This window comes from Acomys russatus, chromosome 23 (genome assembly GCF_903995435.1).
Source record: "Acomys russatus chromosome 23, mAcoRus1.1, whole genome shotgun sequence".
Taxonomy (NCBI): Eukaryota; Metazoa; Chordata; class Mammalia; order Rodentia; family Muridae; genus Acomys; species Acomys russatus.
The window spans coordinates 7,812,648-7,948,733 of record NC_067159.1 but is presented as its reverse complement, the minus strand read 5'-3'; the positions used below and the strand labels follow the sequence as shown (position 1 = coordinate 7,948,733).

Below are 136,086 nucleotides of genomic sequence, written 5' to 3'. Positions count from 1 at the left end.
AGCTAGGCCTGTCGCTTACTTACCTTTTAATAATCAGAATGAGAGCTAGCAGAATGGGTCAGCAGATAGACAAAGCGTGTGTTCTCAAGTCTGATGGCCTGAATTTAATACCCATTTCCCACAGGATGCAAAGGAGACCCAGCCCCTGCAAGTTGTCCTTTTCCCCCACACACGAACACATACACACTCAATAAATGATTTAATTTTGTTTAAAATAAAAGGTCATATATGTTGAATAATTATTGAGATAATTACCCTTTATATTTTCCATTGACAAATTTGCTATAGTATAGGTGAAAGGGTAATTCTGAGAAGTAACAATTTCTGAAGACTTAAATTAAAGCAGACACGTTGAAATTTGTAATAGTCAACAGGACGTTGCTGTGTTTTAGTTTTGTCTCATTAGTACCTGGATCCTGGAGATGGTTCTGCTTTAGAGTTCTGCAAGTAGAGTTTAAGTTGAATTTCTAAAACTGCATCATTGATATACAAGCTCATAAAAGTGATGTTTTCAGATTTTCGTTTGAGTTTGTTAACAGTGCCGCTCACTGCCCCACCTTACATTCTTTTCTGTACTGTGGAGTCCGTGTTGGCAGCGCCCCCTTCCTTCTGCTTCCTGCACCTCACTACCACACCTGCCTTCTCTACTTGGCCGTGCATCGTAGGTCAGTGGCGAGTGTTTGCTTAATCTGTGTGAAGCCTGGTGTTTGATCCCCAGGACTAGACAAGAAAAACTTCGTTGTTGATCTTCAGCTGCCAACGGACTACGGGAGGCAGAGGAACAATGGTGGGCTTGAAAAGAAAGAAGTGGTCTTGTGTCTTCTTACTCAACTGTGTGCCAGTAGTAAAGACTCTGTAGACAGCTATAACAAACACCTCTGATAGTCAGCAGCAGGCTTATGGTTCCCGCTTGCATTAGTTGCTCTTCTGTTGACACAACACCATGACCATAGGCAGTTTACAGAAGAAAGTTTATTTCGGCCGTGATTCCATTGGAGTAAGAGTCAATCATGGCAGAGAGGCAGAGGAGCAAGTGGCATGGCAGCTGGAGCAGGAAGCTTAGAAATCACATTCTCAGTGTCAGGCAAAAAGCAGAAGGAACAAACTGGAAGTAGGATGAGGCTGTGACCTCTCAGAGCCCACCCCACCCCACCCCGACCCAGTGATGTGCTTTCTACCTCTTGATTCTGTTGCTGTGTTTTGGAGGGACACCAACATTCAGTCCACAGCACTAGGTGAAGGAAATGCCGTTATCTAGACCACCTTCCCTGTCGCCTCGAGTAGGGTAAAGTCTGAATTCTTAGTGTGGCTCATAAGGTCTTTGCTCTCCTCACTGTCTGACTTCAGCTTGATAGCGGGATTGTCTGACACACTCACTTCACTTCTGCTCACATCGTGAGGTCTTTTTCTTCCCCCAGCTACACCAATTTTGTTCCATTCTGATGCTTAGTGCATTGCTGGGTAACCTCCATCTTTTCTTTTTTAATAAGTTTTTTAATTAATTTTTTATTTTTATTTTATGTGCATTTGTGTTTTGCGTGCATCTGTGTCTGTGTGAGGGTGTCATATCCCTTGGAATTGGAGTTGCAGATAGTTGTGAACTGCCATGTGGGTGCCAAGAATTGAACGTGAGTCCTGGAAGGACAGCCAGTGCTCTTAACCGATGAGCCATCTCTCTAGCTCACCTTCTCCATCTTATGCCAAGGTGACAACTCTGTGTTCAAAACCCTGTTTGAGTTTAGGGTTTTGTGGTTGTTGTTTGTCTTTCATTTTACAAATGGCTTCCCTCATCCTGTTCCTGTACTTAGAATTTACCAAAATCCCTAAACCTTACATGTCTTAGACCTACTGGTATGACTTGTACTCTCCCTCTTGAAAATTGTTTTTGATGGTAGCTCACCACTGTACCGTACATATCCACAGCTGTGCTGTTTTGTGGTGCTAGGGATTGAATCCGAGGTCTCACGTAGAATAGGCTCTACCACCTAACTACATCTGTAGCTCCAAAACTGCCTCCGCTATACAACTTTTAACATGTGTCACAGTACATCCAAGGAGGCCAGAGTACAACATAAAGGACTGGTTTTCTCTTTCCACCATGTGGTCCCAAGGATTGAACTCAAATCAGCAGACTTATTTATAGTCAAAAGTCTGCCACTGAACCACCTCAGTAACCCAACACTTACTTTTGTAATTTGTGTTTGCTTGATTTTGGGTTTCTCTGTGTACCCCTGGCTGTCTTGGAGCTCAATCTGTAGACCAGGCTAGCCTCAAATTCACAGAGATGATCCACCTGCCTCTGCCTCCTGGGTGCTGGGATTAAAGGTATATGCCGCCACTACCTGGCTTATTTTTGTAATTTTTAAAAATTATTTTTATTTTATGTGGGTGTTTTGCCTGTGTACATTGTTTTATGAGCCTGGTGTCTAAGGAGGTCTGAAGAGGACGTTAGATCCCCTGTAAATTGGATCCATGGATGGTTCTGACCCACAGCATTGGTGCTAGTAACAGAACCCAGGCCCTCTGCAAGAGCAGCAAGTGTTCTTAGCCACCGAGTTCCGTCTAGCTCCTTATCTTTATAATTTATTAATAAAAGTTTTGGTTCAGAGCCAGGCATGGTGTTGCACGCCTATACTCCGAGCTCGAGGGAGGCAGAGGGAGGCAGGTCTCTATGAGTTTGAAGCCAACTTGGTTTACAGAGTGAGTCCAGGACAGGCAATGCTACACCGAGAAATTCTGTCTCAAAAAAAAAAATTTTTTTTTGTTTGTTTGTTTGTTTGGTCCTCGGTCCTCTTTTTAACCTTCAAGCTTTTCCTGAATCCAGTGAGATTTACTTGCCAATATTAATAATCATGGAGCTAGAGAAATATCTCAAATGTTAGGTACTAGGGTCTATTTTTTAAGAACTATTGCTCGGTGACTTTTACATTATTTTGATGCTCTTAGAGTAGGGTCTTGTCATAGAGGATTGCCTCAAGTTCCAGGCCGGTCAGGGCTGTTTATCAAGTCTGTGTAAAAAAGAAGTGGAATGTTAGCCGTGTTTGTATGCATAATGTGTAGCCCAGAGTCTATAGAGGAATAAGCATACATTTTTTAAAACTTAGTAATCCATTTTTCTCTGCTAAAGAAAGATTTCTTGTTCGGGTGGTAGTGGCACACGCCTTTAATCCCAGCAACCGGGAGGCAGAGGCAGGCGGATCTTTGTGAGTTCAAGGCCAGCCTGGTCTACAAAGTAAGTCCAGGACAGCCAGGGCTGTTACACAGAGAAACTCTGTCTCAAAAAAAAGAAAGAAAGAAAGATTTCTTAAATTTATTATGTGAATTTTCATACCATAGTGATTGATCATGTTGTTTGTTCAGATTGGTAAAAATGGCCTCAAACATGGAGTATGCCCTCAGCACTATGTTTCTGTATGAATTATGGATAACTCTTCTCATATTATTTCTCACAGGTTCATTATTATGAAGATGGCAATGTTCAGTTGGTTAGTCATAAAGATGTGCAGGACGCAATAACTGTTTCTGTGAGTATGCAGTGTGGGATGTCGGCCTTACTTGTCTTTTTCTAAAAAAATAACTTTGCACCTGACAGACAAATGCAGGTTTTAAGTTTCTTTTCGTGTTTTTATTACCAAGGGTCTTCACTGGTTTGAAGTCTTTGGCTAACAGTGGTTGTCATATCTTAAAAGAACCTTCTTTTCTTTGTTGTTGTTGGGTTTTTTTTTAGGGGGGGGCATTGTTTGAGATAAGGTCTTATATATCCCAGATTGTCTCTGCACTTGTTTTGTAGCATTGACGACCTTAACTCCTGTTCTTCCTGCCTCTACCTCTTTGCTGCTGGGATTACAGGTGTACACTGCTGTGCCCAGACTGTGCAGTCCTGCCAATGGAACCGAGGCTTTACATGTACTAGGCCAGCACTCTGCCAACTCAACTACATCCCCCACACTGTTTGTTTGTTTGTTTGTTTGTTTGTTTTGGCGTCAAGGATGACCTTGGATTTCTAGTCTTCCTGCCTCTGCCTCCTTAGTTCTGGGATTCCGGGTATATGCCATATGCCACCATGCCCAGCTCTGAGAAATGTATACTCTTTGTTTTCCTTGCTCTTTCTCTTCTTAATTGTAAGATTTGCTCAAGGATAGAATGCTTCAATCAGTAAATTCAAGATAAATGAACAGTTTGTCAAATGAATTCTGTAAGACTATATTTATATAATTAGGAAACGTGTTTAGTATTCAGGCAGGAAGTGAGTTCTACACCCTGACAAGAAAGATAGATGGCGTCTTTAATTCTTCCCTTCATGGTGTCATTACTTTCTTTTATTCTTAAAAGCAGTCACCCAGGGCTAGAAACATGGCTCATCAGTTAAGAGCACTGAATGTTCTTCCAGAGGTCCTGAGTTCAATTCCCAGCAACCGCATGGTGGCTCACAACCCTCTATACCCTCTAATGCCCACTTCTGGTCTGCAAGTGTACGTGCAGATAGAGCACTCATATACATAAAATAAATAAAATCTTTAAAAAAAAAAAAAGTAATCACCCAAAGAGCATTTATGTGTTATTGTTTATCAGTATTTACATTATTAAAAAATAAAGCTGTTGGTCATGGAAGGACATCCTCACACTCAAAAGACTGAGCCAGAAAGACTGTTGCAAGTTCAAGGCTAGTGTAGACTACAGGGTGAGTTACTGTCTCTGATAAAATAATTTTTAAAATGAAAACGAGCAATGTTCAAATATTTAATTAAAAATAATGAAACTAGGTGTGGTAGCCTGTAATCCCAGCATTTGGGAAGTGGAGACCTTGTCTCAAAACATTAAACAGGCCAGCCTGAACTACAGAAGAACTTTAAGGTCAGCCTCAGTAACTTAGTGAGAATCTCCCAAAATAAAGTTTGAGTTTGAGGACAGCCCAGGATATGCTAGACTCTCTCAAACACAAGAGAAAGGTTTCAAGACATAAGGCAGGTGTGTTAGCCATACCTGAATGTGTAAGCCCTACTACTGAAAAAGCTGAAGCAGGAAGATTAAAAAGTATCTCTACAGGACCAGAGAGATCACTTAATAGCGAAGGTCTCTGAAACTCCAGCACCCTATTCAGGATCCTTCACTCAAACATGCACATAATGAAAACTCAAACAGTAGCTGGGCATGGTGACACATGTCTTTAATCCCAGCACTCAGAAGGCAGGGGCAGGTGGATCTCTTGAGTTCAGAGCCAGCCAGGTCTACAGCGTGAGTATGGGACAGCCAGGGCTACACACAGAGAATTCCTGTCTTTAAAAACCTTAAAAATTAAATAAAAAGGAAAGAAAAAAAATTATAACAACTCTGTTTTTGTTGTTATTTTGTTTTGTTTTTCGAGACAGCAGTTTCTCTGTGTAACCTTGGCTGTCCTAGACTGGCATTGTAGACCAGGCTGGCCTTGAACTCGCAATGATCCATCCACCTGCCTCTGCCTCCTAACTAAAACAACTCTTTTAAGAAGGAATTTCAAGGCCTACCTCAGCTGCATAGCAGATATCATAACTTTATAGATCCTGTCTTAAACAGTAACATTTTTAAAGGACCTGTGAGGGAAAGTGGGGTCAAGAGAGATGGTTCTCACAGAAGATCAAAGGTCAGTTCCCAGCACCCATATTTGGTGGCTTACAACCTCCTGTAATTCCAGCTCCAGAGGTCTTGACCCTTCATTTAGCCTCTAAGGAAGAGGGAGAGGGGGAGAGAGAGAGAGAGAGAGAGAGAGAGAGAGAGAGAGAGAGAGAGAGAGAGAGAGAGAGAGAGAGAACACTCACACGCGCGTGCGTACGCGCACGCGCGCACACACACAAAAACCTAAAAGGGGAGCTGAGAGACAAGGGCAGAAGGATCAGGAGTTAATGTCATCTTTGGCTACACAGCAAGTTCAGGTCCAGGCTGCACTACATGAAACTGTGTCAAAAAAAAAAAAAAGCAGCACTTGAGAACAGGCAGATCTCTCTGAGTTCAAGGCCAGCCTGGTCTACTAGGTAAGTCCAAGATGACAGCCAAGGCTACACAGGAAACCCTGTCTCAAAAAACAACAACAAAAAATAAGGCAAAACAGAGCAGGGGGTGGGGGGAGGCTGAGGATATAGCTCAGTAGAAGAGCTTTGTTCAATATGCATAAGCTCCCAGGTTCAGTCCCCAGTACTACACGTGCACACACACGCACACACACACATACGCGCGCACACACACACACACTTTCCAGACAGGATGCTATGTTTGGAGAATATATAATGGTAAAGTGGAGAAAACAGTGATTCTTCTAGCAAAGTCCTAGATTTAGGTCTCATCTCTCTTTTTTTTTCATTGTTGATACATTTATTTAATTTATTTGAGGGTGGTGCACACATGTTATGTGTGTAGAGGTCAATGATCAGTCCATGGGAGTCAGCTTTCTTCTGCCACTCTGTAGGTTCCAGTTGTTAAACTCAGGCTATCGGGCTGAAGAGCAAGCATCTCTGCCTGCTAAGCCATCCCACCAGTCCCTAAGGCCTTTCTTATTGTTTATAAGCTATATAATTTTGGTCAGGTCACTTCAGAAAGTTCTGTTTTCTCATCTGCCAAATGAATGTGCTCATCACACGCACTTCACAGTGTTGTTGAAGGAATAAGAAGAGAGAAGGTGTGTCTGAACACCAGAGAAACTAGGGTCATTAGACAAGTGTTAGTTCATGGAATGGGCTGCTCAGGGTCTCTTCATTGCTTACATGTTTTTAAAAATATTATTTCCCTCTTGTCTTTCATTAGAATGAGGTCCAAACTGCAAAGGAGTTCATTAAAATCATAGAGAGTGCAGAAAATGAGTATCAGGTAAGAAGATTTGGAAGTTCTTTCTCTGTAAACATATTTTGTTCAGTCCTTTGTGGCTTTAACATAAAGCATACACTGTGGGTGTCCCTAAGCCTGAGACTTCACAGACCCTGCAGTCTGGCTCCTGTTTACAATTATGAGACTGCAGCCATGTCTCGGGCATGCAGAGGAATTTGATTTGCTTTCAAGATTGGAGAGGAGCTCAGCATACATGTTGTTGTCCTGTGTCCTTTAACTGTCTGATTACCTTCCTGTCACAGACAGCTCTATTCCTATTCAAGCAACTCACCATCAGTTTTCTATTGCAGACAGCAATTAGTGAAAACTATCAAACAATGTCAGATACCACGTTCAAGGCTTTGCGCCGGCAGCTTCCAGTTACCCGCACCAAAATCGACTGGAACAAGATACTCAGTTACAAGATTGGCAAAGAAATGCAAAATGCTTAAAGGCCAACTGTAGGAGTCTCCAGTACATGGGAAGAAAAGGATTCAACACGGTGTGGTCATGATAAATACGTGATTTATAAACAAACAAGAGTGATATTTTGCTAGTTAACAAAGTTAACAGATCTTCTAGCCCCCTGGAATACTGTTGAACCTACAACACTGTCTTGATTCTTTTGTGTGTGTGTTCTCTGCCTTGTAATTTTCTGTTATCACTATATCTACTTGTAAATCTTTTTTTTTTTTAACTCTGCTACATTTAATGTTGAAGAGATCTATCCTGAAGTCATTTTACTGTTTAGAAAATTTCCTAGCCATGAAGTCCTGTTACTGGTTTTTACAGAATGTCTGTTCAGTACTTCAGTGGCTTTTACTGATCCACCAATTGCTAAAGAGGCTACGCTACAAACTGCAGCTAAGTGGACAACACACTCCTCCGCTGTCTGACTGCTTTGCTCATTTATAGCATCTCATAGCGTACTTACTAGACATTTGGATTGGGGCTTTTAGGGTCCATGTTGGGAGGCAAAGGAAGTTTCCTGGAAATTCCATAGCACCATCTTCTCTGGGGACTTGTTTTTAAATCCAAAGACTTGAACCACATTTCATTCTCTCGCTGTCTCCTCCCATCTACTTGTGTTGTGGCCATGGATGTGTGTAGGAAGCGCAGCTTAGAGAAAGCACTGGGGGAAACCAGGACTGTCAGCCAGTCACCTGGGTCTGTTCTCTGCAATGGAAGGGCAAATGAATGATGCCTGATCACTGGAATGCTGGCGTGGCGTGATCAAACGCCTGGTGATCCTTTGCTCTTGTATTAGGAGCCAGCCTCACCTGAATCCCCGGCCCCTCCATTCTGAGCACCCTAAGATTGGGCTTTGTCTCTCAGAAGAGAATTTATGCCTATTACATATCCTTCCTCTCTAGGCCCAAGCCCTAAGTTCTGTTTATCAGTCAGTAGAATTAACTCCTATTGTAAAGGTCACAGGTGCTTTACTACTTTGCAAGGGAATTTAGATGTAGCCAGCCCTGAAGCTTTGTTACCAGATTTGTCACTCGGAGACCTTCTCTGCAAAATTCTACTATGTTTAGATAGATGGAGAAATTAAACACAGAGTCAGATTCTAGAAGTTGGTTTTTTGTTTTGTTTTGTTTTTTCTGAGACAGGGTTTCGGGGTTTCTCTGTGTAGCCTTTACTGTCTTAGACTCAGTTTGTAGACCAGGCTGGCCTTGAACTCACAGAGATCCGCTTGTCTCTGCCTCCCAAGTGCTGGGATTAAAGGCGTGCACCACCACCGCCTGGCTAGAAGTCTTGATTCAGTCTGACCAAGTCATTCTTATCTCTCCTTGGTTCACTTTCCTGCCAGTGGCAATACCTGCAGAAATGCCTCATTAGATTTCAGCATTTTTAGAAGAGTTTTGCCCGCTTGTATTTCTGTTTAATATTCAAGAACCTGTGACATACTGTGGATGTAGTGGACTTTAAAACTTGAAAAAACGCAGACAGTGAAGGAATAATAGATATCTGTGCTTTACTGCTCTCTGGCAGGACTGTTCTAAGCAGACGAATAAACAGCTATGTTGCTCACAAAGCTGGAATGAACCAAAGTAAAAGGAAGACTCCCGGGCAGTGTCTTTCTGTCATATCCTGGGATTTTCAGCGAATGCTAGCTAGTGCTTTCTTCTAAACAGGATGTAGAACTCATTCCAAATGACTCTTTCTCCATCATCCTGCCTGCCTAGAACTCATATGTTACTGTGATACAGCTACCTTCCCAGGTATATTGGCAGGTATGTGATCTCAGAATACACAAGTAATGTGACATGGCCTACGACAACTGGTAATGGTGGATTCATTTACATTGTTTACACTTCTATGACCAGGCCTTAGGGGAAGGTCAGTTTTTTAAAAAAACCAAGTAGTGTCTTCCTACCTGTCCCCAAATACAAGTTAAAACAGAAGGGTGTTTTGCTTCAGCTTTGTTTTTTCGCTCAATAATACAGTCAAGCAAGAGTTTGTTTGCAAATGAAAGCTATGTAAGCATTTTTGTTTATTTCAAATAAAATATATTTGTATTATTTGTCATTCATACTATCCATCCATGCCACACTATCTTCTGTATCAGGTAGTCCAGTAGAAATATACATGTTTGTTCTAAAATCGTGTCTGTCCTTTCTGTCCTTCTGTCAGCCTTTGTTCTCAAGGTAAGAGCATTAACTATAATCAGTCTATTTGTTGAGAATCTTCAGAGCTTCTGAAATTGTATCCTACTTTGACTTACTATGAACTCTGTAATGCAAAGACTTGTAAAGAACAACTCCTTTTTAAGTGTGAATAAAGTCTCTGAGGCTGAGGCAGGAGGGTTGCTGTGAGTATGAAGCCATACAGGGCTATATAGTGAGTTTCAGGTCAATCTAAGCTGCAATGTGAGGCCCCATTCCCAAGGGAAAAAAAGGTACGGGTGGGGAATGGAGGGGAGCTAGAGAATTTACACAGCTGGGCTGTGGTGCTATGGTGGCGCATGCCTTTAATCCCAGAACTCTGGAAGCAGAGGCAGGTGGATCACTGAGTCCAGGACAGCCAAGGCTACATAGAGCAACCCTGCCTCAAAAACAAACAAGCAAACAAGCAAAAATAGATGAATGACTACTGCTCTTACGGAGGTGTTCCTAACACCCATGTCAGGTGGCACACAACCACCTGGAACTCCAGCTCTAGGGGCAACCTCTGAGCAGTCTGCCATGTGCATGCACACAAACATTTTTAAAAATAAATACTAAAAAGACTGGGCATAGTGGCATGCACCTTAAATCCCAGCACTCAGGAAGCAGAAACAGGCTGATTTCTGAGTTCAAAGCCAGCCTGGTCTAAAATTGAGTTCAGGACAGCCAGGGCTACACAAAGAAACCTTGAGTCAAAAAAACAAAAATAAAGGGGCTGGAGAGATGGCTCAGAGGTTAAGAGCACTGACTGCCCTTCCAAGAGTACTGAGTTCAATTCCCAGCAACCACATGGTGGGTCACAGCCATCTATAATGAGATCTGATGCCCTCTTCTGGCCTGCAGGTGTACATGCAGGCAGAGCACTGTATACATAATAAATAAGTCACTTTAAAAAAAAACAAAACAAAATAAAAATAAACACTCGAGGTTTTATTAAAAAATAATGTTCTAAATTTTACCACTCTCTACACAAAAGCTGCCAGTGACTCAAGAGATTTTGTTAGGATTTCCACCAATGTGAAAAGGCATCTGATTATGAAAGAGCAGGGTCTAAATATGAATGTAGTCTCTAGGCTGGAGGTAAAACTGGGAGAATTCCTGCTGATTAGGCCTGAGTGCTGGTTCACAATGGCTTACCTTAAATGTTTCTGTCTTCAAGTCTGCTTTAGCTACTGATAACCTAAGGAAACGATTTTTATCTTAATATACAACAGGGAAATAAAGAATTTCTATGCTTTACCATCCAGCATCAACTGAGGTTCCCTCCTTTTAGGGGACCATTTAACTGTTTCATTCTTTTTAATTTTTTGTTTGTCGAGACAGGGTTTCCCCATGTAGCCTTGGCTGTCCTGGACTGGCTTTGTAGACCAGGCTGGCCTCAAATTCAGAGCAATCTGCCTCCCAAGCGCTGGGATTATAGGCGTGCGACACCCCGCCCGGCTCTATGTTCCATTCTTGTAAAAATTAAATTATTCTTGCCTTTGTTACCTCTATTAGCCTTTTCCAAATTTTATCCATTGATTTCCTTATTCCAGGAAGACTAAAAATGTTGGCCAGGTAGTGAGATAGTTTGGCAGGTCAAGGTGCCTGCTCTGACCTCTATTCTGTACAGTGGTGGATTACTTGCATAAACAAGAGGAAGTCAACACCTTGCCAGGTCCTCAGAAAATCTGACTTCCCAACAGAAAAGTCGCTTCATTTTATCCATCAGCCTGTGGTGTCCTAGAGAGAGGACAGAAGTTTTCTGTGAAGCCTCTTATACTTGGGGCCATAGGGACACTGTTGAACATTATTTCTTGGTCATCTGAACTGGCAGTTGCCTCATTCTGGTGCCTCCTCTGTTTTATACTCTGCAATTTTGATGCTTCACTCATTGAAGTTCATAGCATGTTCAAGACAAATTCATACATCTGAATGCCAGTGTATAGTTTACAAATGGGGCTCTTTTTGTGTTTGAGAGAGGGTCTTGCTATGTAGCCCACGCTGGCCTCCTACGTGTTTCTACCACCATGACCAGACCTAGTTTAGAGTTCTGTATTGAACTACCTAGTAAACCAGGCGTCCATAAACAACCCACCTATAAAGAAAAGAAAAGGTTAATATAGAATAAAATTGGATGGTCCTATAGCAGTTGAAATGAATTTTCCTTTTAAACATATGGTGTCTGTAGAATTATATCCGTTCTGAGGATAGAAATGCATACCTCTTCAAACCCAAGGTATCAAAAAGCATTCTGAGGCTGGGGTAACAGTGCATGCCTGCAGTCCTGGGGCTGGATCATCACTGCAGCTCCCATTCCTGGGAGTTGGGAGGAAGAACTAAGCAGAAGATAGACAGCTCTTGCTGTTGAGGGTAATTCTACTGCATATAAAGTCACTGTGAACATTGAATTAGTGAATGAAACTGTCTTGAGACAGTCCTGACAATCCTCCTGCCATTAGCTGGGATGAGTCAAGCTATATGACAAGAGCTTTCTCCATGGAGCTTTCTGTACCTAGTTAGACAACATTTCAACACTACCCATGGGAGCCGTTTTTAAGTAGTAAAATTACCACCAAAAAGCACAAATGGGCAAAAGCCATGGCATTAAACAGATCATGAGGACACTTTGCTTATGAAGACTGAAGCAAGGAGACAAGGCATCACAGTGCTCTGCCTCAGCTGGGGACATGGACACAGAAACCACTTGGCTGCTGCTCTGTGGATTTCCTTAAAAACTGAAAGTGCCATGATTGTGGACTCAGGTTGCAAATAAATGTCCGTGAGTAGGTAAATTTGCAAACACAGGCTCTTTAAACAATGAAGGCCAGCTGTACCTGGTATGACCTTTCCCCTGGTATCCGATAGACTAACCAATTTCAGTAGTTTAGTTTCAGAGCTGGCTTTAGGTGCCCTGGGGGAGTAGATTCTAATTTGAATACAAAGGTTAGAGACTACTCAAATTTATAGGACGTCCCCTCCCCCCAGTATTAAGAATATAGCTGGGTGCAGTGGCACACACCTGTAATCCCCGCAGAAGGCAGAGGCAGGCAGATCTCTGTGCGTTTCAGGACATCCAAGGCTATTACACAAAAACACCCTGTCTCTCTCAGAAACAAAACAAAAAACAGTTAAGAAAATAGAAAGCTGCCTTGAGAAGCTGTGTATTTATTCCACTTAAGGTTGGCTAACATTAATTCTGAGGTGGTGGCAGCGGCTGCTCAGTGCAACCAACCTTACTACTTGGAAGTGCAATTTTTTTTTTTTTCCTTTTCTTTCTTTTTAAGATTTACTATTTATACAATGCTCTGCCTGCATGTGTACTTGTATGCCAGAAGAGGGCATCAGATCACATTATAGATGGCTGTGAGCCACCTTGTGGTTCTGGGAATTGAACTCAGGACCTTGGGAAGAACAACCAGTGTCCTTATCCTCTGAGCCATCTCTCCAACCCTGGAAGTACAATTCTTTTTGTTTGTTTTTTGTTTTTGTTTTTGGTTTTTTTTTTTTTGTTTTTTGTTTTTTGTTTTTTGTTTTTTTGAGACAAGGTTTCTCTGTGTAGCCTTGACTGTCCAGGACTCACTTTGTAGACCAGGCTGGCCTCGAACTCACAGCAATCCGCCTGCCTCTGCCTCCCGAGTGCTGGGATTAAAGGCGTGCGCCACCACCACCCGGCAGTTCTCATGTGGAAGATATGTAATGAGGACATTGCTGGGCTGGTTTTGAGTCATTCTGTATGCATAAAAACAGTTAACTTTCAAAGTAGAGCCTTCTAGAAGCATTTAGAGAGGTCCCATTTTAACCAGAGCCACTCACCATCAAATGCTTACCCAAGGCTTTACATGGACAACCATCTGTGATTTGAGAATGTTCAGGAGATGGGCCTGGCCAGGAGGGGCCGAGGTCATCACATGGCCAGTTTTGCTGGTCAGAATTGTCAGCGTGTGGAAGTGTGATGAGCACCATTAAAAAAAAATGCTTCTTCAGACATAGAAATAGCTCAGTTAGGAACCATGGAGTTCTCCAATTACTCAGTCATGTGTCTGGTTATCTTCAGTAAATGATGTCACTGGATTCTGGTTATCAGGTGTAGCCTTGAGTGTATTGGGATTTCTCACTAAACTGTTTCTGTATGTCTAAAGGGCATCTTTATTTGTGCTCCTCACAGGTAGATTGTGGGGTTTGAAATGGTAAGCAACAGCAAGCTTCTGAAAGCATCCTACTATGTAACCCAAAGTGGCTCAAATTCATAGCAGTCCAGCCTCAGCCTCCCAGGAAGTGGGGTTACATCCCTGGGCCACCAGGCCCCACTAGCAACAGCAATTTTTAGGAGTCTGGGGCTTCATCAAGTAAAAGGGATGGGGGAGGTGGGGCAGTGGTAACATCTGGCTACTCCTAGTTGTTTCCTCTGGTTCACATAATCAATCTCTAGGACGTTAAGTTTTTTCCCTTGCCCGTTTCCCCATCCCTGTGGCTTGATTCTTGATCACATGGCATCCCCTGTTGCTAAGGCCTGTTATTCCTGGCCTTCTTGGTGGTTGGCTAGGAGAAAGTAGAGCTAACCCAGCTCGCCCCTGTAACAGCATTTCTTACACTAGATTAACAGTGTGTGGTCTCCTGTAAGAAACCACTTTGGAGAACAGCAAATGTGGAACTCTGGTACATTTGGTATCTTGCTTTCTCGTGTGTGTGTGTGTGTGTGTGTGTGTGTGTGTGTGTGTGTGTGTGTGTGTGTGTGTGTGTGTGTTTTATTTCATCCTGGAGATAAATAGGTGCGGGAAGGCTTGTTTTACATTTGTTGTTATGGTAGCCCCACCCCCTTCGGTTTGTCTAAGCACATTGGTCTTATTTCTTCTTTTCCTGGTACTGATGTTGTCTCTGTTAATCATTTATTGCCTAACATGCCTTGCTAATTTATCTATTTATTTTTTGGACGGCTGGCAATCATGACTTACCGCTAAAAAGTAGTAAAGAGTAACACAAATCGGAGTGCGATTACGTGCCCAAATACGTGGCTCAAGGGCAAGAATTTCCAACCTTGAAACATAATGAAGCCAGTGTGGCCCAGAAAAGTAAGCTTGGGAGAAGCTCTTGTCCCGCTCTCCCACACACCTTCATCCCGATAGACACTTGCCGCCGCCCCCTCCCAACTTTGACTCCTGCCTTCCTCTCTGAGTCGGAAAGCTAGAGCAAGGAAATGGGGGAGGGGGCGTGCCGTTCGCTTCCGTACTGGTTTATGTCCCTGGCAGTCTGGGGGAGGTGCTGGACGAGCGGCCCCAGTTCAGCTGCAGCCGACCCATGTCCAGGGCCCTGCCCTTTGCTCTGCAGCTTTTCTAAGTCCCTGAGGCTCTGGAGAGTGGGCGTGGGAGTAGCCCTAGCTGAAGCTCCAAGGTCCTCCCGGCTGTTTAGGGGGCCCCAGGCGATAGCCACGTTCGGATCCTGGCTAGCTGCCAGGGGAGGGAGCTTGGGGTAAGGGGAGGGCCCTGAGGGAGGGGTCAGACTCCTTAGGAAAGAGTTAATGCGAAGAGGGGGAGGGGATAGGACGAAGAGACCGAAAGGAAGGCTCAGGTAGGAGAAGAACGAACAGAGAAGGGGAGGCTGGCGGGGAGAAGGTGGCTGGCTGGAGCCGACATCAGAGGTAGGAGGCTTTTTCCCCTTTTGCACCCTCACCCCAGAGCAGCCAACTCTAAACCGCGGCGGCGACTTTCAGTTTCATTTCCTCGGACCCTCCTGCCTGGGCCGCAGCGGCCGCCGCGATGCCCAGCAAGTTCAGCTGCCGAAAGCTCCGGGAGGCTGGCCAGAGGTTCGAGAGTTTCCTGGCCGAACGGGGACTGGACCTGGAGACAGATCGCGAGCGGCTGCGGATGATTTACAACCGCGACTTCAAGCCCAGGTATGGGCCGGCCCACCACGGGCCCCAAGGCACGGGGGCCAGCACCCGGGCGGTGGGGCCACCTTCCCGCCGAGCGTGCAAAAGGGATGCTGCCCCGGGCCGATGGGTCCAGTCCGGTACTAGCAGACTAAATCCTGCGCCTGCCCACGCCCAGCCAGCGCCACCCGGAGCCCGCCCGCTCTGCACAGCCCGGCCCGCCGGGGAGGGGTCGGTGCCCACGCGCGGCTCGCAGGGGCCAGGGCTCGGCAGTGGGGGAGGGGAGCCCCACAGGCAAGGCGATGCGGGCGCAGACCGAGCGGGGATCCCCGCCCCCTTGTTAAGGGGCGGCCGCCTCCAGGGTCCGCGCTGCGGGAGAGCTGAAGAGGCCCAGGGTAGGCGGGAGAACCTCAGGGAGCTTCAGGGAGAAAAGAGCACAAACTGCGTAGGCAGGCAAACCTCCATTAGCACCTGTGGCTTCTCCATGGAGACCCAGGGCAGGGACAGCCTCCTGGAGGCCCCTTTTCCCCATGGCTGAAGATATTTGGTTTCCTTTTCCTGTTACCACCCAAGTGAAAAAATCAAAGAGACTTCTGTCAAACCATAGACGTGTGCTTCAGAAACACCTCTATCAACAGGCTGCTGCTTTGGAGAGAAGACGAAGAAGAAACAATTTAGCTGGGATGAGTGTAGAGAGTTGCACTAATAAATAGGGCAACGGGGTTGGGATTTTACCAATTTTGAGGGATATGTGTTGCAACTGACCAAAATGCCGGTATGGGTGACATACGGCTGTTGTGATTTGGGGCAAGTCTTAGATGGAATTAATTATGGCAGTGTGGCTTGAGGTTACAGGAGAAGGTGGGGATTGTCCATGTTGACTCGAATATTGTTACTCATGAACATGTCTTGAACATTAAGACGGTTGAGCAGCTTCTGAGAAGGAGGCAAAAGCGGTGCCCACCTGTTTACCGCTCCGCGTTGTACTGGGAACACACAGATGAAAACTATGCAGTAACCAACAAAGGCTATGGTGTGCGGACAGCATTTGGTCTATAGTGTGCCATAGGGCGTGGGGAAATGATGCTGGGTTAGTAAGGACGATGTTATAGTCAGCACTTCCCCGCCCACGTGTTCACCTATGTCCACAAAGTGCAGTGTGGCTCTGAACACCACAGGTCCAGTACTTTGGCAGTCAGGGAAAGAGAGCTTAACTTCAAATAGTACCGGATTGCTAGGGCTCCCTAGCAGAGGTCTGTGCATTGTTTACTGCCAAGAGCCATTCTTGCGATAAGCAGACCAGAGGGTTGCGAGTCAAAGGTGGAGGAGGAGAAAGTTGATCAGATCCATCAGAGCAGGACAGCTTCTCACTGAGCGTTCTAGTAAAACTGAGGTGGGCAGGACTAAGGCTAATGGTGTAGGGAGCCAAGCTCAAGGCCTAGTCAAGAAGAGGGCTCCGAGGACTCTGACTCCAGTGTGACCCGGGAGTCTGTCAGCTCAAAATGCTGGTAAATTGTTTCAGTACCTGGCAGAGAGCAGCTATGTTGGATTGCATGTGTGTATGTATGTATGTATGCATGTATGTGTGTGTATAGAGAGATATATAGAGAGAGATATATGGTAGATAAAGGGGTTTATTTATTTTAGTTGAATTTATTCCCACCCAGGCTGGCCTCAAACTTTCAAACTTAAGTAACTTTCCAGCCTCAGGCACCCAAGTGCCAGAATAGCAGGTTTGACTTAAACTACCATTTTTGGCTGCTATACTGCTAGATTTTTCATCTTTGTTGTTGTTAGGGTCTGATATTTTAAGTTTTTGTTTATTTGTTTGTTTTTGGCAGTTGGTTGGTTGGTTTGTCTATGTGCATGTGCACACTATGTTTGCAAGTGCCCACAGAGGCCAAACGTGGGCATCAGATACCCCCAGGGCTGGAGTTACAGGCAGTTTTGAGCTATTCGACATGAGTGCTTGAGAATCTTAACTCCATCACTGAACCATCTATCCAATCCTGTTTGACTTTTGAGACAGGCTAGGCTTGAAATTACTCTGTAGCCAAGGCTGACCTTGAACTTGATTCCTCCTTCCTCCACCTCTTGGGTGCTAGCATTATAGGCACACCCCACCACAGCTGGCTTTGCTCCTATTTCCCCCCCCCAATTTATTTTGCAGTGCTGGAGCTTGAACCCAGGGCCTTGCGTTTGCTGGGCAAGCAAACATACTGAGCAGCATCTGCAGCCCTAAGGTAACGTTTACTGTATGCACTTGTATTTTACCCAAATAAACCTGGGAGGCTGGCCTTGGCCTTGAAGGACAGATAGTTTGAGTGCACGGAGGAGGAAGAAAGCCTTGTATCCTGTCATGAGACCTACTCAACAGAACTGAGGAAGACTTGGCTTGGGTAGTCATGCTGAATAGAATGTTCCCAAGTCACTCCAGAAAGCAGAAGTATGAGGCTTTAGCTAATGCCCCTCTCGCCCAGCTGCCCAGAGATGTCTGCTTGGATGAAGGGTTAGTTTTCTATGCATCCCCCCCCCCCACCCCCACCCCCGTCCTACTTTAATCAGGTCTTTGGTATCTCCCAACTGACCTTGAACTTCTGCTCAGTACTGGGACTCTCCAACTATGAGGGTTTTGAGTGTGCAAGGTGGAATACTCGACTACCAACTGGATTACATCCCCACTCCCTCCCCTGGAGAGAGAGAGAGAGAGAGAGAGAGAGAGAGAGAGAGAGAGAGAGAGAGAGAGAGAGAGAAAACACTGAACTTGGGTCATCAGGTTTGATAAACAAAGCATCATGTCCCCTGCAGCCATCTCATCCCCCCTACTCCGAGTAATCGTGTGCTCGTCTGGATTCTCCTAGCTTACTCTTTCTACGTTGGCTAGAGCCTGTTTACAGCTAGACTGCACCGCGCTTCTGTGCTTCTCATTAGAACCCCCCTGCTGCCTTCCCCACCACACTCTGTCAACTTCAGTGCCGTGAGTCCCGTGTCTCAGCTCTCAGTCCTCAGCATAGAGTGTGTGTGGAGTAGATGCTTGCCGAATCTACTTGCAGTAAGCGTTTGCAGAATCCAGTTGGATTCCAGTTGACCAGGAGAATGGGCTAGAGCGAGCACAGCAAGTTACCCTCCCTGGGTACTTGGGACAGAACCCAGGACCTCGCATAGGACAGGCAAGTGCTCTCCAGTTGAGCTACACCAGCTGTTTCGTGGTCACTTTTTTTTTTTTTTTTTGGTTGGTGAGGACGGTGAAACAGGTTCCTGCTAGGCCAGCCTGAAACTCATTGGGGATCCCAGATTGGCCTCAAGTTTGAGACAAGTCTTTTGCCTCCGCCTTCGGACAATTCCCCTGCCTCAACATCCTGAGTACTACAGGGATTATAGAAGATAGAAATAGAAAATAGAAGGCTAGTGGCACATCCCTGTAATACCAGCATTTGAGAGGTAGGGGGCAGGATGATCAGGAATTTACGATTGCCTTTGGCACATAGCACGTTTGAAGCCTGCCTGGATAATTCAAGACCACATCTCAAAAAATCAAAAGCACCTCTCCAAAGCTCAGGGAACATCTTAGAAGAGGGTGACAAAAGTGTGAAAGCAGGAAGATAGGAGGAGGGCTGTGAAATGCTGTTTTCTGGACATGACAAGACCATGAACTCACAGTGGCTGTGTTACCGCCACAGAATTTCAGCATCGGTGGGGACAGAGTTAAGACCCCACTCCTAGCTGAGGATTTATTGAAAGTTGGTGGCTGCTGGACAAAAGAGGGTCATTTTTAAATCGGGGGGGGGCAGTGGTAACTGATAGGTTGCCAATGCTCCAGGGGGTGGCACCACGTTCATGGCCATATGGGACTCAGTGTGGGGAGCCCTCTGAGGAGATGGCTCCGCTGGTGAAGGCACTGCCAAGCCTGACAACTTAAGTTCAGTCCCCAGGACCTATTTGGTGTAAAGAAAGAACCAACCCCTACAAGTTGTCCTCTCACCCTTCCCCAACACACACACACACACACACACACACACGGAGTGTTTAAACTTTTTTAAATGAAGAAGACATGAAGTTAAGAGGAAACTATGTTGGTAGAAAATTCAGGGAGGTGGAGTGGGGACGTAGATATGATCAAAATACATTGTATACCTGTGTGAAAATCTCAACGAATAAATGCAAATATTAATCAAAAGCAGGGGCTAGAGAGATGTCTCAGGGATGAAGAGCACTTGATACTCTTGAAGAAGGCCAGGGTTCAATTCCCAGAACCCACATGGCAGCTCTCAGCTGTCTGTAACGCCAGTTCCAGGACATGTTGACACCCTCTTCTGGTCTCTGCAGGCACCAGGCACACCACAAGTGGTGCACAGACAGCTGTGCAGCAAAACACCTGCTCACATAAGACAAAAACAAAACCTTTTTTAAAAATGTGAAAAGCAAAAACAACAAAATAAAATAGACTGACATAATCAGCGTTTTAGAACTAAAATGGTCTTGGCTTCTTGCACGGAGGGTGGTTTGGTGACTTTTCCCTCTTTCCCCAGTGAAAACAGCACTGTAGTCGGTGGCCTGCTTGTATACACGGCTTTCATAAAACTGTATGGTCCCATTAAAAAAACAAATAAACAAACAAAACAGCTCACCAGGGGGTAGTGGCACACACCTTTGATCCCAGCACTGAGGAGGCAGAGGCGGGTGGATCTCTGTTCGAGGCCAGCCTGGTCTATAGAGTGAGACCTATTGGTCAGCCAAGGCTATACAGAGAAACCCTATCTCAAAAAAAAAAAAACAAAAAAATATGTCTGTCTGAAACAACAGTAGCTATATACGCTTCTATTTTTTTACTCTTGATTTTATGTGTGTGTATGAGAGAAAGAGACAGACAGATAGACACTAGATCTATGTAATGTAAGTTGGGCTCTAACTGGCAGCAATTCTCCTGCCTCAACTGCCTCAAGTCCTGGGATGCCATAGATGAAAGCTCGCCTCTCTAATTCCAGTGGTTGGGAGGCAGAAGCAGAAAGAGCATATAGGTTTAAGGCTACCTTAGGCTACAGAGCTAGGCTTTGCCTCAGAAACCCTAAACAATCAGTTCAAGCCTGGTTTTGATCCACAAATGAGAACTGAAACCTGAGTTTGTATAACTAGATGTCCCTGTAGGATCACTTCCAAATCTGATACTAGGTTGGGCTGCCTTTGGGTGTGTGTGTGTGTGTGTGTGTGTGTGTGTGTGTGTGTGTGTGTGTGTGTGTGTGTGTTTTTAAGGCTTTATGGGATTAGCTGCCATGCCATTCGAGCAACAATAAAGGCCAAGGGCAGGGCAGTGGGGACTAAGTGTCATCGTTATGTGTGCTGATAATGGCTGCTTTCCCGACAGTTGTGAGAAATAGATAAGTCATGCACTTGGTCACTTAGCACCGCAGCTAGTAAGTAACCAAACGTGTTCTGCTGGTAGAGATGACGTTGCTGCACCTGGCATTGTCCTTGTACCATACCTAAGGTTTGGCTGCGTTTGTGCGCTGTGGAGTTGTTGGTGGTTGGGTCTGTCTTTGGTGACCCGGCCTGTGTAGAGGGTTGACAAGGCATGGGAGGAAAGAGGCAAAGCCAGAGATAGAGTCAACAGCTAATAGCCTAGAAAAAAAGATAGGACCAGGCATCTGTCAGAGGCAATACCAAAGATAAGCTGGGCAAAGTTCATGTATGATGTAATCTCATCACTTGAGAGGTAGCTGTTGGAGAATCTGTGCAAATTCAAGACAACCAGAGCTACAAAATGAGCCCCAGTCAGCTGTGTGACTGACCAAGGAAATAAGAATTGAAATAAGACACATTAAAAAAAATTATAATAGCGGATGGCAAAAACTAGTGAGGCATGTCCTCAGCTTGGTGGCAGGCAGGCGGATCAGGAGTTTGAGGCCAGCCTGAACTACAAGAAACTTTGCCTTGAAACAATTTTCTTTAAATTAAAAAAAAACAAAAACAAAAAAAAACATAAATGGTTGAAATTTTCTAATGTTAGGGGCTGGGGAAAAGGCATTCGGAAGTTCTTACTAAAGACAACTTAAATTTGTACCACTGGTTTAGGAGGCAGTTTTGCAGCAGTTCCCTTCTGTTGTGTGTGTGTGTTGTGTTGTATGTGTGGCAATGTGCCCGTAAATCCAGCATCTAAAGGGGTAAGACAGCAGTAGGATCATGAGATTGAGGCCAGTTTCTATCTCCAAAAGAAAATGCGCTTTTCACCTAAGTTGTAAAAGTTCATTCATTCCCTTTGACGCACCCAGAAAGTCCACTTCCAAGAGTGTGTCTCACTGGACTTGTTTACAGGTGCAAGGTGGGTTTTGTTTTCTTTCTTTGGTTGGTCGGGGTTTGTGTGTGTGTGTGTGTGTGTGTGTGTGTGTGTGTGTGTGTGTGTTTGTGATTATTTTAACATTAAAAACTGTGGGCAGCCTGCTTCTGTCATTGGAGAACTGGCTACACTGGTTTAAATTAAAGCTATCGTGCTTTCTGGAGCTATTTGGGAGGAAGATGGAACCACAAAGCATTGTCACAGAATGATGCCTGTCTGTATATGTGTATAGTTGGGAGAAGTGCTTGCTCATCATTAAGAACTGGGTGTGCATTCCACCTTAGCAAGAGTCTAGAGTGAAGGCCTTTCATGCTGCGCATGTCCAGTGCTGTCCTGCTTAAATGTCTTAACACTTCCGATGAATACCTTTTCACTTCTCCTTTAGCATGCATACTTAATACCTAAGTTAAATTTATAAAGAACCATTATCTTCGGCTGGAGAGATGGCTCAGTAGTTAAGAGTACTCTTCCAGAGGTCGTGAGTTCAATTCCCAGCAGCCACATGGTGGCTCATAACCATCTATAATGAGATCTGGTGTCCATTTCTGGTATGGAGGTGTATATGCAGGCAGAACACAGTATATGTAGTAAATAAAAATATTAAATAACCATTATCTTCTGTCCTTTTTTAATCTTTCTTTTTTGTTTGTTTCGGGGTTTTGTTTTTGTTTTTCGAGACAGGGTTTCTCTGTGTAACCTTGGCAGTCCTGGACTCTCTTTGTAGACCAGGCTGGCCTCAAACTCACAGAGATCCCCCTGCCTCTGCCTCCCAAGTGCTGGGATTAAAGGTGTGCGCCACCACACCTATCTCAGAGGACATCTTAAGGGAATCAGTTCTCTGTTTCCTCCCACCATCTATATGTAGCTTTCAAGAATAACTCAGGTGGTCAGGATAGACAGCAAGCACCTTTACTTTAAGCCATTTCACCAGCATTCTGTTTATTTGGGTTTTGTTCTTTGTTTTTGAGACCAAGTCCTTTTTTTTTTTTTTTAACCCTCCTGGTTTTTTGAGACAGGGTCTCTGTGTGTTAGCTTTGGCTGTCCTGGACTCACTTTGTAGACCAGGCTGGCCTCGAATTCACAGCGATCCACCTGCCTTTGCCTCCCGAGTGTTGGGATTAAAGGCGTGCGCCACCATACCCAGTGAGACCAAGTCTTGATGTGTAGCTTTAGTGGGCATGGAACTTACTGCTGGCCTCATACTCACATAAATCCACCTGCCTCTGCCTCACAAATGCTGAGATTAAAGGTGTGCACCACTACACTCAGCCTAGTTTGGTTTTGACACGGTGTCTTACTGTGTATCCCTGGATAGCCTGGAACCTATTATGTAGACAAGGCGAACCTCAGATCTGAGGTGGTCTTCAGCCTCCGCCTCCCAAGTGCTGGGGTTCTGGGTGTGAGCTACCATGCCTGGTTCCACCAGGTTCTCTTCCAATTCTCCTTTTTCTCGAGGCTTCTTCTCTGGTTTCCCTTCCTCCCTGGCCTGTGTTGGCCTTAGCGGTTCACAAACTGCTAGAGGTCCCAGGGAAGGTCCCAAGCGTGGGTCCTTGGTTGTAACTACTACCAAGGGACTCCCTAATATTCGTAGGCCTTGACTTTGCTGTGAGCTCTAAGCTGGTGCCTCACATAACCAAAGCTGCCTTTGGACGACAGGCATCTATACCCAGCGTGTCCACTGCAAATGCGATGGTCCATCTGGCTACCTATCTTCTTCCTCGGGGACAGTTCCAGAACCAAAGTCCTTGATTTGGGTATTCTAGGTGCCCCTCTCTTTCCACTCCAGTCTCCCTCCTGTCACCAAATTCTGCTAACTAGCATTCTGAATAGGATCCAATCTGACCCCCTCCTCTGTTTCTATACCACTCCCTCATTTGGGCCTTTGATATCTTTTAACCAGACAGCTGCAGTGGCCTTCTTCTAACTGGTCTCCCTGCCTACAGTCTTGCCTCCAGCATGTCCATCCTCCAGTCCTGATGCCAGAGTGATCTGAAATGCATATATGATCTTGCCACTCCCCTGCTTAAAACCCACCAACTGCAGTGGTTCTGTAACCACAGGGTAGACTCTGACAAGGGCTGAAAGTAAGTTGTCACTGCCCCTCCCCCTGCTGTGATTAGACCTCTTCCCACTAACACAGATACTAACGATAGCAACCAACACTAACCCAAGCATTTCTCACCATGCTTTCAAATGACTCACCATCCTTTTAAAAGAAACCATAGCCTCCTCAGTGTTGTCTGAATCGTACTGCTCCCCTTCCTAGGGATGAAGGAGAGGCAGAGTTATAGGTGTGGGACCTGGAAAGCTGTTCTGAGCCACAAGGACCTTACTGTATGCTCTTATAAGCAACTGTGCTGATTTGGCCCCAATGATGGATTACTAAAGATCACCGCGCAGTTGCTAGGATACGCTGTACAGTCCCAACAAGCATTGGAGGGAGGTTATCACTCCTCCACATCTTGACTGTGTTCATCAAATATGTCATGTGTTTGGCAGCATCTTCAGGCTCCTTATGGGTACCAGAAAAGGGAAGGGAAGGGCTAACTGAAAGTCATGGTCAAGTCCAGGCTCCTTAACCTGCCGTGTAAAACTGTCTGGCTCTGCCCATCTCTGCCAGCTCCTGTCATCCCTTTCTTTGAACCTTTCACTGTAGTACAAGCCACACTGTACATGACACTAACCATCACTCTCCCTTACTGAGGTCTGCTTCGTGCCAAGCACTGGGCTAAATGGTTCCCTGCAATGTCAGTGTCTCAAGTGAGCCTCATAGGAGCCCTTTAAGACAGATTTTCAAGCTCTATCTTGTTTATTTGGTTTTTGTTGGGGGTGGTATTTTGGCAAGAGAGGGATTTTGGGGGGGAGGGGAGTTGGGAGGTTTGGTTTTTTTGTTTTTTTTTTCTTTTGGTTTGTTTGTTTATTTGTTTGGTGGTGCTAGGGGTTGAACCTCAGGCCTCACAAATGCTAGGTAGCAAGCACTCTTACCTCTGAGCTCCATAGCCCTCAGTAGTTCAAAAGAGACAAAAAGCAAGATGCTGGCAGGAGAGCCCAGCTGAGGCAGCTGGGATGACAGCCCCGTGCCATGCCGTGATGCCCATCAGTTCACTCACTTGATGCTTCCTCTTGCCCAAGTAATGCACATTCATTGCTGAGAGGCCTGCTCCTGCCCCCCCCCCCCCCACCCCAGGTGCCGTGGCTTGGCCCAGTGAGCTGCTCTGGGCAGTCTCGGCAACCCTGCTTCATCCCCATGCCGCAATGGATGTGTTCACTCTGAGTGTTGCTAAAGGCTGCATCCAGGGCTGGCAGCTTTGCAACCATCCCAGCCTCAAGTGCAGTGTCTGGCACCTACCATGCCTCCGTTAGTGTGTGTGGAGCAGATTACGCTGAACCCCAGGTTGTTCTGCTGACCCCTTTTCCTGTCTTCACCTCTCTAGGCACAAAGCCAGGCTATTTGATCTCGGGAGAAGGATCCTTTCCCTTCCTGCTTGGGGTTCCACCTGCACCCTTTGACTTCCGGTGGAAACTGCTGTCCGATCTGCCACCTTGCCCACACTCTGGACATCTCTGCTCTCTCTCTGACCCCCTTTCTCAGCCCTCCCCCACAGCCCTGTCCAGTCCTATGAGCCATCTTTTTCAACTTCCCTTAGCCTTAGCTCTTTCCACTGCACCTTTTTTTAAATGTCCCCCCAAAAGAGTCCCCCTTAAAAAAAAGAAAGAAAGAAAATCTGTTTTTTTCTTTGCCTTCCCAGCCAACAACAGCCCAATATTGGACTTTTCATCACAGTGCTGTTTAAGCAGATTATTTTGTGTTGGAAAGTCCCAGTGCCTTGCTTTAAGTTGTTCAAAATTCCTACCATCCCTAGCTGGAGTCTCTGCCTCTTGAGTCCCATGCTGCCTCCTCCTCGCAGGGCTGGTGTGACCCTGCACAGAGCAGCCCTTGGGCCTTCCCCAGCACCCTCTGCACAGCCACCCTGCCTTCCCTCACTTCCCAGTATCCTCTGCTTCTGGCAGCTATGGGACCCCTGCCCCTGGCTTCTCCTCCATGCTGTATGGAATGAAGATTGCAAATCTGGCCTTCGTCACCAAGACTCGGGTCAGGTTCTTCAAACTAGACCGCTGGGCTGATGTGCAGTTGCCAGAAAAGAGGCGAATAAAGCCAGGGTCGAATATCAGCAAACAACACAGGTCACTGCTGGCCAGGATCTTCCATGACAGGTGTGTTGAGTGTGTGCCCTGTGAGTGGGCAGAGAGAGGTGAGGGGAACGGGATATCTGGCATTAAAAGCAGTGGATTTCCTTGGGCTGCTCAAGGATGGGAAGCTGGGAATCAATCCAGGGTGGCATTGGGGGGTGGGTTCCCATCACACCTGACATTACCACGTTCCTAACCCTCCCCAAGGTAATTCCAAGCCCAAGGTCCTCCCTCCCCATCCCCCCTTGACTCCCACTCTCCCCAGGAATGAGTATCTTCATGGGAAACATGGGGTGGACGTGGAGGTCCAGGGGCCCCATGAAGCCCGAGATGGGCAGCTCCTTATCCGCCTGGATTTGAACCGCAAGGAGGTACTGACCCTACGGCTTCGGAATGGAGGGACCAAGCCTGTCACCCTCACTCATCTCTTTCCACTCTGCTGGACACCCCAGTTTGCCTTCTACCACGGTGAACAGGACCTGCCCTGCCCATTGGGCCCAGGTGAGTCGTCTTCTGAGGTGAAGGAGGACCACCAGAGGGGTGGTCTGAGCTTCAGGGGAAAAAAAAATACTATCTCTGTCCAATGGGCTCCTGCCATGGGCTGGGGATGCTGGGGTAGGGCCGCTGCCTCACTCGGCTACCTTCTTCCAGGTGAAAGCTATGAGCTCCATGTCTACTGTAAGACCGGCATTGTGGGATACTTCCCAGCCACTGTCCTCTGGGAGCTGCTGGGGCCTGGGGAGCCGGGAACCGAGGGAGCCGAAACGTTCTACGTCGCCCGTTTCTTGGCTGCCGTCGCACACAGCACCCTGGCTGCACAGTTGAAACCCACAACTCCCTACAAACGCACCCCTCGGCTCAGTAGAAACCCTGTACTGACCAACCGGATAGAGGAAGGAGAGAGGCCTGACCGGTGACTAGATAATGACACCATGGGCACTTGGGAAGACTCCCGAGCTAGGGGACAGAGGCCCTTTCTGAACAGCAGGTTACTCCTCCCGCCCCCTTTTGGGTCTCAGATCCCTTTCCTATCTGAGAAGCAAGCTGCTGCAGGAGAGAGGCAGTAACTGTTGGGGGACACTGTGAAAACTCTTAAGTGTTTACACTGTATAGAGAGATGGCCAAGTAAGGTTTTACCCCTGCACTACACCTAATCCCTCCCCCCGCCCTCGTTTGTTTTTAAAGACTATGGTTTGTGTATGTGGGGGGGAGGGGGCAGGCCAGCACAGGGATTCCCCTGGAGCTGGAGTTACAGGCTGCTATGAGCCACCCCCAAAACCTGTGCAACACTAACAGATGCTCGTAACTGATGAGCTATCTTCTCACTATTTTATTTTTTAACACAAGATCTCACTGTACAACTCTGGAGGACCTGGAGCTCAGTGTGCAGATCAAAATGGCCTGGAATTCATAGAGCTCCACCTGCCTGTGCCTTCCAAGTGCTGGAATTAAAGGGGTGTGCCACCCCTTGTACCACCATGCCTGGCACTCACCATTAGATATATACACTTAATGAGGGAGGCCGCAGAATAGAAGAGTGCGAGCTAAAGGGCTTGTTGAAAGTGTTCTAAAACTGAAAATGATGGTGGCCGCACATACACGTGAATGCATTAAACAAATCACAGAAACTGTGTGTTTTTCCGGCAAAACTGTTAACAAGAGAACCAGGTGTGGTGGCCTGTGCCTTTAATCCCAGCACTCAGGAGGCAGAGACAGGCAGGTCTCTAAGTTCAAGACCAGCCAGGGCTACAGAGGGTTTAAAGCTCTGTCTAGTAAACAAACAAACAATCTGAGACCAAGGTATGGGAGCTCAAAATGCTGTAATCCCAACACTTGGGAGACAGAAGCAGGGCCAGTATTACAGGCCAGCCTGTGCTATAAGAGAGTTCTAGGCTAGCCTGGATTTCAGAGAAGTACTCTGTCCAATGCACAGTGAAGGGGCTGGGGAGATGACTCTGGTTGACAGCATCTGCTGCTCTTGCAGCAGGCCTGGGTTACTATGTGTAACTCTAGCTCCAGGGGATCTGGCACCCTCTTCACACACACAAATTCATAGAAGGATATGCATTTAAAAGTAATGAGTAATAAATGCAAACCATGTAATAAGATCTTTGTAGTTACAACATGCCCCTTTTGTTAACATATGTATACATGTATGAGACAAATTTACAGCACGTGTGAGACCTTGGACGGCATCCCCAGCGCCGCAATCAATCAAACGCTATGGATGCAGGCCTTTAATTCCAGCACTCAGAAAAAAAAGAAACAAATTATATACCAAAAAGTTAAAGTTGACTGTTTTTGAATAAGAATGTTACTTAGTTATTTAAAATATATTGCTTTGCTGTTATTTCTTCAAAAGAGCATATATTGCTTATATTTGTTTATTTTTGAGAGTCAGGCTGTGTAGCCCAGGCTGGCCTACAACTCATAAACCTTTTGTAGTCTTTTCCATTACTGAGCGTTGGGATTATAGGCCTGTGCCATCACACCCAGCTCACAGAGTATTTCTTTCAAATATTCCAAATTCTAGGCTTTACAAAGCTGAGAGTGGTCCAACCCTGGACCAAGCAGCTGCATGAGCTAGGGAGCACTGCATCCCTAGATGGCTGATGACCACACCAGAGAAGCCACTGTAGAAATATTTTGCGTAGGCTCCATGAAGACCTCTCCAGAGTCTTTGGAGATGAGTGGTTTCTGTTTTCAGGACATGTTTTCTTCCCTCCCACAGGGCCAAGGGCTATGAGCTAGAACTAAGTTTGGCCCTGGGGACCTACTACCCACCCATCCGCCTCCGGCAACTGCTCCCTACCCTTCTTCAAGGACCAAGCATTTTCACCTCCCCAAAGGATGTTGCTGAGATCAAGTAAGTTCCAGCCCCTTGTGCCACCCGCCTGCTCCCTTGTCGTCTCTCTCTGCTGGCTTCTCCCTGTCTGTCTCACTTCCCTGGCTCGCCATGATCAGTGCTTGGCACCCACAGCATGCTCAGTGTGGGGGTGAATGACTGGAGAGGGCAGAGCCCCAGAGTTGGGAGGGCGGAGGGGAGGGCATTGTCGGATCCATCCTGAGCCTGCTGCAGCTCAAACCATCCCTACCAGGGCCCAGCTGGAGACAACCCTGAAGTCCAGGAACTATGAGGTGAAGCTCCGGCTGCTGCTGCACCTGGAGGAGCTGCAGATGGAACATGACATCCGGCACTATGACCTGGAGTCCGTGCCCATGACCTGGGACCCCGCGGACCAGAATCCGAGGCTGCTTACACTGGAGGTTAGGGCTCAGATCTCTTGTGGGGACGGTGGGCCCATGCCAGTCTACTTTAAGGAGGTTAACAGGCCGTGACCCCTGTCGGCAGAGTAAACATGAAAAAAGGATGAAATGGTTCCTGTGTCAGAGGGTGTGGGCAAAGAGCAGGGGGAGCTGCTTGTCCCAACCCCACCCCACCCCCAAAAAACATGCCAGAACAGGGCAGTGGCTTTTCTTTCTACTTTATTTTGGGCAGGGTCCCACGTAGCTCAGGCTAGCTTTGTACTTATTGTATAGCCAAAGAGGATGTTGAACTTGTGCTCCTCCTGTGTCAATCACCCCCAAACTGGCATCGTAGGCACAGCCCACCACACTCAGTTCATGCGGGTGGTGGGATTTTATCATTTAGATTTTGCCACCAGCTATGTAACATTGACGAGACCCTTGTTTTCCCAGCTTCGTGGATAACTCTGAGACCCTTTTCAAATCCTCACATCCTCTTTATTACTTAGTGTGTGCGCAGCATGCATAGCACATAACGTGGAGGTCAGAGAACAATTTGTGGGAGTCCCGTTTTTCTTCCCACCATGTCGGCGGCCCCAGGGATCGGATGCAGGTTGTCAGGCTTAGCAACAGGCACCTTTACCCACCGAGCCATCTCCCCATTTAGAGTACTCAGACTTCCTCCTGACAATGGATTAATGCACAGCAGTGCAGGTGGGAAGGGAGAGAGTCAGGATGACCAGGGAAAGGTTTTATTAAAAGAAGTGAGTTTGCACCAAGGTGCTCAAGACAAAACTGGAGCTGAACTGGCCAAGCAGCAGCTAGCTGGACTGGGGGCCGCTGGCCACCACATGTTAAAATCCTTCCATGGAAGCTGGGCGTGGAGGCGCACACCTTTAATCCCAGCACTTGGGAGGCAGAGGCCGGCAGATCGCTGTGAGTTCGAGGCCAGCCTGGTCTACAAAGTGACTCTAGGACAGCCAAGGCTAACACAGAGAGACCTTGTCTCAAAAAACAAAAAACAAAACAAAACAAAACAAAACAAAAACAAAATCCCTCCATGGAGGCCTTGGGCTCCCAGTATAGGCACCTCTAGCAGCCTGTGGCCCCTTCCCCTGATGCTTGCTTTGCCTTGTAGGAGAAAAAAGCTGGGATGAGCTGGGGCTAAGCACCCCCAGCCCCACTGGGTAGGAAATCTCACTTATGTTCACACTCTGCAGGTTCCTGGTGTGGCCGAGAGCCGTCCCTCAGTGCTACGGGGTGACCACCTTTTTGCCCTTTTGTCCTCTGAAACCCACCACGAGAACCCTATCACCTACAAGGGTTTTGTGCACAAGGTGGAACTGGACCGTGTAAAGCTGAGCTTTTCCACAAGGTGAGTGTTGGGAGAACAAAATCACCAAGGTGGCTTTTACGCTTCTAAAGCGTGGGGCTAGGAGGTCTCGCTTTCAGAGATGACTAGGACTCCCTGGACACAGAGCCGGGGGACCCCAAGCTGTGTGAACTACTCTATCTCCCAGAGAACTTTGTAAGGACCTCTTGGGAAGAGGAAGGGAGGTAGAGAGGGTCCTAGCTGTCTATTGGTTGTTCTACCCAATCTGGACTCTGCTATGACTCAATTCTTTGCCCAAAGCCTCCTGAGCCGATTTGTGGACGGGCTGACCTTCAAGGTGAACTTTACCTTCAACCGACAGCCCCTTCGGGTCCAGCACCGGGCCCTGGAGTTGACGGGCCGCTGGCCGCTGTGGCCCATGCTTTTCCCTGTGGCCTCCCGTGACATCTCGCTGCTGCCCTCAGATGTGAAATTCAAGTGAGACTCTGGGCAGGGACCCTGGGGCTACTTGGGGGTGTGGATACTGGGAATGGAATCCCAGAAGCCTCTGGGATACTGGCTGACTTCAAGTTCGTGTTCCTGGGTCCTTGGCCAGGTTGTATGATCGCAGTCTGGAGTCGAACCCTGAGCAGCTGCAAGCCATGAAGCACATTGTGAGGGGTACCACCCGGCCTGCCCCCTACATCATCTTTGGGCCTCCAGGTACTGGCAAGACTGTCACATTAGTGGAGGCCATCAAGCAGGTGAGGCTGAAATATAACCCCAGGGCCTATACTGACTCCAGCAGCCACACACCCCCACACCCCCCCCCCCCCCCCCCCCACCAGCATTTGCCTGCAATTCTGAATCCCTCCAGTCCCCTGAATGTGCCTACAGCAGAACAGTCACCCAAAAAGGAGGCAGAGGGTTTAGGGTCATTATCGTATATAAACATGTAGACATGAATTTGCCAATATCTCAACACCAACGTGTCATTGGGACTAGCAGGTGTCTGGGAAGCAAGTGCAGCCAGAGTCCCCTGTCATAGGAAGTGTCTGCCCATACTGTCATTTTCTTTGTCTTAGGTAGTGAAGCTCTTGCCCAAAGCCCACATCCTGGCCTGTACTCCATCTAACTCTGGGGCTGACCTCCTCTGTCAGCGGCTCCGGGTCCACCTGCCCAGCTCCATCTACCGTCTCCTGGCCCCGAGCAGGGACTTCCGGATGGTACCTGAGGACATTAAGGTTTGTAGGAAGTGCAGAGGGTGGGCCAAGGGATGATGGATGCCTGGAAGATTTCTCAGAGCACCTGAAGACTTGTGGTGTGACATTGGGTGGGTGGGTCAGGACCTCTCTGGGGACTTCGGTTTCCTGGTCTGCAAAGGGAGGGGAGACAGGTAAATAAGAGTTAGTGGGTCTGGAGCCAGGGCAAGAGAGGGAAGAGCCAGGCTGATGTCTTCTCCTCCTTTCGTGACCCACAGACCTGCTGTAACTGGGATTCTAAGAAAGGAGAATATGCATATCCCGCCAAAAAGCATCTGCAGCAATACCGGGTCTTAATTACCACCCTCATCACTGCCAGCAGGTAAGGAAATGTATAGGATGAGTTTCTTGATTGCTAGGGGAAGTCACGGGGTGTAGGGCTAGGGAAAGGAAGGGCTCCTGAGGGCAGGGTGAAATGAAGGGCCAGAGGTCAGGCCTGGGAATGACCCCTGATTGGCCTGACACTCCCAGGTTGGTGTCAGCCCAGTTTCCCATCGATCACTTCACACACGTCTTCATCGATGAGGCTGGCCACTGCATGGAGCCTGAGAGTCTGGTGGCCATAGCAGGTGAGGGGGCTCAGGATGGGCTATAGGTACAGCACCCCACATGGACTGGGTAATCCCACCATTTAACCTTTCCCCCCATGGCTCTCAGGACTGATGGATGTCAAGGAAACGGGCAATCCGGGAGGGCAGCTGGTTCTGGCTGGGGACCCTCGGCAGCTGGGGCCTGTGCTACGGTCACCTCTAGCCCAGAAGCATGGACTCGGCTACTCTCTGCTGGAGCGCCTGCTCACCTACAACTCCTTGTACAAGAAGGGCCCCAATGGCTACGACCCCCGCTTCATCACCAAACTGCTCCGCAACTACAGGTATCACCGACCTCCTCTTTGCTCAGCTCACAGCCTCACAATGGCCATAGGCTGAAGGGGGGTCTCCCCCTTACAGCTGCTTGTCTTGTGACCTGTCAGGCAGCTTCTTTTCTTTTCTTTTTGGTTTTTCAAGACAGGGTTTCTCTGTGTAGCCTTGGCCATCCTGGACTCACTTTGTAGACCAGGCTGGCCTCAAACTTACAGCGATCCGCCTGTCTCTGCCTCCCGAGTGCTGGGATTAAAGGCGTGCGCCCCACCACACCCGGCTCCAGCTTCTTTTTCAGACCAGTGGTTTATGCATATTGGAGGCAGTCAGACCAGGATATGTGTGAATGGATCTGAGTTTATAGGCAATCTAACAAGAAATAAGAAAGGCAGGGAGCACGCTGTTTTACCTTAAAGCCATTGTTAGTTGACTTATATTATATACAACTGAGGTCTGTGCACTTGTGTTTTGGGGGGGGGTTGTTTGTTTTTGTTTTTTAAAGATTTATTTATTTTATGTATTATATATGAGAGCCCTATCTGCATGTACACCTACACACCAGAAGAGGGCATCAGGTCACATTAAAAATGGCAGTGAGCCACCATGTGGTTGCTGGGAATTGAACTCAGGACCTCTGGAAGAGCAGAGAGTGCTCTTAACCTCTGACCCATCTCTCCAGCCCTTGTTTTGCTTTGTTGAGACAGGATTTCTCTGTGTAGCCTCATTTGTCCTGGACTCACTTTATAGACCAGGCTGGCATCGAACTCACAGAGATCCACCTGCTTTTGCCTCCCTAAGTACTGGGGTTACAGGCCTGTACCACTATGCCCACATTTGTGACTTTTATTTCTTGTGTAGTGCTAGAACTTGAGCCTAGGACCTTGCACACTGCTGCCAAGTGTCCAAGCTCTCCCCTTTGAGACAGGCTTTGTTTGTGTTGCCTAGGCTCATTGTAACTCTTGGCTCAGGCAATCCTGCCTTACCCCTCTGAGTAGCTAGGATTGTAGGCCATCTCATGTACCTCTGGTGGGTTTAAACATTAGTGCATAGATGAGTCCTAGACTGTCAGTGAGAGTTTGGTAAATGTGACAGATGCTTCAGCAGTTAAGTGTGCTATGGAAGACCTGTGTTCAGCACCCATGTCAGGTGGCTTATAGATCCTGGGGGATCTGACACCTTCGGCCTCCATCCATGATCACTTGTACTCACATGCACACCTCCACACACACATATACAGAATTAAAAATAATTTTAGGCTGGGCATGGTAGCACACACCTTTAATCCCAGCACTCAGGAGGCAGAAGCAGGAGGATCTCTGTGCGTTCGAGGCCAGCCTGGTCTACAAAGTGAATCTAGGACAGCCAAGGCTACACAGAGAAACCCTGTCTCAAAAAACCAAAATAATAATATTATAATAATAATAATTCTTAAACCATCTAAGAGTTTGATAAATGGAAGCTGGACAGTGGTTTCACATGCCTTTAATCCCAGCATTTGGAGGCTGAAACAGGAGGATTGAGAGTTTGAGGCTAGACCAGGCTACACAGTAAGACACCATCTCAAAAAGGCAGGGTTGAGATGGTTCCAAGGGTAAAAGAGTTTGCTATGCATACCTGGCAACCTAAGTTGGTGCCCCAAAACCCGTGAACCCACTTACAGGTGAGAGAACTGATTCCACAAGGCTGTCCTCTGACCTCCACTTCATACAATTGTTGTGAAAGTTCTGTAAATGCTCCTGAGTCCACACTTAAGACTTTTGGAGTTTAGCCTAAATAGTGGTAATAATAGATGATAATTTGGATTTGGACCATCCTCGCTTGGCAAATCAAAACCTGAGAATGGGTCCTAATTTCTTGGTTTGGTTTGGCTTGGTTTTGTTAAAGGAAGTTAGCTGGTAAGTGAGAACCCTAGGCTGACAGCTTATTAGAACCACACTTGGCTCGGCTTTCTGTGGTTTGCAGCACCTGGCAAGAGACATTGATGAATGTGTACTGGGAATGTCTGGAGGGCCAAAGGCTGGGGGTGGGGAGCACGTGGAGCAGGGCTCCCCAAGAGGCCTTTGGTCTTGTTCTTGTTCCTCCTGCCTCCTAGGTCTCACCCCACCATCCTGGACATCCCTAACCAACTGTACTATGACGGAGAGTTGCAGGCCTGCGCAGACGTGGTGGATCGAGAACGGTTCTGCCGCTGGGAGGGGCTGCCTCAACAGGTAAGGCCTAGCAGGACAGGGCTCCAAGCCTGGGCCCTGACTCCCTCCTCTTTTTGTCCCAGTGGTTTAGAACCCCTGATTTCCCTTGCAGGGGTGGAGGGCAGGGAGATGAGCCTGAAAGCTTCCTCTCGCTTCATCCAATCCAGGGCTTTCCCATCATCTTCCACGGTGTAATGGGCAAGGACGAGCGAGAGGGCAACAGCCCATCCTTCTTCAACCCTGAAGAGGCTGCCACAGTGACGTCATACCTGAAACAGCTCCTGGCCCCTTCCTCCAAGAAGGGTAAAGCTCGCCTGAGCCCCCGAAGTGTGGGCGTCATCTCCCCGTACCGGAAGCAGGTCAGGCCCCCAGTCCAAGGCTAGGACTTCCCTCTTTGTCCGCCATTACCCCAGCCAGCTGCCTGCTTCTGCCTCCCTCTTGTGTGAAGGCGACAGCATGAGAGAAAGGCATCTATATATCCTTCTTCCAGGTAGAAAAAATCCGTTACTGCATCACAAAACTTGACAGGGAGCTTCGAGGACTGGATGATATCAAGGACTTGAAGGTAACCCCCCCCCCACATACACACACACACACACACACACACACACACGCTCACATTCTCTCTCCGAGTTCCATAGGCCTCTTATCTCAGCCTGTTTGTGCCCTGGCCCCACCCCGTTTCTTCAAAATGAAACTGGGGTTTTCCCCCAGGTGGGTCTGAGATGGAACATGGCGACCTGCCTGCTTAACAAGCACCCGCGCCTTATCATCAGGTAGCGTGTGTTGGCTTCTGCCTTAAGGATGAGGTCCAAACTCCCTAGACCAACCCTGCCTATCATGTGACATGGTCTCCTGGCTGCCTCCCGCTGATTCAGGGTTAAATCACGTGGAGAAGTTTCATAATGCCATAATGACTTGGGTCCCACCGTCAGCATCGCTGTCTGGAGGCAGAGCCAGGGCAGTAGTGGGTTTTTGCTGTTTTTACTGGTTTTTGTTTTTGTTTTGTTTTGTTAAAGCTCCACAGGTGACTCTGATGTTTGAGCCAGGATTGAAACCCACCACTTTACAATTTGCAGGCCTCTCCCTTGGAAATTCTGACCAAATCGGTGGCTGTCTCCAGGGAAGAGAGGTTCACTCTTGCAGGGCCACTCGCTTTACTCTGAATGGTTTCCAAGCCCCACCCTATCTAGAACTGGCTCTGCCCCTCAGGCCTGCACAGTAGGCCTCCTGTCTTTGCAGGGTCCTGCACTCACCCACAAGTACCCAGTGACTCATCCATACCTCCCTGGCAGGGGCAGCTTTGTCCCTGCGGTTCCTCTTAGGGCCTACCTGGTCTTAAGACTTGCCTCTGCACTCTAGGTGGGCTCCGTGGAAGAGTTCCAAGGGCAAGAACGGAGTGTCATCCTCATCTCTACCGTCCGAAGCAGCCAGAGCTTTGTGCAACTGGACCTGGACTTTAACCTCGGTTTCCTTAAGAACCCCAAGGTTTGCAGGCTTGTGGGTGGCAAGAATTCTTCCTCAGGGCCTGTCCCTTCCATGACATCACCACTTCTCCCTTCCAGAGATTCAACGTGGCTGTGACCCGGGCCAAGGCTTTGCTCATTGTAGTGGGCAACCCACTCCTCCTAGGCCATGACCCGGACTGGAAAACGTAAGCACTCCCTTCCCCGCCCCCACAATTGCTCTTGGGTGACTACTTGGGAGGACTACTCCGTTAGTCCTCATACCTGTGGGTGTCCACAGAGGCTGCCTTGTACAGCTTCCCATGCTATGTCCTGTATCCCCACAGATTCCTGGAGTTCTGTAAGGAAAACGGGGGGTACACTGGATGCCCCTTTCCTGCTAAACTGGACCTGCAGCAGGGTCAGGACTTACTCCAAGGCTTGAGTAAACTCAGCCCCTCTACCTCAGGTACGGATGGGCCATGGTGGGCCAGGCAGGCCAACTGTGGGAAGAAGAGGTCAGGAAAACCAAGTATGGCTCCTTTCTCCCCAGGGCCCCGCCATCACCAGCATCTCCCCCAAGATGGTGAAGGGGGCCTGCCTTTACAAGTGGAGCCAGAGTGGAGGAATGAGCTCTGAAGACACAGCCGCCCTGCCTTCTCACACCAGCCACGCCTTACTCCTGCCTGACCCTGACCCCAGCTTACCTCAGAGATGGGAAGGCTGGGGAGTTTACAGCCCAAAACATTCCACCTCTTCCTCTGCTAGGGAAAACAACCCAAGCTGCTAAAACTTGGAGGAAGGGGAAGGAAGAAAGTTTTTTCCCCCTCTCTCCTTTGCAGTTCTGGGGATTGAACCCAGAGCCTCAAATACGCTAGGCAAGCACTCTACCGCCGAGCTGCTTTAAAAAACAAAAACAAAAACAAAAACGCTGTTCTATGCAAAAGCCTCTTCTTGCCTATGTCTCACCAGCCTGGTCCTGCTTCCTGTGGCCCCAAAGTGACCCTTCAGGAGTGTCTGCCCAGAGCCACACCCCTTCATCGCTAGGAGGAGGGGAGGAAACCCAGCGGACGGGGAAGCCACCCACAGGCTTCTATGTTTAGCCAATGGTACAGACCACTCCCCTCACCCACCCCGGCAGTCAGCCAAACATGACCTCATCCTTTACTCTAGACTCCACCCCGTCCCCTGCTGCCTCCGCCCCCAGCCCTGCCTCTGCAGACAGGGCCGCCCCTCCCGCGCCCCACCCCGCCCCTTTACCCCCCTTAGCAACTTGGAAGTGAAGAGAAAAAGATGGGCCTCCAGGCTCACAGCCAAGGTAGGCCAGGAAAGACAGGAAGCTGCCGCACATGGTGCAACCTTTGACCTTTATTCATGTCCTGCCCTCCCACCAAATTAAGTCAAAGACAAAGCAGAAACCCCAGTCCTTAACTTAGACTCCTGTGAGCCAGAAATATATAAAGTGCTGGTGTGTGACGAGGGGAAGGCCAGCGGGACTAAGAGCCCCACCCCCTAGACCAACGCAGCAGGAGGCGGGACCCTGCTCAGGAAGGGCAGGGCACCAGCTTGGTTCCCAGAGGCAGGGAAGGGCCTACCAGCCCCCACTCGGGGCTGGGAAAACTCATGCAGTCCTGGGCAGGAAGGAACCAAAAAAGAAACTGGCAGCATAGAGTCCTACAAGGGTGGAATGGGGGCGGGGGGGAGGGAGGTGGAGGGGCGGGTAATTTGTACCCCTATGAAAGGAAGGGTGGAAAATTGGGGAGGGTTTGGGGAAATTTAAAGAATGGGACAGCCCCTCCGGCGCTTATTCTTGCGGACCTGTAGGCCTGCCCGGGTGGCCATCTCAAATACCTCCCGCACCCCTTCCTTTGTCTTGGCTGAGCACTCAAGGTAGCCGAAGGCACTGATCCTGTTGGCCATGTCCCGGCCTTCCTCAGATCGAACAGGCTCCTGATAAGACAAGATAACGGGCCAAATGAGCACCCTCCCGACTGGCCCTGCAGAACACCGAGGTTCAGCTACCACAGGCAGTTTCCAAGCTGGGGCCATTACACCCAAGTTGCCATTTCAGAGTTCTGTCTGTTCCCTCCTCCCACCCCGCCATATTCCGCCGCCGCCCATTCTTCCTCCTCACTTTCCTCGGTCCAGTGGTTCTCAACCTTCCTGACGCCGCGACCCTTTAATACAGTTACTCATGTTGTGGTGACCCTCCGCCCCTCCCCCCATTATAGAATTATTTTCGTTGCTACTCCATAACATTTTGTTACTGTTATGAACTGTGACGTGAATACCTGATATGCACAGATCCCTGCTTTGGTCCATCCCACAGAGCTGCCAGAATACTTTTTTTCTCACTAACATACAAACTGGACATCTGTCCCCAATAAAAACCATAATCAGCCTCCCAAGATAGAGCCCTCCTACCTCCCTCTAAATAAAATAGTCCTCTGGTTAGCATCACTGAAGTACACATCCCTCTGGGCCTTTTTTCCAGTCATTTATAACGCCCTCCCTCCCCAGAGGGCACTATAATACCACAGCTTCCACACCCTCATCCTATACAGCTGCATCCTGGGGGATAAACTGGAATAAGTTTAAAAGAGATAGTGTCAGATGGCCTTGGGCACGTTGCTTCTCTGACGCGTCTCTGACACTTGAGGACCCTTCTAGTTCCTCCCAACATTGGGACACGGGACAGCAGGAGGGGGACTATCACAGTCCCATCTCACGCTGTCTATTAGCTGTTTATAGCCCAGCTGGAAAGTTCCTGGAAGTTTCCTCACCGCCAGAACGGCCCCACCCACCTGCTTCATCTTGGCCAGCTCTCTCCTGGTGTGCTCATCCTGCCTCAGGTCCTTTTTATTCCCCACGAGGATGATGGGCACATTGGGACAAAAGTGCTTCACCTCGGGGGTCCACTTTTCTGGAATGTTTTCTGCAGAGAGATCCAAAACGGTGTCCATGTGCCCATTTAGCCACAGAAGCCCAGTCTTTCAGAGAGCAACCCAGGGGACTACTGAACCGTCAGTACCTTGCACAGCCCAGAGGCCCCCTGCAGTGGATACCCGTGACCCCAAGGGCCACTGTCTCCATAGCAAAGAGCCTACATGCTCCCAACACTCCCCCAGAACCCTTCAAGATGGCGGGTACCAAATGCCCTCCAAAGCCTTACCCAGGCTGTCAGGACTGTCAATGGAGAAACACATAAGAATGACGTCAGTGTCCGGGTAGGAGAGAGGCCTCAGGCGATCATAGTCTTCCTGCCCCGCTGTGTCCCACAGGGCCAGCTCCACCTGACACACAGGGACAACTAAGTAGCCAGCCCAAGGGCCCCCAACCCTACCACGAGGCCCTCTGAAATCACTGGTCTTAAAAACTAACTGAACATCTTGTTAGCACTTGCTGTGTACCGGGTTTGCATATTGACCAGTGGCCAAACCAATGATACACTTTTTTAAAAAAAAAAATCTAAGATGGGTCTGTGTAGTAGGAGCTGCCATTGTAAGCAGCGTTTAATTCTTACAGCAACGCTTTTGGGGAGGTCTCGCCCTCCTTCGCATTGTTGCAGTGGGGAGAGGTTAAGCCCAGAGGCAAAGGACTTGGCTCAGATTCCACAGCTAGTATGTGGTGGAACCAGATAGCACATCCAGGTTTCCTAGGGCTACAGTTTCACTTCCTACAGGGATATGAAGCCAAGACGTATGTGTGTGGTAAGAAAGGACGTTAGGGCCCCGCCTGACTTGGGGACGGGGTTCCCAGACAGGAAAGGAAAAAAAATTCTTGGCCTTCACCTGCTTGCCATCCACCTCGATGTCTGCGATGTAGTTCTCAAAGACGGTAGGGACGTAGACCTCTGGGAACTGATCCTTGCTGAAGACGATGAGGAGGCAGGTCTTTCCACAGGCACCATCACCCACGATCACCAGCTTCTTGCGGATGGCGGCCATGGCTGAGGAGACTGGCAGGCAAGAGGCAGTGGGGATTTGAGGGGGGAATACAGTAAGTCCAAACCCACTTATCTAGAACCCCCCCCATACAGACACACACACACACACACACACACACACACACACACACACACACACAAGCAACTAGCAAAGGAAGGGAAAGCGGCTTGCCATGACACGTTCTTGCCAAGAACCAATCCCGCAGGCAAAAAGAATTTGAAATGCTGCTCAGGACAGGTCTTCCTGGATGGGTGCTCGGGAGGAGCAGATGACACTTGGGAGCCAGGACTAGTGGCTTAAATCTTGCCCATTCAAGTGCAGGACCCAGAACATCTGAGAAATACTCAGGCGTGCTCCCAAAAGACCTAGCTTTATTTGCCTTGCTTATTATCAGTTTCATTTGTTACCCAGAATTTTGACAGTATTATTTATCACATCAATGCAAACTACAATAGACTCTCCCTCAATCCGGGATCCTGCCTGCCTGGTCATAAAGAAGCCAGCTACAGGGGTTAGGAACACTTGTAGAGGCCCCCCCCCATCCCCCCAGATGTCTGTCTCTCCCTGGACACACATACTTTGCTAGGCATTTTGAGAAAAATCTTCAGCTCTCCAGCTGCCTGTTAGGTGGATGGTGGCCTTCCCATTTGAAAACAAAGTAACAAAACCCTCTTTACTGGGGTGGGAGGGGAGGAGATGCAAGTGGAGGGTCAAAGGACACCTTTGTAGTCTGTCTACCTTTGCATGGGTTACTGGGACTGAACTCGGGTTCTGGGATGGCTCTCAAAGCAGGGCTGTGTGATCCACTCTGTCTTTGCCTACATGGCACCCCAGCCACAGGTGAGAATGGAGGCAGAGAGACTAAGCCAGAGAGGACAGTGGAAGCAGCCGGCTGGCCTCCCTGGCTCACCCCATCCCTTCCCCAAAGTCTCAAGTCACACAAAGGAGGCTCAGTCCTGGCAGCTCACGGGCAGCCTGTGCAGCCGCGCCCCCCCCCCGACTCCTGGCAGCAACATTGGGTCACTCAGCCCCTGACAGGAGACAATGACCACACTGTGGGGAGCTACACATCTATCACAGCCCTGCTGGGATGGATGGAGCAAATCCACTTGGGAATCACCTCCACCCACTCTCTGGAACAGCCCCTTCTTCCTTGTGACCAGCTGACCCTTAGGCCCAGGAGACACCTCCCGGTGACTCAAGGCAAGTAGCCAGCCAGCCTCTCAGGGCTTGCTTGTGTCCCACACCCCGGCACACATGAACAATCAGTTCACGGCTCCTCTTCCTAGCACAAGGGAAAGCTGACCAGGCTACTGAGGTTCCCCAGGCCTACACAGCCTGGGTGGGAGAGGAGCCAGCCACCTTTGGAGTAGGGATACAGTTGCAGAGGGGGAGGGGGCTAGAGCCTGGGCTGGGAGGAGCCCCAAAAGAAAGGACTAAGGAAGATCAGTGTAAGCTTTGACTAGGCAGGGAGCAGTTAAGAAGGGGACAGTAACCTGATCTCACTCACACTTGGCTTTTCCTTCCAGTCCCGTATCCTGTCTGGCTCCGCTGAACTGCTTTACTCCCAACAGACCACCACCTCAAACCTCATCCTGTGCCTGCCTTTTAGAAAGTGGAATACTCCAGCCCGGGATGATTCTTTTCAGCATCATGCTCCTGGGTGGTTACACACACACACACACACACACACACACACACACACACACACAAAACTGGGACGTGAGGGAAGAGGACATGAGTCACAGAGAATTTATAGGAGTTGGGTATGCACAACCACACTTGACCACCCCCAACCATAAGGGGTCCTCCCTGGTAACCCCCAAAAGACAAGAAAGAAGGCGTTCATCCTGTGGCCTATCTCCTTCAAAAGTGCAACCTGAGAGGTAAACTCAGATAGCTCACAGGATTTCTCCTATTAATTCAACTAGTCCAGTTGTATAGGAGGTGAGACAGCCCAGCCCAGGGTGGGCAGTGTTGCTGGAGGGTGATGACTCCAACCTACGCCTGTCACTTCCGCATGCATATGCCACTGCTGTCCCCACACAGCAAAGTGGTTGGCACCAGTGACCGGAACTTCGGGGCAGGGTTAGAGACGCCCCAGCTCTGAAGACTTCGCATTTAGGTGCTGCTTAAGCCAGAAGAATTGGGGACTCGGGGCCAAGCCAGGACATTAAGCCCAAGGCCAAAAAGGCATAGCTAACACTCCCTGTGAAAGGCGCCCCCAGAGAACTGCCCCACTGACCCTGAGTGAGACAACGAAACCTCTCGCAGGGCCTGGAGACGGGGTCTGGGACCTTCCCTCGGGCCAGACACTAGCCCTGCTTATCCTCTCGGTTTCTCAGGTGACCCAACAGGCCTTTGTACTCTGCTCCCCTGAAATCTATGCAAGGAATCACTCTTCGGGCAACACCTTCCTTAGCTTTAAAGACAGAAGTGAAGGAAGAACTGGGCCCCAGCTTTCCGGCACAACCCCCTAACACTCCCAAACCTACCTCCCAAAAGGAAAGGAGGCAGAGTTGGAGATTTTGCTGTCCGGTTCTTTTTTTTTTTTTTTTCCCCCTCACGCTCAGACTTACATACACAACACTGGAGCTCCGGGATCTTTCCTAGTAGTCTGAACCTCTTAGCTCAGATCAGCTCCAAAACTCGTCTAGGGCGGCGTCCAGACCCGCCAGGCAGCGTCAGCCCCCCAGTGGTCACATCCCGCCCCTATTCCCGCCATTCCCCATCCCAGGCCAGAACTCCCACCCCTAGCCGGCCTGAGGCCCTGTTCCTTACGCCCGGCCCGGAAATGGAGCGTATGGATAGGGTCGCTCCGGGAGATCCAAGTGAGTCCCTGACCCCAAGCTAGGGAGGGAGGTTTGGAAAGGCAAGACTCAGAAAGAGAAGAGGCTCTGGTTCGAGAGCCCAGGAGGCGAGAGCGCGTTTAGGCTCTCTCCCATGCCCAGCCCGGAGCCCCCTCCCGAGCCGCTCCCCAAGCGATCGGAGAACCAGGAAAGTGCTCTCCTCCGAAGCCAGTTCCCACGATGCCTGGCCACCCCCCAGCTCCGGCCCGGGTACCTTCCGCTCCGCCGCCTCCAGCTGCGCGGCCCGTGCTGGAGGCTGAGAATGACCCGGGCCCCGCCCCACTCTCCAGCACCGCTCCGGGGCGGGCCCGTCAAGGGGGGTGGGGAGGGTCGACGGGGGCGGCCCTTGCCTCGGCCCGCCTCCGCTCCGGCCCCCGGCGACCGCAGGTCACCCCCCTTGCGGACTGGACCTGGAGGGACCGTGCCGGGACGATGTCTGGATTGCTAGGTGATGAGTGGGAGTGTGGGACCCCCGAAGGACTCAGCCTCTGCCCCACTTCCAACCCGTGGTGGGTAGAACCGCGTTGGGAAAGTTGAGCGGTTCCCAGGGTGGGGTCAGCGAGGACCGCTGCTGCCCTCGCGTGGCCAAGTAGCCCTCGGGGCTCCGGTCCCTCCTACGCCCTAGCCGTGACCGAGGGGACGGGTTATGCAGAAGCTGCCCACTCTCGGCCTCCGGAATCACTGCGGTGAGCGCAACCGGACGTTATACCATGCCTTGGAGGCCTTTTGTGAGCTGCAGTCCCCAGCCACCGTCGCCTTACAAGTCCTTTCCTTCCTTCGCCGGGAATTTCCCTATGTCCTGTTAAGAACACACTCGTGGAAGTGCTTCCGCGCCCTCAACTGGGAACTGAGCTCAAACTCGCATTATATTGTTGTGCTGTTAATCCCAGTCTGACGTGTTACTTACCTGACTGTGTCTCCTTCCTTATAAAGGGCCAAAGAAGTGGGTGTATGAGGAAGTCTACCGAATTTTATTTGCTAGTACTGGATACTTTAAACACGCAGGTCTCTGGAAAAAGTTTCCTTTGGCTCGTAAAGAAAGTGAGGCCCAGAGAAGTGGTTTCCGAAAAACGATTTGTGACAGCGCGAATTTACTGTGAGGCGAGGCGGGCCATGATGACACACAGGAAGCAGTGACAGGTGGATCTCTACGAGTTAGTTCCGGGCCAACCTGGGCTACAGCAGACCCTGTCTCAAAAGCCAATCAATCAAGCAGTCAGTCAAATGTACAGTGATGCCCACGGGGCACCCAGGCAGGTGATGGCTCCCTACTCCCTCCCATGCCCACCTGCCCTCTGCACCATCCAACCAACCTCTTCTCATTACAGGGTTCAACAAAGATTTGTTGAATAAGTGCTTGTTACAAGTCATATGGAATGGTGGCACACAGCACAACTTTAACCCCAGCACTCGGGAGAAAGAGGCAGTCGAATCTCTGTGAGTTCGAGGCCAGCATGGTCTACAGAGCGGTTCCAGGACAACCAGGACGACACACAGAGAAACTCTGTCTCAAAAAACTAAAAGAGTCATGGGCCGGGCAGTGGTGGCGTACGCCTTTAAGCCCAGCAACTCGGGAGGCAGAGGCAGGCAGATCGCTGTGAGTTCGAGGCCAGCCTGGTCTACAAAGTGAGTCCAGGACAGCCAAGGCTACACAAAGAAACCCTGTCTCGAAAAACCAAAAAGAAAAAAAGAAAAAGAAAAAACTAAAAGAGTCATACGGAGTCTACCACAGGAGCAACTGGACTAGGCTGGTGGCTCATGCCTATAATCCCAGCACACTAGAGGGAGCAGCGCTGCCACAAATCCCAGGCCAGCTGTGGCATGAAACTCTCTCAAACGCAGGCAGACACATACACAGACTCAAGTTCAGAAACACAAACCACATACATTTGTAAATCAGGTAACCGAAGTGGTAAAGGGCAATTTGGCCCCCAGGCCGCTTAATTCACTCAGTAAGCATTGGTTTAGTGTGAACTCAAAGCTGTATACTAACCATGAATTTCTGCCTGCAAGTAATTTACAGTCTAGCTGCGTGGTGGTACACACCTTTAATCCCAACACTCAGAAGGAGCTCTGAGAGTCTGAGGCCAGCCTGGTCTACAGAGCTAGTTCTAGGACAGCCGAGGCTACACAAAGAAACCTGTCTTGAAAAAAAAAAAAAAAAAAGAGGGGCTGGAGAGATGGCTCAGAGGTTTAAAAAAAAAAAAAAACCAAAAAACAAACACCATCTGCTCTTCCAAAGGTCCTGAGTTCAATTCCCAGCAACCATATGGTGGCTCACAACCATCTATAATGAGATCTGGTGCCTTCTTCTGGCATGCAGGTATATACATAATAAATCATTTTTTAAAAAATGATAGAAGCCAGGCGTGATGGCACACGCCTTTAATCCCAACACCCAGGAGGCAAAGGCAGGCGGATCACTGAATTCAAGGCCAGCCTGATCTATAAAGTGAGTCCGGGATAGTCAAGGCTACACAGAGAAACCCTGTCTCAAAAAAACAAAACAAACAACAACAACAAAGGTAGACAGACATATAGATGATATAGATAGAATAACTTATAGTCTAAATGAAGAACACAGACGATCAGATATAGCTAACAGTTGTTGACACTTTATTACACGACCCTTGCCCTCCCCACCCACACTATATTTAGTATTTATGTTTAGCTCTTATGAGGCAGCACTGTTGTCCTCATTTTACTGAGACATGGAGGCTCAGAGAAGTTACAGTGTAGTAGGGTCAAAACAGTCCGACGGGAGTCCCTGCTCCTGAGGCTGGAGAGATGGCTCAGCGGTTAAGAACGCTGACTGCTCTTAGCACCCACATGGTGGTTCACAAATGTCTGTTAACTCCAGGTCCGAGGAGTTCCAGTTTTCCAACACCCTCCTACAGCTGTACACGCAGGCAAAATGCCAATGCACATGAAATTAAAAATAAATGTTTTCACTCTCCGTTGGGTCCTCCTATAGACAGTTATAATCGTGGAGGTGATTGCCTAGGCAGCATACCCGGGCCTGGAGGACAAGTGAAATAGTCAAGAAAAGGTAATGTGAGATTTAAGATAAGGTGGAGCTATGACAAGCCACAGAGTTTGGAGGAGGGCAGTCAAGCTGGACAAAGAAACAGTAGCCGGATCCTATTAGGAAGACGATGCCATGCTCAGGACTTTAACCGCAGTCTGTTCTGGGCATAACAATGAGTCACTGATGTTAGGAAGCTGCTATAATAAAGAAGTAATGTGGCCGCGAGGAAGGCAGGAATAAAGGCAAGTATGAAGGACCTTTTAAATAGTCACCAGTAGCCGGGGCGTGGTGGCCCACGCCTTTAATCCCAGCACTCGGGAGGCAGAGGCAGGCGGATCACTGTGAGTTCGAGGCCAGCCTGGTCTACAAAGTGAGTCCAGGATGGCCAAGGCTACACAGAGAAACCCTGTCTCGAAAAACCAAAAAAAAAAAAAAAAAAAAAAAAAAAAAGGTCAACAGTGTAGTCGTACATCCCTTAATAATAGAGATGGTGTGACAGTGTGTTGCTAGGAAATTTCATCCCTGTGTGAGTAGCAGTACGTGTACTTACACAAACTGAGATGGTACAGCTCAGGACCCAGCTCAGTTACCTACCATGTACCTTCACATGGACAGACAACTTCCTAAAACATTGCATGGCCTGCATGACTGAAGTAGTTGAGAATTGTAACGAAAATCCATTGTAACGAAGGCACATAAGCCAAGCGTGACCAGCTTCCTAGATGGTGCCCGCTGAAAGGATGAAACTGGAGAAGAACCACTTATAGGGGAAGATGGTCAATTCGGTGCAAGGTGTGTCGATCAGGAGCACCGGAGTTCTGTGGAGGCGATGTCTGGGGTGTGTGAGGCTCAAAGCTCAGCAAAGGTTTGGACTAAGACACAGAGAACTTGGCAGACGGAAGAAGCCACTCATGGCAAGTATGTGGTGTGGGAAAAGGGGGCCGCAGAGGAACCTTGGGGAAGCCACATCTTTAGGAATGTTCTGGGGCTCTTTCCATTGCCCGCTTCTCAGGTTCCCACCAAAGCAAATAATGACACACACCTTTATCCATCTGGTTTATTTGCCAGTTGCTGTAATTTTGGAGCTAGAGGGCGTCCCATCCCTTTGTCAACTAAATGGCCATTCAAGAGTCAGGGGCACAACTTCGGTATTTGGGCTGGGAGAAGGGTTATAATGGAGAGGCTGGGATGGCAGTGAGAGGACTGGGGCTCAGCCCATCAGGAGTAACTGCTGCCTGGCCCTCCCAAGGGGATGACGAAGACCGAGATGTCATCCCCGGAACCCAGCTTGTTGTTTGGGAGACGCCAGCCACGGTCCCGGGGGATGCCCCGGGCCCCTAGGACCAGAGCTTGGGCCAGAGCTGTATACCTGCCAGGAGCACATGTGCATATTCATGTACCAACATGTCTATGAAAAGATGGGTATACAGGCCCACACGTGGGTCTCCAGGCTTTGTCCCCCTTTGCCCCTTCCTTCACCAGCACTACCCCTCCCAACACCTTGCCAGGTGCCCCCCTACCTGCTGGGATCATTGGGCTCATAGGCCGACAGCACCCTGTCCACAGTGGCAGCTACCTCACAGTCATTGGTCACATCCCACAAGCCATCTGTTCCCAAGACGAGCACGTCATCTGGGCAGTGCTCGTACTGAGTCAGGTCGTACACTCGTACCTGGTAGGGAAGGAAAGAGAGGACCCAGGACCCGTGGGTGTGAGGGCTGCTAGAGGCTGGAGATAAAGGGACCCTGGGCAAAAGCCAGCCAGAGCCTCCTGAAGGAAGGAAGGTGAGCTCACCTCAGGGAAGCAGGAGAGGAAAGGCTTGATGGGCAGTGTAGAACTGCAGACCCTTAGGTTGTGGTCTCCCAAGCCTCGGGTCACCCCAATGGTGGCCATTACCCGGGCCTGAGGGAAATGAGAAAGAATGCTGGCATTTAGTTCCTCTCTCTGGGACTCACTGAAACCACAGAACCCACCCACACCTATTATCCCATTAAACCTTCTGCTCCCGGTGGCGTCTTCCTGCCCTCTCCCACCTCTACTGCAGGGCTTTACCTTTTTGCCCTCCCCACAGACCAGAGGGAACCTGAGATCCTCCAGTTCAATCTTTTTGTAGGCCCTGGGGAGGGAGGAGGAGAGGAGGTATCACCCAGGCGACAAAGGCCCCATCCCCAGTGAACAGCACATCCCCACACAAACCCTTCCGAGGAAGGGCCATATTCTCCAACTCCCAGCCTGACCCAGCTTCCACCTTGCTTGCTGGTTGCCATGGGAACCGGCGCCCCAGCTCTGAGGGAAGTGTTACCAGCCAGTCATGTTCTGGTCCCTGTACAGCATCCTCTGCCCCAGCTCCTTGGGCTGAACTCTTCGGGGGAACTCAAGGTGGGTGAATTCACTCCCTAGCAGTTCTGGTTTCAGAAAGCCCTGAAGTTGGAAGGGGCCAGAGGGAAGAGAGTCCGCATTACACCACAGCACACGCTGATACAACACGCCACAGTTATTTTATAGCAGACCCTTAAAGTTTACCGCAGGCCACACTCTTCTCATCCCTCACAATGGCCTGTGAGGCTGGAACCGGTGAGTAAAGGACTTGTCAGAGGCCACACAATTAGCAATGTACACAAAGCAGGATTCAGCCCCCAGGCAGTCCGGATAGAGAGCCCGCAAAAGGGTGCGCTAAGATAACACCCTTGCCCGGGCCTTTGTTGTTTTCACCCCCCTACCTCTGACTCTACTTCCTTCCTCAACTGGGGCTACAACGGCAGCCCTGGCCTCCTTCAGGCTGCATTATCTCTCCCGGTCACCCAGCACTCCAGAGTCCACACACCACACAGCACCCTTCCAGGAAGTTCCCAGTGGGAAGCTTTGAGCGTAAAGACTGGGGTGGGGAATTGGGTCCCTACTTACAAGCAGCTGAAGACGCTGGCGCTCTGTCTCTGGTGTGAACTCCCGGGACATAGGAATGATCTCACCATTCCGGACAATGATAGCCCTGCCCAGAGACAGAAAAGATTTAGACCTCGTTATGGGTCCAGGAGGACCAGGATCTTCCCATAATGCACCTGATGGTTCCTTACTGGGTCCTCATGCTTCCTTCTCTTGTGGATATTCCCAACACTAATCACTTTAACAGTTTCCCCACCCCACCCCACCCCCCCACCTCACTCTCTGCATTCCTCTCGTCCTGGAGAGTGTGGCCCCTCATGCGGCCACTTTCAGAGCCCTCTTCCCACTCACCTGCTGTCACCCGCATTGGCCACATACATCTTGCCTAGCAGGTATACCACAACCAGTGCACAGCAGCCCCCTTCCACTTGGTGGCCACGCCGTTCACGGGCCATCTGCTCGTCCTGCCAGGTGAGGAAGGGTCAAAGGGAACAGAAAAACTTTCTGCACCTCTGCAGGCCAGAGTGGAAGAGAAGAGGACCACACAGGGCAAACGGACCAAGTTCTGCCCAGGCTCTCAAAGCTAGTGTGGATTCTGGGAGTTAACCCACCCACTCCCACTGCCACACAGTGTTGTTGACTAGAGCACCTACCTAGCACATTATTGGCATTGGCCGCCCACTCACCATGATCTGGAAGGCATTCTCAATCGCTCCTATTACCAGGCTCTCATGGGTCACTTCCTTCTGTGGAGACCAGCAAGACTGAGGGCTAACCAAGTGTGAGGGATCAGAGAGACCTGGGGTTCCCGGAGTGGCTGGGAGACAGAGGGGAGGTGGCAAGGGATCCTGAAGTATTTCCACTAGGTCCTTTAGCTGCTCTCGGATATGGCGATGCAGGAGCCGGGAGGCCACTTCGGCTGCTCCACCGCCAGCGTGCCCATCAAACAGGCCCCAGTAGTAGAAGCAGAGTCCCTGGTGAAGGAAAAGATGGAAGTCAGTGGGGAAGGAGGGTGACAGGGCAGAACAAGTCTGTAAGCATCCATATAGAGCATCGCACGGGAGAGTGAGTGTGATATTAAGTCAAATTAGATTTATCCACTTGTTCACGCACAGCCTGCTGTGTCAAGAGAAAGAAGAGCCAAATATGAGAGATGCAAAGATCAGCACTGATGATTAATTAATCTATAAATACATGAGCATCTTTAGTTTAAATGGAATAGTAAACATTAATAGTGGGACTAATCTAATTGAAGCCACTTAGGGTTCTTGAGGCAGAGGTAAAAATCTCCACACTTCTCAGATTTAGAACCAATTCCTGAAATCCCCAGGGGGGAAATGACACCATACATCTGGAGGTTAGGAAAGGGAAGAAGTATTACCTGATTACAGCTGGGCTCCCTGGAGGCCCCTGTAACACTCCTGCGGCTTTCCACGCACACGACCTCGCAGCAAGCCTGGTCCTCGTTGTGCCTGCTCTTGCCAGCATTGATGACCCTGCCAGGCCAGAGTGTCCCACATCAGGTTAGACACTAGACTAGATCCTGGAATAACCCCTATTTTAGGCATGCACACACACACACACACACACACACACACACACACACACACACACACACACACACAAAACGCGTGCGCGCGCTCGCGCTCATGCTCTCCTGCCTGCTGTCCAAGCTGAAAAAGGTCACAGCTGCCTGGGCTCCAAGCCAGAGGGAAGAGGAGAAGGCAAGGCCAGCAAGAAGTACTGTCTGGGTGTCAGAAGGTACAGTCTCATAGAAAGGCCCGAAACAGTAACTGCCTGCCTCAGTTCCTCCATCCTTGGCAAAGGAGGCTTGCTGGCGGTTGTGGGTGTGGGGCGGGGTCGAGGGCAGACGAAAGCAGTAAACTTTACTTCCCGACCAGTCGAAATTCTACATCCCAACTCCAATCTCCACCAGCTCTGCCAGCGATTCATGGGCTCCTTCACCCTCACCCTAAACGCAATCAGGGAAAGTACTGGTCCCTCTTGCAGTGGGGAAGTGCTCCAGACCAAACGGAGTAAGAGGAAATGTAGGCCTAACCTGGACGAGGCAAGAGTCTCTTAGCTACAAACTTCTCCCACGTGGAAAGCTAAAAGAGGTGAGGGGCCACCCACCTCTCTCCACAGCCTACCTATCTCCCTAGTGCCCCTATCTCGCTAGTGGCTTGGCTTCCCCAGAAGATACATTTAAAAATAATAATAATAATGCATCTGGGAGTACACTTCCACTGGGGCCATGAGAACCAAGGGGTCTATTTCTTTGCTCTACCAGCACCTGTCTTTCTGCAGACCCACATCCCAAGGGAACCGGCGCGTGCAGCGGGCGGACCCCTCCCCCGTCCCGGGAAGCGGCGGCCTTCTGGTGTCGCGGGCTATTTCTGGGTGTGGAGGGGGAGGGGACCGGTAAGAAGGACAGGGAACTGGGGCGCTGGGGCCAGGAAGCGGATGAGTGAGTCTTTCCACCCGCGATCTCCCGAGCAAAGGGAACTGCTTCTCTTCCCGAAGCTCCCCTCCCTTAGCCGGTGAATCGCGGGCCGCGACTGGGAACCCGCTAACTCATCCTCGGCTGTGCGCCCCGCGCCCTCCCAGGGAAGGGACTGTCCTGAGCCTGCGAAGGGGAGGGTGGGCAAAGTCCTGAAGAAAGCGATCGAGGCCGCATCCCGTCCGAGAGAGGACTGGGAAGGGGGTGGTCCTGGGATGGTCCCCGGAGCGTCGTGCGGGGGACGCATCCCAGCAGCCGGGAAGCGTCTCCTACAAGGGTAGGAGTCCCATCTTCCGCTGAGAGCCCCCGGGCGCTCACTCGGCATAGCCTGTACTCCAGGGCAAGCGGCGACCGGTGTCTGGGGGGCTCTGCACAGCTCGGCCTGCGTGGTCGTCGGCGCGTCGCAGACCCCCGGGGCTCAGCTGCAGAAAGGTGGGTCGGGAGAAGCTCGCCCGGGTCTCCGCGGTCTTCGGAGGCGCGCAGACCTCGCTCCCAGACCTAGCCGGAGGGCTCTTAGGTGTCTCTGGGGCAGCAGGCAGCAGTGTGGTCGCGTTGGGCAGATCTGGGGACTTGGGGCGCTGGGACGAAGTGCCACTCGAGCTCACCAGGTGCGCCACAGCCGAGCGCACCCGGTTTAGCATGCTGCCTCCGTGCCCCGCCCTCGGCCGTGGCCCCGCCCCCACAGAGGCCCCGCCCTAGGGCTCTAGGTGGGCGGTGCCCGCTCTTGGTCCTTGAGAAACTTCTCCAAGCTCAAAGCAACACTGGAACCGCCCCACCGGCTCTCCGCCTCTTCTCATCCCTGCTCTGTCCGGCCAGAGAGTCTCAGGTCTGTTGTAGGAAGGAAGCGGAGCGAAGGAATCATTTCAGTCGCGCTGTAAATTATGCATCCGTTAGATTTAATACACTAGAATTTTCCCATTATGACGGGGTAAATTCTCGCGCTCGGTTCGGGGTGGCCTGCCGGCATGGAGAGTTATGGAGCTGATGATTTCAGAGCGAAACATCCACTTGGGTGTGAAGTACTTGGTGTGACGACACCTCGGGCTGGGGCTGCTGAGAGAGAGCTGGTGCGGGCTGCGGTGCAAACCAAGCCTGGCAGCCGACCTCCAGGCTCCTGAAGGCACAGTTCTCTCTAGAGGTCACCTCCACATTTGAGAGAACGATTGTCACTTCCATCCCACTATCTCAAAACCGTTCCCCCATATTTAGACTTCTGCTTGGCAGTTAATAAGGCTAGCGACACAATAAATAACTACGATTATTGAGGACTTGCTGCACGCTAGGCTTTCTACAAAGCACGTTCTGGTCATTAGGTCACTACACCAACACCGCAAGGCGGCGTTCAACCATTTTACACATGAGGCAGGAGTGGACAGTCTCTTGCTACCTTACTAGACTTTCCCAAGAGTGACGCAGCCGCTTAGAGAGCCATACCTGTGTCAGAAGCTGCTAATGACCCTGACTTCTCTGGTTTAGGAAGAAAGACGCAGGGGGGAGCGGAACTCTTCAATTCCCACCCTCAAGGCTCCAAGCGGACCGGAGATGCTGAGCAAGTTCTATGGAGACCGCCAGGGGGAGGCAAAGGCCTGGCTTAAACGTTGGGCCGCCGGAAAGCCCACAATTTGGATACAGCACAAGCAGGCTGTTTTTCTGCCTCTAGCCTCTGACTCGACTGGCAAAGAGTTCAGTCCTTATACTTGGGATTAGAGAGTTGAAACACTACCCAGTCCTTCATCTATCCCTAACGTATTTTTTTTTCCAAGACAGGGTCTCTCTGTGTTAGCCTTGGCTGTCCTGGACTCACTTCATAACCAGGCTGCCCTGGATCTCACAGCGATCCTTCTGCCTCTGTCCCCGAGTGCTGGGATTAAAGGCGTACGCCACCACTCTAGGTCATCATCTTTTTTTCTTTAATTTTTTATGTATATGAATGCTCTGTTTTTCATGCACACGCTGGGCTAACTTGTGCCTCCTTGAAGGGGTGGCTTTCTTGACTGATTCTAAATAAAAATTCCAGAGTGGTCACTCAGAGTACAGACTTGCTGTACTCTGAGCTTTTGCAGGGAAGGTGAGAGCAGAGGAAAATCAGGGTGGAGGTGAGATAAACTGATAAAAATCAGACTCAAAGACTGCAGCCAAGGCAGCCAGAGACAAAGAGCATATTGCCGCTATGGGTGTTTTCTTCCTGTTTGAGAAAAACTGAAGCCAACTGTCTGATAAATGGCATAGCGTCAGTGAGCCAAAGACTAGAGGGGAAAAAATAACTTTGGTTTTATTATTCAGCGTTTCTGGGACAGTTACCTATCACTTCTCAGTGTCACCCACCTTCTGGGCTCTTCACAGCATCCATGGCGTGGCTGCAAAAGTGAGCCACAAAACCAGGGCTTATAGACCCCTAGATTCCAGTTCCAGTAATGCACAGAGGTGCCAGCTGCTCCTCTGGATTCTGGAACCACTCTGGCTCCCACTCATAACCAAATTCTAGGGCTCTCATACCACGGAACCCTCACCTATTCCTGGACCATCACACCTCTTCTATTCTGACTTTCCCATACCTGGTAAAAGGAAAGTGGGGGGGGGGGGGACAGAGCAGGAAAAGCACACTTATGAGATATGTCGTCCCCTGGGAGGTGAGTGACATTCCTCTGTGACAGGAGAAACAGGCAGGAGCCAGGGAGGGAACAGGGCATTCTCAGCACAAGCCCACTTAGTCAAGCACGGTGGCACACATCTGTAATCTTAGGAGGCAGAGGCAGAGACAGGAAGATCACAAGTTAGTGGCTAGCCTGGGCTACAAAGTAAATGCCAGGCCAGCAGACGGCTACATAATGAGACTTTGCCTTAAAGAGGTGGCGGAAATGGCTTAGCAGGTAAAGGTGCTTACTACCAAGCCCGATGACCCGAGTTCAATCCCCAGCACCTACACAATGGAAACAGAGATTCAGAGCGAGGGAGAGAGAAAAGGCCCCACACCTTGTCCCATATTGTATGCTCAGGGCCCAGAACCAGGCTCCTTCTTCGCTTCTCCCTCATACTCAAAGCTTCCTTACTGTCACAGCTACGTCGTGCACCCCTCCTGTAAAGAGACAGATTTACAAGACACCTCTCCCCTCCGAGTGTTTAATGCATCTAAAATATGAACCTGTCAAAAATTGTGCAAGTGGGGTGGGTTATTTACCACCTTTCCGATGAAGAGACTAGGACCTTTAGATCTGGCTCTCGAGACGACTTATACCCACTACCCACAGGGCCGTTCACCGTCCTCCTGAAGTTCTCCAGCCTGGTGCTGTCCCTAGTCCTCCCATGTAGGAGGGCAGCGCTTCTGTGCTGGAAGTATTTACTATTCCCTCCAGGGCGTCAGCCAGGAACCCCTGGGGTAGTGGGGGGAAAGGAGAGGACCATGACCATGACAGACACCTTTGTGCAGTATGGGAGTCTTCTAATACAGTAGCCCTAGCTTCCAGTGCATGGAAAGCACCTTAAATAACACTGGAGTGCAGTGACAAAGAACTGGATATCTCCCACCTGCCCCCGCCCCCTTTTCCTTTTGGGATATGGTCTGGCTGAGGCAGCCCTGGCTGATTTGGAACCCTGTGTAAACCATATAGACCAAGCTGTTCTCAAACTTTCAGTCAGCTTCCTGCCTCCCTGTCCCCAACCCCTGCTGTGTTTTTTGTTTGTGTGGTTGTTTGTTTGTTACGTTTTTTTAAACATTTATTTTTATTTTTTATGTATGAGTGCTCTATCTGCATGTATACCTTAATACCAGAAGAGGGCATCAGATCATTTTATAGATGGTTGTGAGCCACCCACCATGTGGTTTCTGGGAATTGAACTCACGACCTCTGAAAGAGCAGACAGTGCTCTTAACCACTGAGCCATCTCTCCAGCCCCTGGCTTGGGGTTTTTTGTTTGCTTGTTTGTTTTGTTTTGTTTTGTTTTAGATAGGGTCTCACACTATAGTCCAGACTGCAGCAGAATTCGTGACAATTCTGCTTCAGTCTCATCTCCCAAGTTAATAACGGTATGAGCTATTAAATAAGTCTGAAGGACTGACTTTTAAGATTTTTTTTTCCAGAGCTGAGGACCGAACCCAGGGCCCTGTGCTTGCTAGGCAAGCAAGCACTCTACCACTGAGCTAAATCTCCAACTCCTGACTTTTAAGATTTAATGAGCTCGGATTTAAGTAACGGTTTACTGCTGGTCTAGGTGAATACTTTCCCAACGCCCACCCCAGCCCAGAATGCCACCTACCTCCCTTGAACCACAGTACTAGAGGCCGCATTCCTGGCGGTTTTAGCTTCTAATTATGTTCTGCCCAGAGAACTGTACAAGAAAACAGAGCCCGTGAGCTTCTGTCCCTGGTCTCGCCCTGCGCCACAAGAGGCCGCTGTGTGCCAGCTGCGCCCATCCTCCCGGCAGAGCGCCCCACGCTGTGTCAAAGGAGGCGGCGGTGCCCGCAAAGTCCGAAGCAGCGGGAAGGTCTCCTAGCTGCGCGCTCCCTAGCCTGCCGGGCGGCAAGCTCGCAAGGCCCTGACTGAGCCGGGCAGAGCTGGTGGGTCCTAGTCCAGGTACTCAGAGCCGAGCTCACTTGGGCCCCGGGACTTCAGCTGAGCCATAGACCCGGCGCAGCAACTCAGTGACAATCGATTGCGGACAGAGCTCAGGACCAGACAACACCCAAGCTGGCCACTCCCGCGGAGAGCCCACCTTTGGAAGTCTAGATGCCAAGTTCAGAGGCAGCGAGGACCTCAGGCCAGAAGGTTGAACCAAAACCACTGCTGTGGGGCAGGTGGGTACCAGGAGTAAGAATGGGTGCTGAAGAGGGACAGGAGCAAGCAAAACAAAGTCGAGGATTCTTGCTTGACTCCTTGTTGGTATGCAGGCTACTCTCTCCCAGCGTCACCTTAGTTTGAACTGGCGATTGGGGAAACAGCCCAAGGAAACTGAGGCACACTATGGACGCTGAAGCTTCCTTTTCCAGCACCCTTTGGGGGAGGGAATTGAATGCTAGAGATCCGGCGTCTGCATCTTTCCCAGGCTCTCTGAGCATTGGAGAACCTAGGAGAGATGTGCAAGTTGGATGGGACATTGGGAGAGCTCAGCCAGAAATAGGATGTCCCCAAGAGAAGAACATGTGGGGTTTGCAATAGTCAAGGCCTTCTGACACACCTTGGAAGAAGACACCCACTGAGAAAAGAGGCTGGACTAGAAGGGTGGGAACACACCCATGCCCAGGGGGTGGGCACTCCCCCTTCACCCCCATGCTCACTCCTCACTCCAGGCCTTTCCGGAGATCACCAGCCTGTGTGTTTGCTTTACTTCTCTTTGGAGACTGGGTGAGGAGAGGACCTTGCGGGGGCGGGGGAGGGGGGGCGGGAGAGAACAGAGAAGCGCTTGTGGGCTGTGCACTGATGCAGAGACCTGTTGCACTGCCAGGCTAGCTAGCCCTCTGTAGTGGGGCTGAGGGACGGCAGCAGAATTGAGCCAGTTCCAGGAGAGTCCAGGAAGGAAGGATCTGTGGAAGGAAAGAGAATTTGGAGACCCAGGGATTCTCCCCTAGGGCTCTCTCCCAGGACAAAGCTGGCAGATCCATACCTTCTCTGACCCTAGCTCTGTCCCAAGGCCAGAGCACTGATTCTTAGACCCTCCTACCCCTGCATCGCGCCTAGGAAAAAGAAAGCTCAGCTGCCCTTCTCAGGGTCACTGCCCCCACAGGTTTCCATGGTCTGGGGGAAGAGAACAGGGGAGCAGGGATGGACTCCCAGAGCAGAAATATTGCCCTTGCCACAGGAACAGCCTAAGTTGGACTTCTTTAGTATTCAGCTCATCCCCTTACTACTGTCCAAGCTTTTTCTTAGCCCCCTTTGCCCTCCCCCCCAGTCTAGCCTCTCCCCAGCCTGAACAACCTCCATATTGCTCCCTACTTGCCCAGATGGAATGAGTCCGAGACCAGCAGATGAACAGACAGAAGCTTAAAGACCCAGGAACGGTGAGACAGCTGGAGACCCAAATCAAGGAGCCGGCATTCCCTCCAAGGGAGCAGCTGTGCCCTTTGGTTTGGCCTCCAGTATTCCTACAACTGTGCTGCACTCACTGGGGCCACGGATCCAGGCCCACGCTTGGCCTCCAGGGGCCTGTGGCCTCCTGGGATCTTCCTGTCCCCTTCTGTGGCTAGTTTCTTTCAGTGTGTGTGTGTGTGTGTGTGTGTGTGTGTGTGTGTGTGTGTGTGTGTTTCTGTTTTTCTGGTTTCTCTCTGGTTCTTATTCACCCTCTAGTATAGATGTTGGAGGCCCTGTTTGGTTCACAGAAGAAAGGAGGAAGGGAACAGTAGCCATAGGGCAGGCTGTCCCTGTCCCATGCCAGCCAGCCTTGGACAAGACATTCAACTTCTATCTATCATCTATCTATCTATCTTGCTATCTATCTATCTATGTATCTTCATGTGTGTGCATGGTATCTGCATGTGTGCATCTGTGTGAAAGCCAGAGGAGCCTAATCTGATGGAGACAGCCTGCCCCATCAGTCTCCACCTTACTCCCTTCAGGCAGGTCTTTCACTGGATCTAGCATCAGGCAGTCCATCAATCCAGCACCCTGATCTTTTTACATCTGTGTTGGTATTCTCAGGCTTGCTCAGGAGGTGTTCTTACTCACTGAGCCCTCAGGCCTGTGTTCTGTGTGTGTTTGTTTGTTTGTGAAAGGGTCCTCCCATGGAGCCGTGGCTAGTCTTAAAACTCACTGTGTAGACCAGGCTAGCCTCAAACTTCCAAAGATCCTCCTGCAGCTGCCTCTGAAGTGCTGAGATTACAAGCATCTGCCACCACGACAAGCCTTCGTCTCTTTCTTCTAAGAATTTAAATCATGTTCAGACTGAATTGCACTGCTACTACAGTTCCATGATTCAAAACTCAAACATGAAAAAGAAAGATTAGGGGGAAAATTAATTCTTTTGCCTGTTTCCATCTTCCAGCCAAGCAAAGCATTTCCCTTCTTAATGGCAAACAGGGCTGGTGTGTATGTATTAAGCAACAATGCACCTCCTCCCTCATACATACTTGTGTATACAGTGTGTTCGCACCTCCTACTTGTTGCTTTTTTTTTTCCCCCTCCTGGAAGACTGGCCTCTCACTAGAGTCTACTGCACACGCCACTACAAAGCTCCCCAATGATTTCGGTTTTCATTGTGCTGTGTTGTGTTCTGTGTTCCCAGCGATCTGGGAGAAACTGCATTTTCATATTCTCCACAGTGTACACAGCTCCTCTACTGATGGCTATTTGGGTCGTGTCCAGACTTTTTTTTTTAAGATTTATTTATTTATTATTATGTATACAGTGGTGAAGAGGGCATCAGGTCACATTATAGATGGTTGTGAGCTACCATGTGGTTGCTGGGAATTGAACTCATGACCTCTGGAAGAGCAGTCAGTACTCTTAACTGCTGAGCCATCTCTCCAGCCTCACGTATCCAGACTTTTTGAGCTTTATTTTATTTGTAAATGGATAATAGCAATCTCTTGTGCAGTGGGATTTAATCAAGAGCACACAAGTGAAGTGTCTGGGTCAAGAGATCAAAAAGTAGGAGTCCGCATCATCGTCCAATCCACGGCACAGCCCTTTAATTCACTCTGCAGAATGTCTCCGATGCCTTCTCCACAGGCTCTGCCTTCCTGTTCCTTGGTCCTTCTGTGTCACTCATCACTTTCCACAGTGACATCGTGCCTGGCTACAAGCTGCCTGGAGACAAGGTATGCAGCCAGCTTACCCTTGGGCCTCTAGACCATGGCACAGAGAAGGGGTGGAGTCTGAGGGCAAAGGGGGGAACATCTGCCCTGAGCTAAGCAGTGTGTGCACTTCTCTCCACAGAATGAGTGACAGGGCCTCAAGCAACTGGAGCCCAGGCAGCTGGGTGCTAGCACTGTACCTGGCCTGGCTGTGGATACGTCTGGCCTCTGCCTCCTTGCAGCCACCAACAGCCACAGGTTTGGGGGCAGCGGTGCTGAGACTAGAGAGCCAGAGGGTCCTCAATCCATCCCACAAAGCAGGCAGATCTCGGAGGGTGGAGTACATTTAGCAGAGGTGACTCCTCCGGTCATTACCGAGGAATCTCTGTCCTCCTCTGCTGCCCAGCCAGTCCGGAGAAGGCCTGAGTGGCCCCCACTGGTATCATCTCTTCCAGGGGGAAGGTGTTCTGCAGTGAGGGGCCCTCGGGTGGAGGCTTAAGTCTAGTCTCCTGGCCTAATTCTGAGGTTTTCCTTCTGGGATGGCTAAAGCCTCTGTAAGCGGATGATCCTCCCCCCACGCATTGTAAGCTCTAGGCCCTTGCCCTCACCCTGAGAAAGCAGAAGGTGGGGGCTGGTGTGGAACCCCAGCTTTCAAAGAGTCCTGAACATAGCCTCAGGGGGGTAGGTAATACACACTCTCTCTTTCTTCCTCTCTCCTCCCCCAACCCCCCCCCCCCCCCGTGTGTGTGTGTGTGTGTGTGTGTGTGTGTGTGTGTGTGTGTGTGTGTTGAGGGTATGTATGATCCCTCCCCTTGCCTCTATGCTAGGAAACACTACCACTGAGTTGCAGGCCCACCACTGGATAGCGCTTAAATGGCCTTTCCCTGAGCAAGGAGGGGGGGCCTTGAGGACTTGCAGCCCGGTGGGAGGGAGGAGCGTGGGGTTGCAGGCTTGGGTCTCCCGATCATAATTATACTGCTGGCCCCAACAGCCCTTGTGAAGCAGGGCACCTGTGAGGTGATCGCTGCTCATCGCTGCTGCAACCGGAACCGCATTGAGGAGCGCTCCCTGACAGTCAAATGCTCCTGCCTTTCCGGCCAGGTGGCTGGCACCACGAGGGCAAAGCCCTCCTGTGTGGACGGTGAGTGGTGAGAGGCCAGGCCCTGGGCAGCCTGGGCAGAGCAGAGATAAGGAAGTCCATTGAGGCCTCGCCATCTGCTGAGGATCTAGTTTCAGAGCATCTCAAGGCTTACCTTATCAGTCTTACGTGATGGAGAATCTCCTTGGAGGAGAGGGCAGACATGGCCCGCCCTGTGACATAGAGGAAGAAAGCTCTTGTTACAGGCCATACATACACCTACCACCTGGCCCACCCCTCACACCAGCTCCTCTGGTCGCACACTCTTCCAGTGACATCCTCTTCCACACATCTCTTATTCTCAGCCTCCTTCTTGAGGAGACACATGATCCCTCACAGCACACAGCCACTTTACCTCCTTTCTGTCCTCACTTGTGTTCTCACGCTCCAGTGGCATCCACTAGCTCACATGGCAGCTCGTGCACTCCTGGATATGGCTTGCACACTAGCTCACTAAGGAGGGCACCGAAGGTGATACCTCTGTGCTAATGACTGCTACCCCAGCGTCAACTTCACCTGCCTCCTAGCCTCACTAGCCTCCCCTTTTGCTGTGGCGCAGTGATGAAGTTTGTGGTGATAGTGCCACTCCTCAGACTGAGTACAGTGTTGCCTCCTTGGACAGCCCAGAGTTGGGGGAAGAGAAGGGGGTGGTTACAACCAAAGCCTGCGGCACGTGGGAAGGTGTGCCTCATTCACAGGCCAGCAGTGCCCGGTGCTCCCAGAGCTTAGAGTCACACCTGCCTCCTGCCCCACAGCTTCCATTGTCCTGCAAAAGTGGTGGTGTCAGATGGAGCCCTGTCTGCTGGGGGAGGAGTGTAAGGTGCTCCCGGACCTGTCGGGGTGGAGCTGCAGCAGTGGACACAAGGTCAAAACCACCAAGGTATTGAGATGGATGCATCATCCTCCCAACCTGTTCCCCCATCCACCCCGGGTAGCACAGAGGGCCAGGATGGCAGTGCCATTAGGTGTGCGTGTCAACCATGGGAACACATCCCAAACAGTCCTCAGGCACTGCTGCTGAGGGAATGGTTCGCCCTTGTAGGCAAAACTGATGTTCTGCCTACCTTGGTTTTCTCCTCTCTGCTTAGAATGGTTTTACCACTAGAAAATACCAGGCCTTTTAAGACAATGCTGGAGCAGGGCACAGAGGCACACATCTGTAATCCTAGCACTCAGCAGCAAGGTCAGGAGTTCAAAGCTAGCCTAGGCTACATGATACCTGTCTCAAAACAAAGTAGAGAACTGAGAGAATTACATAGCTCATCCAGGGAGGGATTTCTCCTTCTATCTGGGTTTCAGAAACTGTAACCACTCTTCCTACCACCTCACCACAGACTGTCCCCAGCTCCTCCCCCCCCCCCCCCCCCAACTCCCACCCTCACCCACCCCCCCCACCCCCTGTCACCTACACCACTCCTTCAGTCTTTAATTTCCTGCGGTTCCTACCTGGCCTCCTGTAGTCAGATTTCTCTTTCTTCAGTGACAGCACTAAAGGAGATTATTATCATCATGGCTTGCAGCCTGCCCCACAAAACAAGGGGTAATTAAAATTGTATCAAAGTCTTTAGCAATCCCATGGGTGCTGTGGCTAATTAGTTGCGTGCTATGGCTAATTGGTTGCCTGTCATTGTCATCATCGTCTGTGCAAACGAGTGACACTTCCGGCAAAGCCAAGGCAGTGTCTCTGGCCCTGTCCTCTCCATGCACAGCTAGCAGACTACCAAACAGAAGCAAAAACAGCTTTTAGGGTTCTGAGGAACACACAACACCAGGAGCTACAGAGGGAAAGGGTTTGGCAGCTGGAGAGACAGCTCAGTGGTTAAGAGTACTTCCTGCTTTTGCAGAGGACCCAGGTTCAGTTTCCAGCATCCATATGGCAGGTCAGTACTGTCTATAACACAGTCCTAAAGGATCCAATGCCCTCTTATGGCCTTCATGGTCACCAGGCATACATGTGGAGATGTTCATGTAGACACAACACTTAGACACACAAGCAAACAAACAAACAACAACAATAACAACAACAAAAAACAAAAAGAGGTGGGGGTCTGGCTGACTAAAAGACAGAGCAGCCTGTCTCTAGGCAGCCATTCTGAGAATGTTTATTAGGGCTTACAAGGGGAGACCTATCACAGAGGTTGGGACATTTGCCATACTTGGGTTTGTGGCCTGAAAGACAGATCACTGCTTTTGTAATTTGTGTAGTGGCTCAGAAGCAAACGGTGGTGAGGCTTGTCCGATTGGTGTCAGCATGGAGCGCCAGGCCACACGTGTTCAGCTTGGATGGCTTTAGGAGACAGGCAGCAGTGAGCTTGGAGCGACTTGCCTATGCTGGGGCTCTCTGGCATGCTTCAATGGCTGTCTCTCTGATGCTTTTTCTAACTTTCTTCTACTTGATCATTTGCTTTCTAGGTCACACGGTAACTCTTGGAGGTCACGGCTTAGGCAGGTCAGCCTTGACCAAGCTTTGGACTGAAGAAGGGCTTCTGGACACTAGATAGTAGACATGAGGGCTCACTTACCTGGACATGTGTCCATGACATATGTCCCATGTCACATGTAACAGCAAACCTGCCAGGGCCCTGTTAGTCACGCTGCTCAGCAGAAATGCTTGGATCTTTGGCCACAGACTTGAGACCAATGCTCTTCTATGAACAAAGATCAACACACACAATTCTGTCCTTAAGGAATAGCTTGTCAAGTTAGAGAGGAGATGACAGACTATTTAAACAGTCTAAAGTGTTTGGTACCCATGGCCTCAGAGCTACCTGCAGTGGGTGTGGCGGTGGTGGGGTGGGTGAAATTCTTATAGACCTTCGGCTATCCCCTGATCACAGGGCACAAAGTCCTGGTGTTGCATCAGTACTCTCCCATCAGTCCTGTATCCCCAGCAAGATGCTAAGATGTTAGAGGAAACACTGTCCCCTAAGGCCAAGCCAGAGGGGTCTCTTTTGGACAGGACTAGAAGGTAGAGATGAAGAGCTCTGCCACACAGCTCTGCAGAGGCAGGGCGGGCCTCACATCCCTTTGCTGGCTATGGGATCCAGGTCCTCAGAATCAGGTGTCTCGTGTGTTTGTTTTGATGGACAAGGAGCCCGAGTCACAGAGGGATGAGATAGATGATTTGCCCAAGATCTCACAGCTTGGGTTTCTGAAACACGGATGCCAAGAGTCCGGCCTAATCCTTACAAACACTGTCTGGCCAGCACAGCGTGTTTCCTGGGAGATGGGACTTAGACCACTGGGATTTTGAATGAAGCTACTGACCCCCCATCCAGAGTCATCCAGAATACATACATGCTGCAGAGTGGAGCCACTTCGCCGTTTCCCCAAATCCAAAGAGGCCCCATGACAGGCCAGAGGTCACTCGGCCCAGTTACAACTGGAACACTGTGAACTGACATCCCATTGCCCTTCCGGGAGCTTCAACCATCTCCCTATGTAGGTACCTGCCAGGCCAGAGCTGCAGCCCAAAGTTGAAGGTCTTCACAGCCAGGCTGGCCTCCTGGGTGACTTGGGAGTAGCATGCTGGCTTACTCTTATCACCAAGACCTTAAGGAGTGGGGTGTGTGAGAGACCAGCCTGGAGGATGCCTGGTCCCTGAGAAGGCAAACCAGTGATGGTTCAGGGTGGAGTCTCGGCTTCCCTCTCTGCCAATCTCCGTGCGCATTTGACTAAGACCCTGATATCGCCCCACCTCAGGGCATGCTTTTGTTTTTGCTGAGAGGAACAGTAAAGTTAACCTCAGAAGGGAAAACTCTAACAGTCTCTGCGTATAGCAGGGCCACAAGCCAGGGTGGCCATGGAGAGGACAAAGGCTGTCATGGCCTCCATCAACACTGAAGAGCGGAGGCCAGGGGCCAGGGGATGGCAGATACTTTCTGGAAAGAGCAGAAAACAAATATCCTATACTCTGCAGAGCACGCTAAGTTTCTGTGACATAGTCTTTGTTTTGTTGTTTTGTTTTTTAAAAAATTTCAGAACTGTCATTGCTGTCTTTAGCTCAAGGGATGAGAGGAACACATTGTGGCCCATTTCAGGTGTTTGTCACCCTTCCCAGGGGATGGTTAAAGGGCTAGGAAGGCCTTCCCAGCCTCCTGGCTCACCCTCTAGGCCATGGAAACCTGAGCGCAGGGCTGGGGCTGGTTTTGTTTTTTTCCTAATGCTCAGGAGAGAGATGGGTGAGGAAATTACTTAGGTTACAGCTGCAGCAGAGCCAACAATAAAAGCCCTCTTTCCTGGGGGCCAGCATGTAGGTTCTGTAGGCTGGTGTAGAGTCCACTAGCAGGACACTGGAAGGAAACCTGGGGTCCCTGTTCCCTCCTTCCTGGACACTGTCATGACAGTGTCAGCACCCCCTGCCCCACCCCGGCTGTGTCATCCACATGAGCTGAGGTTGGAACAGGAGAGTAGGGAACCGATAGTACTAGTGGCCTCGACCAGCCGCAGCCCGCTGCAGCATCCTGTTTCTGTACTTTCCCTTACCGCCCCCCCCACCACTGTCACTAACTCAGTGTGTTAAGTCCTCCAAGCCTCCCTCCCTCCTGACCTAGCCAGGCATTTATTAAGTGAACTCTGAGGGGATGTCTGCTTATGGCCAGGAGAGAACCACATAAGAAGCTCTGGCAAAGAACATAAAAGATTCAGCTGCCACCCACCCCACACACACACAACTTGAGATTCCCAAAATAAACAGATTTCCTTGGGGTGCAGGGGTTCCTGGAGTCATTTGTCATCCCCCTTCCTCCTTGGTGAGAACAGCTCAGGGTCCCTAAAGTTCTCTGGGACCCCATCCCCTCAGCTCCGTAGGCCTTAGGAAAGTTGACAACGCTAAACCATGTGACTGATTTCTGCTGGCCTCCTGGCAATTTCATTAAGGTCTGCAAGGGGTCTCCTGGTTAATGACCCAGACAGCTCCACAGCATTGAGGCTGGCTGAAGCTCCCTAAATCCACAAAATTATAGTTGCCATGGACTATAGAAGCCAGTTAGCCAACTCTTTCACTTGCCAGTCAAGGAGAGGGTATCTCAGAAAGGTCAGGTAATTTGCTCAAAGGTCACACAGCAAGCTGGTGGTATGTCCTGCCCAGTGATGCAGCACAGGGTTCTTTCCACTGTTACACATCCCATGGTACCCAGAAGAGACGAGAACTTGGGAGGAGGACAGGGTTTTTAGCCATCATGACTGTGAGAGTCTTATTCTAAAATCGGCCAGCACTGAGAGTGCAAGGAACAGAGGGAAGAAGGAAGGAGGCGAGGGCAGCATCACTACATCACAACTTCGAACCACAGAACAAAACTGAGCAGGACTGATACCACATGCGGGAGAACTGATCTTTGTCCTCTCTGGAGGAGGCAGCACAGAGCCCTGTCAGCCCTTGGCAAACTGGGCGTGGTGAGGCTTACCCATAGCCCAGGCACTCAGGAAGCAAGCAGGAGGAAGGCAAGACGGAGGCCAGTCTGGATCTAACAGAGACCCTGTCAGAAGAAAAACAAAAGAAAAAGAATGGAAAGACCTTGCCGATCTGTGAAACCATCTTGACAACCACGGGGTCTTTATGTCTTGTACAGGGGATTGCAAACTAAAGCACATCGGCTACATTTTTTTTTTTTTTTTTTTTTTTTTTGCAAATAAAGTTTTATTGAAACGTGTGCCATGCTTACTATTGCCTATGACTATTTTTGTGCAATGACAGCATAGTCGAGTCATTGCAAAGAGACCACATGACTCTACAAAACCTAAATAACACCGTGGAAACTTTTTGCCAGTCTTTGCAATAGTGTTTTATGGAAATTAATGGCTGCCTTGGATGTTTGTGTTTGGGGAGTTGGTTTTGTTTTGTTTTGTTTTCCTCCAACTCTGTGCCTGTGTCCCTTAAATCCTTTCCAGTGCCTCTCATGATGTCTAGCAACAGCAACAAAAAAAGCACAGAAGGAGTCTGGGAGGAAGAGTCAGAGCTGCTGGACACTGCTCAAATACATCACAGCCCACATCTGTTCAGTTGCTCTTTTCCAAGTCCATGCAACTACTATTTTTGAACTTCAGGAAGATAATTGCACATGCATCCCCATGTAAATATGGGACTGTGCATGCACGTGTGTGCCTAGCATTGGTATGTCTGTGAGTTTTAGCATCTCTGTGACCTCAAGCAAGGATGATATTCAGAGGGCATAGAAACCATCTCAGGGTTGACACTGAGCCCAGTACACAGTGTACGTTTCCCCTCCACCTGGGTGGCTGAGATGGGGCAGGTTCCTCTCTGTCTCTTGCCAGTGTGAGTAGTTAAGCTGGGTCTTGATGTCCTTGGGCTGTGATCTGTCACCAAGTGTGTGTGGGGTGGGCACGGCCTCAGCAGCTGCTGGACTCAGGTGGCTATAAATGTATTTGGAGTAGAAGTGTGGGCTGAGCATGCAGAGGACCAAAAACTACTTTTCAAACTGCTCTTGGGAGTATAAATTCCCTTTATCCTCTTCTACATCATCAATGCCAGGACCATCAAAATTGTTCTTGCTGAGCTGGGTGTGGTGGTGCATGCCTGTAACCCCAACACTCCAGGAGGCAGAGGCAGGTGGATTGGGTTGCTGTGAGTCCAAGGCTAGCCTGATCTACAAAGTAAGTCCAGGACAACCAAAGTTACACAGAGAAACCCTGTCTTGAAAAACAACAACAACAAAAATTGCTCAATTGCTCTCATCTTGTGACGCCTGCCACAGTGCCCCCAAATGTGTATCCAGACCTTAAGCACAGATTGGAAGATAGTACAGCTCTGATTTGTCCATTTGTTATTGTTATTGATTCTATTTATTTTTTAAAAGACAGGGTCTTATACTATGTAGCCTGGGCTAACCTTAAACTGGTATCAATCCTCCTGCCTCAGAAACTCCAGGTGGATCTTCAGAATTGGAGGGGACATAGACTTTCATCGGTTTCCTTTTTTTTTTTTTTTTTTTTTTTTAAATTTTATTTATTATGTATACAGTATGCATCTGATCACATTATAGATGGTTGTGAGCCACCATGTGGTGCTGGGAATCGAACTCAGGACCTCTGCAAGAGCAGTCAGTGCTCTTAACCACTGAGCCATCTCTCCAGCCCTCCTTTGATAACTCTCACATGCCTGAGTCCTGAAGTTTGGGATGCAGCATTTTCTGATCCTCTGCCTTCATGAAGTCAGAACTTTATCCTCCCAGTTTCTTCAAAAATGGCTGCTTTGGGGGCCAGAGAGATGCTTGGTGGTTAAGAGCATTGGCTGTGCTTCCAGGGGACCCTGGCTTGACTCCCAACACACACAAGGTGGCTTCTAATCATCTGTAACTCCAGTTCCAAGAGATGGACTCCAGCGCCCTCTACTGCCCCCTGCAAGCACTGCATGCATGCGTATGATGCACAGCTGTACATTTAGGCAAGACACCCATACACACACACACACACACAATTACTACTGCTGCTGCTGCCACTACTACTACTACTACTACTGATAATAATAATAATAATAATAATAATAATAATAATAATAATAATAATAATAATAATAATAATAATAATAATAATAAATGTGTTGCTGTGATTTGTTCCCTTCAAGACTCATGTTGAAAATTGAGTGCTTTTTATGTGGTATTGGGAGGTAGGCCTCTGAAAGGTGATAGGTTGTTGAGAGGAGTTACCTCCTTTCTCCTGGGGGTGGCTTTAAGGTGGCCATCTTATACATGCCCACTTGTCCTTCCCCGCATGAGGCTCTCACCAGATGTTGGGAAGATGCAGGCTCTGTGCTGTTGGACTTTCCAGCCTCCAGAGCAAGGACATCTTGTGGCATCTAAGCCGGTAGCTAGTGACCTAGCAAACGTTTGTTGTGTTGATTTGCTGTTTGAGGTAGGGTCTCTGGTTGGTCTGGAACTCACTGTGCAGCCAAGGCTGGCTTTGAACTTTTAGCAATTCTCCCGCCTCTGTTCTCAATGGGGCTGGAATTACAGCACACATCACATCTGCCTTCGAATGTTAATTCTTGATTCTTGTTAAGGAAGATCACCAGAAACAGCCTGCTTGCTGGTAAGCCCAGCTGTGCACCTTCACACACACACACACACACACACACACACACACACACACACACCCCACCCCCCAAAGGCTTTAATGCAAATCAGGTCATTTTTCTAAATGGACCAGGCAAATAGGATGTAGCAATTATCCTACACACCTGGGCAGGACACAGGCCTGCAGACAGCAGTAAATCCTGTAGAAATTTAGGAGCTCCCCATCCTGAAAGGCCTGGCGGTGTCAGTGGAATGCCCAGATGTCCAGAGTACATTAAAATATCACCTAAGGTAGAAAACAAGTTGCTGCCTCTGACCTCTTCTATAAATAAGAAACGAAATGTTGCTCTTTGGAATTTTGTGCAAGGGAAAAGGGTTTGAGACAGGGTCTTGTATATAACACACACACTCACACACTGGCCTTGGATTTGGGAAATCCTCTTGCCTCTCCTCAAAGTGCTGGGATTGTGGGTGTGTGTAAGCGATGGACCAGTGAAACCACCAAAGCAGACCACTCTGTGGGTGGAAAGAAAGGTTTATTCAAACTGCCAAGGCCATCTCTTGCGGGGGGAGTGGGGGGAAGAGGGGGGCTGGTGGAAAAGCTGGAGAGCCTTGACGGCTTTAAAGAGATGGGTGCTGAGGCAGGAGGGAGCCTGTAAGCTAGAACAGCCTGGAAGTTAGAGAAGCTGAGAGGGGCCGGAAGAGCCTGGGGGTTATCGTGGGACTTCAGTATGTCGTACAGGTGTGTGTTAATAGGGAATTCAATGCTCCATTGCTAGAGGTGGTCTGCTGGAGGGGCAGATAAGGAAAATAATGGCTCTTTCTGACAAATAGAAACCTGCGCACTTCATAGGTTTCTGAGGAATGCTGATTTTGGGTCTCTGTTTTATCTGCTAGCAATCCTTCTGTGTACCCTGTCAGAGTTTAGCCTGAGCTGAGCCCGTTCTTTAATTTACATCATTATCAGTGGCACTGCGTTGGGGAGGCAGGGTGGGGCGCGGGGCTCATTTTGGACCTAACAGTGTGCACCACCATGCCTGGTGGGACACCTTGGATTTTGAAAGTAATATAGATTTTTTTTTTCAAGACAGAGTCTGTGTATAGCCTTGGTTGTCCTGGAACTCTGTAGACCAGGCTAGCCTCCAACTGACAGAGATCCACCAGCCTCTGCCTCCCAATTGCTGGGATTAAAGTAAAAAGAAGAAGAAGAAGAAGAAGAAGAAGAAGAAGAAGAAGAAGAAGAAGAAGAAGAAGAAGAAGAAGAATCCTGATCTAGCTTCTGGGTGGTTCTGCATAGTTTGATATGTGAGGTATCAGTGCAGGTTAATAGCTGCATTGTTGCTGCCTCATCAGGAGAAGCCCTAAAGAGCAATGCCAAAGGAAACCTCCAGGGTTCAAAGTTTGCCTGGGAGAGGCCAGAGGGACCGACATGCGCTTCATTTGCTTGTGCTTATTAGTTCACTGGTTTGTGCGTGGCATGTGGGCCTATGCGGGCCACAAGTCGGCTGCATGACCTCCACTTTGTCTGAGGCAGGGTCTCTCGCTGGACCCAGGCCTTCCTGTCCTCATCTCCCAGTGGAGGATTAGAAGGGTGCCACCATTCCTGTTTTTTTTTTTTTTTTTAAGTTTATTTGTTTATTTATGTGTATGAGTGCTCTATTTGCATCTACACCTACAGGCCAGAAGAAAACATCAGATCCGGTATAGATGGTTATGAGCCACCATGTGGTCGCTGGGAATTGAACTCAGGACCTCTGGAAGAGCAGCTGGTGCTCTTAATTGCTGATCCATCTTTCCAGCCCATTTTCTTTTTTAACCTATAGCAGAGGTGCTGGAATATGAACTCAGGCCTTTCTGTTTGCACAGCAAGCGTTTTACAACTGAGTCATCTCCTCAGACTCTTTAAGTATCTTTATGTGTGTTTAAAAAATATTTTTATTATTTCTTTTATTGTATGTGTGTGTGTGCGTGCGTGCGTGCGTGCGTGCGTGCGTGCGTGCGTGTGTGTGTGTGTGTGTGTATGCATGCATGTGTGTGTATGTGTGGGTGCCTGTGGGTGCGCGCATGCGTGTGCGCGTGCATGGAAGGAGGCCAGGAGCATCAGATCTTCCAGGAGCTTGAGTAACAGGCAGTTGTGAGTCACCCAGTGTGGGCACTGGGAACCAAGCTCCAGTTCTTTGGAAGTGCAGCACCTGTACAAACTCTACTGCTGAGCCATCTCTCAGACCTCCTATATATACACTTTTAAAAGCACACACACACACACACACACACACACACACACACACACGAAAGCAACCAGGGCATTTTCCTACCTGACAACAACCAAAACCCAAAAAAACTATACAGAAGCAGCGTGAAGTTTCATCCAGAACCACAAAAATGAGCTACAGGGGCAGGCGCGGGGCCACGCAGGGTCCTAAAGATGAGGTCCTCAATGCATTCTGAGGAGGATGATTGTGTTCCAGAGCTACACAGAAATGTTCACACCCCCCCCCACCCTCCCCCCCTGCCCAGAGCGGCCTGATTGGGAGGACACAAACACTTAGCGCAATATATTAGAAATGCCCAAATTGAGATCATCTAAGATGGCGTCGATTGCACACTGTCTGATCCATGGAACAGCAGTGACTGCACAGCCACCAAAGGACCATACTGAGAGCTCCAAAACACAGTGCTGGTGTTTCCCAGAAAGAAGGAAATCCTGTCGTGTCCATCATCCATGCCCTCCTGCCGCAGGACTCTGGGCCACCGCTACTGCCAGCTCCTCTGCTTTTCAGGTTGTGTTCGAGGAGGGAGTGCTGTTTGAGTATAGCCTGAGCGAGGACTGCACCGCCCACACCACAGGCCTCATGGACCTCCTCTCACAGGCCAGGGCCCTGCTCAGTGCTGAGAGCTGGATTGTGCAGAGGTGGATACTAGGGGCAGCACCAAGGTGGGGGCCCATGGCAGATGGAGCACTCAATGGAACCAGAGGCTCAGGAGGCACAAATCAACAGAGCCACAAGGTCCCCTGGAGCTGGGCCAACGTCAATGGTTCCTGTGAGCAACTCAATGAAGACTTGGAGGGGCCTCCACTTGCCACCTGCTTGATGGCCCACAAGATCCAGTACCCACAGGAGTAGGAGGCCATCCGGGCCTTGATGGCCAGCAACAGTCTGGTGAATTGAACAGGAGCAGGAAAGCTGGTCCTGAGGACGGGGGAGCAGGTGAGTCAGCCCTGGGGACATGGGAACCTGAGAGCCGGCCCTAACCTGAGGACACAGGAGCGGGTGAGCCAGCCCTGCCCTGATAACATGGGAGTGGGTAAACCGGCTCTGCCATGATAACAGCTGGTCCTGCCATGATGACACAGGAGCAAGAGAGTGGGCCCTGCCACAATGACATGGAAGTGGGAAAACGGGCACTGCCCTGAGGTGACAGGAGCTGAAGAGCTGGCCCTGCCCTGAGGAGATGAGAGCTGGATAGCCGGTCCTGCCCTGAGGACAAGGGAGCAGGCCCTGATACAGGGCTCTGAGTCGACCTTACCCCAACATCTACCCTGTATGTATGACCTGCTGGAACACATGAAGGGGCCAGACCTGCAGACTCAAAAATGAAGAATCTCCTTGACACTCAATGGGCTATCGGACAGCAGTCCCAGTTAGGATCCAGTAACGATAGTGCAGGCCTCAAACCAGACCCATGACTCATAGCAATGAACATTTGAAAGTAAACATATGTGGACAAAAGGCTAGACTGCGTGATACACTACAGCTTCTGTGACAAGATTTTTTTGTTTGTCTGTTTGTTTTATTTTACTGGGGGGAGGAGAGGGATTTTGTTGCCTAACGTGTAACTCATAGACATTCAATAAAAGTAAAAAAAAAAAAAAAAAAAAGAGCAACAGTCAGGCTTAAAGGCACAGGTGTGTTGAGAACAGCAGCACCTCCTCCTTGAGCCCTGTAGAGTCATAGTAATTCTGTGAGCTGGTCACACATACCTTTCATTTGCCTTCAAGGGAACCTGTGAAACAATCGTTACCAACATACGTTTACAGGTGCTCTGTGGCTGCTTCAAGGAAAAGACAGCCATGGGTCTTCATTGGCTGTCACCCTGCCTGGGTGTCTAGGACACAGAAAGTGCTTGTAGAAATCAGACAAAGGGGATGGGCAGTTTTCCCTGTGAGAGTTCAGCCACAGTTTGGACATGAGCTACAAGTGATGTTCAGGCCTCTGACGTAGAACTTGGGAGGTTGCTGTGTTGGGGCCCTTGTCACAAAGGAGGAGGAGGAGGAGGAGGAGGAGGAAAAGGGAGAGAAGGAGGAAAAACTGACAAATAATCCAGGCAAGATATAAGTCCCCCAACCTAAAGGGATACTTGGCTCCCTGGGGAGTGCAGAGGTAGGAAGCAGGAAAATGACAGTACTGTCCACTTTCAGGCTTTCTTTTTATATTCCTAGTCAAAGCAGCCTCTGTTCTCTTCCACAGTCACAGAGGGACCTTGGCCCCATGCACTAGGTCTGTGCACTGTTTGGGGGACACTGGAGGCCCAGCGTTCCAACAGCCTCCCCCAGATCCCATAGCCTTTCCACTGAAGCTCCTTGTAGAGCTGTATTCACTCAAAAGGGAACACTGAGTAGGCAGACGCCTTGGTTAGTGGCGTTTGCAGAAGCCATGATTCAAATCATAGGCCAGAAGTGAAGTTTATTGATAGACCCATCAGTTCTAGATAGAGGCTTAGATGACCTGGGCTTTCTGAGGCATGACGGAAGACATGTTGCAAGGGACACTGGGCTGCTCTAAGTGGATAGAGGGCCCTTGGCAATAGGTCTGCCCTTTGGTTTACAGGAATTGGAGGGTCACGTCCCCTCCAGTGCAGTGTCTCTTTAATGTCTGTTATGCACACGGATTTCTAAGCCAAAGCCAGCCCAGTTGGAGACTGACCTTCATGGGACATCTCTTTTGGGATTCCCCACTTGAACTGAGAGACAGATGTTCAGAAGGTGGCCCACTCAGACTTGCGGGACCTATCCCAGTCTCTCAGAGACACTGCAGCTCCTAAGTCCCGCCACACAGAGCTCCAGAGGGCTCACCAAGGACAGGCGTCGGTTGTCAAAAGGATGCATATATTGAGGGGTTTTGTTGTTTTGAGGTGAGGAGTCTGGGCTGTGTTTGGTTTATGCTTTTGTACTTGGTCCCATGTGCACATATATGTGGAAGCCAGAAGTCAGTATCAGGAGTCTTCTTTTGACTATCTGCCTTATTTTTTAGTGGCAGGGGTCTCTCACTGAACCCAGACATGGACACCTCAAGATTACATGGCCTGTGAGCTCCAGGGAGCCTCCTCTTTCTGCCTCTCCATCCATAGGGTTACAGAGCAGTCTGGTTTGTTTTTGTTTTTGTTTTGTTTGTTTGCTTGCTTGCTTGCCTGTTTTTTTTTTGTTTTTGTTTTTGTTTTTGCTTTTTGAGACAGGGTTTCTCTGTGTAGCCTTGGCTGTCCTGGACTCACTTTGTAGACCAGTCTGACCTCAAACTTACAGCGATCTACCTGCCTCTGCCTCCTGAGTGCTGGGATTAAAGGCATGCACCGCCACCACCACCACCACCACCACCGGCTGTTTGTCTGTTTTTTAATGTGAGTGCTGGAGATTCAAATTTTGGTCCTCAGCCGGGCGGTGATGGCACATGCCTTTAATCCCAGCACTCCAGCACTCGGGAGGCAGAGGCAGGTGGATTGATGTGAGTTCGAGGCCAGCCTGGTTGACAAAGTGAGCCCAGGACAGCCAAGGCTACACAGAGAAACCCTGTCTCAAAAAACAAAACAAAACAAACAAAATTCTTTTGGTCCTCATGCCTGCGTTAGCAACTGAATCATCTCCCCGGGCTGTTGACTGAGTTTTAATAGCTGACCTGGGACAGTTGAGGTTTTACTCTGTTGATCCTAGGAGGAAGGGGGAGGGTTTCCTTGCCTCCTCCCCTAAGAAACTAAGGCTCGTTAGCCCGACGACTTGCCAGTGGGATCTGCTTTAGTTGCTGATTGTTAAAGAATAAGCCGCTGGTAAGCTGATTGCCCATCGATAATCTTTTCAGAAAGAGAGAGGGAGGGCGAATCTTTTAATTAAGTTTATGTTAGAAACAATTGGCTGCAAAGCAAAAGCATCTGAAACAGCGCCCCCTTCCGTCTGTTAGTAGTTCCACCAAAAAAAAAACAAAAACAAAAAACAAAAAAGCCCACGCCAAGCTACACGCTCCGTGATCGTTGGTTTAGTCTCAGAGTTATTTATTCATTTATTCGTTCATTTATTTAGTGGTGTCCTTTTAACTCTTCTGGCTCCTACAATCCTTCCTCTCCTTCTTCCTCAGGATTCACGGAGCTCTGCCTAGTGTTTGGCTGTGGGTTTCCGCATCTGTTTCCATCAGTTGCTGCATGGAGCCTCTCTGATGGTGATAACGCCAGGCTCCTGTCTACCAGTTTAGCTGAATATCATTAGGAATAATTTCTCTACTTTGTCCCCCCTGGGGCATGTTTGGTCTCCAGGCTACCTGGCCCCTAGTTTCTGGTCAGTGTCAGGGTTGGGTTCCCTCGCGTGTGGCATGGGTCTCAAGCTGGACCCCGTCATCGGCTAGCCATTCCCACAATGTCTGTGCCACCTAGCCCATGCTGGCAGGAAAAATCGTAGGTCGAAGGCTTTGTGGCTGGGTTGGTGTTCCGATCCCTCCACTGGATGTCTTTCTTGGATTGCCTCGTCCCGCCTTCATATGAGGGGAGGTGTCTCGTTTTATTGCAACTCAACTTGATATACCGTGTTTTGTTGATATTCCTTGGAGGCCTGTTCTCTTCTGAAGGGAGCCGATGGAGGCGTGGACGGGGAAGGGAGAAGTAGGGAGGAGGAGGGACTGGCAGAAGAGGAGGGAGGAGAAACTTTGCTGGGGGGTGTAATATATGAGAGAATAAGTTAATATATAAAAAGAAACAATTGGTTGCAACTGTAGACTTTAGCCAATTATCAAGACATTAGAGTAGTAAGGCCTAAGATGGGACGAATACAGAAACAGGACCCGGGGAGGTTGAGCAAGATTTGGGGAGGGTAATTAGTCTCTGGTTAAGAGAGAAGCCAGTGGGGTTAAATTTTCACTCCCAAGGATTCCTCCAGCTTTGCTTTCGCCGAGACGAGACGGGAGGGGCGGAGAAACCTCTGACGGATGGAGGGTCCCCGCCCAGCTCACACTCTAGCTGGCCTTAGCAAAGGGCGCTGCTTTCGCTCTCCCTCGCGGCCGAGACCAACCCGGTGCTACAATTGTAAAACACAGCTGGTGGCCAATAGCTCCGCATCCAGGACCGCTCCCTGGTTAACCTGAGACTCCTCTCAGGCGGCTCCTGGGGAAGAGTCTTCAGGCAGCAAGGTCCAGGCCCTTGTGGATAAAATGAAGAGATACAGGGGAGTGGATAATGTCTGTTGACGCACAAAGATTTACCTTCTTGGTTTTGTTTTTTGTTCTAACCAATGTTGAAGTCATCTTACCTGCGATAAAATACCCTTCTTTGAAGTGGATATTTAGGTGAGTTTTCACTTGCCTGCACAGTATGTCCATGATCTGGAGTTGATGTTAGTACCTGCGAGTTTATGGCCACAGCAGAAGCCTAGCGGGTATGGTATATGTTTGCAGTCTCAGCACTTAGGAGGCAGAGAACACCGAAGATCAGAGGTTCAGGGTCATCTTCTGCTACGTTTGAATTCAATGCCAACCTGGGCTACTTGAGACCCTCTCTCAAAAAAAGAAAAATACAACAACAAAAGAAAAGTTTCCTATCTCCTCAAGAGTTACCAGCCTTGCTCACCTGGTTACCAGGCAACCGTTAGAATGCCTTGAAGGAAGGCAACCAAGGCAACGCCCCACAGGCAAGCCCAGAGGTCATCACACAAATGATTCTAGGTTGTGTAGACAATTAACACTACCACAGATATCTCTGTTTTGGAACTAGGACAATGTTGGACTCAGAAAAGAAAAATAGAAAAATCTTCACTTGGTTTCTATACTCTGGAAGGGAGATGGAAAGTTTGTGCTATTTCTTTTTTTCAGTTGTCGGTAGAGTTCACTTTTGAAGCCATCTGGCTTTTGTCTTTAAATTTTTAGAAAATATTTATTTATTTATTTATTTATTTATTCATTTGTGTGTGTTTGTGTGTGTGTGTTAAAGCGTTGTATGTATGTACATTTACCACATGTAGAGCTGGTACCCTAATAGGGCAAAAGAGCGTGTAGAAACCCTTGGAATCAGACAAATGTGAGGCTTCCTGTGGGTGCTGTGAATCAAACTAGGGTCCTCTAGGAAATCAGTAAACACCAGCCCGCCTTCCTTCTTTTTAAGTTTTTGTTTCTTTTGTGTGTATGGGCTTAGTTTGTTTGTTGTTTGTTTGTTTTGCCTGCACGTGTATCTGTGTGCCACATGCATGCCTGGTGCCTTCAGAACCCAGGAGAAAGTATCCAATTATCTTAGAACTGGTGTGACAGGCATTGTGGGGCACCCCTGTGAGTACTGAGAATCTAACTGGGTCCCCCAGAAGAGCAGCCAGAGCTCTTAACCACTGAGCCATCTCTTCAGCCCTCAGATTAATTTTTAATCATTATAAGGTTGAGCTGCTCCAACTTGTTCACTGAAGCATTTGGCTTGTACTAAAGCTTTACATCCCACATTTATATTTAAAATTCAAAGACACATGAAGAGGGGAAAACAGCACTACCCGATTTCTACCACTAATTTCCCATTGTGATTGTACACTCACTTGGAGGCAGAAAGATGCCTTAGCAGGTAAGGGTGCTCGCTGCCAGGCCTGACAACCTGAATTGGGTTCCCAGAATCCACATGGTGGAAGGACAGAACTGATTCCTGAGGAGTTGTCTTCTGACCTCCACATGCTGCTGCGTTACAGGAGTGCCCCACCCTCAAAACACAACACACACATATATGTATGTGAATATGTATGTATTTATGTATATGTATGTGTGTATGTATATATGTGTGTGTACATGTTTGTATGTATGCATGTATGTATATGGGCTGGGGAGATGGCTCAGTGGATAAGAGCACTGCCTGCTCTTCCAGAGGTCCTGAGTTCAATTCCCAGCTGGTGGTTCACAACCATCTATGCTGGAATCTGATGCCCTCTTCTGGCAGGCAGATGCACATGCAGACAGAGCACTCATACATAAAAAATAAATAAAAAGGAAGGGCATGACTGCTCCTGGGTGTGGTGGGGGAGAAGGTTTATTGTAGACACAAGGGAGAGCACAGGCAGAGGCAGGGACATCTGGGAGAGTCCAGAGTGGACGTGACCCCGAGCCTGGCCATGGGAGGAGAGAGGGGGACCAAGAGGCTAGGAAGCCCAAAGAAGGAGAGGTAACCAAAATGGCTGAATTATACAGGGAAGGGCACCTGTGGGATGGCCCTGGCTAGAGAAGTTTAGGGTGAGGCACCTCAGCCGTTTGTCCCGGTTTGAGATCTCACAAATATCACTAATTATATTATATACTTAAGCCCCTTTTAACCCACTGGGGGGTCAATGTCTAACATTTAGAACTACTGATAACTTCACAAAGAAGGGAACATTTTGTTTTGAGGAAAAAAAAATGTTTCTATCATAGCAGATTTTCAAGCATGTTCTCCATGTGTGCTACATGGTAGGAGCATGTGCATGGTGTGACTGACACATGCTTAGTCTCAATAGGACACAGGTTGGTATCTTCAGTATCAACCAGATTGTTCTCGCTATGCACACACACACACACACACACACACACACAAACGGAAAGAGAATTATTTGGGGAGGAGGAAGTGAACTGAAAGGAGAGAGAGCAGTGGGGGCAAGGATAGTGGAGGGCGGAGGCAAATATCGTTTTTTTCTCATATGCAAATCCTAAATTAAATCTATATACTTCTATGTTGTGAAATATGTATGATATATTTGTATATGTGACACACAACAGCAGAAGAAAGACTGTTTGGGGGGATCCAAGAGGTAGTGGGATAAGTATGAATAAAGCACAGTGATATTCATGTGTGAAAGTATCCCAGTGAAACCCATCATTTTGTTCGTTAACTGTAGCAATAATAGACAGGGAAGGACGGAGCTTGAAGTAGTCGGCAGTCAAACGCCAGAAGATGCAGCCAAGCTCGCTGCTGTTGTCCTGTACTGGCTATTGCCCAGGGTCTGGAAATAGTTCTTTTATTTATTATGCCTGTTTTTCTGGTTATTTTTAGCATGGGGGTAATGGCCGTAATAGTTAAGCCTTCATGGAGGAGGCAGGAGCCCGTGTGTTCCATTACAAACTGGGTCTGAGGTGAGAACTCATCCAGGCTGGGAGGCTAGGGGGTTCTTTATTCTGATGGGTTGACAGGTAGAACCTGGAGCAAATGGCACACCAAACAGCCTGGGTCAGGTAGAGTCTCTCTGTGGAAATCTCTGTCTGCCTGTCCTGTCTGCCTGTCCTGTCTGCCTCTCCTGTCTGCCTCTCCTGTCTGTCTGTCTCTCCTGTCTGCCTGCCCTGTCTGTCTGTCTCTCCTGTCTGCTTGTCCCTGTCTGCCTGTCCTGTCTGCCTGTCCTGTCTGCCTCTCCTGTCTGCCTGTCCTGTCTGCCTCTCCTGTCTGCCTGTCCTGTCTGCCTCTCCTGTCTGCCTCTGGTACGGAAGACAAAGGCTTGGAGAACTCTTTGGTCTCCTGGCATCACCTGTAGAAAAGGTTTTGCACAGGAAGTCTCTGGTGTGTGTTTAACGCTTGTAAAACACTTGGCCACTGAGGGAGTGAGCATTTTTGTATATTTTGGCTCCTTCAGTTTCTACAGTAAGTAGGAGGGAGGATGGGCAGAGATCTGGGCTTTGTACTATTATAACAAAGAAGGACGAGCTAGAAGCATCTGATGCTCACACACTGAGCCCCTGAAGAGCCGCATGCTAAAACCCATCCATGAGAACCACAGATCTGGATGTGAAATCTCCACAGAGCAGGAATTTCAGATAGTCCCGTGTGACTTTCTCCATTTCTAGGGCCTCCTGGGCTGAGCTCCTCCTGCAGCAGGTCACTCTGGGAGCCAGCTCGAGTGCCCTCAACACTCTGTCTGCCTGGTGTCTCAGACTCCAGCTGAGTTTGGACCTCCTCCCGCTGCGGATCTTTTTGAGATTGCCTTGGCTGGACTGACATTTTGTGCCGTGTTGCCCTGAAGTAGGTAGTATAGTTACTCTGGTTTGTGGAATGAACTTGTCTGAGTGTGAGGAACAGAATTACACGTGCGTGTGCGCAAAGGAGAGATGCCTGGTGTGGGAGGGCAAACGCGTGGAGTGGCTGTGTGTAAAGGGGGCTCGGAGGGTCTATGAAGCCACAGTCTCTCTGGATTCTCAGCTAAGCGTGGCGGTGCACACCTCGAGTCCCAGAACTCAGGGATCACAAATAAATACCACTCAAGCCTGGCTTTGCCACTCATATTTTGTTTTTGTCATTTCAATACACGGTTTTTCTGCACGTGGCCCTGGCTATCCTGGATCTGACTTTGTAGACCAGGCTGGCCTCAAACTCACAGAGTTCCACCTGTCTCTGCTTCCCAGGTGCTTGGACTAAAGGTGTGTGCCACCAGGTCCTGCTGCCACTTAAGTTTTTAACACGTGTTTTTAAAAAATTATATTTTATTAATTTATTCATATTACACCTAAATTGTTATCCCATCCCTTGTATCCTCCCATTTGTCCCTCCCTCCTATTTTCCCCTTACTCCTCTCCCCTATGACTGTGACTGAGGAGGACCTCCTCCCCCTGTATATGCTCATAGGGTATCAAGTCTCTTCTTGGTAGCCTGCTATCCTTTCTCTGAGTGCCACCAGGCCGCTCCTGGATAAAGAAACTGTGGTACATTTACACTATGGAATACTACTCAGCTGTTAAAAACAAGGATTTCCTGAAATTTGTGGACCAATGGATTGAACTAGAAATGATCATAATGAGTGAGTTAACCCAGAAGCAGAAAGAGTCAAATGGTATATACTCACTTATATCTGGACACTAGCCCAAGGGGCATGTCCCATGAAAGTCTTCACTCACCAGGAAAGTGGGACAGAGGGGAGGACATCCTATTGGGACTTTAGGTGAGAGAAGCATGGGAGAATGGGGAAATAGAAGGATCCAGAGGGTCCTAGAAACCTACAAGATTAACACATGTTTGTTTCTGAATGCTGATTAGTCTGAAGAGAGAAAGCGCGGGAGAGGCACAGCATCCTGAGGCTGTGAAGCCTGGAGGCCAGAGAAGCCCCAGGGCAGCAGAGAGAAGAACATTACTCCCTGAACTCTAAAACGACAAGGACATACATTCATCATGAACCTAAGGCTTGGCAACAAAAACACCGATGCCGGAAGAGAGTGGGAGAAGGGGAGGTGATGTGGGAGGTGTCCTCAGCTGGGAAGGATAGAGACCACAGGAGGGATGGAGGGGGGGTCAAGTTGGCTGTCCAGGCCCCACCCCAATCTTTCCTTTCTGTCTGCACCCACTATCTGCTCACATCTAAACTCCTATTTTACTGGGAAGACAGAGCAGCTGCACAGATGGCCCACCAGAAGCCATACACATCCATAGACAAACTTGTTTCTCCAAGAACGCAGCAAATCCAACAGGCTCGCAGGTGACGGGTGCCCAGACAGTAGCCCCCAGAGAATCAGCCACACCCAGGAACTCCCTGACTAAAAGACCTCGCAGTTTCCCCACGGTTTACTAAATTCAGAAACTTAAGACAAAACAAAGTGGCCTTTCATTGTCTCAGACCCCCCTATTTAAAACTAGAAGATGCTCAAACCCCAAACTTTGTTTCTAAGGGTCCTAGCTGTGTGTCACTGAGGAGGTCTCTGTGGAGAAGACAAAAACATTATGGTGTGGTTCTTAACAGTGGTGCTCACTTCCTGCCCCAGGATACCCTGGACTGCCCCTGGTTCATAGCTGCGAATCCCTGATTTTCTGAAAAGGCAAAAGGCTCCTTTAGCCAAATGTAGAACTTTCTAGAGTGCTACTCAGGGAGGGTACTCCTGGCTGTCCCGAAGGCCTGAGGTGTCTCCAGTTTCACGTCACGGTGGCTCTGTGAGCAATATGCATACCACCAGCATTTCTGGGACTACTCACAGGCCTGTGCCATGTCACTAAAGGACGGGTGGGCTCCTCAAATTATGAGCAATTTGGTGTTCCAGCAGTGGGCTTAACAGGGAGCAGGACATAAACCTCGAGACCCCATGTTGTCAGTCTCTTCCCTCGTAGTTACTGACATGGTGTGAACCAAGGATCGCTTTGGAGACCCAGGCTTGGCTGCAGCACTGTCATGGAACCCACAGCCTTGCTCTGTCATATAGAGCCAAATGTGGGGAGGGGCCTTAGAGCTAGCAGTCCCAGGCCTCCCTGTGCAGACTTTCTCACACGTCTTGAAGTATCCACAGCCCTTTTTAGTTTAGCATCCGGAGAGACCGCCCTGTGCTCTGTGTGCTCAGAGCTAGCTCTGCTGTGCGTCTGTGGACTCTCGGTCACCGAATACAACATGTTGTCCCAAACGGTTTTCTTCATCTTCGATGTTGAGACTATATTGACTATCATAAAGCTAAGGAACAAAGAAAGTAAATGCCAAATCATTCGATTGTACCAAGGAAGAGAGGCAGAGGAAGCACCCAGCTCACCTTCCGGAAGAAAAAGGCCAAAAGCTAAAAGCCAAAAGCCCAAGGCCAAAAGCTTGCTGGCTCAGCCGACAGCCTAGGAGGAGAAAAAGCCCCAGAGACAAAAAGCTAAAGAGCTAAAGAGCTCCTTCTTCATTCTGCAGCCTTTAATGCAGTTCCTCACGGCAGGGGGACCCCTAACCATAAATTGCTTTATTGCTACCTCATAACTGTAATTCTGCTATTGTTATGAATCACATTGTAAATATCTTTTCTTTTTCTTTCTTCCTTCTTTCCTTCCTTCCTTCCTTCCTTTTTTCGTTATAGGTGTCACGGTTTCCTCTGTGTAGCCTTGGCTGTCCTGGACTCACTTTGTAGACCAGGCTGGCCTCGAACTCACAGCGATCCACCTGCCTCTGCCTCCCGAGTGCTGGGATTAAAGATGTGCACCACCACGCCTGGCTATATCTGTGTTTTCTAATGGTCTTAGGTAACCGCTATGTAAAGGTTGTTAGACACCCCCCAAAAGGGTCATGATGCTGTTGGAAAGTGTTCTCCCAACACAACTATACCCCCTCCCTCACCTCCAGTGAGGCTCAGTCCTGACAGCACAGTTATGCCTGCATTATTGAGCTCAGAGAACAATTTAATGGAATTAGCTGTCTTCTTCCTCGGTGAGATCCTAGGTTTGAACTAAGGTTGCCAGGCTTGGCCGCAAGCACCTTTGTCCACTGAGCCATCTCATCAGCTCTAGGCAGGTCTTTGAAGGTTAAAGCATGGCCTCTAGTTCTGGAACTCTCTGCTTCCGGGCCAGCTGTGATATGAGGTGCCTCAAGTCACATGTTCCCGAAGTGTCATTCCACCATGACCTCTCCAGCCACAGACTGAGACCCTCTGAAACTGACCCAAAACAAACCATTCCTCCATTGTTTGCCAGCTGTTTTAGTCACAGTGACGGACCTTGTAGTTAAGTAAAGAATTTGAGCTATTGTTGGATTTTTTTTTTCAGATTGATTTTTATTTTATGTGAACAAGTGCTTTGCCTGAATATAGGTCTGTGTACCATGTGTGCACAGTACTCCCAGAGGCCAGAAAAGGACGCTGGAACTGGAGTTAAGAAATGGTTGTGAGCCACCATGTCGATGCTGGGAACTGAATCTTGGTCATTTGGTAGAGCAGTCGGTGCTTTTAACTGCTGAGCCATCTCCACAGCACACACCCCCATCCTTAAAGAGTTTTCTTCTGTTTTTATGTATGAATGTTTTGTTTATATGCTTGTAAGTTTACCACATGCATGTAGTTCCCACAGAGGTCAGAAAGGAAAGGGTATTAGATCCCCTAGAAATGGACTTAAAGATGGTTTGACCCCTCCTCATGCCAAACCTCTGCAGGAGCAAGTGCTGCTTAATTAACCTCGGCGCCATCTCTCCAGCCAGGAACTCCTGATATCATCACCATCATCATCATGATGTGTAGGAGTGTTTTGTCTGCATGCATACATGCGCATCACATGCCTGACTGGTACCCAAAGGGGTCAGAGAAGGTGTTGAATGCCCTGAAACTGAGATTGCAGACAGCTGTGAGCTGCCACGTGGATGCTGGGAATTGAACCTGGGTCCTGTGGAAGAGCAGCCCGTGTTCTTAATCGCTGAGCTGTCTCTCCAGACCCAACTCTACTCGTTTGTCTCCACCTCCGAAGTATGTGGACTTCAGGTGTGCATCACCACACCCAGCTCCACGAAAACCACTTCTTTAAATTAATTACAGCTACTGACTTTAGGATGTTAATATTAGAAACCTTAGCTTACAAAATGTGTGTGCTCATACAAAATGCCGTCTTCATTAATTTTTTAAGTAGTTTTTTTGGCCAGGCATGGTAGAGCACGCCTTTAATCCCAGCACTTTGGAGGCAGAGGCAGGCAGATCTCTGTGAGACCGAGGCCAGCCTGGTCTACAAAGAGAGTTCCAGAGCAACCAAAACAAAAAAACAAAAAACAACAACAACAACAAAAAACCCAAACAAAAAAGGGTTTTTCTGTTTGTTTTTTGCTTTGTGTGTGTGTGTGTGTGTGTGTGTCTGTGTGTGTGTGTGTGTTGTTGCTATTGCTTTTTGTTGTTGTTATTGTTGGTTTGGTTTGGTTGAGAGAGAAGTCTTACTATGTAGCCCTGGCTATATAGTTGGCTGGGATCTTACTAGTAGAACAAAAGGCTGGCCTAAAACTTGTGGAAATTCTCCTGTGTCTGCCTCCTAAAATGTTGAGATTACACTCACACTTAGGACAGGCACCACGATGTCACCCTAAACATGGCATTTTGTTCTGTTTTCAGTAGTGGGGTTCTGCATGAAGGTAGATTTGAGAAGTCCCACTGTTTGTCCGAGTCCCATATGGTCTCTCAACATCCCTATGCAGCTGAGATACTGCTTTTATTTTCCATTTTACAAACATGGAAACAGAGATTCCCAGAAACTGACTAAGAGAAAATAAGTAGATTGCATAGGTAGGACTCAAAGCAACTTCCCCAACTGCAAATTCAGACTTTTTTTTAATGGTGCTGAACCTTTATTTTCTCCATTATATGTGCCTCATCTCTAGTATATTAATCAATCACTTACCATACAAGAAGTTGCAACACACACACACGTGTATACATGGACACACACTCGCACATGCACACACCATGTCTCACAAGAAGGAAGCATGAATTTGTAGCTCAGTGACAACAAAAGTCCAGTGAGTGATAGGGGTTCCAGTCCTGCCTCTGCTGTAACCAGAGGGATGGCTGCAGAAGAGACTCAAGTCCTTGTAGGGAGAGAGCTTGGTGTTCCCGCTGAGCTTCTCACTTCCTGACACAGATGCTGATAATGGCCAGACATGAAGTCACAGTCAGGTGACCGACATGGAGAGAGAGAATCCAACAGATACTGAAATCACAGCAGGAGGAGCAGACACAGGACCAAACATGTATGGCTCTGTGTCACAGGAGGCAGCTGCCTCATTCGTTAGTCCTCTTCCACATCAGAAAAGTCACCAGCGCTCCCCTACACAGAGCTCCAAGAGCCAGATCGGTAACAAGACCCTTGAGGGGGATGGTGGGCTGAGGAGGCTCTGAGCTCAGGCACCATGCATGTGTCCATCTTCCTCACATTCTGCCAGCTGAATCCAAAATTCAGACTTGTTGGCTGCCATGATCCCATCCTTGAGTTCATGGGTGTGTATACACCAGTACTGATTCCCAATCAAAGAACAGACCAGCCAGGGGCAAGGATGGTCCTTTCAAGTGAAGGGTAAGAGCAGCTTTGCAAGCCTGGAGGATTCTGCCTCATCCCCCCTCCCCCTCCCTCCAGGACCAAAGACGTCTGGGAAGTGTAAACTGATGATTTATACCCAACCCAGGAGAGGTAGACCCTTGGGGAGTTCCACCCCACCAGGACCAGGGAGGAAAAGCAGTCTGAAGTACTCCTAAAGAGATCCTGTGAGCATGGCACAGCCTGGCTAAGTGTCTGCAGGCTACTGGAGAGGAACAGGAAAGCATCTGTTCCAGGGTGGGGCATTAATGCGTCCCTTACTTTAGGAGGTTGAGGCAGGAAGTTCTAATATTGGTCCTCTGGGCTCTTTCAAGAGAGAGCCATTAGATGCCAGACTGACCCCATTTGTGGATATTTGCTTCATCTAGTCATGGGCAGTGGCCATTAGAGAGTTATCAATAGGTGTGTATGCACTACCCATGATGCTTCCTGGCACAAAGCTTTAGACATATCAACTGTCACACACCCATTCTGTCCCTGATAACCTCTTAGGTTCACTCTTAGTCACCCTCTCATTCTGTCCCACCTGTTTCCATCTTTCATGGGATGTTCAAATTACTTTGAAGTTATTTATTTTATTTTATTACCCTTTTTTGTTTTGCTTTGTTTTGATTTGTTTTTTGAGACAGGGTTTCTCTGTGTAACCCTGGCAGTCCTGAAACTCCCTCTGTAGACCAAGCTGGCCTCAAACTCACAGAAATCCTCCTGCCTCTGCCTCCTGAGTACTGGGACTAAAGGCATGTGCCACCACACCCAACTTATTTATATTTTATGTGTATGGATATTTTGCCTGCACGTATGTTTGTTCATCACTTTTGGGCCATGTGCTCCCAGATGTCAGAAGAAGCCATTCGATCCTGTGGAACTGGAGCTACAGATGATCAGTGAGCCACCATGTGGATGCTGGGAACTGAACTGGGGTCCTTTGGAAGAGCAGCAAGTGTTCTTAACCACTTAACCATCTCTCTAGCCCCTGGGTTTTATGTGTTTGTAGGTGTGTCTATGTGGTGTCATGTGTATGCAGGCTTGGAGATGAAGAAGATCCCTTGAAACTGGACCTACAGGCAACAGTAAGCAACAGGGCCTGGGGACCAGAGGTGTGGACCTTAATGTCCCAGGATTGCAGAAGAAGGTTTGAGGAGAGCTTCGACCCCCATACCTCAGGTGAAGACAGTAGAAGTTGGCTCCCTCTCCCCTCCCAAGCCGGTGCCATAAAGTTGACTGCCCCACATCAACCCTAGTAAGACCTTGAAGTCATCAGACGTCAATCCTTGTTTGACCTTACAAGATTACACACACACACATACACACAGACACACACAGACACACAGACACACAGACACACACACACACACACACACACACAGGCCCTACAGCAGCTGAGTATACAGATGAAATATCTTCTAATACCCTCTCCTTGGCAATTGTACATGGCCACATAAACCTTGCCCCAGAGACCCTGCCACTCCCCGAGGGGCATACATACTGCCTTCTCCCCCCAATTAAATGAGCTGTCTCACTGAAGCTGTCTCTGGAGACAGCTGTTTCTCATTACCAACTGAGTTCTGCATTGCACCCACCTGCCAGGCCTGGGTACCCTGAGGGGAAAAGAGGAAACGGGATGTTGAACTGGGTCCTCTGGAAGAAGCAGCAGGCACTCCTAGCTGTTGAGACACCTGTCCAGCCCCGGGTTTACATTTTCATACCCTGAAATCTCTGATGGGTGTAGTGTTATCCTGGGGGCAGCTTTCCCTACAGCAAGGCAGGAAACAGCTCCCTGAAGCTGTTAATCTCCTTAACCATACTCGCCACTTTGTGAGTTAGTTTGAGGACAGCCTGGTCTACAGAGACAGCCAGGACTATGCAGAGAAACCCTGTCTCAAACAGCAAACACGCAAACAAACAAAAATACAGTTCTTATATTTAAGTCAAAACTGAAAAGCTTACATATTGCCTGTGGTTGGGAAATCTCTTTAGTCTCATCCTTTCCCCACCTTTTGGTCTCAGCTATTAGTGTGTGTAGGTAACACGGTCATTTGTCTTGTGGTATATCTCAGTTCTGACCTTGCCTGGTGTTAGTCCCATAGTGTAGTTCAAAATTTACTCTACTACATCCGGCTGGTTAGATCTGCTGATGCAAGTTGTCCTCTGACCTCCACATATGCTATGGCATGTATGGGTCTACATACACACAAAATAAATAAATACAATAACAGTAATTTTATTTTTTTTTCATTTGGGTTTTTTTCTTTTCCTTTTTCTTTTTTCTTTCTTTTTTCATTTGCTTTTTCTTTTTTTCTTTCTTTCTTTTTTTTTTTTTTTTTTTTTTTTTCTTTTGGTTTTTCAAGACAGGGCTTCTCTGTGTAGCCTTGGCTGTCCTGGACTCGCTTTGTAGACCAGGCTGGCCCTGAACTCATAGTGATCCACCGGCCTCTGCCTCCTGAGTGCTGGGATTAAAGGCATGCGCCACCACGCCTGGCCAATAATAGTATATTTTAAAAGCTGGAAACAGCAGCAAAAGTGTCTATAATCCCAGTACATTCCTAAGGGTATGTCAGAGGGAAAGGTGGAGCATCACTGGAGACTCACACACTTGCTGGCCTGGCTATGCAGAAGAGACACAGGAGAGACCAAGGACCTACAGCTGAGGTGGTTCTTCCTCAGGATGCATGTCATGGGGCACTGTGCTCAAACACAGTAACAGGCACATGCATCCTCCTTACTGCATTCTCACTCTCATCTTTGCACGAAACACCATCAGAGAGTATCCAGTCAAGTGCGACTTGTTCCCACCCATGCAGGGAATCTTTCTGTTCATGCCTGTGCCCAGGGAGCTCATGTTCAAATAAAGAGCTGTAAGAAGAGTGACACAATCACAATGGAGTAAGCCATTCTTTTTTTTAATTAATTAATTAATTTTTAAAAACTTTTATTGACTGTCTATGATTTACATGTGACGCGCTAAAATCCCTCTCCTCCCCCCAGTAAAATAAAATAACATAAAACAAACAGACAAACAAAAAAAATCTTGTCACAGAAGCTGTAGTGTATCACGCAGTATAGCCTTTTGTCCAAATATGTTTACTTTCAGATGTTCATTGCTACGAGTCATGGGTCTGGTTTGAAGCCTACACTCTCATTACCGGATCTTCACTGGGACTGCTGTCGGATATCCTGTTGTTGCTGTGTGTCAAGGAGATTCTTAATCTTTGAATCTGCAGGTCCGGCCCCTTCATGTGTTCCAGCAGGTCATACATGGGGTAGATGTTGGGGTGAGGTCAACTCAGAGCCCTGTATCAGGGCCTGCTCCCTTGTCCTCAGGGCAGGGCCTGCTCCCCCACTCCCTTGTCCTCAGGGCAGGGCGGGCTCTCCTGCTCCCATGTCCTCAGGGCAGGGCCAGCTCTCTGGACCAGGCCATTCTTGCTTTATCCTCTCCATTCCGTAAAGACTGTCCAAGCTGGGTAAGTGATATGACTAGGGTTTCAATTCAGATCTGTGTGACTGAATAGTTTTCCCATTCTGGGTGGCCTGAAGTCCTGTCATCTTTCCTTTGGGTGGTCAGGTCTCCTCCACACTAATGTCTCTGACTTAGTCATAAGTCATTCCCCCTCTCCCGGATGGCAAAATTTTTCTGGTAACCGCCTCCTTGCCTTGCTGCTTCCACTTCCACTTCTACGTCATTGCCAAAGTGATCTTCAGAAGAAGTTGATCGGGCTGCTCTTTGCACCATGATGAGAACTTCATACTGCCTAACAAGGGTCCAGGCCTCTCAGGCCTCAGCGTCTCCCTCTTTTCTCTCCTCATGATTTCAGGCCCATCCTTGCCTCTAAACTCCAGTCCCACTGAATCACCTCCTTTTCCCAAGCTAACCTTGGGCAAGTTGCTTAACTACCCCAGGCCCCATTGTTTCTCATTTGTGAAAGAAAACTTTCTACACAGACCCTTGGCAAACAGCAAACAAAATAATGTTCCTGCAAAGCCTTGTAACTACACCTGCTGCAGGCTTGCACCCTGTCAGAATAGTAGTATCACTGTAACTGAGGGGGGAATGGCTTTCCCTTCTTCACCTAGCAAACCCTCGGCATCTCTCAGGGCTTACCTCCTACCGTCCAGTCTTTCAGATATCCTGTTTGTTTGTTTGTTTTTTGGTTTTTCGAGACAGGGTCTCTCTGTGTATCCTTGGCTGTCCTAGACTCACTTTGTAGACCAGGCTGGCCTCGAACTCACAGCGATCCGCCTGCCTCTGCCTCTGGAATGCTGGGATTAAAGGCGTGCGCCACCACGCCAGGCTCAGACATCCTGTATTAGAGCATATCATTGCTCCCGCATGAATCACACAGCCTTTCAGGGGAGATTCATCTCTTAGTCAACCCGTTTGTCTTGCTCCTCCTATACCCGAAGACTCCGGATTCCAAATGCTGTGTCTCACTGACTTTGTTTCTTAGCACACAATACAGCATCTGGTTCCTGGCCCATGCCCAGGACATGTTCAGATTGGCAGAGTAGTGAGGTCCCTAATGAAGGGTTTGGATATCCGGACGGGGGATACCCTCAGTCGTCACCCTGACATGGGTAGACTCTTCCCCCAGCACATGGACACTTACGCTTCCCACCCCTGGAAAAGAGGCTGCTAATCTGTCATTCCACCCTCCCAGCAAAGCCTCCACCCCATGACCCAACATCTGGCTCGGCCTGATGAAATGATGGATTACTGATTCTCTTCCGCACGCCCAGTTAAAGCCACTGGCCACAGCTGTTTGAATTTCATCAGAACCTTTGTCAGCCCTCCTCCCCAGCCCCCCAAGAGCCCACAGCTGGAAGGGGAATTTCAATGAACAACCTTCAGGTCAGCAGCAGTTAGTAGCAGCAGTAGACAGTTATCTGACTGTCTACTAATTTCCAGGCACAGATGAGGCAGAGGAGAGCTATGGAGGGAACTAGATGGCCAAGGACTCCACTGATTCACTCTCTCTCTCAGGAATGAAATATTAGTGTCTGAGAAAAGCTGGGTTTCCTGGAAGAGACGCCTATTAGCTATTGTTTTTTTGTTTTTTGTTTTTGTTTTTTTTTTTTTTCATTGCTGTGGTGCAAAACATAACAGAATGATTTAAGGAAGAAAGAGTTGGTTTTAACTTACAGTTTGAGGGACAGCATGGCGCCAGGAAGTTGAGACAGCTGGTCACACTGAATCCAGAGTTAGGAAGCAGAGAGAGAGAGAGAGAGAGAGAGAGAGAGAGAGAGAGAGAGATGAATGCTGCTGCTCAACTCTCTCTCTCTCTCTTCAATATTTATTTATTTATTATTACATATACAGTGCTCTGCCTGCATGTACAACTGCAGTCCAGAAGGGTGCAGCAGATCACATTATAGATGGTTGTGAGCCACCATGTGATTGCTGGGAATTGAACTCAGGACCTCTGGAAGAGCAGACAGTGCTCTTAACCACTGAGCCATCTCTATTTTGTACTCAGTCTGAAGCATTCAGAGTGGGTCTTCCCACCTCAGTAAAACCTTTGTAGAAACAGCCTCATGGACACAGCCAGAGGTATGTTGCCATGGTGATTTATTTAATTTATTCAAGTTGACAGTGAAGACTGACCATGACACGGTAGGTGGGAGTTGACAATGGGAAGTGAATGTCCCTTGCATTTGGATCTGCAAACATCTCAGCTTGGCTCAACTGCTCTTCCCACTACAGACTGTCATGGGGTGGTCAGAGGATTACCGCTTTCTTCCATCTAACACCTTCAGAGGCCTCACTGGTGTCCTTTAGTCTAACCCTGGTGAACCTGCGGATTTGAATACTGTTGGCCCTCTACAGAAAGACCATGCCTGGGGGCCAGTGAGATGGCTCAGCAGGTGCTTGCTGCCCAAGCCTAATGACTGGCTTTAATTCCTGGATCTCATGGTGGACAAAGGACCAGCTTCTGAAAGTTCCCTTCTGACATCCAAATGCAAAGATTAATACATATATATATATGTCTTTTTTTTTTTTTAATTAAAAGGGCCAACTGGAGAGATGGCTCAATGGTTAAGAACACTGGTTAGCAGAAGCAGGCAGATATCTGTGACTTTGAGGCCAGCCTAGTCTATAAAGTGAGTCTAGGACAGCCAGTGCTACACAGAAAAACCCTGTCTTGGGAAAATGAAAAACAAAGCAAAACAAAAAAGAATGCTGTTTGAGCCAGGAGGTGGTGATGCACACCTTTAATTCCAGCACTTAGGAGAGAGACAGAGGCAGGTGGATCTATGAGTGTGAGGCCAGCCTGGCCTGTAGAGTGAGTTCCATGACAGCTAAGGCAATACAGAGAGACACTGTTTAAATGACAGAGAGAGAGAGAGAGAGAGGAAAAAGAAAAAGAAGAAGAAGAAGAAGAAGAAGAAGAAGAAGAAGAAGAAGAAGAAGAAGAAGAAAGAAAGAAAGAAAGAAAGAAAGAAAGAAAGAAAGAAAGAAAAAGAATACTGGTTACTTTTTCAGATGACCTGGGTTCAATTCCCTGTACCCACATGGTGGCTCATAACGGTCTGTAGCTCAAGCTCCAAGGATATCCAATGCCTTCTTCAGGCACCAGGCACGCAAGTAGTGCATATACATGCAGACAAAACACCCACACAAATTAGATGGATAGATAGATGATAAATAGATGATAGATAGATAAAGAAATATTATTTTAATTTAAAGGGACCATAGCTGGGAGGGAGTCAGAGTGAACATTATTAGTTTAGGCCTTAGTTCTATTGTGATGTCGTTGTGACTTTATAACCAACTAAGTCTTCTCATCTCTGAGCCTCAGTGTCCTTAATTAATAAACCAGAAGCTGGGAAGCTCATCTTGGTCCACTCTCTGCGGCTGCTGTGAATGTGACGTGAGATGAAGGAGATGGGCTAGTTCCCATCAGCCCTACTCATGCGTCCTTTCCTACTCAGCACTGTGTTTGAAGCACCTTAGAAGGCGCTAGGCATGAAGGAGACATTGCATAAAGCCATACTGAGGAAGCCGCTGGAAGAGCTGGGTGTGGCAGAGCCGGCCTTGAATCCCAGAGCACGGGAGGCCCTTCTACTTTGTTATCAGTTCCTGCGATGAACACCATGACCAAAAGCACCCTAGAGGAGCAGAGGTGTCTCTCATTTTACACTTCCGGATCACAATCCACCATTGCCCGAAGTCAGGGCAGGAACTGAAACAGATCACGGAGGGACACTGCTTACTGGCTTTCTTCCTCTAGCTTACTCAGCCATCTTTCTTATCCAGCCAAGCCCACTTGCCCAGGGATGGCACCGTCATCGATTTTCCTGCATCAATTAGCAATCAAGAAAAATTCCGCAAGTCAATCTGACGGGAGCAACACCTTAATGGAGGTTCTCTATTCCCACGTCGGTCGGTCAAACTGACAACCAAGGCTAGACATCACGGAGGCAGAGATGGAAGGATCAGGAGAAAGACTCAGGCTGCCTCAGCTGTACATCAAGTCTGAGGCCAGGCTGCTGCAATACATGACGTCCTGTCCCAAAACATTGGCAAACATTTTAAGGATGTTTCATCAGGGCCAGGAGTGGTGGCGCACACATTTAATCCCAGCACTTGGGAGGCAGAGGCAGGCGGATCGCTGTGAGTTCGAGGCCAGCCTGGTCTACAAAGTGAGCCTAGGACAGCCAAGACTACACAGAGAAACTCTGTGTCAGAAAAGAAATTTTAAAAAAGTAAATGTCTGGGAGCTGGCAAGATGGCCCAGTGGTGCTTGCCGCCGAGCCTGACTCCTGCAACTTATCCTCATCCTATACCCGTGCTGTGGCGTACACACACTAAATAAGTAAACAAATAAACAAACAAGTAAGTGTTTAAAACGTCTAGTAGATGTAAATGCCTGGTAAGGATTGGCAGTGTAGGTCAATGGTACAGCACTTGGCTGATACGCACAAGGTCCTGGTTCAATCACCAGTAACCACAAGAGGTGGAGGGGAAGAGGAGGAGGAGGAGGAGGAGGAAAAAAGAGAAGAAAGAAACAAAAAAGCCTGCACTTAAATGGTTTGCCTAATACCACTCATCTAGGATTATTGACAGAATATATATATAATATATTATATATACTACGCAATATATTATATTAACATATAATATAGAATAGCATATTACATATGTCATATTGGAAAAGTTGAATAAATGCCCATGAATTCAGGTTTTCTCCCATCACTGCCCAGCGTCTCTTGACAAGAGTCTTGGCTCCTAGTGCAGCATTGCTCTCTCATGAATGCCCATCACAGAATGAGAAGGCTGGTCCTTAAGTCTCCCAGACCTGTCACTTCCAGCCAGAGCAAGTGCTACCCCAGGAAGGTTCCCTTCTGCCTGGCGGGGAGTGGCCGGAGGTCACCCCCACCTGTACTGTAGAATCCATGCCTCACAAGGCAAGTAGTGGGCACGCCAGCAGTGAGCTGTGGCGTCTGGCTCCTGGACTTCTCACATCCTCAGCAGGGCTAAGTAAGGGCATCTGTGACCTGTGACTGTTGGCTGCCCGGAACAAGAGCTGCACTCCATAGCGAGGGGGCTTCTTAGCCCTGGGCCCACTGGAAGCGCGCTGCGGGGTTAGACGTTGGGAACCAGAGAGCAAAGTGTTTTGTCTTGGTTTGTGTTCTCCTGAAGCAGATCAGAGAGACAGGAGTGTGACTGCAAAGAGGTTTTTGGGGAAGTAACCCTGGGAGGCCTCACTATGGTAGAAAATAAGTTAGGGTAAAAGAAAAACTTTTATAAGGAAGGCTCCCCTAGAAACCTACAAGAAGAACATTATGATGGGCAGATCTGGGCCCAGGGATCCTGCTCAAACTATGGCACCAGCCAAGGACAACGCATGCAGTAAACTTTGAACCCCTACCCAGATCTAGCCAATGGACAGGACATTCTCCACAGTTGAGTGGAGAGTGGGGACTGACTTTCACACGAACTCTGGTGCCTCATATTTGACCATGTCCCCTGGATAGGGAGGCCTGGTGGCACTCAGAGGAAGGATAGCAGGCTACCAAGAAGAGACTTGATACCCTATGAGCATATACAGGGGGAGGTAATCCCCCTCAGGAACAGTCATAGGGGAGGGGAGTGGGGGAAAATGGGAGGGAGAGAGGAATGGGAGGATACAAGGGATGGGATAACCATTGAGATGTAACAAGAATAAATTAATAAAAAATATTTTTTAAAAAAGGAATGTTTCTTGGGTAGGGGCTATAGTGTGTGTGTGTGTGTGTGTGTGTGTGTGTGTGCACGCGCGCGCACGCGCGCACATTTGAGTGTGTGTCAGGGGGCATGCATGTGCACCAGCCAACCTTAGATGTTGTTCCTCGGGCACTATCCTCCTTGTATTTTGAGACAAGGACAATCAATAATTCAGCTTCTTTTTTTTTTAGCATGGGTCCTGGGGTTGGGATTAAACTCTGGTCCTCATGTTCATGTGGTGGGCATTTTACTGCCTCAGCTTTCTCCCAGCCCCTAAAGGGATGCAAGTTAACCCACCCCTGCGGGCAACTGGAGCCTCTTTATGCTGGGCCCTCTTAGAAGATAATGTGGGAGCCGGGCATGGTGGCGCACACCTTTAATCCCAGCACTCAGGAGGCAGAGTCAGGAGAATCGCTGTGAGTTCGAGGCCAGCCTGGTCTACAGAGTGAGTCCGGGACAGTCAAGGCTACACAGAGAAACCCTGTCTTGAAAAAACAAAAGGAGGAGGAGGAGGAGGAGAAGAAGATAATGTGGGACATGCTGTGGGGTCAATTAGGTGAAGCTTTGTGCATACACCCTACCTACCCTGTTACCTTGGCTGCAGGACTCTCTTGGGGCCTTCAATATGCTGCCATGTCTGGCTTTGCTAGATATGCCGGTGTTCTTCGTGAGCAGCCTTGCATATGCAAGGTGAGTGCCAAAGGCACATGGACACAGCCTGCGTACATAAACGGCTGATAGAGGGTCATTTTGTTCAACGAAAAGGAACTTCTTTTTCTTTGAAAACCATTAACCCTTGAGTATCAGAGACATATAGACTTCACTTACAAACCTAGGAACTTGGGGGCTAGAGAGATGGCTCAGAGGTTAAGAGCACTGGCTGCTCTTCCAAAGGTCCTGAGTTCAATTCCCAGCAACCACCCGGGGCCTCACAACCATCTTTAATGAGATATGATGCCCTCTTCTGACCAGCTGGTGTACATGTAAGCAGAGCACTGTATACATAATAAATAAATCAATCTAAAACAAAACAAAACAAAAAAAACCTAGGGATTTATCGCTCTAGACCACTGGTTCTCAACCTTCTTGATGCTGCGACCCTTTAATACAGTTCCTCATGTTGTGGTGACCCCTAACCATAAAATTATTTTTGTTGCTACTTCATAGCTGTAACTTTGCTACTGTTATGAATAACAACATAAACATTTGATATGCAGGATATCTGATATGTGACCCCCCCCCAATAGGATTGCAGCCCACAGGTTGAGAACACCTGCTCTAGGCTGTGAGAATTATGGCTCCAGGCTTGAACAGTCAGAGGCTTATGGCTCTAGGCCCCGAGAGCTAGGGGTTTATTATTCCAAGTCTTCAAATCCAGAGTCTGTTCTAGGTGCTCAGGTCAGAGGTCAACTGTTCTGGGCCTTGCAGCAGCCTAGCCCTCAGCAGCTGCTGTCATAGCTCAGGGCCTCCACATTTGGACCTCAGCTCTCAACTCCTGACCCCGGGGCTTAAGGCTCTTGCCATTGGCTTTTCATAGTCTCTCACCTTCTTTCAGTCTCTTCATGGCCTCTTACCCTCTTTCCTCTCAGCTTTCCATGGAAATTCGCAGCTGCTCTCTGAAGCTCTCCAGCTGCCTTCCCGATGCTGCTGTGTGGGCCTGTGCTAAAACCCATAGGAACCTTTTTGTTTTTTGGGCAATCTGCTTAACTCACTTCGTCCATGACAAAGACTACACAGGCTATTAGAGAGAGAGAGAGAGAGAGAGAGATAGAGAGAGAGAGAGAGAGAGAGACAGAGAGAGAGAGACAGAGAGAGAGATTAGAGATAGAGAAATCTTTACTGGGACCTAATGTTGCAGCCCTGGGGAGCAGTTCTGAGAAGAAAGTCTCCTTACCTAATCTGACCAGCCTGAAAAACAGCCTGCTTCAAAGGCTGCTTCAAAAGGGGATTGCACACTTGTCTTTTTTTTTTTTAAGATGTATTTATTCATTATGTATACAGTGTTTGCCTGCATGTACACCTGATCACCAGAAGAGGGCACCCTATCTTATTATAGATGATTAGGAGCCATCGTGTGGTTGCTGGGATTTGAACTCAAGACCCCTGGAAGAGCAAGATGGTGCTCTTAACCTCTGAGCCATCTCTCCAGCCCGGATTGCACACTTGTGCTCAGATTGTAACTGTAATAGTCAGACTTCAGTGTTAACTGCTTCCACCGGTCAACGTAAGCAACAACCAGAGGCATCTGAACCAGCCACAGCCCTGCGTTGTGTTATGTAAATCCCAAGCTTTCGGCTGAGTTGCTGGGGAAGAGTTCCCTTCAGTCCTGAGTAAGGACAGCTGCAGAGTGAGCAGGGCAAGCTAGGGTTCTTGCCTGGGACAGTCTTCCCGAGCCCTGACAAGTTGTCTGGAGGGATCATGACCTAAGCTCCTGAAGCGGGAGCTATAGTTTCAGTAGTACCTATCGCTGTAGTTGGTACAAGAACAGGCACACGGACCATGCAGACACCGGTCTCAGTTAGAGTGCAGTTTATTTTGAACACACACCCAGGACCCGTCATGACCCAGGGACACAGAAAGAACTCGGGAGCCTAACTGTGGTATCGACCTGTTCTCAGGGCAGTCTTTGATAAGAAAACCAAGAGCAGAAGACAAGGAGTGGGGGGCAGTAATGCACTTCAGCTAACTGTACCAAGCAGTATCACACGTCTAGCTAACTAGACAAAGTATTATCAGCTAGCCTTTAAGCTGATTGGTCCCAAGTGACTTAAGTGAGACGGTAGTTAGGGTCGTTCAGAGTGTGTCCAAAGTGTAGCCAGATGTGTAGATAACAGAAGTGCAGCCAGAGGGTAGCGACATGTGTAGATAACCAAGTTCATCACTGAATCATCTAGTGTGGGTTAACTTGACCCCATGGCAGGGAACGTTAGTGTCACCTGTGCATAACAGCTTCTAGGAAGCAGAGCTGAAGAGTTTTGAACTTAATTTCACCTTATGAGCTGAATACAGAAATGGCAGCAGCTATGTCAAAGGGTAGGACTCAGCTCTATGATTTCAGGTGTCCTTCCCACCGAAGTGGAGTTTGCTTGGTGTGACTGCTGAGCATTCAAAATAGCCGATGGTCACTGAAGAAGGATCTACTTAGCTGATGGCACCCAGCTCACAGCAGCTGGGCAAAACAGCTGCCATTTGAGGGGCAGTATTTTTTTTTTACAGTGGAAACCTTTGAAATTAATATTCCTGACAGTATTAACAACACCCGACCTGTAGTCCCCTGATCTGGTTGGGCAGAAACCCTGAGGTCTCACCAGCCTGGTGTGTTCTTTTTAAGTTTCATCCTCATCTTCTCTGAAGGGGATGTAACAATTCATCACCTGCAGATGGTACTGAGTACCGTGGAGGAGATGAAGGTTTATGAACTTAACATCTGTGGAGGTACATGTGGCAGCTCTCAGCGTGCTCGTTAGCTTTCTGCTGTGATAAAATGCCATGACCAGGGGCTGGAGAGATGGCTCAGAGGTTAAGAGCACTGGCTACTCTTCCAGAGGTCCTGAGTTCAATTCCCAGCAACCACATGGTGGCTCACAGCCATCTATAATGAGATCTGATGCCTTCTTCAGGCATGCAGGCACACATGCAGGCAGAACATTGTATATATAATAAATAAATAAATTTTTAAAAAAAGATACCATGACCAAAAGCCACTTAAGGAAGAAAGGGTTTATTTTAGAGTATGGTTCTAAAGGGATAGTTTTTGTTTTTGTTTTTCTAGACAGAGTTTCTCTGTGTAGCCTTGGCTGTTCTGGACTTTCTTTGTAGACCAGGTCGGCCTCGAACTCACAGTGATCCACCTGCCTCTGCCTCCTGAGTGCTGGGATTAAAGGCGTGCGCCACCACGACCCGGCTCTAAAGGGATAGTTTTAGGTTTTGTTTGTTTGTTTTTCAGTGTGGAATGTCCCCCATAGGCTCATGTGTTTGAACACTTTGCCCTCAGGAGGTGACCTGAGTCTGAAAGACTGTAGAAACTCCAGGAGTGCAGCCTCCCTGAAGGAAATGGGTCATGGGGTGAGGCAGGTCAGAGGTGGGAACTTGAGGTTTTAAAGCTGGGCCCCACTTCCTATTCGTTGATTCCTGGCTGCAGATGCAATGTGACCAGCAGCTTGCAGCTCCCACCCACGTGCTCTCCTGGCCATGACAAGCTGGAGCCTCTCAAACTTTAAAAGAAACCCCTTCTACCTTAGGATGCCTCCTGTCAGGTACTTTGTCACAGCAAGAAGAAAATATAGCTGACATATATGGCAATGTGGAAGGGTAGTGATTGTTGACAATTAGGCCTAATGACAAGTCCATTTCCGGTCATGTTAAGGAGAGAGGTTTAGAAATCAAGTACCAAAGAGGAAGTCAAGCAGGCTGACTCCAAGGGGAAAGGGCTTTAGGTTCTGATCATGATTACATTTAGGTCTTGATTGAGTTGGGTAATGCTGGAGGCACCACCGCCTTAGGCTGAGCCAATTACTGGTCGGCTCACACCGAATTAGTGCCCAGACCACAGAAAGGGAAAAGTCACTTTCATCCCAGCTCCAATTTTAGATTCAATTATTACCCTGCAGTGGACAGGGGCTGCCCAGGAAGCCAAGCGGCAGAGGTTGTGAAGGGTTGTTTATCCCTCTGCAAATAGGACGCCCAGGCACACTGTAGTCAGTGACATGTGGGACTGTGTCCCATGGGATATGCATTGTTGAATGGTGGCATGGTGGAATTTCAGGCTCTCTTCCTGGAAGGTCTAGAAATTCCACGGTGGAATGGGAAGAGAAGAAGGAAGAGGAGGAGGAAGAGGAGGAGGAGAAAGATGATGATGAGGAGGAGGAGGAGGAGGAAAAGAAGCATCCTATTTTGTTTTCCCCATTACCAGCCATGACAACTGACAATACATTCAGTAGATCAAGTAAACTTGGCTCTCATGTTAAAGGAAGAACGGGCTGTCAATCAGTTCACTGTGGGGCTAGTTAGGGCTATGTCAACTTTCAAAATAGTCTGTAAATGCTTCATACATCTTGACAGACAGGATCTTACGATGGGAAGAAAACACAACAGGCTGGAGAGAGGTGTGGTTTCATAGCTTAAAGAGGTACACAGACCCGTGGGTCTTTCTTGTAGCCTCACTCCAGCCTTCAATCCCTCTCCTCCTTATAATGTGGCTCCAGAGCCAATGGGGTCTCATTGATGTACAGGCCTGAGAGTGGCCTGGGTTGGGTTGGCAGAAGGGATCTCTCTCTCTCTCTCTCTCTCTCTCTCTCTCTCTCTCTCTCTCTCTCTCTGTGTGTGTGTGTGTGTGTGTGTGTTTGTTTTTGTTTTTGAAAACAAGGTTCCTCTGTGTAGCCCTGGCTGTCCTGGAACTTGCTCTGTACCCCAGGCTGGCCTCAAACTCTCAGAGCTCCTCCTGCGTCTGCCTCCCGAATGCTAGGATTAAAGGTATGTGCCACCACCCCTGGTAGTCACTCTGGATCCTTCCTGATTGGTTGGAGTATCTGGCTCATAATTGGTCTGTGAGAAAGACATTTTTCCCAGACTGAGGCACAAACCTGTAATCCCAGCCATTCAGGAAGCTGAGGCATGAAGGTCAGGTTCAAGGTCTACCTGAGCTGTACAAGAACGCCAAATCTGGGCCGGGCGCGGTGGCGCACGCCTTTAGTCCCAGCACTTGGGAGGCAGAGGCTGGCGGATCGCTGTGAGTTGGAGGCCTTATCTACAGAGTGAGTCCAGGACAGCCAAGGCTACGCAGAGAGACCTAGTCTCGGACAAAAAAAAAAAAAAGAAAAAGCCAAATTTAAGGATTATTATTCAAAAAGATGCATAGAGGTTGTTAAAAACCAGCTCTTGGGTGGTATAGGCAGAAGAGTCAGGAGTTCATCCTTGGCTGCATAACAAGTTCAAGGCCAGCGTGAGCTATACAAAAGTCTGCCTCAAATTAAAAATAAATAAATTTAATAATATAAATTATTATAAACAATAATAATAACTATAAAATTTTTACTATCAATAACACAATAAATAATAAAATAATGAATAAATAACTTTAAAAACAACAAAGTTAATCAGGTACAGTAAAATTGGCCCCATTGGGTGCCAATATGTTATAGAATTATTTTCTGGGGGTGTTTAAGCCCCCTTTGTTACTACTAAGTGTCTATTAGTGGTTTCTACCCCACTCTTGACCATTTAGTCCTCAAATAAAAGAGACAGAGACCTTTTAGATCATAAAAAGCTCTAAAGCAGTAAAGCTGGGTGGATATCAGCCCTTTAAGCCATGTACCCCATGTACCCCAATATTCCTTGCCATATTTTTCATCTGGGCTGCTTCTGCTCCATCATGGTCATGTGCTCATGGTCCATACTGCCCCATGGTGACTTTCTTCTTCTTCTTCTTCTTCTTCTTCTTCTTCTTCTTCTTCTTCTTCTTCTTCTTCTTCTTCTTCTTCTTCTTCTTCTTCTTCTTCTTCTCTCTCCCCTCCTCCTCCTCCTCCTCCTCCTCCTTCTCCTCCTCCTCCTTCTCCTCCTCCTCTTCCTCCTCCTCCTCCTCCTTTCTTCCTTCTCTCCTTCTTCCCCTGTTCTGCTTCTCCCAGCCCCCTGGTCCCTACCTGAGACTCCCAGCCTGGTACCCAAAGCTCTGCCTACCTTTATTCTGCCTAGCTACAGGCTCCAGCGTTTCTTTATTTTAACCCATCAGAGAATAGGGGGCTGGGTCAAAGTTTACAACATCATTCAGTGTATGAGAGAATGTACTCATCTGGATTGCAACCAGATCTTGGGGGCCAAAATTTAGCATCTGTATACATAGCACCAGATCCACCCCCAACAACAACACCAAAAGCAGAACTACAGAGGCCAGAAAGCAAGGTTACTACATTTAGGGACTTTGCTGGAACTATGGACTTTGATGGATTAGCTCTTTGTTCCTGTTTTTGTTTTGTTTTGTTTTGTTTGTTTGTTTTTGGCAGATGCTGGGCCCTTCTACACCCATTATCAATCGAGAAAATGTGCCACAGACATGCCCACAGGCCAATCTGATGGAGATTATTCCTCAACTGAGGTTCCTTCTTCCCAGGCACAGCCAACTGATAACCAGCTAGCTGTGAGCAGTGTGTAGACAGGTTTGCATCTGTGTGGGAGCATGTGTATTTATGCACTGAGGATTAGGTTCATGTTGGGCATGTCCCTTGATTGTTCTTCTTCTTGAATATTGAGGCAGGCTCTCTTACTTGAGCAATCCTTGGCAGGAGATAGGGTCGTGTTAAATTAAGACATTCCAAAGGCTCTGTTTGTCAGGAAGTTAAGTCTGATACAGAGGTGGGCCAGAAATGAAACTGTAATTAGGCTATTGAACCGACAACATCCCAGACTCTCCACCACCATTGGAGCTTTTATCAGTGATCAGCCTAAGCAGACAGGCTCTTTCCTGCCAGTGTCACTCACAAAGACCACGTCATCATTTAAATACAACCATGGAGAAGCCCGACTCCTTGCTGATGGTGAGTGGTATGCTTGGAAAGGATCTTTCTAGGCCTGAGCTCCTCTTCCTGGGCATTGTAATGCTCTTCTTCAGTGTAGACTGACCACACAGGGTGGGCTTGGTGGCCACTCAGGCCTGAGCCCTTCAAACTTCCCTTAGTGGCCACTGTATCCCCAGCCTGCTTCTGTTACAAGCCCCCAGCCTTAGCACCACTGTCATCATGTCAGAGGCACCATTCTGACCTTTAAAGCACAGGCCTGTGTTACCTCTGGGCTGGTGGCCCCGGGTGGTATAAGAAAGCAAGCTGAGCAAGGCAGTGAGCAGGATCCTCCATGGTCTGTTTCAATCCCTTCCTCCAGGTTCCTCCTTGAGTTCTTTCCCTCAGCTATGGGCCTGTAAGCCAAGTAAACACTTTCATCTCCAAGCTGGTTTTGATCGGTGTCTGGTCACAGCCACAAAAAGCAAACTAGGGCATCTCTAAACACACACATAGCACACATGCTCTCACACATGCATTTAAAAAAAATGACTCACCAATAAGCATACAGTAAGTATGTATGTGTTACATTGCATGCAGTGAGGGAGAAAGACTCCAAAGCTAACTGTAAAGCTGTGCTGATGCCTTACAGGGTAATGTAATTGTAGCTCTTAGCATCTCTCTTTTCTGGGGATGCTGCTTAGCAGTATGGTGCTTACCCAGGACATATGAATCCCTGAATTTGGTCCCTAGAACTGACACACACACACACACACACACACACACACACACACACAGAGAGAGAGAGAGAGAAAGAAAGAGACAGACAGACAGACAGACAGACAGACACACAGACACATAGACAGACAGACAGAGACAGAGAGTGTGGGCCTCAAAGGCAGAGGGAAAACCTAGCAGCTCTTCCTCCTGGAAAAAGCAGATTAGCATTCTTCATCACAGTTTTATGGGTACTTAAAACCAAGCCCCAGCTACACCTAAAATGGGGTGCTCAGGATGTAGAGGCAGAAGGATCTAAAGGCCAGAGAAAAGCAAAACCCGAAAGTCCTAGAGGAAACTGTGTCTTCAGGGACAATTGCACAGGCTGCATCAGAGGACAAAGGAGCAATAGAAGTGACACAGTGAGACAGTGGTTCTCAGCCTTCCTGGTGCTGTGACCCTTTTATACAGTGTCTCATGTTGTGGTGACCCTCCATCATAAAGCTGTTTTCGTTGCCACTTCATAACTGTAATTTTGCTACTGGTATTAGCCATAATGTGAATATCTGATGCGTGATCCCCAAAGGGGCCGCGACCTCTGCACTGGGGTGTTCGCAGCTGGTGGTTCGGATTTTTGCCATCTTTATATAGCATTCTTCCCTCTGGGGAAGAGACCTTTCTGATTTTGACTGTCAATACAAAAAAACACCTCTCAGCTTAAAGGGTGCTAGAGTTTATTCTGCAGCAAGTCACGACTGACCATGGCCCAGGAGCACAGATTTAAGCTGCCTCAAACGCCAAATCCCGATGTGGTAATGGTTTCAGGAAGTTTTGTGATAACAGAACAAGTCACAAATCAAGAACCTTCTCAGAGGCACTTGGTGGAAGCATAAGTCAGTCGTCAGTCTCAAGTGCTATCTGGTGACATTATTAACCCGTAGGTTGCTGGAAGCTAGTGGTCTGCTAAGTTAATATACTCCTAAAAGTTTCAATTCTCTTTCTCCATGCGGGTCCCAGAAATCAAACTCAGCTCATCAGGCCTGACAGCAAGCACCTTTACCTGTCCTACCATCTCTCGGGCTTTTGTTGTTGTTGTTGTTGTTGTTGTTTTTTTTCATGCTGGGACCTGAACCAAGGACTTTGCACTTGTTAGTCGGGTGCTCCATCACTGAGCTATAGGTTCAGCCCCTTTTGTAAGGGAATTTGTTTCCTGAACAGGCAGTGTCTCGTAAATGGGTTTGAGTGTCCGGGCCAAAGGGAGCAATCAATGTTAGACTCTCAGGGATAAACAAACCATGCTAGCTAGAGGGTCCAGGCTGCTGTCTCTGTGAATTTCCTTTTCAGATCAATCAAGTCCTCCTCCCCTTGTCCAATAAGCCAGCTCAGTCTCTCACCCTCCTCTGCAGAAGCTGGCCTGTGTGTGAGCAGGAGAAAACTGCCAAGTCTGGCCTGTTTTGTGTAGGGTAAGGTGGCGGGGTTCTGAGAATTGGGTGATCATGGGCAGGCTCTCCTGATGAACCTTCCAGAAGATCTGCTAGCCGCCTAAGCTGATAAGGATACCTTCCTAAGTTCAACCCCAGGACGCACAGTGGCCGAAGGTGATAGAACTGGCTGCCCTAAGTCGTCTTCTGGCCGCCCCTCCCCCACCCCTGCTGCTTGCACACAAAATAGATAAGTAAATGTCTAAAAAGTTTTAAAGAGGTCAAAGTGAGATAAGATAATAACGTTGGGTTGCACCTTCCATCCACACAAGATGTATTTAGAATTCCTTGGGGAGAAAAATACCTACGAAGCCAAAAAACTCCCCACATTGCCCCCTGGAAGCCTGTTTCCCACTGACTTAATACCCAAGATGGGTGATCGGCCTCGAAGAATCATGTTCCTGCTCTAATGTACCTGGCATGAAATATTCAGAGACGTTAATGCATTGTGCCTTAAGCTGTCATCACAGCTTCTGTCCAAAACTGTGGTGAGCTTTGGTTCTGTTATCTTTGTTTCTTTATATCAGTTGCAGAGTGAGAGCCAGCTGAGAGTTCCAGGAAGAGAGGCCAGGCAATTGGCTCCCTAATGGGTCGGGTCGGGAGCTAAGCCATGTGGGGATAAAGATGAGCTGAGTGGCCAGAGTCCTGGCTCGGAACCAAGAACTCCTGGGTCCTGATCCCAGTATATTGGCTACCTTGAAGGACTTGGAACTCATCTTGTCACAAAAACAAAACAAAACAAACAAACAACAACAACAAAAAACCCAGATTGGAATGGAATAGGGCGCTTTTCTCAGATCTTCCCTGTCGGCATTTCAAGTGTTCGGAGCCACGCAAAGCGGGGGTGGGGTGGGGGGGGGGGGGTGGGAGGGGGGCTCGAGACTATAGAAACTGAGAATGATGTTCAAACGACTGTGCCAGAAACTTCTGTCAGTTCAGGGAAGAAGGCCATGCTAAGACAGCTTGCTGATAGAGAAATGACTGACAGTCTCTAAGTCATGCTTGAGAGCTGTCATCTTGACTGGCAGGTGGTGGGAGTGATCAGTCTGAAGGGTGAGTTTGCACTCTGCCCACTGCGGGAGAGATGCTTCCCAGTGCCCATGCCTTCTTCCGATATATGTGTGTGTGTGTGTGTGTGTGTGTGTGTGTGTGTGTGTGTTATTTTTTTTTAAAGAGTATTACATTAACAAGCGATCATTGGTATGGGGAGCCACCTTGCTTCCCTATTCTCTGCACCCACCCCTCCTAGATCTTGTGTCCCACCCTCCCTTGTCCCAGATGGGGACCATAAAGACCTAACCTGAGAGGTCTTGGAAGCAAAGGCAGGGTTATTTAATTCCACTAAGGCAGGTGGATCTCTGAGTTCAAGGCCAGCCTGGTCTACAGACTGTGTTCCAGGACAGCCAGGGCTACACAGAGAAATCCTGCCTTCAGACAGACAGACAGACACCCAGGCTGTACTTGAACTTACTATGTGACTGAGGATGATAATACATACCTGATCCTCCTGCCTCCATGTCCCACTGTGGGCATTATGGGCATGTGCCATTGTTCCTGTCTCAGTCCAGCTATTGATGCTTACATCTTTATCCTAAAGAAAAGTGAAGCCTTTGAGGGACCAAAGAGGGGACAGAACTTTCTCAGGATCCCACAGCTATATAAAGCTACCCTCAAAAAAAAAAAAAAAAAAAAAAAAAAAAAAAAAAAAACCTTTGCTCAATGGGTAGTATACTTGCTGTGTTCTTTGTTATTTTTGGTTTTTCAAGACAGGGTTTCTCTGTGTAGCCTTGGCCATCCTAGACTCACTTTGTAGACCAGGCTGGTCTCGAACTCACAGCCCTTGCCTCCTGAGTGCTGGGATTGAAGGCGTGTGCCACCACTGCCCAGCATATACTTGCTGTGTAAGCATGAATCCTCAGAAGCTTGTGAGCCAGTGAAGCTGGTGTACCCAGTGGGGGGCAACAGATGCTCTGTTTAAAGAAGGTAATGAAGGGACTATCTATGAACAAGGCGATGCAGAGGCAAGGGTTCCTGGCTGGCTGGTTAGTGGTCCTGGGCCCCGGCTTCATGCTCCAAGCAGGTTAGCATGGCCAGGCTGAAGCACCTCACCTCACAGAGCCCTGGGGAGGAGGTGAGAGGCGAAACTTGTAGGAATGCTTTGAGAAGCAAAGCCAGCCAGGCCAAGTCACCGTTTGCACTTTCTCCCAGGAGGCTGGGTGCAGCTGTGAGTTCAGCCAGCACAAGCCTTGGTCAGTACTGGCAAAGTCTCATTTGCTTTCTGAATTATTTATCCCCCCTCTCCCCATCGCACCCTTAGACCTTTTATAACATTAAGGCTTTAAATAGGCCCGGGCGTTGGTTTGGGGCCACTGCATTTCACCATCCCTCCTGCCAGACAGTCTCCGAGAAGGCGCATCTCGGAGCAGATTGATTTTCCCCTCAGCCAGGCTCTGCCTGAGTCCTGGGGAACAGCCCCAGCCAGGGTGAGACAGAGGCCCAGTTCCCAGGCCAGTCCTGCCTGGGGCCCTTCTGCCCATCTCTGCTGACACTTGTGGAATATTTCAAATCTTTGCTCAGCGAGCTGATGGCTCTCAGGGAAGTTGTCTCTCCTGCTTGCTCTGAGGCTGAAATGTGGCTCCCCAGCATCCACCGGTGACTCCTTAACTATGCCATGACTCAGCCCCGCCCTCACCCCTCTGCCCAGGGAAGAGTTGGGGGGGTCACTCAAAGCCCTGGCGAAGCTTTTGTGGACCACTCAAAACTGCTGGTTACTGTAGATGCCCAAGGAACATGAGGCTGGGTAGAGACTATTACAAAGTCAGAGCAGAGATAGTTTAGGGAGTCTCCAAGGTCCACAGGGTGTCATGTTCTGGGGTGTGCGGCTCAGGAGAGTTCAGGTCAGACTGGCAATCCTGACTCATACCCTGCGTCTTGTTGGTCCACATTGTTTGTCCATTGCAGCCGGGGCAAGCCAACTGTCTTGCCCTCCTCTCTGCTTCCTGCCTGGCTTCTGGGCCCAGTAGCAAAAAAAATCACTACAGTGTAGCTTCAGCCCCTGGATGAGAACATTTCAGCATGCCCATGCACTTTCTTCTTCTGGGGATCTCCTAGCTTGTTTTCTGTTACTGTAACAAAATGCATGAGCCTGGATGTTTTTTAAATAGAAAGTAGGTTTATTTGGTTCACAGTTTTGGAGGCTTAAAGTCCAAGATTTGGTAACTCCGTCTCTTCCGTCTCTAATGAGATCCTTCCTAGCTACTCCATGCCATGTCTATAGCATCATAAAAGGGAGGAGAGAAACAAGAGCCAGAGGGAACTCACAGGGCAAAACAGAAACTAGGGAGGGGCGCACGCCTTTAATCCTAGCACTCGGGAGGCAGAGGCAGGCAGATCGCTGTGAGTTCAAGGCTAGTCTAATCTACAAAGTGAGTCCAGGATGGCCAAGGCTACACAGAGAAACCCTGTCTCGAAAAACCAAAACCAAACCAAACCAAAACAAAACAATACTCTCAAAAAACAAACAAACAAAAAAACAATACTCTCGGAACCCTACAAGAACTGCTGCTTTTAACCCCCTTCTCAGGGAAGCACCCCAAATGTCTTCCTTCCTGGTCCCTCTTAACATCACCACGTTGAAAACCAAATCTTCTAATACTCGCTCAGCCTGGATGCTTCTACACAGATCTAGCTCGAATCTCTTCCACTACAGTTTGGATTGCTCTATTCTCACGCCCCACCCCCCCCACCCCCTGGGAGGGTGATGTTGGAAGAGTGTCTTGTACGGAATACGACTCCCTTGCTTTTCTCTGAGATCCAGAAAATTTTAATTATTTGCCCAAAGTCACCGGGCTGTGTCATCCAGATCCTCTTCCTCCCAGCACGGCCTACCACCCTATCTAGAAGGAGAATGAGCCCATCCCAGGGAAAGGGGTGCTGTTTCCCATGATCTGAGCTCCCCATTCACCCCTCAGTTCTCACAGTAGCCATGAAGCCAATGAACCCTCGGAGACCCAGGAACCCAGAACAGGAAAGGGTCCTCAGCTCTGCTTTCCTGCCAGGCATCCTTGTTGGCCTGCACAGGTTCACCTGGGGGTAGAGACTGCACTGCCATCCTTGGGACAGTAGAAATTGTGCTTTTAGAGTCCAAAACAGCCAGACGTGGTAGTGCATGCCTTTAACCCGAGCACTTGGGAGGCAGAGACAGGTGGATCGCTGTGAGTTCGAGGCCAGCTTGATCTACAAAGTGAGTCCAGGACAGCCAAGGCTACACAGAGAAACCCTGTCTCAAAAAAAAAAAAAAACAAAAACAAAAAACAAAAACAAAAAATAGAGTCCAAAACAGCTCTTGCCTGCCAGAAAAACAAGACACACAGGGTATGACAGTGGAGGGACTGTCCAAGACCCAGCTTCTCTCCAAGGTTTAGCTGCACAGGCAGCTGGGTAGTTTCTCACCCATTTCCTTGGTAAGGGTCTGCAAATGGGCCATGATTACAGTCTCAGTGACAGTCCACAGCTGGCCCTCTGCTTCCACGTAGTCATAGAGCTGAGTACTTGGTGAGCCTGGCTAGCCAGACAAGGGAGGGCATTTGGTGTGGTAGAACAGTGCCATCTACCTGCGACAAGCTAGAGCAAATGGCAGGGACCGGCCAGCTTGGCCAAAGAGGTAGGGACCTCCGACATGACTAATTCCTTAACAGAGCAGTGGCCTTTCCTGATATACATGGGATGACACAATCTCAGTGAGTTGGTCCCCACTTCAGAGACCAAGGTTGTTGTAAGGAGCATCCAATGTTGAAGGAGACCCAGCTAGACAGCCCACAGTAGCCAGGCTGCTTACAGAGACAGTGGGCAGGTGTTGGGTGACCACGCTACTATGAGCCAATGGCTCCATCATCTAGGAATTGGCTTGTGTGTGTGCTTGTGCATGAATATGTGCATCTGTGCATGTGCAGGTGTGTGCACAGGTGTGTGTGTGTGTGTCCACAAGTGTGGGGTCCAGATGAAAATCTCAGGTGTCATTCCTCAGGTGATGTCCACATTGTCTTTTAAGACATGTTCTCATGACTTTCACACAAACTCTGGTGCCTCATATTTGACCATGTCCCCTGGAGGGGGAGACCTGGTGGCACTCAGAGGAAGGATAGCAGGCTACCAAGAAGGAGACTTGATACCCTATGAGCATATACAGGGGGAGGAGGTCCCCCTCAGTCACAGTCATAGGGGAGGGAGTAAGGGGAAAATGGGAGGGAGGGAGGAATGGGAGGATACAAGGGATGGGATAACCATTGAGATGTAACAAGAATAAATTAATAAAAAATTAAAAAAAAAAAAAAGACTGGCCTGGAATTCTCAAGTAGCTCAGCTAGTGGGCAAGCAAGCCCCAAGGACCTGCTTGTCCCCACCTCCCTGCACCACCACACCAGGCTTGTTCACGTGGGTTCTGGACATCAAACTCAGGTCCTGATGCAAGGCAAGCACTTTATTGACTGGCCTTTCTCCCTGGGCCTCAGTGGAAAACGTTTTACTGTATCCAAGGATGGTGACCGCGTCTAGAAGCCCTGGATGACTCCCATTTTACTGGGGACCTAGACTGTCCTGAGAGCAGCCTTTGCCCCTTTGGCCTCCAGAGAAGCTAAGCAATCGAAGAATCTCCAGGGGTCAGAATAGTGTGGGTCCCAGGAGGGCTATGCTGGAGGAGGGTGGACCATGACCTAGATTCATTTCTGTGTCTGCAATAAGCACTCTAACAAATAGCAACTTAGGGGACAAAAAGGATTTACTCCCACTTACAATTCCAGGTTACAGTTTATATGGTTAGAGTTTATGTCACTGGGGAGAAGTCAAGGCAGGAGCTTCAAACTGCTAATCACAAGCCAGAGCAGATCCATAGGTTCTGAGTGGGGACGGGATGGGGTGGAGAGGTGGCTCAGCAGCCAAGTGCTCTGGCTGTCCTTCCAGAGGACTTGGGCGTCATTCCCAGAACCCACATGAAAGCGTATAACCATCTGCAAATTCACTTCTAAGGGACCTGATGCTCTACGCTGGCCTCTGAGTACCAGGCGTGCTCATGGTGCACAGACGGATATGTAGGCAAAATGTGCGTGCACATAAAATAACAATTTAACAGTGTTTTTAAAAGAGCAGAGAAAGCCAGGCAGGAGTGGTGCACACCTTTAATCCCAGCACTCTGAAGGCAGAGGCAGACAGATCTCCTAAACCAAGTTACAGGACAGCTAGGACTGTTACCTAAAAAAACAGAGAGAAGGAAAGAAAGAAAGAGAGAAAGAAAGATAGAGAGAGAAAGGAAGAAAGAAAACCTGCCTATGGAATAGCGCCACCTACAGTCGGCTGAGTTTTCCTCCACAGGCCAACCCAGTGTGGACAATTGGTCATAGAGACTCTTCTGGGAGATTCTCGGCTGTGTCAAGTTGGCAATTAAAGCTAACCACCACAGGCCACCACTCAGGCTCCATCCAGCACTGGCCTAAGTGCTAAACTGAAGTCACTGTGTTGGGAGGGAGGGAGGGAGGGAGGCTGGCCTAGTTTTTTGGGTTTTTTGTTTTTAAATAAGAAGTGCTTATCTGAGCTCCATGACTGTAAACTGTATCGCTTCCTTGCATCTTAACTTTGTTCCTAAGGACCAATCCGCAGTCCCTGCTGGGGCTTCCCAAGAAGCAAGCTCTAAGATGGGGCTAAGCCTCCAGGACATTACTTAGGAACGATCACCAAATGGACAGTTCTGGACAGAGGGAGGAGCTAAGCTGTACATGATCTAGACCCCAGTGACTTTGCAGGGAACTCACGAACCAAAGTGACCCGTTGATCTGTCATCTTATGCAGGCTAGCCTGGCAAGGGCTGGTAGCACTCTCTGCAGCTCAGTGAAATGTGTCCCGCATTCCTGGGGGGGCCTGGCTACATAGCATCACAGCGGGGAATCTCAGTTCCAATGTGATACTTTAATAGCAGCGAGCCAAACAAAAAAAAGTCATTTGGCAAGGGTCCCTGACCCAGGGGATTTTCTTTGTCTTGTCTTGTTTATTTATCGTGTACATGTCGGTGTGTATGCATTAACTTGTGTGCATCATGTGTGTGCAGAAACTGACAGCCAGAAGAGGGTCCTACACTCACTGGAACTGGGGTTATAGTTGTGACTCGCCATGTGGGTGCTGGGACTTGAACTCAGGCACTCTGTAAGTGTCAGTGCTTTCAGCCACTGAGCCACCTCTCCAGTCCCTGTTCCAGCTTTCTTAATTCCTGCACCTGTCTAAGAGGAGATGGCCAAAGTCTGCTTGGCCCCTTTCTCTTTGAAGTCCCCCTCGAAAAGGTGGCCCGTGAACAGGGGACACAAAGCCCTCCCTTTAATTGCCGATGATCAGATGTGAGCCCAAACAGCTCTTTTTTTTTTTTTAAGATTTATTTATTGATTATTTATACAATGTTCTGCCTGCATGTACACCTGCACACCAGAAGAGGGCACCAGATCTCATCATAGATGGTTGTGAGCCATCATGTGGTTGCTGGGAATTGAACTCAGGACCTTTGGAAGAGCAGTCAGTGCTCCTTAACCTCTGAGCCATCTCTTCAGCCCAAGCAGTTCATTCTTATTTCAGTCACACAGGAGCCCAGATTAAAATTCATATTCGTGTTTCCTTCCTTCTTCCTCCACTAGGTATTTAGCTTTTCACGTCAGTGGACTAGCAACTCATTGAGGCTCTGTTAGCGACAGTGGAGACCAGAGCGTGGAACATGCCTAGTTTGTTTCTTTCCACTTTCTAAAAGGGGAATAGGAATGTGAAAAGAAAATAAGGATGGGGCTTGTCCCAGTCAGGGTTACTACGGCTGTGACGAAACACCGTGACCAAGAGCAACTGGAGGAGGGGGTGTACTTGGTTTAGTTTCTACATTACTGTCCATCATTGAAGGATGTCAGGGTAGAAACTCAAACAGGAGAGGAACCCGGAGGCAAGAGCTGATGCAGAGGCCATGGAAGGGTGCTGCTTACTTGCTTTGTCTGGCTTGCTCAGCCTGCTTTCTTTTCTTTTCCTTTTTTAAAGATTTATTTATTTATTAAGTGTACAGTGTTTTGCCTGCATGTGCGCTGGCCACTGGAAACACCTGACTTCCAGGCCTGAGGAATTTATGCAGCTGTAAGGCCAGGGCTTTGTGCCCTGCGGTAGTTGACATCAGGTGGGTTTGTTATGGGATTTGCACTGAAGGTAGAAAAAGTGACCTGGGAAGCTAGATACCTTAGGCATCTATACACACACACACACACACACACACACTTTAATCCAAGCACTTGGGAGGCAGAGGCAGGCCGATCGCTGTGAGTTCTAGGCCAGCCTGGTTTACAAAGTGAGTCCAGGACAGCCAAGGCTACACAGAGAGACCCTGTCTTGAAAAAACAAAAACCAAACCAAACCAAACAACAACAACAAACCGAGAATGCTATGTATCCCTGGCTGGCCTTGAACTCCCTATGCAGCTGAAGGTGACCTTGGGGACTCTTGATCCTCCTGACTCCACCTTCTGGAAGCTGGGATTATGGGTATGTGTGTCACTCACTATGCAGAGGTTAAATGGTGCTAGAGACCGAACCCAGGGCTTTGTGAATGCTACACAAGCACCCTACTGAGCCCCAGCCCTAGATCATAGCTTTCTGCCCAGCATAGTCCTCCTCGAACCTAAGCATTGAGAACAGGTTTCCCTGCATCTTTAGGTCTTTTCTGAAGGCTCCCAGGGTTACATACGAATCTGACTAAATAAACTTGCTGTGCTGCCCTTGTTAGCCAGTTTCATTACAGGAGTGTCAGTCGGGACCCTTAGGTTCCCCATCTTCCTGCTCTGACAGAAGCAGGACTTTTGATGAACTCTGTGGGAGGTGGATCTGTCGTGTTTGCCGCTGAACCCCGCCCTGGGCTCAGCACAGTACTTGCACACAGCAGGCACGGAGCAGCAGCAGCAGGAATATGGACAGGAGCCCATATTTACTCACCTCTTGGGGCTGAGTGTCAGGAACTGTTCAGGGTGCCCTCCAGGCATAACACTGTCCACACCAGGCTGAGGAGCAGACCCAGCCCACTCCCATCTGTCTCCTGCCTCTCCCTGGCAGAAGGCTTTTCAAAAGCGGCACTTCCCAGGCCTTGCCTCATGCAGGCCCCTGTAGAGAGGATCAACACAGAGACCCTCCCCTGGGATCTGGAACAGGGCCTGCTGCTGTGGCTGGCTCCCCTGGCAAGCAGGCCCATGAAGATGTGAGTCCTCTGCTGAAGCAGGGTCTGGTACCCAGCCGCCATCCCTGGGTGCCAGAGGACACTTGGCAGCTGCTATGAAGTGCCAGTGTCTTCTGGAGCACAGCCAGATGGGTGGAGCCTGGACGTCAGCAGGGCTCCTGGTAGCTTTGGGCACCCACCAGCCTCCCTTCCCTGGTCAGACAGAGCAGCAGACCCGCTGGGGCTCAGCCAGCCTCTGTCTCTAGCCCCATGCCTACCTCAAATCACTTTCAGTTCAAAACTCCTCCAGTGGCTGCGGTGTACTGAGCCCTGATAACTCAGTCAGCTACTTTTACCCTCATTTTACAGGCCCGTGAAGCCAGTGAGTGAAAAAAACCAAGCTCAACTCCGGCGTTTTCCTGAGCTCAGTGCTCACTCCCTCCTCACAAGGGACATTGATGTTGGGTACCAGATGAGGGAGGCAGACAACAGGGCTCCTGGGCAGAAGCCAGTAGGTCCTGCCAAGGTGCTTGGCCCTTCCACCTGAGCACTACCACAGCACAGACACGTCCTGGGGGCGGTGCTAGGCTGGCCTGAACCTATGGAATTGAGTGGGGTATGCCGGCTGCCTAGAAGAGCCAGGCTGACTGAAAACCAGCATGCTAGAACTAGGGTTTGCCAACCCAGATTGGTGGTGCTTGTAGAATCACTTCCGAGGTCATTTCAAAATGGAAGGAAGTCAGGGCTCAGGAGTGTCACCAGGCTCATGGCTTAGGAGGTCAGCTTAGGTGACACCATCTTGGTTCCCTCAATGTCTCAGGGTGCAATAACACCCAGGACCCCAACAGGCACGTGTCATCCCCACCTGAGGATGCACACCAGCGTACCAGGTGGAGACCAAGCCCATGATCTGGCCAGGACTAGAACGTTCCTTCCTGTTGATGGAGCAGACAAGGCCTGTTGTGCTGTCAGGGCAGTAAATCAAAGTTGTTGGTTGATGCTTGGGTTGTTAATGGCACCAGCCTGGGCCTGAGCACACCAAAGGTGCTGGGATAAGGCTGCCAGGTGGGTCAGTCTGCTCCTGCCTGGCCCAGCTCCATCTCTGGAGTCTCCAGTTATTCATTCATAGTCCGTACACATTCAACAAATATTTGAGCACTCCCACATACCTCCTCGCTCTCGGCTGCTGGACAGAAACGGAATGTTCAGCCGGTCCAAGCCCACGCCTGAGGCGACCACATTCCCAGGTGGAAAGCATTTTCCTGCTTCCTTGTTGAGCACTTTTCCTTTCACCAATGATCACAGGCAGGCAGCTTCCATTGCTTGCTTTCTTGCCACCATCTCTTTAGATGTGTCCCCAGGACCACCTATTTAGTTATCAGGGCTGGTAAACGTGCACCTACCAGGATAATTCCTGGAAGAAAGAAAGAGAGAAAGAGAGTAAAGGAAGGAAGAAACAGAAATGCACCATTGAAATAAACAACCAGGGAATTCATCCTTTGTACAAACAAACAAAAGCCACTAAGAATAACTGGGGCAGGGCGGAGAGACACCCAGCTGCCCAGCCATTAGAGTAGGCACTGCTCTTGCAGAAGACCCACATTTGGCTCCCAACACCCACACCAGGAGGATGGTGTAACTCAGCTCCAGGAGGTCCCAGCCCTTCCACTGGACTCTGAGAGCATTTGCACTCATGCATGTACATTCCCACACCCAAGCACACCCGCAAAGATAATAAAGATAATAAGTCTTTTTAAAAAGAACATGAGCCAGGCAGGCATGGTGGTGCATGCCTGTAATCACATCACTCCATCACTCCGAGAGGCAGAGGCAGGAAGATTACTATGAGTTCAAGGACAGCCAAGGCTACACAGAGAGACTCTGTCTAAAAAAAACAAAAAAACCCAAAAAAAGCTAAGGCCGGGCATGGTGGCCCACGCCTTTAATCCCAGCACTCGGGAGGCAGAGGTTGATGGATCTCTGTGAGTCTGAGGCCAGCCTGGTCTACAAAGTGAGTCCAGGACAGCCAAGGCTACACAGAGAGACCCTGTCTTGGAAAACAAACAAACAAATAAATAAAAATAAAAAAGAACTTGGAATAAAGGGATTGGTTATAAAAATTAGATTCTAAATAGATGGATCCAGAGGGTCCTAGAAACCTGCAAGAACAACACTATGATGGGCAGATCTGGGCCCAGGGGTTCTGCTCGATCTATGGCACTAACCAAGGACAATATGAGCAGTCATCATCAAACCCCTACCCAAACTTAGCCAAGGGACAGGACATTCTCCACAGTTAAGTGGAGACTGGCGACTGACTTTCACACGAACTCTGGTGTCCCATGTTTGGCCATGTCCCCTTTGATGGGGAGGCCCAATGGCACTCAGAGGAAGGATAGCAGACTACCAAGAAGAAACTTGATACCCTAGCATCATACTCAAGGGGAGGAGATCCCCATCAGTCACAGTCATAGGGAAGGGGAATGGGGTGAAAGCGGGAGGGAGGGAGGAATGGGAGGATGCACAGGATGGGATAGCAATTGAGATGTAATATGAATGATTTTATTTTTCAATTTAAAAAACATTTTAAAAAATTAGATCCCGTATGATGAATGGAATCACCAAGAGTGGAGGCAGCAAGAAAGTAAGGAGGAAACAGACCAAAAGACATCCTAAATATGTATAACACTTTTATTTTATTATTCGGTTTTTTGAGACAGGGTTTCTCTGTGTAGCCCTGGCTGTCCTGGACTACCTTTGTAGACCTGGCTGGCCTGGAACTCACAGAGATCCACCTGCCTCTGCCTCCCAGATGGCTGGGATTACAGGCGTGTGCCACCACACCCCGCTCCATCACAATATTTTTAATTAAAAAGAGGGAGGGCCAGCAAGATGGCTCAGTGGTAAAGGCGCCTGCCACCAAACAGTTCCCAGGCCCCATGTTATGAAAGGAGATGACAAACTTCCCTTCAAGTTGTCCTTGGACCTCCACGCATGCACCCCACGCATGCACCCTGGCATGCGCATGCGCAAGGATGTACGCAAAAATAAACGTTGATCTTAAAAGCTTAGCTTTGTGTATATGTTTTGCCTGCGTGTGTGTCCGTGTACCATGCACATGCCTGGTGTTTTTAGAGGTTAGAAGATGACGTCAGTCCCTCCAGGGTTGGAGTTAACCACCATGTGTGTGCTGGGACTTCTGCAAGACCAGCATGTCCTCTTAACTGCTGAGCTGTCTCTCCACCTGAACCAGGCCGGCCTTGAAATCAGGAAAATCTACCTTCATCTGTTTCCCAGTGCTGGGTTAAAAGTGTATACTCCCATACCCAGACTCCAGTGGAGTTGCACAGAGGGAGGGGCATCCATGTATTTAAGAATAAAACTCAGGCCAGGCGTGGTGGCGCGCACCTTTAATCCCAGTACTTGGGAGGCAGAGGCAGGTGGATCAATGTGAGTTCAAGGCCAGCCTGGTCTACAAAGCGAGTCTAGGACAGCCAAGGCTACACAGAGAAACCTTGTCTCAAAAAACCAAAAAAAAAAAAAAGGATAAAACTCAGGTTTTTTTGTTTTTGTTTCTGTTTTTCAGAAAAGCAAGAAGTTGGTTATCTCTTTTCACCGTGAGGGCCCGGGGAACTGAGCTCAGGTTGTCCTGTTTGGTGGCAGGTTCCTTGACCTGCTGAGCCATCTGCTGGTCCTTGCTCTTTTTTAATTAAAAATGTTGTGGCCATTTTATACACGGAACCACTGGGCAGAAAGCTCAGGGGTTAGGAACACTTACTGGTCTTCCAGAGGACCTGGTTCCCACAACCAGGGTCTGGCAGGTTATAACTGCCCGTAACTCCGTCTCCAGGGCATCTGACAACTACAGGCACCTTACTGACAAATGACATATCTTCACAAATACAATCACACACACAAGCACATCAACGAAAATAAATCTTTTGTAATTTTTAAAAAAATTTTTTATTTTGGCTTTTTGACAGTGTAGACTAGACAGTGTAGACTATGTAGACTAGACTGGCCTTGAACTCACAGGCCCACCCACCTCTGGCTCCCCAGTACAGAATTTAAAGTATGATCCACCATGCCTGGCTAAATCTTTTGTTGTTGCTGTTGTTGGAGACAGGGTCTCTCTGTGTAGCCATGGCTGTCCTGGACTTGCTTTGTAGACCAGGCTGGCCTCGAACTCATAGCGAACCACCTGTCTCTGTCTCCCGAGTGCTGGGATTAAAGGCGTGCACCACCATGCCCAGCCCCCCTCCCCCGCCCCCCTTTTTTTTTTTTTTTAAAGAATATGTCTTTCAGGCTGGAGAGATAGCTCAGCAGTTAAGAGCACTGACTGCTTTTCCAGAGGTCCTGAGTTCAATTCCCAGCAGCCACATGGTGCCTCACAACCATCTATACTGAGATCTGATGCATACTGTATACATAATAAACACATCTTTTGTTTTTAAAAAAGAATGTATGTTTCTTCTGGTGGCGCATGCCTTTAATCCCTCTGTGAGTTCGAGGCCAGCCTGCTCTACAAAGCAAGTCCAGGACAGCCAAGGCTACACAGAGAGACCCTGTCTCAAACAACAACAACAACAGCCTGGTCTATAAAGTGAGTCCAGGACAAGAAGGGCTAATATACAGAGAAACTGTCTCAATAAAAACCAAAAAAACAAGAACCCAAAAAGCAATAAATACATAAGTAAAAAAAAAAAATTATAAAGTAGAAATTTTCTTGGACCATTCAAGTGGCTCAGGGGGTAAAGAGGGTGCTTGCTGCTGTGGCTGGACAACCGAATCCAATCCTCAGATCTGATGGCCGAAGCAGAGAACCAGCTCCCAAAAGCCATCCTCTGGCTTCCACATGCATACCATGACATGTGTGTACACGCACATGCATACCACGACATGTGTGTACACGCACACGATGATAACATTTAAGAACAAACAAGTGCACAAAATCCCTATGTGGTTGCCTCCTGCTTAGAATGTCTTTGACCTCATTTGAGCAAGGTAGGTGTCTTCTGGCTACATCAAAAGTTAAACACTAACCACTGACCCAACCGCTGTGAAAGACGCCGTCTGTCTCAGAGGAAGCTGATAGTGCTGCCTTGCTATTTATGTCTCAGACAGTGCCTGGAACAAGCCAACTGCCCAAGGCTCTTTCACTTCCTTTGTTCCTGCCTCACAAGCCCTGGTAGAAGTAGAATAAAATGGCATCAGAAATACTTGAATCTGAGTGTGGTCAAGCACGTCTTTAATCCCAGCACTCGGGAGGCAGCAGCAGGTGGATATCTGTGAGTTCTCAAGGCCAGCCTGGTCTACATAGCGAATGCCAGGAGAGTCAGGGCTCAGTAAAGAGACTCTGCCTCAAAAAAGAGAGGGGAGGGAGAGAGAGAGAGAGAGGGAGGGAGGGAGAGGGAGAGAGAGGGAAGGAGGGAGAGGGAGAGAGAGGGAGAGAGGAGAAGGAGAGGGAGAGAGAGGGAGAGGGAGAGGGAGAGAGAGAGAGAGAGAGAAACTTCTTGAAAACACAGCCATGGATTTCCATAGTTCATTTTTACAACTATAGTATGCTTATTTCATCAACGCCAATTAATCAACCTGCTACAGAATGTTCTTCAGGCCTTTCTTCACCCTCCGCAGACTAGTTTGAGACCCTGTTATGCCCGGCCAGTCTCATCTCAGCTCTGACCTGCAGTCCAGCCTGAGAGACCAAACCCCGGAAGTGCTCAGACTTTTGCTCACGGCTAGGTCCTCCCTATCTGGCAGCACAGAAAACACAAGTCTCCTGAAATGCCATGTGGATGGAAGAATGGAGTCTAACCATATCTAATGCTGGATATGATGGCTATTATTGTGTTTGTTTGTTTGTTTGTTGTTTGGGTTTTTTGAGACAGGGTTTCTCTGTATAGTCTTGGCTGTCCTGGAACTCGCTCTGTAGATCAGGCTGGCCTTATAGTCATGAACATGTGCCTGCCCCTGCCTCTCCGAGCCACCCACCCACCTCCATCCCCCACCCCTAGCATGGTGGGTTGTTTTTTTGTTTTTTTGTTTGTTTGTTTGAGACACTCTATAGGCCACACTGGCCTTGAACTTTCTGTGGTCTTCTTTCCTTTCTCTGGGGTGTTTTGTGTTTCCTTGTTGTTTGTTTGAGCCAGGGTGTCTCTATGTAGCCCTGGCTCTCCAGGAATTACTCACTCACTGTGTAGCCCACTTGCCACGGACCACCGAGGGGGCTTCTAGCCGTGGAGAGCAAGGGTCCTAGGATATCAGGTGGGGACGGATTTGGCGCGACAGACAGACACCAACACAAGGGAGGTTCAATGCTGCTGCCAAAATCTTTACTTGAGCACAGTAGTTTATACAGTCATGACAGGAACTTCTGCTAGCTACAAACCACAGTTTAAGAGATACAGATCAGGGTTGGAGAGATGGCTTAGTGGTTAAGAGCACTGGCTGCTCTTCCAGAGTTCATGAGTTCAATTCCCAGCAACCACATGGTGGCTCACAACCATCTACAATGAGATCTGGTGCCCTCTTCTGGGGCACAGGCACACATGTGGGCAGAATACTGCATAAATAAATAAATAAATAAAAAAGAGATACAGATCAGGTTACAAAGTGTAAAGTACAGCAATAATCAGAAACTAAAAGTACAACAAGGTCCTCTGGCTATGCATAAGGACCAGAGACAGACTACAGTTAATCACCTCAGAAGGTGGCATGAGCTTTTCTTAGAATTTGCAGTCAGCTAGGCGAAGCTGGCTCCTTTCTCAGGCATGTTATTATCAACAGCTTTCACCCATGAGAGAAGTACAAGTCTGAACATCTATAGCCCATACTTAGATAAAGTTGTTATATTCTTTTACACATCTTAATATTTCTGGTAGTTCCATACATTGTAAACCAAAACAATCCCATGGGCTGCCATACTTTACTACCACCTTGGTGAGTTGTGTAATTACGTCATTTTTCTCTGCTGCAGTTAAAGTGCACCATGGAGGTCTGGCCCTCAAGATTCTTTCCCAGGGACTCAGGTCCTAATATCTTATCTTTTTACCATCCTTAGTAACCCATCGTGTTAAATCCTCATCCTACACTCCTATATATGGTAATGGAGGGTAGGGAGTGGTTCTTAGAGCTATGGTCCTCTGTATTTGGGTCTCTGCCACCATTTCGCTTCAATCCAGTCCTAAGTTGTCCCATTTTCTGTTTTACTGGGAACTCCCGGGACTGCTTCACTCTCCTCGCTATCCTCACATTCCTGGCTATGTCTTCTCTTCCTAGAATTCTTTAGCCTATACTCTAGCTGTTGCCATTTGTCAAGTGCCTCCTGCACAGTTGCATTTTCTTTCTGTATGAACTGCACGAACACCTTCACCCCCAAGGTGTAGTTTCATTTACAGTCATGCTTCTGGTACTGTTTAATATGATACATTCAGCTTTCTGCGGAACTACTTCATCCATGGCCACCATTGGTTCATTTCCCGATGGACTCACATCAGGTTTCTCAGTTACTGAGATGTTCAGAGGGTAAGAACGGCCTTGCCCTAGAGGTGGACTTAATAAGAATGCGTGAGTGATTATAGAACAAGGAAGGAGGAAAAGCAGAAGTAGGCCAATAGCCAGGCTCTGTACACCCAGGACTCGGGATGCTCGTTTCAACAAATAACCTGGGCTTCTGCCAGGGACCCTTGAGAATCTGGTTGCCCATCACCTGATCGATGTTGGAGCATCCTCCGAGCTGATAAGGTTGCATGTCACACAGACTCTAGCGGAGTGGGTGTGGCAAGAAAGGTCCTCTGCCTCTGCTAATACTAAAGAAAAGAGCCCCCACCCCAGATCTCTGTAGTCTTCTTGCCTCAGCCTTTCAGGTGCTGGGTAAGAAGCAGGCTGTGAGGCATCACACCTTACTGTGTCCCTAAGACTGCTTCTCCTTCCACATCTGGCCCTAGCCAGGGTTACTATGGCTGTGATGAAACACCAGGACCAAAAGCAAGCTGTGGAAAGGGTTCTTAGTTGGCTTACACTTCCACCTCATAATCCATCACTGAGGAAAGTCAGGACAGGAACGCAAGCAACGTAGGAGCCTGGAGGCAGGAGCTAATACAAAAACCACAGAGGGGTGCTGCTTCCTGGCTTGTTCCCCATGGCTTTCTCAGCCTGCTGTCTTACAGAGCCCACGCTCACCATCCCAAGAGGTGGCCCCACCCACAGTAGGCTGGGCCCTCACCCAACAATCACTAATTAAGAAAATACCCTACAGCCAGATATTTTTTTTTTCCCCCAAGACAGGGTTTCTCTGTGTATCCTTGGCTGTCCTGGACTCCCTTTGTAGACGAGGGTAGCCTCGAACTCAAAGCGATCTGCCTGTCTCTGCCTCCCGAATGCTGGGATTAAAGGCATGCGCCACCACCGCCTGGCTACAGCTGGATCTTATTGAGACATTTTCTCAACTGAGGCTCCCTTCTGTTCAGGGACTCTAGATTGTGTGGAGTTGACACAAAGCCAGCCAGCCAAGTGTTCATGATCTGTCTTCCCCTAACGTTTGTTGTGGGCTGACAATTGTGTTCTGATCCTGTGAAAGAAATCTCAGCGCCTAGGACGGTGCTTGGAACTGCACAGTGTCAGTGATATTTATAACAAATGTTAGAAAGTTTGGGCCCTCTGCCCGGCTACATTATTTCCCTGTTTGTTACACCTATATTCCGGTTTTCTGTGCTGATCTCAAGGAAATACTCCACATGAGCCACCGGAACTACTGAGGTCAGTGAGTGCTTTGCCATGGGTTCCAGAGTTTAACATTCATCTGTCGGCCGATGCTCAGAGGAGAACCACAGCAAGGCTGGCTCCAAGACACCCGTTATTTGTGTCTCAGAGAAGTGCCTGGAAAGCAGCTGGTTGCTCATGGAAGGAGGCCTGGGGCTAGAGTCCACCACGTTTCCAGTCACAGGTCACTTAACTGAAGTGCAATTCTTAGAAAACACAGGAAACAGTGACCTGCCTGAGAGAGAAACTAGGAGCATCACAACAGTCTCTTCTATCTCACAGCAGCCCTTGCAGTTCCTGTCACTCATAGTGATTCACCTGCCTCCGCCTCCAGAGCACTGGGACTAAAGGTTTGAACCACCACTCTCAGCTAATGAATTAATTTTTAAAAAACTTTTAATCTAATTTTAATTTTATTTTATGCATGTGCCTGTTTTGTCCGTGTGTATGTCTGTGCTCTCATGCATGCCTGGTACCCAAGGCACCCAGAAAAGGTGAGGATCCCCTACAATTGGGGTTATGATCAGTTGTGAGCCATCATAAGGGTGCTGGGAACTAAACTTGGGTCTTCTAGATGTCTTTTTTATTTTTCTGTCCTGGAACTTACTACGTAGACCAGGCTGGCCTCGAACTCACAGAGATCACCTGCCTCTGCCTTCCGAGTGCTGGGATTAAAGACGGCTTTACCACTGAGACAACTCTCCAGCCCTGGCTCACTGGCCCCACCACTTTTTATTTGTTTGTTTGTTTGAGACAGGATCTCCCTGTGTAGTTCTGAGTGGCCTAGAACTTAGTGAAATCCTAAAAGCCTTGAACCCACGGAGACTGCTTGCCTCTGCTTCCCCAGTGATACTGTTAAAGGCATGAACCACCACGGCATTGTTGATTTAGAGACTGAGCTGTTAATGTATACATGCCAATGAGCAGCCTGTGTGGGTGCTAGGAACAGAACTCCAGTCAATGCAAAGGCAGCAGTGATCCAAACTACGGAGCCACCATCCCTCCGGCCCTGGAATTTTAAATTTTATTCAAATCCAATTTATCTAAATTAGTATAATTGATTAGTACTTTTTTGTGTCCTACAAGATTTATTCCAAGGCGGGAGGTGGTGGCATGTACCCCTTTGATCCAAGAGAGAGGCAGATCTCCAAGTTTGAAGCCAAGTTTCAGGACAGCCAGGACTATACACAGAGAAACCCTATCTCAAGGGGGGAGGGGAGATTTATTCAAACCCCTACCTCCACATACCAGTTAAATACTGGTCCAGTAAATATGGGAGTGTTTGGGTGTGGTCACACACTTGTCTTTAATCCCAGAAAAGGGGGATCTTTGTGAGTTCCAGGCTAGTCTGATCTATATATAGTCCTAGGACAGAAAGGGCTACATAGAGAGATCCTGCCTTAAAATTAACTAATAAATAATAATAACAAATATGGAAGTATACAGTACAAAGATATTTGCTCATTCTAAAGATTTAGACTTACAGCTTTTGTGTTTGTGTTGACAACATACGACAAATTAATTTTTGCACAATATGCAGACTGAAACTAGGCTTGGGAGTTTGTATTCATTTTTTTTTTCTTTCATCTACGGACGCATAGTAGTCTCAACACTGTTCATTGGCACCCTTACCCCTTACTTCTGTATCAGGGATACCTAAGTCGTTCTCTGATTGCCCGAAGAAAGACAGTTCTTACCTTGCTCTTTCCCCAGGCACCACAATCCAGCCTTCCTGGGGCCTTCGGATCCAACTACATAGGCGCTATGCGTGCACCTAGGACCCCAAGAGTCCTGCCCTAGCGCTGTCCCTGGCACAGAGCACCATCAAGGGACCCTAAGCATCAAGGTGCAGCAGTGCCCGCAGGGGTTAGGATCGCCACGGCACCTGGTCACTCCTGCCGCGAGGTGGCGCTGCAAGTCCAGACACCAAGGTCCGAAGCACCACACTGGCCGCGGTGAGCCATTCGCCTGATCGCCCCTCATGCCGGGGTAAGAACAGAAGGAAGGAATCTTTGGGAGGGAATGCCCAAACCTACAGGCTGGAGATAAGAAGGGAAAGACACTGCAGAACGTGTCCTAGGGCAAGTGTCCTCAGGTCAGCGATCCGGGATCCTCTGTCTTCTAGTGCAAAAGCGCCCCTGTTCCTCACTCCTTGGACCTCAATCTGAGTCCTTGCACATCTGCATAAACCAAACATCCATTCTCTCAAATCCACAACCTTAGTTATTCCTTCCCATCTTCTAAAAAAAGCCCAATATTTACAATTATGAGCTTGTTTGTTTGTTTGAGACAGGGTATCTCTGTGTAGCCTTGGCTGTCCTGAACTCACTTTGTAGACCAGGCTGGCCTCGAACTCACAGCGATCCACCTGCCTCTGCCTCCCGAGTGCTGGGATTAAAGGTGTGTGCCATCACCGCCCAGCTTACATTTTTTTTCTTAATGTGCATTTGATTGGGCTAATTATTAAAGGATCTTTCTGGAAAGATCATTAGCATGCATTTATTAGCAGCTCAGACTTTTCAACACTTACAATTAAAACGCAGCCTTTCATTGTCACACAGAGAGATAGAAACTGCAGTAAATATTTTATTGTCAATATTTTTTACAAGTATAAAACCATCCCCAAGCAGACATGGTGGTAGGCAATAAGGCCCAGTAGAGTTTCTAGAACTCTCTGGAAAAGTTTAGAATCTCCTGTTTTGAAAAATGGCTGCAAAGCAAATAGCTCTAGTCTTAAAAATAGGAACGGAAAGATGTTTCTTTCTCTGGAAAAGACTTTTTCCCCTTTTGAGGCAGGATTCACTGTGTAACCCAGATTGTATCACAGGGGTGCATCACCACACCTGGCTGAAGAACAGTTTTCATGTCGTACAGAGAATGAACCAGTTACTAGTGAAGAAGATGTGTTTAAAATTAGTTTCTACTTAAAATGAAAGCAGAGGAATGAACTGCATCAACAGGTGTTTTCAAGTCCATGTACATCACAAAACCACTTTCAGTTGTCAGTATGGCCTCAGGTTACACTATGTTTGAGGGTCCACTGACTTACGTCTCTATTTTTATTTTATTTATTTATTTACTATAGAAGACTTCATGAATTTGCACATCTTCCTTTCAGGGGCCATGCCCATCTGCTCTGTATCGTTCTTATTTTGGTATCTGTGCTGTAAAGAAAGCACCTCTATATAAGTTTAGATTTAAGTTCAGTGTAGGTATTTCTCCAAAGAAGATACACTGGGTCAGGGTGCACGTGGAATGCTGCTCCTATCGCCAATCAAGGAGCAAATGCAAATGGAAACGGACTCTCACCCACCAGACTGGCTGTCAGTAGGCGGGAGATGGGCTCGGCTATGGTAGAGGCTCCAGGCTCATGGCTCTGGATCTGAAAAAAAACAAAAACAAAAACAAAAGCGCCAGGAACTAACAGTGCTGACCTAGAGAAATTAGAATTCTTGAATATTGCTGGTGGAAAGTAAAATGCCACAACCGTTATGTAAAATTACACAATGATTCTGTTGGGGGGTGGGGAGAGAATCACCACACGATCTAGTAGTTCCACTTTCGAGTATAAATGCAAAAGAAGTGAAAGCAAGACTAAGAGAAAAAACCAGCCGAGGACAATACAGGCGGTAACCTTCAAACCCCTACCCAGATCTGGCCAATGGACAGGACATTCTCCACAGTTGAGTGTAGAGTGGGGACTGACTTTCACATGTACTCTAGTGCCCCATATTTGACCATGTCCCCTGGACGGGGAGACCTGGTGGCACTCAGAGGAAGGACAGCAGGCTACCAAGAAGAGACTTGATACCCTATGAGCATATATAGGGGGAGGAGGTCCCCCTCAGTCACAGTCATAGGGGAGGGGAGTAAGGGGAAAATGGGAGGGAGGGAGGAATGGGAGGATACAAGGGATGGGATAACCATTGAGATGTAACAAGAATAAATTAATAAAAAGAAAAAAGGAAAAAAACCACAGATGTCATGAGATTAAACCAGGGATCCCATGCCTGCCCCACTATGAAAGGTAGTTTAGAAGATTAATGTCTGCCCTCCCCCAGGTTAACTAAAGCTATTTGAAAATATAGCAAGTGTCTGTGTCTTAATTGATACTAGCTGGGCCTACTGATAATACTGATAATATACATAATCTAAAAACAATAGGTTCTTATGAGAAAATAATTTTTAAAATATATAACTACTTTGAATGAGAGATACAGACTTATAAATATCAATAAAATGGCATTTCTCTGGCCAGAGGAGGAGGATTTCAAACCAGGTTAGGAATACCATTTATTAATCTTGATCATCATCTTCCTTCTTCCAGGTAAAAGCCTGTGATGATTAAGAAATAAAGTAATTAGACATCTCTGTATGTACCACACAAAACCAAAGGAGCCAAACCAACTCAAGGAGAGGGGTGAGAAAGGGCACAGAGGCTAGTGAACCCCAGCTGAGGCCAGTGCATCCAGTCTCACTAAGATTGCTCTGTCTTTTCCTTGTCTCCGAAGTGAAATTCCTCGTGCAAAAACGTGACGCTATCTACTTGTATATTACCTTTTTTATGTCCTTAACAAAAACGTCTAGAGTAAAGAAATTTAAAGATAAAAAAAGAAAAGACTAAGAGAAAAAAAAAAGTCTGGCTGGGCGTGGCATTGCAGGCCTTTAACTCAGGCGGCAGAAGCAGGTGAATCTCTGTGAGTTCGAGAACAGCCTGGTCTACAAAGCAAGACAGCCAGGGCTCTATTACACAGAGAAACCCTGTCTTGAAACAACAACAACAACAAAATTCTGGTTTCTTGAGACAGGTTTTTTCTGTGTAGCCCTGGCTATCCTTTTTGGGTTTTTTTTCTTTCTCTTTTTCTTTTTCTTTCTTTCTTTCTTTCTTTCTTTCTTTCTTTTTTTTTTTTTTTTTTTTTTTTTTGAGACAGTTTCTCTGTAGCCTTGGTTAGTCTGGATGATCTTTGTAGACCAGGCTGGTCTTGAACTCACAGAGATCCTCCTACCTCTGCCTCCCAAATGCTGGGATTAAAGGCGTGTGCCACTACACCGGTAGCCCTGACTATCCTATAGGCCAGCCTGGTCTCGAACTCACAGAGATCCACCTGCCTCTGTGTCCCAAACGCTGGGATTAAAGGCATGCACTACCACAACCCAGCTTAAAAAAAAAAAAATGTTTAAAGATTTGTTTTTATTCTATGAGGAGCAAGCCAGTAAGCAGCATCCCTTCCATGGACTCTGCATCAGCTTCTGCATCCAGGTTCCTGCCCTGCTTGGGTTCCTGTCCTGCCTTCCTTCATAGATGGACCACAAGGTGGAACAATAAGCCAAAGAAAGCTTTCCTTGCCTGCTTGCTTTTGGTCATGGTGTCTCACTGAAGCGACAGGAACCCTAACTCAAATACCATCTGTTGCTGGATAAACAATAAACAAAATGTGCCATATCCAACACAGCAGAATATTAATCAGTCATAAAAAATAAGTATTGATACATGCTGTATCTACTAGGTGGTGGGAGAGCAAACAGTCATATAATCTGGTCAGATAATCTCCTTTTTGTAGTGACAGTTACTTGAGAGCCTCATCATCACAGGCCGAGGTGCTGAGAATCCATGACTACTTTGTGTTCAGTGCTAAGTGAAAGCTTTGTGTTATCCCCTCTGAGACGCAGAGGGAGGAGGAGGAGAGCATGAGAGCTGAAAGAAGGGATGGAGTCGGGGGGCTGTTGTCTTCCGGGCATGACATAGCCACTGTATTCTTCAACTTAGAGCAGTTGTCATTACCACACAAGACCTGCACAAGACGGGGCCCACTGGTGTTGTCATGAAGCAGGGAAGGTCTCATGAGCTACTGCCCTTCCTTAAGGAGCTGTTGGATGTAATGGTTGCTGGGGCAAGAGAGACCTTTCCTCCAGTGGTCTGGTCACCAGTAAAGAACCTCTCACCCTAGCTAGCAACAAGTCTCCCTAACAAAGTCACACACACACAGACACACAGACAGACAGACACACCAACACACACAGACACACACACATACAGACAGACACACATACAGACAGACACACCGATATACACACACATACACAGACACACCGACACACACACAAACACATACATACACACAGACACATACAGACACACATACACACACACACAGACACACACAGACAGACAGACACACCGACACACACACACAAACACACACACATACATATACACAGACACATACAGACACACAGACACACACACACATACATACACACAGACACATACAGACAGACACACCGACACACACACACAAACACACACACATACATACACACAGACACATACAGACACACACACACACACATACAGACAGACACACCAACACACACACACAGACACACACATACAGACAGACACACCAACACACACACACATACATACACACAGACACATACAGACACACACATACAGACAGACACACCGACACACAGACACAAACACACACACATACATACACACAGACACACACACACACACACACACACACACACACACACGCACACACACACACACACAGGCCTGGGAAGATGCTGTGCAAGCATGATGGCCTGAGCTTGAGTCCCAGCACACACATAAAGAGGCAGCCATGACTGCCTCTGCCTGTAGCATCAGCAGTGGGGCCAGAGCCAGGTGGATCCTGAAGGTACACCAGCTGGCTAGTCTACCCAAAACGGTGGCTTAGGGGGGAGTGATGGAGAAAGATATCTAAGGCCTTCCTTCCTTCAGCCTCCTCATGGGTGTGCACACCTGGACATTCACGGGCGTTCACCATCACCACCGACGCACACACATTTGCACACTCATGGGCATTCACTACCCCTTCACACACATTTGTACACTCATGGACACTCACCACCACCCCTGCACACACACACACCAAAAATGTAAAAGGAAAGCTAGGTAAAAAGGACATGAGGGCAGAAGGAAAAGCTGGTTAGCAAGAGGAAGATCAGTCGGGGTGGGAAGAGGGTTAAGAGAGCATAATGGAGCCGGGTGTGGTGGCGCACGCCTGTAATCCCAGCACTCAGGAGGCAGAGGCAGGCGGATCGCTGTGAGTTCGAGGCCAGCCTGGTCTACAAAGTGAGTTCCAGGACAGCCAAAGATACACAGAGAAACCCTGTCTCAAAAAACAAGCAAAGCTGCACAATGGGGGAGGGTAGGCATGATCAAAATGCATTACACACATGTGTGAAGAGCTCTAATGAAACATGTCGTTGTATGCAGTTATATGCACGGATGAAAACATTAGTTCTTTTGCTTATTGCATGGTTCCGTTTACATGAGCAGTAAGTAAATCCATACATAGCAAAACCCAGCAAGCGGTTGTCAAGGACTGAGTGGAACAGAGGAACTGGGAAACTTCCTGGAGGGTGTGAGGTTTCTTCTTAGGAGGCAGAAGAATTGTCTTGAAAATAAGTAGAGCTAATGGTTGGATGTTGTGGGTGTGCTAAGCACCAGTGAATGCATATTTTAAATGATTAATGCTTCGTCTTATATTAAAAGACTTTCATCTCAATTAAAAAAAAAAAAAAAATCAGCCAGTTGGGCATGGTGGCACTCCAGAGGGAGAAGCAGGAGGATCCGGTGTTCAAAAACATGCTGAGTGGACATGTCCTAAGACATGCCTTTGATGCCAGCACTTGGGAAGTAGAGGCCAGTAGCTCCCAACCATCTATAATGGGATTTGATACCCTCTTCTGGTGTGCAAACAGGCATACAGATAGAGGGCTCATAAACATAAAATATCTAAATAAATAAATCTTTAAAAAAAAAAACATAAAATATCTAAATAAATAAATCTTAAAAAAAAAAACATAAAATATCTAAATAAATAAATCTTAAAAAAAAAAAAAAAAAAAAAGAGAGGGTCTGGAAAGATGGCCCATGGTTGGGAGCACAGGCTGCCCTTCCAGGGGAGCTGGGTTCAACTCCCAACACCCACATGGTAACTCACAACTGTCTGCAACTCCAGTTCCAGGAGATCCAACATTCTTACACACATAAACATGCAAGCAAAACACCAATGCACATTTTTTAAATTAATAGAAGTTGAGTTTTTAAAAAGAGTATTCTGGGCTATATAAAGAGTTCAGGGCCTATTTGAAAATGAGGGCCTGTTTAAAAACAAAACAAAACAAAAAACAAACAACAACAACAACCAAAAAAAAAAAAAAAAAAAAAAAACACAACTCCACTAAAGATTTAGCAATACGCTTGTTTCTAATTACACCCACCAACTCTCTATGGGCTCTAAGCATTACACACAAGAGGACCCTGAAGGGTGGGGAGCGGAGGCTCCAGCAGCCTGTGGCCCCAGACCTGAGCGGTGACCTGAGAAAGCGGCCCTGCTTTATTTTATTGCACACTATTCACTGTGTGGGGTGTGTCTGTGGGTGGGTGTACACGTGCCAGGATGAGTGCAGGAGACAGAGAACAGCTTGCAGGAGTCACGCGTCTCTCCTTCCACCACGCACATCCCAGGGATAGAACCCAGGTCACCAGGCTTGGGGGGCGGAGTCGGCGGGTAAGCATCTTTACCCGACCAGCTTTATCCACTTTTGCTATCAAAGGCAGACAACCTGGACCTCCAGCTCTGCTCGGATGGGAGCCGACGACGTTTTTCGAGAACTGCCAAATGGATGGACAAGACTCACCCTCCGTGGACAGTGCTGACCTCACTGGCACGCTGCACGGATTCCCGCCTGGGAAAGTTGGACTGCCACTGCCCTACCAGGAAAGAAGGAAGTGCCCTACCCCTATGCCCCCTTCCCTGCCCCTGTCTTACTAGTGGTAGAGGCTGTGGACTCTGAGAATTGGAACTTCTCCATGGTGGCATGGTCGTATGGGGAGCACGTGATAAAAGCCGGCAGGTGCCTACGAAGGAGCCCTTTTTTCCCAACTGTGAGTGTCGGCAGAGACTGACCAAGACTGTCAGCAGACACTTCCGCCGCCACGACAGTGTCACAGGAGGCTGCTTACTGCAACAGGAGTTCATAAACCTGCCTCCGTTTCCTCGTGTGCCAAAGAAATTAGGAGACAGAAATTGGTAAAGGAAGATGAACTTCTTCCCATCTGTACTTAACCAAAATAAGCAGAGGCCAAGAAATCACACGTGCCTCTTCCAGGGCAGAAAGCTCCGTTTTCTGGGTCTGGGCTTGGGAACGTGTGCCTTTCTGCTCAGGATTGCTGGGGAAATTGGTTGTTGTTGGTTTTGTTTGTTTGTTTGTTTGTTTGTTTGTTTTTCGGGACAGGGTTTCTCTGTGTGGCCTTGACTGTCCTGGACTCACTTTGTAGAGCAGGCTGGCCTCGAACTCACAGAGATCCACTGGCCTCTGCCTCCCGAGTGCTGGGATTACAGGCGTGTGCCACCGTGCCCGCTTCCTGGGGACGTTTGCATCCCTTAGGGTCCACTGCTCCGTTCCAGGGCCGCCACTTCATTACCATCAGCAAAGCGGCCTAGCGAAAAGAAAAGCCAAGGCTTTGTTCAATGTGACTGCTCTAGACAGTCCAGAGTGTGATCTGAACTATTTATATTTTTGCTTTTGAATGGGTAAGTTTATTAAGTATACAGCCAGCCAAAGTAAGGGAAATAGTAGTGAAGTGACAGGTGACAGAAGACAGACCAGCACCATTGACTCCCGTGCTGACAACACACTGCAGGAACCAGCTGGGAAGCAGCCAGCTGGGGTCCCAGTTGCGATGTCCCTACAGGGCTGAGCTTCCCGGCTTCTCTTTCCCATTCTAGGCACTTTTATATCATCGATGAGGCAGAGGCAGGCGGATCATTGTGAGTTCAAGGCCAGCCTGGTCTACAATGAGAGTTTCAGGACAGCCAAGGCTACACAGAGAAACCCTGTCTCAAAAAACCAAAAAAACTACCAAGAAGAGACTTGATACCCTATGAGCATATACAGGGGGAGGAAGTCCCCCTCAGTCACAATCATAGGGGAGGGGAGTAAGGGGAAAATGGGAGGGAGGGAGGAATGGGAGGATACAAGGGATGGGATAACAATTGAGATGTAATACGAATAAACTAATAAAATATATTTAAAAAATTAAAAAACAAAAACAAAAACAAATGGACTTAGGCTCTTGACTCGATACACAGCAAAGTTTTTAAAAACTATACCTTAGCTGGTCTCCATTAATGCATTAAAGTTGATATGTTATTGCAAAAAAAAAAAAAAAAAAAAAAAAAAAAAAGAACAGTGACCTCTGTTGGCCTTCATTTGCCTCCTGGTTTTAAGGATGTGACACCTTTACGCTTGGGTTGCTTTTTTTTTCTCTCTCTCTCCCTGTCACAGACACGGAAGACATTTAGAGACAAACATACTTGAGTCTGAAATGGAGAGTAGGACAACCCCAATTTCCAGAGCCTGCTTCTCGGTGAGCTCAAATAACATAAGCAACTTATCAGTTTAAGGTACATTGCTATGACCTCTCGGGGCCCAGGGTTTAAACTCACAGCATCCCAGTGTGAGCACTAAACACATGTACAACCTTTCATAAGTAAACTTTAAATAGTCCACCATGGGCAAACTTTATAATAAATATTAAAAAAAATAAAAAAAACACTCCAAGACCTGGGAAAAGCTCAACATGAATGAGACAAGAGAGAGACAAGATAAGTAAGGAGGAGAGGATTTGGGACAGGAAAGAGGCCCCTTCCCCTGGGATCTGGTTTCCTCTTGTCTTGGAGTTGAAACCTTCAACACAGCTGATAAAAATCTAAATTGGCTCCAGAGCTTATTCGCCCTAAAGTCCTTATAAACAAGTATGCTAAAGACCAACAATCTAAACTCACTCAGCCACAATGTTTGCAGCTGTGACTTGAGTGGAGTTTGCACCCTCTTTCATCCCTAAAACCTAAACAATGGCCTCAGAAAACCACCTTTGCCTCATTTGCTGAAGAAACTTCCTTAGAGATAAGCCGGCCGCCCGGGCTTGTGTGTTTTACTTTGAAACGCTACTTCAACCTTAAGCTTTGTTTAATCTTTAAATCTTGTCATAAATTACATCCCTTGAACAACGTGACTTAGAAAACCATGGGATGGATGGTACCAAAGTTTCTGGGGTAGCAGCCTACGGCAGCTGCAACAAGCTAAGCTTGGCCCAGTTAAAAGAGAAGCAGAGAGGAGGCCGTAGACAATGGGGACCCGGTAACCCCAAAGTCCATCGGCAGGGTGCTGGCATGAGGCTTAGTTTTAACTGGGAACCAGAGCTGTGCATGAGTAACCAAGCAGCCCTGGAGCACAGGTGCTCCTTCTTCATCGCCGACCCATCCTCCTCTCTGCTCCAGCTTCTCCTGCAAGGTGGTCATGAGCTGTCAGAACTGTGTGGAAGTGGCTCCCTGGGAGGCAAGCTCCGGCTGTAACTGGCACCAGGCCCTTAGTCTTCTCCTTCTCCCAGCGTTAAGACTCCTGGGGAATTTTGTAACTCTTTGAGGTGGGCTTTACTGGTGGCGGTCCCTAAGGTGTATGGGTTGGTGGCAGCCATGCTGGGTTGGTATCTTTTTGCTGCCGCTGACAAGATAATTGCCAAAACTTAACTGTAGACGACACAGATGCTAGAACTATCGGACAAAAGTTTTGGCTTCTATTTTGGGTTTTGCACTGATGGGAATCGAACATGATGCATACTAAGCAATGCATTCATTTGTCCCAACACACGGTGGTACTGCCAGCCCCACAGCCATCATAATAGGGTTTTAGTGAGCAACCATGAACAGAGTTAAAACAATGACATCCAGACGGAGATTTTTGTTTTATAACATAAACATCCAAACACACACACACACACACACACACACACACACACACACATACTCTTCTGTGGATAGACTTGACAGCTTGACTGAGGGACCAACAGAAACAGACTTCTGAATGGGTCAGGAAAGAAAGCACAATTGGAAAAGGACCTAAAGAAACAGTGGCCAATATTTTTATAAAAGAGACAACAGACAAAGACCTATAGCTTTAAGAAACCACGTAATCCCCAAATGTGACAACCAAAAAAAAAAAAAAAAAAATGTATACCAAGACACACCATAGCTAAACTTTGGACAACTTAACACAAACGGGTAAAGTCTTAACAGCAGCAGGAGAGAAACAGCAGAACCTACCACAGAAAAACTACATGAGTGAGAGCAGCGCTCACTAAAAACTATTTCAGGTGCTGAAAGAAAAGACCTGCCCCATGCCCCCACACACCCCCATCCCCCCAACCCCAGGCCCACTTAAATTCAGCAAAACTATCTTTAGCAGTGAAGAGGAGCAGGGCATGGTGATGCACACATTCAATCCCAGCACCAGGAGACTGAGGCAGGAGGATAGTAAGTTGGGAGCCAACCTGGGCTACAAAGCAGGACCCTGTTTCAAAACTGCACATAATGCAGCTACCACACATGAGACAGCTAGTATAATCTCGGCACTAAGGAGCCCAAGGCACTATGATCAGGAATTCAGGGTCAGGCTGAGCTCCATGGAGCTGACTCCAAATAAATCCAAACAACAGCAACAACAATGTCCCAGTTTTTTTTTTTTTTAAAGTACTTAATGAGAGTGTCCAATCTGATGGAGGCATGGGAGAATGGTCATGTTTATGTAAGCTGCAAAAGCTCAAATATTACCACATAGGACTGAAAATGAGTTTCACCAAGAACTGGTACAAAAATAAACACGTTTTGGGCTGGAAAGATGGCTCAGTGGTTAAGAGCACTGACCACTCTTCCAGAGGTCATGAGTTCAATTCCCAGCAACCACATGACATGATGGCTCATAACCATCTTTAATGTGATCTGATTCCCTCCTCTGGCCTGCAGATGTACATGTAGGCAGAACACTGTATATATAATAATAAATAAATCTTAAAAAAAAAAAAAAAAAAAAAGGTCTTGCATTATGTTATTCCCTAAAGTTTTTTTTTTTTTTTTTTTTTTTTTTTTTTAAGGAAGGATGGGTGTTACAATGGTCTCAGGTGGCCACTCTGGCCTTGGCCCCAGATGCCCCTGTCAGCTGCCCTACTGTTGGTAAATCACTATTCCCAGCTCCTGGGAATAGATTGGCTGTCCTGGACTTGCTTTGTAAACCAGGCTGGCCTCGAACTCACAGAGATCCACCTGCCTCTGCCACCACACCTGCTCGGCCCAGGAATAGATTTTTTAGCAGTTTCCTAAACCATTAACGCAACAACCAACTACAGAAAGATCAAGTTTGGGCAGCTAATTGTACTGATAGCCTCACAGGCAGGTCAGTTGAGTGGAGCCTGGGGAGTTAGCGCAGTCCTTGGGTCCCACCTGTGGTTCTCAATTTTGTCTACAGAACCCTTTCTGCTCAGAATACCCAGAATCCCTCAGGTGGTTTGGGCTCCTGTACCGAGCCCTGCTTGCTGAACGGTCTGAGAAGGGTAAGAGACTCCAGAGGATGAAAATTGCATTCCAGTACAACCTGGGAGAGCTGCTTAAGCCAGCGAGTTTGTCTCAGGTCACAGTAAATCCCTTCTAATACAACTAAGCCTATTTTCTTCTTTTCCACCCACTGTGGAAGCATTTCACGCTGGCTTCCAAGCCAAACATAAGCAGTGCAGTGTCTCTCTTGCCTGCAGGGCACGTAGTCCAAGATTCCCAACAGAAACCTCACACTGTAAACCTGTGTAGACTGTGGTTTTTTCCCCCGCTATATCTATATAATTTAATTCATAATTGAGTCTCAATTAAGGGATCAACAGTGACTAATAATGAAACGGAACAATGTGACAGTGAGATGGCTCAACAGGTAAAGATATTTGTCACCAAGACTGAAGACCTGAGTTCGATTCCCCACGCCCTACATGGTTAAAAGAGAGAACCTATTTCCACAAGTTGTCCTCTGACCTCTACAAGAGTGCCATAGTGCACTTGCCCACCCATGTACATACACAATAAGGAAATAAATGTAAT

At 48.4% G+C, this 136,086-nt stretch overlaps 5 protein-coding genes and 1 non-coding gene across 8 annotated transcripts in view; 3 read left to right on the top strand and 3 right to left on the bottom strand.

Moving 5' to 3' along the window:
* The window catches only part of Capza1 (capping actin protein of muscle Z-line subunit alpha 1), a 43,577-nt gene extending 36,237 nt beyond the window's left edge, over positions 1 to 7,340 (top strand). The window contains exons 8-10 of the mRNA XM_051165848.1: positions 3,453 to 3,524; positions 6,775 to 6,837; positions 7,146 to 7,340. Of these exons, the coding sequence (XP_051021805.1) occupies positions 3,453 to 3,524; positions 6,775 to 6,837; positions 7,146 to 7,286 (276 nt within the window). The 3' untranslated portion in view covers positions 7,287 to 7,340. The remainder of the gene's footprint in view (positions 1 to 3,452; positions 3,525 to 6,774; positions 6,838 to 7,145) is intronic.
* Positions 7,341 to 14,765: 7,425 nt separating this feature from the next.
* On the top strand, positions 14,766 to 36,890 carry Mov10 (Mov10 RISC complex RNA helicase). Its single transcript, XM_051165565.1, is given in 22 exon segments — positions 14,766 to 14,825; positions 14,827 to 14,951; positions 15,193 to 15,375; positions 25,694 to 25,897; positions 26,139 to 26,374; positions 26,525 to 26,786; positions 28,605 to 28,739; positions 28,972 to 29,140; positions 30,340 to 30,494; positions 30,753 to 30,929; positions 31,048 to 31,195; positions 31,517 to 31,675; positions 31,912 to 32,015; positions 32,165 to 32,262; positions 32,351 to 32,567; positions 34,646 to 34,763; positions 34,910 to 35,101; positions 35,233 to 35,307; positions 36,105 to 36,230; positions 36,308 to 36,396; positions 36,535 to 36,656; positions 36,741 to 36,890. Coding segments are annotated over 22 exon segments (3,225 nt in total). The 5' UTR covers positions 14,766 to 14,780; the 3' UTR covers positions 36,827 to 36,890.
* A 1,010-nt stretch (positions 36,891 to 37,900) lies between these two features.
* Positions 37,901 to 43,360, bottom strand: Rhoc (ras homolog family member C). 3 transcript variants are annotated; one of them, XM_051165772.1, is made up of 5 exons: positions 43,198 to 43,360; positions 39,979 to 40,145; positions 39,360 to 39,480; positions 38,992 to 39,122; positions 37,901 to 38,137 (listed from the first exon to the last, which is right to left on the bottom strand). In XM_051165772.1, the coding sequence occupies exons 2-5, from the start codon at positions 40,132 to 40,134 to the stop codon at positions 37,964 to 37,966; spliced, it is 582 nt and encodes a 193-aa protein (XP_051021729.1). In that variant the 5' UTR covers positions 40,135 to 40,145; positions 43,198 to 43,360; the 3' UTR covers positions 37,901 to 37,963. The 3 variants fall into 3 exon arrangements, with proteins under 3 accessions (XP_051021729.1, XP_051021731.1, XP_051021730.1); XM_051165774.1 differs by lacking the exon at positions 43,198 to 43,360 and adding an exon at positions 42,714 to 42,863; XM_051165773.1 differs by lacking the exon at positions 43,198 to 43,360 and adding an exon at positions 42,630 to 42,853.
* Positions 43,361 to 46,904: 3,544 nt separating this feature from the next.
* Positions 46,905 to 52,060, bottom strand: Ppm1j (protein phosphatase, Mg2+/Mn2+ dependent 1J). The gene is made up of 10 exons (XM_051165781.1): positions 51,713 to 52,060; positions 50,276 to 50,390; positions 49,581 to 49,868; positions 49,246 to 49,358; positions 48,916 to 49,000; positions 48,314 to 48,432; positions 48,064 to 48,127; positions 47,806 to 47,913; positions 47,532 to 47,683; positions 46,905 to 47,380 (listed from the first exon to the last, which is right to left on the bottom strand). Exons 1-10 carry the CDS (start codon positions 52,033 to 52,035, stop codon positions 47,230 to 47,232), a joined length of 1,518 nt encoding a protein of 505 aa, XP_051021738.1. The 5' UTR covers positions 52,036 to 52,060; the 3' UTR covers positions 46,905 to 47,229.
* Positions 52,061 to 55,951: 3,891 nt separating this feature from the next.
* Tafa3 (TAFA chemokine like family member 3) lies at positions 55,952 to 62,754 on the top strand. Its single transcript, XM_051165788.1, has 7 exons — positions 55,952 to 56,186; positions 57,330 to 57,386; positions 59,053 to 59,141; positions 59,260 to 59,375; positions 60,109 to 60,258; positions 61,011 to 61,135; positions 62,668 to 62,754. Exons 2-7 carry the CDS (start codon positions 57,354 to 57,356, stop codon positions 62,677 to 62,679), a joined length of 525 nt encoding a protein of 174 aa, XP_051021745.1. The 5' UTR covers positions 55,952 to 56,186; positions 57,330 to 57,353; the 3' UTR covers positions 62,680 to 62,754.
* Positions 62,755 to 125,179: 62,425 nt separating this feature from the next.
* Positions 125,180 to 125,283, bottom strand: LOC127206787 (U6 spliceosomal RNA). Its single transcript, XR_007832878.1, has one exon. It is a non-coding gene; the product is annotated as a U6 spliceosomal RNA (small nuclear RNA).
* Positions 125,284 to 136,086: the final 10,803 nt, after the last annotated feature.

Bases quoted from the DNA above. Each gene is read 5' to 3' on its own strand.
- Rhoc (XM_051165772.1), bottom strand. From the start codon at position 40,134: ATGGCCGCCATCCGCAAGAAGCTGGTGATCGTGGGTGATGGTGCCTGT. The intron at 39,123-39,359 runs GTAAGGCTTTGG...ATCTCTCTGCAG, and splicing joins TGACAGTCCTGACAGCCTGG to AAAACATTCCAGAAAAGTGG. The intron at 38,138-38,991 runs GTGGGTGGGGCC...TTGTCTTATCAG, and splicing joins AGCTGGCCAAGATGAAGCAG to GAGCCTGTTCGATCTGAGGA.
- Ppm1j (XM_051165781.1), bottom strand. From the start codon at position 52,035: ATGCTAAACCGGGTGCGCTCGGCTGTGGCGCACCTGGTGAGCTCGAGT. The intron at 50,391-51,712 runs GTGAGCGCCCGG...CTGGCCTGGCAG, and splicing joins TGGAGTACAGGCTATGCCGA to GGTCATCAATGCTGGCAAGA. The intron at 49,001-49,245 runs GTGAGTGGGAAG...GTCTCTGGGCAG, and splicing joins GCCAATGCGGGTGACAGCAG to GGCTATCATTGTCCGGAATG.
- Tafa3 (XM_051165788.1), top strand. From the start codon at position 57,354: ATGAACAGACAGAAGCTTAAAGACCCAGGAACG. The intron at 57,387-59,052 runs GTGAGACAGCTG...CCTTCTCCACAG, and splicing joins AGCTTAAAGACCCAGGAACG to GCTCTGCCTTCCTGTTCCTT. The intron at 59,142-59,259 runs GTATGCAGCCAG...TTCTCTCCACAG, and splicing joins ACAAGCTGCCTGGAGACAAG to AATGAGTGACAGGGCCTCAA.